This window comes from Prenolepis imparis, unplaced genomic scaffold, assembly GCF_030444845.1.
Source record: "Prenolepis imparis isolate NDT839.2.m4 unplaced genomic scaffold, iyPreImpa1.0 SCAF_11, whole genome shotgun sequence".
Taxonomy (NCBI): Eukaryota; Metazoa; Arthropoda; class Insecta; order Hymenoptera; family Formicidae; genus Prenolepis; species Prenolepis imparis.
In genome coordinates this window covers 11216348-11360526 of record NW_028141169.1, presented here as the reverse complement: position 1 = coordinate 11360526, position 144179 = coordinate 11216348, and the positions used below count along the sequence as shown (strand labels likewise).

The window sequence follows — 144179 nt, the reverse complement described above, 5'->3', positions numbered from 1 at the left end:
ATCTTGTAAATATTTAAACTCCACATTATATGCACATTATGATGGTACCATCAGCATACCAGCGTACAAACTTTTTGATCTAATATATGTAAAATGAATCCGCGCCGTATGGGATCCGCGGTTTAAAAATTTTAATTTTCAATTGTTTAAAACGAGCCAAAAATTAATCTTGTATATATTTCAACTCTACATTATATGCACATTATGGTGGTACCAACAGCATATCAGCGTACAAACTTTTTGATGTAATATACGTAAAATGAATCCGCGCCGTATGGGATCCGCGGTATAAAAATTTTAATTTTCAATTGTTTAAAGCGAGCCAAAAATTAATCTTGTATATATTTCAACTCTATATTATATGCACATTATGATGGTACCATCAGCATACCAGCGTACATACTTTTTGATTTAATATATGTAAAATGAATCCGCGCCGTATGGGATCCGCGGTTTAAAAATTTTAATTTTTAATTGTTCAAAGCGAGCCAAAAATTATTCTTGTATATATTTCAACTCTACATTATATGCACATTATGATGGTACCATCAGCATACCAGCGTACATACTTTTTGATCTAATATATGTAAAATGAATCCGCGCCGTATGGGATCCGCGGTTTAAAAATTTTAATTTTTAATTGTTTAAAGCGAGCCAAAAATTAATCTTGTAAATATTTCAACTCCACATTATATGCACATTATGATGGTACCATCAGCATACCAGCGTACATACTTTTTGATCTAATATACGTAAATTGAATCCGCGCCGTATGGGATCCGCGGTATAAAAATTTTAATTTTCAATTGTTTAAACCAAGCCAAAAATTAATCTTGTATATATTTCAACTATATATTATATGCACATTATGATGGTACCATCAGCATACCAGCGTACAAACTTTTCGATCTAACAAGCGCGCGCCATTTATTGATTTGATTGAAAAAGATTGATATCTATATATAACGTTTGTTTTAACTTTATTAATATTTTTTGACAGAAATCTGATTAAAGCGTTAATTTGCTAAATACATTTTAAAATGAAAATATGTTACAAAATAAAAATATAATAATATTTTACAGAAAGAATTTTCTGTTAGAATTTGATTTAAAATTTAAGACTTTGAAGAGACTTCTAAAACACGTGAAAATAAAATGTTTTACGACTTACACAGGCCTTAATTTTCGCAAAAACCGTTTAAACTTTGAATTCAAAAAGTAAGGTTTGTGTAAATCGTAGAACATTTTATGAGGACTCATTTTATTAGTTTTGAAGAAATCATTAAAAGATCGTTAAAAGTTCGTCTTGTAGAGATCTTTAAAAGAACGTTTAAACTTGAAAAGATTAAGGCCTCTATAAAGTCCAGAACATTTTCTGTCGGCTCATTTTGTAGTTCTTGAAGAAATCTTTTAAAGATCTCTTCTATAAAGCCTAGAACAAAAAATGTTCTATTAGGCTTTATAGAGGCCTTAATCTTTTCAAGTTTAAACGTTTATCGGGCAAATTCAGCAAACTATAAAATTAAAATAGCAATATGTTGTGAATAATATGTTGTAATACCTTATCCTCGATTAATATTTTTGTTACAGAAATCAGCTGATTAAAACGTTAATTTGCTAATTAATTTTTAAAATAAGAATATATGTTATAACATTTAAAATAATAATGTTTTAAATAATGTATATTATAATTCCTTAAACTCGATTAATATTTATGACAGCTATCAGCTGATTTCTGTCAAAAAATATTAATCGCAGATAAAGCATTATAATATATTATTTATAAAATTATTATTTTAATTTTTATAACATATTTTTATTTTAAAATTTAATTAGCAATGTAATCCTTTAATCATCTGATTTCTGCCAAAAAATATTAATCAAGTTTAAACAAACTTTATATAAAAACATCATTCTTTTTTATATAAAATCGATGAATGGCGTAGCGCGCGCTTGTTGTTTTAGTTCTTTTTTGAAAAAGACATATTAAGTCGTTTCTCGCAAGTATTGTTGCCTCTTTTCCGCGAAAATATTTATCAAGTTTAAAGTATTATAACATTTTATTTAATTTTATTTTGGACTAACTGTCAAACTGCTAGCTGCTAACCCTCGCGATGACAGCCTTTCGATGCTACGAATATAACACACAACGCAAATCGACAGAGAGCCAATCTGCATTGCGGAAAAGAGACAACAATACACTTCGAGACTTTCGAGATGACTTCGATACATTCGAGTGGACTGCGATACATTCGAGAATCGACTTAACATGCCTTTTTTAAAGAAAGGATATTTTTATTATAATTTTTTCATAACACTATATATCTTGTTTCCTAACGCGCACATTTATCAATCATATGTTATTGAGTATCAGTTTAACAATTAAGGACGATTAACACTTTCAAAATTTTTTCCTTCAATTCTCTAAATATGTGAGAAAACTGAAACTAGGTATATAAATACGCATAAAAAGAGATGCAACACGATTGTAAAATTACTGTTGCTGGGAAAATACACAACTTTATACGTCGTTAATTTTCGTCTCTTAAATAGTATTATTATATTATTTGTCGATACATAGAATTTTCTTTATGTACCATTAATTAACAATGTATTACACTTACTTCGTTCTTTGCTTTCAAAAATGTCTATCACACACTCTCTCTCTTTCTCTCTTGCTCACATTTATAAATTATTATACACGTCGAAGAGAATCCTTGAAATGTCTCTGCTGTTCATTTTGGTACTCACGTGTAATCATTAGTATATTAGGTTACACAATTAAAATAATAAGGTACACCTATAAAGTACATTAGGCACATTATTTTATACACACATACAAATACATATATTTATATGAGTTAATTAGAAGTCAGAGGTACTCCAGGCGTTCGGTGTTTCTTTATTTGTTCTTGCAGGGGGGAATTATTACTAATATCATATTATGTATTATTTCGATTATCAGGAAGGAGAATAACAGATTGAGAGAAATTGGAACGAAAAGTCTATGGTCTACACTCTCTACGTTATACAATTCACTTTGTCGTTAATTTACGTCAATTCGCGGACTCACGCGAACGGGAAACTTACATGATTTAAATATTATACGGACGCGTTACGAAACTAATCAACTTCTCGAACTCATCAAAAATTATAGCCGCTCGCTAATTCAAAACGCGAGATCTGTATGAATCATAATGATAGCTATAACAATTCTGTTATCCTATCGACGAAAGTTTTCCAGAAAAAAAGCATGTTTAATTTAAATTCCATTTTTTGTACATTTTCCAAATATCATATTAATAGAAGATCATCTTATAATACCAAAATTTTCGTTAATTCTTCGAAGTTTGTTGCTTTAACTTATTTTTTATCAGATCTTTGTCCAGATCTCTTTTCCGATAAAATGTATCGTATTTGTTTAAAAAGATAACTCTTATAATTTTGAAATTTCTATTCTAGAAAAATAGAGATCTGAATCATTTAAGTACTTAAAATATTCTCCTGAGTATTTGCGTGCCTTAAACATGAGGAATATATTTTACGTAATTTTTTTTCGATTCAATTAAAATTCTTGTAAAAAGATGCTACGGTGATAATAATGATTTGCATAACATTCTTATTTTTTTCTTACATCGTCGTTGTAACTGATTGCCGCAGAAAATCCATTTCCGAATTACAATTTTTTTGCGGAAGTATTGGAGAGAAGCTATTAGCGTTTTATATTACCAACACTAAATATATATCGCGCTTCTGACAATGTATTATTACGCCATAAATCTTACACAGGAAGAGAATTGTTAGCTCACCAATAGAATGCTGGTCAGATTCTAATATACATTATTATGTTGACATTTTCACGCTTCCGATAATTAACAGAAATTTGCAACAAATAAATGAATCGATGTGATTTCGCGTGACAATATATTATTCATTTTTTTATTATTATATTGCATTTGCAAAGTATATGTATATGTTTCCCAGGAAACACGATGCTTTATGCACTAAAAAGTACTAATGCTATTTTTTGAATTCTTTTTTTCAAAAAACCGTGACTTCTTAAATTATGTGCACGTTTTCTTGAACCGTTAATTTTACAATCGCATTGCTTATTATTCGTGTTATTTCTTTCCGCGATCTGTCTTTCTTTAATCTCATATAAAAGCGGAAAATGTGAGAAATTTTTTTTTATATAAATTTAATATAATTTTCGAACAAGTTCTGCGCTTAATTAAGAATTGGGGAAACACTCTGGTTAATGGTTAATACTTTCATATTGCATAATATATCTTGTAGTCGCGATATATGTTCTTTAATTGTTTGAGAGCACATTTGCGAAAGAAAGGGACACCTTTTTGCCACATTTACGCACAAATCTAAAAGTATATCATATTAGATTGGTCGAAAGTTTGCGTGGACCGATGAGTGCAGATCTTGCATATTTATTCGCGCAGCTTAGAAGGAAACGCGTGCTGTGTTCTATAAAAAGCTCTAGTTTACGATATGTAACGTAAGTTATTTATTCGATCATGTCTGTATACATTACTCACTTGCCACGATAGAACAAAGTGGTACACATACGTTTCTCGGTTTTTCGTTTGCGTTGATAGCGATATCGTTTAACCCTTAAATGTTATCATCCGCCGATTTTTAACGTGCATTAATATTCATAAGTAACTGCAACATTAATATTGAATTAATAACACGTGCATACATTATATACATTATATGTATATATTTTTTTTTATTTTTCGATCCTACTGTATCTCTTAATAATCTAAGAACCTATATCAGCTTTGAACACATTTCGAATTTTACATAGAATTCAACATCTTTGGCAAAATCTTGCGATCGAGAAAACAAATCTTTGAAAATAATTTGGGAAAACTCGACACTATCGATATATAATGGCGCTTAACATTTTAAATATATAGAAGAGAGAAGAATGTACATAAATCTTTTTTTAGCAACATTTCGTTCGCGTCGTGTTAAAAGAAAATTGCAATAAAGATTTCGATGATCTCATTTAAGGGCGATCGAGAAGAAGCACTGTTCTCGAAAGAAAACACATGTTACTCTCCTCAACTACGTAAACACACATCTGTCACCTGTCACGAGAAAGAAAAATTCCACCTTTCATATTTCCTACTCTTAAATCTTACATATCGTTCTCACAAAAAAGCGCGACTAAACTTTATCTTTACAGACTTTTTTCACCTGTACAGAACATTTTCTTTTTTTTCCAATACGATATAAGGACAACGGTTATATAATATATATTATATATATTCTACGGCTTGTTTCCTTTACAATATTTATTTCTTATGCCAAATATATCAGATCAACAGAGTTTAGATCTATTGTCCACTCTACTTGATTTCTACTTGATTTATTATACGGAGATAAATAATGCTTTTCCTCTCGAGATGTGATCGATCAACATTCGCACAAGACATATTTATATATTATTTATCGCAATGGGGGTTGTGTGAGTTTTGCTAAATTTGCGCGTCTACTTCCATTTTTATTCCACTGTATATACGCTAACACCAAAAAAAGCTTTGTATTTTTTACAGAAGTATAGAGAGTACCATCATACATATTTCGCGAAACTATAACTCTCGATTTATATGTCACATATACTGTTATACAATGAGCTCGCGTGATTGTATTAAAATACCATTATAAATGAAATCTCAACAGATTGCATTATAATAATGCGTCGTTTATAAAGTGTTTAATACTTTAGACAGACGATTCATATAACATTTTTTTTTCGTAACTTTATGCCGTTTCTGCCTTTCTTTCACGCGTTTTATCTTCTTTCTCTTTATAGAATAGAAAAACTATTAGAGAGGCAAAAACGTAGGCAGAATTATACAACAAACACGTGGCAAGTGTCAACCTGCCTTTCGTTAAATGTTTAAAATTCGATTCACATCACGCAATTTCCTCTCTCTCTCTCTCTATCTCTTTTTCTCTGCCAGTCATTCTTTTCCAGAATCATTGAAAACACATCGGAGCCGCACTTTTATTCGCTAACTCTACTCTTATCCTTTCCTAGAATCTATACATGCAATGTTTAACTGTATTTTATATGCTTTTTTTTTGCTTAGATACACGAACGCCGTTTCTAGATCGCACGACGGTACGATTACGCGTATTTTTTTTTCTTTGAGATCACGAGCTGGAAACGTTACGTCTTGGTGCAGGTCCCTGTGAAGGGGAAACCCGCCCAAAATCCGTTTAAGACACCAAACTCAAATAAACCTTGTACACTGTAGCTCTGAAAAGCTTTGCGCTGTTTCAAAGAGCAAAAAGATCATCAGTCGGATCCGAGACACAGATTTATTAGGTTTGTCGAATTTCTCGCGCGTACTCTCTCAAAACTTTCGGCACCCCGTGATAAATTATTACACGTAAACATTTCTATATTTTCATTTCATATATTACATTTTCTTATACTTCAACAAAGATAGCGAGAAGTCTTTGTATACGAAAAAGATGTCATTTTCGAAAATTTTGAAATTATACGATGTGTCCGAAAAATCGCCTAAAATACAATTAATGATATTTGATTGGATGAAAGTTGAATAAGATTTTGTAATATACCTCTTGTTGTTTTTAACGGATTTATGCATTTCTTTTGTTACGCAAAAGAAAATAATTTCTTTCATTTCTATTAAAAATGACGATTTTTTTTATTTACACGAAATAGTTCGCGATTTTGTGAACAAGTGTCCGAACTTTATATACGTCGTCGGGGATCAGAGTAGCAATCAACAACTAACAGACGCGTTAATTAATTTAATTACTACGACTTGCTTTGGCCGTCCATATACATTGGTACCACTCACCGCGGAAGTTACTCTTATAATCTAGAGCCTTAATCTAGTGCCTTATTAAACTAACGTACGATCGACGGTATTTTCCGTCCGTGTCGTACGATTCTCTTAATAGCTAGGGACTAGAATCAACTCTTCTGACCTTTCTTGCAGGTTGAGAAACGTGTCAACGAAAAATTCAAAACATAACTGAAACTTACGCCTCTAATTTGTTTCAATATATTAATATATATCTTAATGTCTACTAAACGCGCGACGAGAGTATATTTTACCTTACCAATAATTAACGGAGATCTCTCTCTTTCTATACACATATACACATGTACTCTCGCTTGAAATCTCGCGTATAATTATGCCACTGGTACAATAAACCTTAATCCTAATATTTGGTGATGCTGCTTTTCTGCCACAAGTCGGCACTTTTGCGTACCGACTGGAAAAAAGACGAAAGTAAAACGATAACGAAAACGGAAACTTACATCACTTCTAGAGATTGTACTTTATAACTAACACTACAAGCGCTTATTAGAGATTATTATTAACGCTTATCGCTTAAATAACGAATATCATTAAAGACTAAACATATTCTCGCAGTCTTACGAATTTATCGCATTCTCGTTGAGCTATTGTAGTATATTTTACGCACACACGATGGACATTCCAGCATTGTAAAACTGTCGATACACTTCATATTATTGTTGCCCGCACGCTCTATATATATGTATATTTATATATTACAGAATATCCTATATAACGCACACGAAATAAATTGATTTATCTACTTAATGCCTACTAGCGACTAGATAACGGTACGCGTAGATCCTCTATAAGCTCAAAAAACAATGGGATATGCTTGCGTCTATAAAACCATAACGGCATCTAACAGATTATTGCTCTCTGATCACGACAACGTAATTTAATAATGCAATGTATATATGTGTGTATGTGTGTCCATTTATCTTTCTCTTCATATAGCGGATAATATTTTCTTCGAGTAATTTATAGAGAAATTCGATAACGTTATCTTTCTTTAAATTTATTGACGTTGAAGTAATATTCATATTTTAAAATATATATAAGTAATATATATTTTAAATAATTATAATATATATATATATATATATAAAATTAAAATACATATTTTAAAATAAATATTGAAATCAATTTTGTTTTATCATCAATTTGTAATCTAATTTAATAATCTCGTGGAGATTTTCTTGTATAAAAGATGAAAAGATTTAAACGCCAGAGGTCGAAATAATTTTGATGCAAATTTTTGGACGGAAAATATAACACGTATTTATACGATCCGATCGTTTTGAAAAAAGTACGCGACTATTTTCATCGATAATAAATTTTCATAGCCACGATCGCGTCTTGCGAGAGTGTTGCTGAAACGTCATCATGAACGTATTTCATCATGAACACAAAGCTTTTCACCGCGAGTGTTGTACGACTTAATAAGCTACGACGGAACGAAAAAGCGGTATTGTCCTCTTCCATTTTTTTTCACAAATTATCTTCTCCTTTTACTTTATTCCTCATTATATAACCACTAATTTAATTATTCGCGCGCGAATACGGACGAAATGTATCGGGAATCGCCTTCGCTTGCGAGATTATTTTTCAACAAACGACGATTTGCAAATCGAATTGTGATGGAAGCATCCTGAGAAAATCAAATAAAGATTTTCCGAAAATGTCCGAAAATCGAGAATATTTCTTTTTGTTTTTTGGGGGGGAGAAAAATCTCGGACGATTTATTCTCATGATCTATTTTAATTGGTGCGTTTTTGCGCTCCACACTTTTACTTCCCGGTAAATCGACTATAATCTCAGGTCTCTGACCTGGTTTCATTTTATTCGCCCATAATGTTGAAGGTTAACTTAACAGAACGAGATTATCCGCAACTTGCCGGCGATTTACAAAACATCGCCGCGTTCGCACGCACATCCTCTCTCTGTATACAGATTAATACACGATACGGTATTTATATTCACGTCTTATAAACGACTACTAGACTCGGCCATGTGTGAGACTCTCTTCATCAATCTCGAGTTACGTAACGCTCTCTTTAGTTCTCCCTCTCCCTCTTTCTCTCTCGTCTCAGTATGTATTAATTATTACAACACGGACGTTCGATCTAGCGACCGAGAAGATTATCCGCGTTACTCATCCGAGGAGTCGGAATCGGAATCAGCTGCCGCGTTAGAAGCCACCTCGCTGGGAGCTTCCGGCGTGCTTTCCGGAATCGTCTTCTTCGCGATCGTCGCCGAAACGTACGCACTCGGCCCTTCGCCCTGCGTATGCTCGATCCCCACCCTAGGCAACGTTTGATGATGATAAAAATTCAGTTTAATCAACGGCATTATTCGGAAAGTTCTGAGATCAGCGGTAAAAGAAAGTTAAGAAACCCTGAAGAAATATATAGGCGTGGGCCTTATACAGATTCATTATATATTATATCTGGATATCTGGAATTGTATATTTTTGTTTCAATCACGAAATTATTATGCAACTCGATGCAAGGCTATGCCGAATAAAAACATATTTATCGTCCGTTCTGTTAAATCAATAATGAACGATTAGGATTTGAGCGACGCAGATTAATATCCGAGCGTTTCAACGTAATGATGAATATTTAGAAAATACTAGCTGCGATCTAGTTTTCAACGTTTCGAAATAAAATCTTTCTGGACCTTACCTGTACTCGTGACGCGACAAATTTCGGACATACTTCTCCGGAGGCGCGTCGCTGTCGCTGTTTTGGAGACTGACGCTTCTCGCGGTGGTATGAGAGACCTGGGTCGCCGGCATCGTGAACTCCACGTAACAGTACTCCGAGAGATTTTCGGGGATCTGATCGTAGGATGTGAGAGCCATACGGCAAACCAGCTGATGCGTCGTGTACGCGCCTGGAAATAAAACGAAATTGGAGGAGAGCCAACAAAACTGATTGCGTGATGCTCGAACAAGCGGTACATTCAAACTCTGCAGCTTTGTCTCATATTTTTGTTCGCGTCGCATTATTTTTTTTTTTTTTTTAATATTTTTTAAGTATATTTTTTATATTATATATTTTTTTTATATTTTATATTTTGATCAAATATATTATTGAGATGTATTATTTAGATTCCTATAAAAGAATTAAGTTTTATCCTTTTACGACATAGAAATTAGATACAAATAAAACGTGGAAACTTTTTACAAAGATTAATTAAAATAATTACAAAGATATGAGGATCGATAAAATTTAACATTTCTAAATAAAAAGAAAATGCAGGCAAGCAATACCTTGTCCCTCCTTAGGCAACCTAGGCATCCTCCATACGATAGCGCGATGCTGATGTTCGTATTTCGCCTGACCGGAAGTGACCTCCATCAATTGCGGTTCTAACGTATCGACGGCGCCCAAAAATCTCTCGATACCCTTGATCTTTCCGGTTCTCCTGTGCGCCGATTTCACCGAACCGTATCTGAAATGCTTCTCCACCCTGAAGAGATAAATCCAGCATTCGGGTATAGGGAAGCGAACCATCACATCTTCGCATGGTATCTGGCCCAGTTTCCTGGATGTGAAACCTGGCACGAGAATATCCGCCCTCAACTCCACCTAATAACACGTAGAAAGAGGTCAGACGTGTCTGCGCAAAAGTTGACCGCAGAAACTGGGGTTGAGGGTTGAGAAAGAAGAAACTTTGGCTAAAACTTTTATCAAACTTGTATCAATGATATATTTTTATAAGAAAATAAAAAGAAAATATATATCACAGCAAAATGATATAAGAGAGATACAAAGACGTATTTGCTGAAAGCAAAATAAGAACTACAAGTTTCTTTTAGTTTTCATTTATAAATAATAATAAATATCGAGAGAATGAAAAGGTTTGAAAAGTTTGTAGAAAAATTATTATGAGAAAAAAAGCTTACCTTGTTCCCAGTAACGCACATAACAGCTTTAAGCTGAAGTGGCAGCTCTCTGTTTTTAGGCGGTCTTACACGGAACCGCATCAATTCAATGTAACATGCATCAGGCGGCTTGAACCTTAGGACGTGTTAGTGCAAGTGTTTAATTATAAGTTGAATTTACGTATAACTTTGCATGCATGTTTTGCGGATTAGAAAGGCGAGAATAAAATCGTATTAATTTTTTAAAGCAAGGAATATAATCTCATCCACAGCACATCCAGATACGAAAATTGAATTCCATCACGATATCGATATATGCTTATCGCGTATGGATTAATTATCGCAATTTCAAGAGTAAAAGGAATGAAATTAAAATTATTAGCAAAGCCGCATTTATCTCTCGATTTTATCGTCATAAAAATTTGCGATACGTACTTGATTATCCGCGACTTTTCGTACTCGTCCTGCTGGACGCAGGAATGGAACTCGACGTTCTCCAGCCGAATCCATTCCTCCGTCACGACCGGAATAATGTCGTGTCTGCCGACGACTTCTTTACCCTGTCGCCACATATCATTTATTCCTAATTCTATGTCGGGCATACCTTGAAAAGGGATCGAACTTGTGTCAGATTATAGTTCCGACTGAGAAGAGAAATCGTTATAACGTAATTTGTGCGAGAAAAAAATATCGTCGTATATCTTCGTCTATTTCCTGAGGAAAACCTACCGGAGAGGAATCCCAGGAAGAAGAGACGAACGCGTGCGATCTGTTTGTCCACGTGACCCTCCGCACTCTGCTCGACGTACAGCTCGTCCACGACTGTTACCTGGACCTCCTCCATTTTGTAATTTAACGCACGGTCGCGATGCGCCGACAACCTGAAGAGAGCCTCATCGATGGCGCAGGAGAATTGTTTCATGTCCTCGTAACATTGGGAACCGAGTTTGAATAGCTGCGAGATCTGCGAAATTGAGGATGCTTTCGTGATTCTAATATCATTAAATTAATTTTACGACGGCATCATATATTTTCATATATCTTTATATTCAAAAATAAAATCATTCACCTGAGGTGCGTGTTCCACGGGAAGACCGAGCTTCTTCAGATCGCTGCCGAACTCTTTAACGCCTTGATAATCCCCCTGTATAGCGTATGCCGCGAACTGGCTGAGCTTGTTCGTGAGCCTTTCCGCTTTCGTCACCTGGCCGGGTCTCACGCCGGGTCTCTCCTTGTAGAAGATGTACTGCAGCTTCACCGTAAAGATCTTCCCGTAATGATCGAATTGCTGGGCGCCGATGTCCGAAACCGAATAACAGGCGAGCAGAGGTAATTCTTGAAACGGATCTTTGTCATCCTTGTTGTTGAACAGCTGGAGGATCGGGCTGTCGGCCTGATAGACGAGTTTCACGAAGATCTTCTTCCAGAATCGTTGCCCCGTGATTTTCTTCTTGTTCGGCTGTCGCAGCTGCATCTCCCAACCGTCGCCGGTGTAAGGTACCCTTGGGAAGTCCTCCAGAGGTTGGCTAACGTCCTCGTCGAATAGGGGAGTAGGTGGGGTTTCCTAAAAAAATTTCATTTAAATTTTAATTATAAAAGAAAATATATATTGTATATTAATATTAAATATATATAAATTTAAATATCTATATATATTTTTTATATGTGCAATATAATTTATAATTTATATATTAATAATATTTCTTTGCATTTTAAATTAATGTATAATTCTTCGATCTTTTTTATATATTTTTTTAAGTAATGTTTGTCTAAAAAAAAACAAGAGTATATTGTATAAAAATGTCATGATAGAGAGAATTAATTTGGAATGCGACGTGGTATTTGTGCGTGAATACCTGGGAATCTGTCCTGGCCATCTCGGCTGTCTGAGCGGTTTCGGATACCACGGCATCCTGCGCAATTCCGGATTTATCGAACGGATTGAAACGCGGCGAGGAATCCGCGTACGCGACCACCTGCGGACTCTTAGGCGGCGGTGCTAACGTAGGTACAGGTCCGCCTTCTGTCATTGTCAGCTGATCTCCCTCCTTCGGTCTTCGAATCGAATCAAGGATCGATGTTAGATATAATATATATTATATTAGAGAGAGAAATAGGAGCGTTATATATTTCATTATCTAATCTGTGCGATATATAATTCAGAGGAAATACTGTAAGAAAATTTTTTTAATTTTTCCGCAAGGTCGAACGTCATTGAACATCATTGAACGTCATTGAACGTCATTGAAGCTGTGATTATTATAGACTCGAAATCTTTTTATCTCCGATTTAACGAGTGAATAATTACGCTTTTTTTTCTTTCACTCACTTGATGAATACACTGAAGTCCGGTCCCTCGTCCGACTCCGCAGACTCGGATCTTTTCACTTTCGCGTCCGGTGGCGGAGCTGTCATGCTCAGGAAGGAATCGAAACCATCGGATTCGCCGAAACCGGTGACTGCCGTTTCCGAGCCAGTCACTGACGAGTCTCCCCAAACTGAGAAAAATAAAATCGCGATAAATAATTAGGTACAACTTATTCTATGTAATCTACCTACCATCGCTAGAGGTGTCCATGGCGGTCGGTCCACCGAAGGCGTCCAGGAAGGGATCTTTCTCGTTGGTTTCCGGTTCGGCGGCCTTATCAAACTTGGACGCAAAGGCGTCGAACGAATCGCCGGTCTCCTCGATCGCCTTAGTCGTAGCGGCGAAGTTGTCCAGCTGCTCTTCGGGCCGGTAAGCCTCGTTGCCGGGGAACTCCGTTCCGGGGATCGGACTCGTGGAGATCAAACCTCCGTCGACGATCTCCTTGGTCGGTTCACCGAAATCACCCAGCAGATCCGAGGCGAAGGCGTCTTGGGCAGGTGGCTGAGCGATCTCCGCCGTCGCGAATAAGGGTTGAGTGATCGCCGCGGTCGCGAAAGGTGTGGAAGTGACTTCCGGTACGCCGAACGGCATTGTTGTGATAGTGTCGGTCATGGAGAAGAAATTGACGTCAGCACTGACGAAAGCAGGCTCTCCCCCTTAAAAGAAAAGTACAAATAAGTTATAAATCAATTTATATATAGGTGGTCCCCCGGTTGCTGAGTCTTTTAAGGCACGATAATACTAATTGCTGTTTGATCAAATAATCAATATAATCAAAATAATTAAATGATCATTTGTATTATTTATATATAATTGTATTGATTTTAATCATTTTAATTTGTTTAATCATTTTGATCGTTTAGATCATTTTAATTATTTTGATAATTATAAAACAATCAAAGATCGAAGTAATACAATTTTTTAATTATTTTAATCATTTTAATCGTTTGTTAATTATTTTGTTCAATATAACAAAACGATAAAAATGTAAAAAACAAAACGTATTATAATAATTAAAATCAAATGATCAAAATAAGTAAAATGATCGAAACGAGAACCACTCTATATATAAAAATAACAGTGTAGAGATGATTCAATATTATATAATATTAGCTAATATTATATAAAATAACATATTAATTATTATTAAATTATTGTTAATTTTTATTATTTTATAATTATTATTTTCTTCTAACCAACCTTGGAAGAGCTCAGCAGCCGCTGCCGATACGGCGGGTTCCTCAAAGTCCAGAACAGTGGCGGAATTTTCCACTTCCGTTTCGATGTCCGCGAAAGGACTGGCGGTGGTTATCGAAGGTCGTTTCTCGTTACTGACGGTGTCCTCCGGATATTCCATTCCGAAGGCAGGCTGTGCTTGCGAGACCACCGGAGGCGCCGTCTCCTCGGTCATACTCGCGAAGGGATTGTCCTGTTTGGCGGGTATCCCGATGACGAGACTGGTGGTACCCGAGGTGGTCATGGAAGTGGAGAAGATGGTGGACGCGGTGACATCCGCGTTCGGCGCGTCGAAGAGGTCCATGATGTCGCGATTGGCCGGCGGCTCCACGATCTTGTTGTCGTCCGGAATGAGATCCGGCACGTTGCTATCGACGTCCAGGAGATCGGCGAAGCTGTGCTCCGGGGTAGGCGACGGGGAGTGCATCAGCGTCGGGCTGGGCGTTCTCGTCATCTGCAAGCGATCTAGAAGATGATTCGAGGTGGCGTCCATGGCACCCGTGACCGACAGGATCAGATCCTTCGTATTCTTGACAGGCGGTGGCGGCGGCTGCGGTCTGGGAGGCGGTGGTCTCGAAGGTGGCGGCTTCCCGTTCCTCGATGGAGGCGTCACCGCCGGTTGCTGAGGTGGACTCGCAATCGGGGTCGGTTGTTTCTCTTCTATCGTCGACGTCGTCGTCGTCGTCGGCGGCGTCGTCGTCGTTATCGTGTCGAATAGATCCACATCCGCGTTATCGGACGTGGCGAAGATGTTGGATGACTGGCTAGTGAAGATGTTGGTTGCTGGCGTATCGGTGATCGCCCCGAATCCGGCGTCCGGGACATTACTTTCGATGCCGAAGGAGGCGAAAGGATTAGTGGAGTCGATGGACACCGCCGGCGGCTCGTACGTCTGATCGCTGGCGAAATTCAGGAAAGGATTCTCGCCACCGCCGGAACTCGACGTGTCAGCGAAATCCTGAAGGAAGGGGTTGGAAGTCTGCGGAGGCAGACCGCTCGCCGGCTGGGCGGCGTAGTCGTCCATCAGGAATGGATTACCGCCCTTGGACTCCATGATGATCGAACTCGACGAGTCGGCTTAAGAAACTTCAATTGGAATTAACTATACGGTCGGAATTATACGTCTGTCAAAATATAGAATGGACCGGTTTTAAATCAGTCATTCGCGAGTGTTGCTCGGAAATCTTCGATTCGATTTTAATACACAGAGATTACTGGTGATTCATGCAACGAATAGAGTTTACAGATTTAATTAGTCCTTCTTGAAGCAAGAGAGATTCACAATGTGTACACTTATGTTGAACAATACGACAACCAGATCATTGAAAGATTCTTTTTAAAGGTACCGAATAAGCTGTATTACTTCATCAATTCTGACTCGAGCAGCTTCAATTCAGTTCGCCCAGGCTCGATGGTCGCGAAACTTGTATCGAAAGGATCCACGTCGTCGTCCAAACTGAAGTCCTTGTTCTGAAGCGGCGTCAACACTTTGTCGCCGGGATCCTGCCCGTCCGAGGACAAAAAGTCCTTGGACTCCTTTACCTCGTCCGCCCTTGGATCGAAGTCGTCAATTTCCGGAACTATCGATACCGGGATGGTTGGCACCACTGCAGGTAGTTGGATGGAACGCGGCGGTGGTTGCTGAGGAATCTGCTCTAACTCGCTCTCCAATATCTTGAGCTCTGCTTTACCAGGAAGGATATTAGTCGCGATGGAGGTGTCGAAAGGATCAGAATACAAGATCTCTTCTTCTTCGATAGGCTTGCTCTCGATCCTGGGCGTCAGAGATTTCGCATCGACCTCGACTTCAGCATCCAGCAAGCTCTCTTGTCTCTGTGGTTCCTGCTTCGCGATCACCTCCTCTTCGATCTTCTGTATCAGCGACGATTGCAGCTGCGCGAGTTTTAGACTGCTCGGAGCAACCGAAGTGGCGGTAAAATCACTCTGCCTCCTGATCGGTTCCGCGGCGGATCTCGGATCGAAATCGTGATCGCTCAAGCTGTGAGGCAATCTGGGTTCCTGCCTCAGCAGCTCCGATTCGATGAGCTTGAGTTCTGTCTTGCCTGGCGCGACACTGTTGACGAAACTGGTGTCGAACGGATCGACATCCACTTCCTCGTCCTCCAACGGCAACGATTTTTCTATGGACTTTTGCGAGTAGTATGGCGTCAACGGCTTGGAAGGTAGAGTCTTCTCCTCTTCGGTGGTCGCGAGAAGATCCGGTCTCTTCGACGGCGTTGGCAGCTCAAATGCGACGGCTTTGGTCGGAGCTAGCTCGAGAACCTCCGGTCGTGAAGTTTTCCTCCCGAGATTCGTCGGTGCCGCTTCGACCTTGGTATCCTCTTCGTCAAAGTTAACTTCAAACACGGGCTTAACCGGCGCAGGTGGTCTTACAGGTGATGGTTGTTTCACTGACGGTTGCTGCACCGGCGTCTCATCCTTCCTGGGATCGAAATCGTCGTCGTCGTTGTTATCGTTCTCGACGTAGCTGCCGGATTGTTCACCGAGCAATTCCTTCTCCAATACCTTGAGCTCTGTTTTGCCAGGTGGAAGCTCCTTTACTGCAGATGTATCGAACGGATCGACGTACGTGATCTCTTCGACTGGTGCGATCGGTTCATCCGCCAATTGGCTAAGATCGGTCGTCGAGCCGCCTAGCAGATCCTTTTTAACTGACTGTAGATTGTCATGATGAATGTCGTCGTCCTGCTCGTCGTTCAATTTCAGCAAGCCAGTTTCATAATCTCTATTGAAGCCAGCTGGATCAGTCAGAGATATGAATACTTCTGAGACGGGCAGTTCCTCGAGCTCTTTCTCGATAAACTTTAATTCGGTTTTACCCGGCAAAATATTATCCGCGAATGCGGTGTCGAACGGATCGGCCTCGTTGACGAAGGTGGCCGCTTCAAAGCTGGCCTCGATTATCTCTGTCTGAAAGTCGACAGTTTCAGGTTCCTTCTCGGCGAACGGATCTTCGGCCTCTTCAAGGTGAGCTGGTTCATCGGGCGCAGCGCTCAAATCGAATTCAGCGTCGTCCAAGTCAGGAATCTCCTCCAAGACAGTCTTCTCTTTCAATATCTCGAACTCGGAGATATCCAACGGACCGTTGAAAGTTTTCTCCGCAGCCGTCGATGTTGTATCTTCCTGAAGAGAAGTGACGGGGGTGACCGGTCTCGGTAATACAGGCGGTAACTTTGTCAAATCGACAGGAATGTCAGGAAAATCGCTATCGTCGTCCAGCAGAGACTTCTCTACCTCCACCGGCTCCGCTACGACAGCTTCCGGAGGCTGTTCCGCCTCTTCGAAATCGTCCAACAGTAGATCCTGCTGGAGTCTCGGTCGCCTTCCCTTGGTGAGTTTGCAGGTGCTCACGTGATCGATCCTTCCCGATAGTACCTCGACGGCATTGCCTAGGCTGACTAACTTATTGCCCTTCTTGTCGACTGTCTTGAGTACCTTGTCGGCGCTGGTGGTGTCGAACGGATCGTCGCCAGCCTCCTCCTCGGTCGGGCTATCCGGTATGTAAGCTAATTGAACATCGATATTCTGAAGAACGTCGACGTAAGTGGTGTCGAAGATGTCCTCGTCGGCGGAGTCCTCCTGCTCATCCTCGTCCTCCGGCACGTCGACAAAACCGTCCTCGTTGACCAGCGGCTTGTTTTCCTTCTTCTTGCCCTGACCGTCGATCTCCGGCGGCGCAGCTTCGATCGGGTTACCCTCCGCGTCGAAGCCCACCCACTTCTTGGACTTGTAGTTCTCGCCCTGGTTCGCCTCCTCCGGCGGCTTCTTCTCTTCCAACGGCGCCTTACGCTGGAAGAACGAGGTGGACTTTATCCGATCGAGGTCATCCTGGGTCTTTCGCAGAACCGAGTCGACGCCGGCAGTCAGAGCCTGAAACTTCTTCCACTCGTCGGACCCGGCGACGTTGCCGCCAGTCGACTCGCCGGTCTCCTCGGCTTTCTGTTGGGCCTCCGCCCGCTCGCGCCGATAACGCTCGAGCTCCTCCGGATCGAATTCCTCCTCCGCTCGCTTCTTGCCCTTCTTCGGCTTTTTCTTCTTCTTCAGGCCCTTGGCTAGCTTGTGCATTCTCTAAGACCTACCGTGGTGTGCGAGAGGCTCCTGCAAACAGAAACCTGGGTTATCTGAGCAAAATGTAGCGCAATCTATTTCTGTTCAAATAATATTTCCTATCACGATGATCGAAAAAACTATGATAGAATGAAGATAGAAAAATAATAAAAATCAGGTGACATTAGGTGCAACAAAATTATTTTTGAACTCTTCTATATTTTTAAAAAGATTTGTACTCCATTTCGTCTTTGCTCGTTGGAAGAAATTATCAGAGATGTAGGACGGAATTTATATACGGTTTTTTACTAATTAATATGCCAAAAATGGAAAGATTGAAATATTCAAAATAAGTATAAAGGAAATTAAAAAATGATTAGCCCTTTTTGTACCTGAATTTATAGAAAAAAATGTATGTATTAATGTACAAAGTATTTGATTTCTTGAAACTCAATATTAATTACCTGTGTAATCGTAGTTGCGAAATAAATATATGACGCAAGAATAAAAAATTTTAAATATCTGTATTTGGATGTGACAGATAATCAAGATCTTGCCTCGAGAGATGTCTTTGCACGTAATTTTTAGTCGCCTCAAAAACCGTGATGTCAAATCACCGAATCAATTTATCATCGGATAGAAATCTGTGTCCCGGAATAGCGACTATGTACTTATGTACATGTGTGTGTACGGGATTATTGCCAAAAGAGGCCGATCGATTGCAGTGCAGTAACCGAACGTGTTTTTCCTTCGTTCCTTAAGTTATTCGAGAGACGAGCGAAATAACTTTCAGAACGCATTTCTTAAAAATGCTCGATGGCTCGACGTCCAACTTCCTCGTAAACAACCTGTCAAACTCGAAATCGATTAAAGCTTTAAATAGAAAATCGAAAGATTAGTTACATTTTAACAGGAATTCCACCGAGATACTTCCGAGATACTTCATATTTTAGCGTTAGTTAAGTATACTTCCAATAGTATTAACAGTACGATGCATTTTTAAGGGAAGAAAGGAATTGTTTCAACTAATGCAAAAATGCGCGAAAGGAATTTCTTGTGTACGAATTATCGAATTAATAGTTTAGTAACTTTAATGAATATTTTCTCGAGAATTAATCACGAATAATTGGCAAACAATTCTATTTTGTCGAGCTAACAAGCGAAAGCTGTATAACAATTTACAGATGTTTTCCTGATCCTTTTGCGTCTCTCGTTATTATCCTATGCTAAGTCAAACATATCGAGGGTGTCGTGCGATGGATTGCAAAGAAACACAAGTTACGCACGCTAATACTAATAACAAGCTTATCGTACATGTGCGTATTTGCATTTTAATTCGACTCGCGCATCAAACTTTGTGTCGACAGAATTCAATTAATATATTGGCACGTGTGATATATACATATACAAGCGAAAATATTAGTCGTCATCAATAAAATAATATGTGTATGTGTGTATGAAAGTGATCAACATTCCTGCAACGAGCTTCTAAAGAAGCGAGAGTAAACTAAAGTGTTAGTCTCTTGATAAAAGGGAGATTCGCATTTATTAAAGAAGATGGAAGAGACGAGATAAAGAGGACCTGGATCATAAATTTTGAAATGTGACATTCTGTCTTTTGTACGGCGTTAATCCACGTGCTGTGCGTCATTCCGTGCAGTGGTAACGACACCCTTCTATATCACACCCTTGCCCTTTCCCTCCCTCCTGCATCCCTTATATTACCGTCACGGTTCGCCGAGCAACTGCTGCTACGAAGTAGCACTCTCCACTATTCCATTTGCGATACACACATGTATATGAGAATGAGCGTGTGTATGTGTCATGAAACTATAATCGATACGTGAAAGAAGAAGGAACGAGACAGCATTTTTGCGACCGAAAGAAATTACTTTCACACTGTTAACAAATATTCGATGCAGAAAATTATATAAATTACGTTGCTAATATCATCTCACTACACTACAGTTTGAGCTTTGAAGTAACATCAAAGCACAGTAAGAAATTAATATTAAAAAATTATATATTAAAATAATATATGAAAAATAATATATTTAAAAAAAATATATATATAATATTAAAATTGCAAATATAAAAGAAGATAAAAGAAAACGAAAAAAAATATTACAGAAAATTTTCAATCAAAGTTCTAATGTAAGTTCACAAGATGTACAATGTCATCGTATCAAGTACAGCTATTATAGCGGCAAATAATCTTAGAGGAAAAGTGAATACTTAGTAATGAGAAATCGTCGCGAAGAGTTTCTCTTCAAGTATTGTTCAAGCACCTTAGATCAAACTGATTCTGTACACGTTCTAGACCCGAACGATTAAGATCGACTGCGACTTGTATTAGCGCTCCATCGCTTTTCCCTTCGCAGTCTAACGGAAATAAATTATGCATCTCATAAATAATTGATATACTTAAACTCATCTCAGTTAATTAAAAATCCAAAGACAGTCTGCAGAATCTCTTATCTCTCGATAATATCTGATCGTTCCTGATACCGTTCCATGGATCGATACTATAGAGATGTTTCACGCAAAAGATATTTCGGAAAAATAGGAACAATATAATATCTTCGATAATGGAAGCTGCTCACTCAACTCGATCGGAATGCAATTAATGTAGCAATTATCATTCGCAGAAAGAAGCTTAAATTCGATTAACATTTCTAATTATCACATTTATCATCATATCAATTATTGTTATTATATTAATTTCACTACTCATTTATGTTGTATATCAAACAAACATATATATTGACATAAACATGTTTATCTGGTTAAAAACTTGCCTATATATATCTCTATAAAATATTTATAGAGATATAACGTGTCTGTAAAAAATTATTCCGACAAAGTTTAATGGAGGAGCAAATGGAAAAGTTAGTTTTATATTTAGAAAATTTTTATTTCACATGAAAGAATTAAAAAAATATATATAAAATTTGCTAGAAATGTAATCACGCCTCGATGTCGCTATAAAAATAATTTCTTTTTATTATTTATTTTTTCATTGAATTTTTATTTATTTATTTTTGTTTTATTTCATTGTGTCATCGTTATCAACTTTATTATATTTTCGATTGCGCGTCGAATAACGAAATAGTCAGTGGCTGACATACTTTAAAAATTATCAAGTAAAACATAAAACGTATATGTATATTTTTTTAAGAGAGAAAATTTTTTAATAAAAAAAGGTCTGATAGAGAGCAGCCTGATGCAAAAGTCTATCGAACGAAATTCGATAAAGAGCTGTCCGTCTTACCTATTATTTAATTAGGTCAAACGATAAGATCCACATTCAGTAATCAATTGCGTCTGTCATATATAACTGTTTCAACTAAAGGCTAGCCAGCTGAAACGTCAATCCTCGCGGATTTTCCCGGTAGTTCTATGCATTTACCTGTCACTTCCACATTCAACTGAAAATCTGTTTCGAAGTTCCTGTACAAGAGAGAAATTCAAGAGTGACTTATTATCCCGATTACATCTCGTCTCTCAATTGTAGACACAATTATTTCATATCGAGAAAAGAAGAAAAGAAGCAACGACTTGAATATGTTCGCTTTATGTGGTCGCAAAAATTCACTTCAGCACGTAAAACGATATTTACGATCCTACCGAGATATAAAACCGACGTATAGTAACATCCGCAGTCTCTCGTTTTTTTTTTCTTTTGGATAATTCAGGGTCGCTTGTTTCTTCTCGGTACAGGAATTTTTCAAGCGCAAAAATTCAACCTCTTCTCCGAGAAACAATTTCGTCCAGGAAGCGACAAACTTGAGAGAACGGATAAAATAATGCGCAACACACGCGGCAATAAAAATCAATACTTTATAAACGGCTGGTGTGTCAACTGCTACTAAAGGGCTACTAAAACGGAACGTTTCTCCCAATGCGATGCAACTGAATTACGAAGGGATAAGATAACGAGACGAAAACCATCATCGATAGATGACCTTTCCCTATAGCCGGGATCGATCAGGTATTGTCCGGCAAGTATTAGCGCATCCTATGTATGTATTCTGTCAGCAGTTGTCAGCTACACTCATCGAGGGACGGCGAACGAGCGCCTCGAACTGGAACACGAGACAGCGAGTGCTAATTTTATCTTTTACCAGAAAAAACGAAAGGTTCGAGCGAACCAACCGACATCAGAATTTTTCCCGAGAGAAAATCTGCGTCGCGAACGTTCGATCTTCTCCGCGCAAGACGGCAAATCTTTGACATTTCGCCTGAGAAGATAAATGTTTGAGGAAAGGCTGAGGGACTAAAAAAGAAGAGATCTATATGATATTCCGATCACAATCGTATATAACCGGTCGCGAGATAAAAATGTGCAATTTCGCGAGCTAATTAATAAGCTAATTGATATATAAGAGGGCGAAGCTAGCGCAGTCGACGATAAATTAATTGAAGCATCGCGATATAGCGATCAGGAATCAGGCGTAAGTGCGACTTACGATCGCTGATGATGCTTGTCCTGGCATGCGCGGAATATCAATTGGAAATATAACATTAAATCGTTTCTATATTTTCTACCAAGGACATCTATTACCTCGTAAGCTGCAGCACAATAGAGAAATGCGCGAACCATCGATTTTCAATGAAACTAATTAAACGTGCAACTAATACTATAATACACTACTAGAGACAGAGACGATCATAAGATTAGTGTTCCAGTTTTTTTCCTAAAATTTCCATTCTGGAACACAATCTAGTACAGCGAAATAATCCGGATGACGTATTACGTCAGATGTCAAACTGACGACAACTTGAAGAATCGAGCGGACACCTCTGTCTCGCCTGTTGCGGAGGAAAGAAAAAAAAATACCGAACAAAATCTCGACAAAGCGTTTCTCTTCAACTCCGCTCTCTTCGGGATTCCGGAGCGGCGGATCAATTCCCGGAGCGAGAGCGTCTCGGGGGTGGCACCCTCGTCCTAGGCGGTCGCCGAAGCACGGGGGTGCCCTTGGCGTGTACGTGTATGTATATGTATCGAGTGTATGACACGTAATAATGTACTCACGATTTCAGCCTCATCAGCCACGTTGGTAAGGCGCACATTTTTTACGCGTCATCCCGCTCGGCTTGGTCCCCGGCTCGTAACCGGCGTACTCGGTTCGAGAGAGAGAGAGAGAGAGAGAGAGAGGGTGAGAGAGGGTGAAAGAAAGAGATAGAAAGAGAGAAGAACGATGCCGAGGACGGCGAAAGCGAAACTCGAACTGTCAAAGTGCGAACTGTCAAAGTCTTCGGCGGCGGCGACACGAGGACACGCGTGCGGGAAGCTTATATGCCTTCTGGAAACGAGCGGCGAGCAACAACGGCGACGTCGGCGGGCATCCGAGAGAGGCCCTGCCGAAAGCGAAGGCGACTCACCTCGTACTCTCTCCTGCAGCCCGAGCTATTTCCAGCATCGATCCGTTTTCTCGTCGGAGAAGAAACATGCGCGGAGGCCGCATCACCACCACCACGTCCATCATCGCCACCCACCGCCCCCGGAGGCGACAGCAGCGACTCGAATCGTCGTCGTCGTCGTCGTCTCTCTGTGAGAAGAGAAGACAGACTTGCGGATGGGTTCCTGGACCGCTGGGTCTAGAGAGATTCGGGGCATTTTTTTCCCCCGGAAAGAGGATATTCGAGAAATATTTCTTATATGTATTAAATTGATTTTTCTCGAAAGGATTAATTAGATTATCCGGAAATAAAGTCTCGGTTTGACGAGAGTTTCGATATCGATTAGGATATAATTAGGCTCACGGTAATCCGGTTCTGTTCTAAAGCGTAGATTCCGAATCCGGGCAGGGCGGCCTAATAATAAATTGAGTAACGTTATATGGCTAGTTCTCTATTGTACCATCGCTATCTTGATGGACCAATGACGTTGCTACCAATATTATGTACTTAATACATATTATATATAATATATATATTAATATATATAATATATATAATATGATATATAATATGTACAATTATATTATATATATATATATTTTGCATAAAATTATAAGATGCATCTCTGCAAAACGCGATTCAAATGCTCGTTAAAACGTTGTGCGATAATTCTTTTTATCAAGTATGAAAGCACGAATAACACATCAACATATTATCCCCTTCTTGTGAAAAAATTAAGATAAACGCAAATTTTAAAGGAGAAGACGGGAATAAAGTCGGGTTCGGTGCGAGAGTATTACGAGAGAATCATTTCGTCATCGATGATCAAATATTTTCTTTCACGAACAAAAGAGATTATATAACATAGACAGATAATAAAATTTTTAACAATGAAAATAATATATATATATATATATATATTATTTTCTATAACCACAGGACTTTCTTAGGACAAATATATTCGAGATTTATGACTCTCGCAATACATGTGTGCGCGTATATGTATACAACGTAATTATATATATATACATTTGTATATATATTTCTTCATCATACATATATTTCTTCTCTCTTTGAAATTGTACGTTTATTTTACACATAAAATTAATATATAATTAATAATAATACGAATAATAATATAATAATAATAACAATAATTATACGAATAATAATGTACATACTTTCACCGTTGTTGTTGTTTTACATAATCATGACGGCAATCAGAATCAGATGTATAACAATATCACAATTGTGACATAATTATATTAGCTATCGTACAAGTTTGCTAAAACGAGAAACACTTGTCGTTAAAAATGATTTGATTCGCCGATTTGACATAAGATTCAAGACACATCCGCTGTTACGTAGAGGATCACTCGCGAGTTAGCAACTGAGTCCTATCATGATCACTCGACAAAAAGGAGCACGGAATAACGATGATACAATGATGACGATAATATTAATAATAATTCGAGTATAATGATAATTAAAAAAATAATAATATATTGATTTTCGCGAGAATAATTATATATCCTTCCTCTTGCCTCTCTCTCTCTTTCTCGTTCTCTCTTTTCTATACAAGTGCACAATTATTTACATAATCAATATAATGACAAATTCTAAGGTGCCTTTGAGCGCATTTTAAAACTTGGATTTTTTTCTGGAAATAATCCAGAATTTTTAATATATTTGGCACATCTCAGCTTTTTTTTTTCTTTTGCGTCCTCTCTCGCACGCGGGTCTGATACTTGGCACACGATATTTTGAATGACGGTCGCATGCATTGATCCGGCTCTTTCTCTTTCTCATTCTCTCTTGAAAATATTCGATTTTAAATATCTAAAAATGGAGATAATGAATGTTTTTTTTTTCCACCGAAAAACATCTTCTCTACATCTCGCGCGTCCGCAACTTACAACTGTTTCACATTGAATTTAGTGTATTCTCATCTATCGTTTCTTTTTTTTATTTGTCCCTGAATCGAGACTCTAACGTTGATCTAATCGCGATACAATAGCCCACCTGTTTTTGTCTCTAAACATGATCTGAACGACACGTCTTTTTTTCTCGCCGAGAGTTCACCGGTGTCGCAAAGTCATTGAAAAAACGGAGAAACGAGTTACTTTTATTTTTTTTTTTTTTTTATCCGATAATACACAATTATTGCTAACGCAAGGATACCTGCAAGATACACGTCGCGCACTTGCTACGATGCATTTTTTACCGCACATTTACCGTTTAATTTTCCGAAAACGAAACGCCACGATGGTTTCTCTTCTATTTATATATACTCTATACTCCTTTATTTATTTATTTTTTTTTTCTTTTTTATTTCGCGTCGATTCCTATTCAAGTAGCGATACAGTGACACAGATAAACACCTTTTTTTTTTATCCTATTCGATCGCGTCGCACAATAATCGCTCCCTGTAAAAAAACACTCAGGAGAAACAATCGTTTTTTTTTTATTATTATTATTTCTTTTATGCGCGAAATTTCCGAGAGCTCTTCCTTGCATTTTCGGATTCGAGAGCCTAAGTTCTATTTGCGTTTAACGAATCTACGGGTTAGAAACACACGAGTTTCTGCTCTCTAAACAAACACGGAATCGTCTAGGGCGAAAACGGTAAAACATGGTTAGCGAGTTTCGCAGTCTTCTTCGAGATCGCAGACGCGCGTTTTTCCTCTTGCGTTCGAAGAAATACAATTGTGTGTATATCGTTATGCTCGTGGAATCGTCGTTTCGTATATCTTCTTTCTTTTTTTTACTTTTTTCTTCCTCTCTTTTTTTTTCTCTCTTTACAACACAGCTTTCCTTTTTGCGGATATTAGAATATAGCAGGATTCGGCGGAAAATTTCTAATCAACAGTCACGTGAAAAAATATGCGACTCTCTATGATCGTTTTTCTTTTTTTATGGGAAGTTGAATGCATGATATATATCTCGTTCGCGAGAAACAACGCAAGAAAAATTAATCCTACGCGGGAATTTGCGTGATATATAACAATGTTATATAATATGTTAATGTCGTTTATATTATTAATACGCATTTTTTTTGCTACGCTGAATAGGGATTTCTTTGGAGAAGATCTGAGAAAGATCGAAGCTCGAGTTTTTTCTTTCACTTATCAAAATTTATCAAAACGTATACGTGCGTATATATATTATATATTATATGCGTGATCATAGAAAATTACACAGCGTTTTCACGAGCCCCCCGTTAGAAATTTTTCAACTTTTCAGGAGAGACATCAGGTCAGGTACACTTCCTCACGAAAGAACGAGTTAATATACGGTAGAAGGAGCGAGACGCTCGGCAGATGTGCTTTTGACGCACCGCGGGATGATACCTTTGTATACTCGCGTGTCTATAATAGTTACCGTTTTTTTTGTCAGTCTGAGAGAGAATATAACCCCGTAAATGTACACCTCGGAAACTCCGTACGGAACGTCCCTCGGCCTGGATCGACACCTCGAGACGTCAAGGTAGGTAGAGGAGATATAGGCCGAGCCGCGGCAACGAGAAGTTCGAAATTCAAGCGTAAACTTAAACTTAAAAGTTCATCGGCCGACGATCATCCGTGATTTGATTACACGATTACTCGAATTCGAAGCATCGTTGACGCGACCGAGCCTCGCGAACGTTCGATGAGATACATAAAAACACGATATATACTTTTTTTTTGCCCTTTATACCGAACGCAAAGTCTGAAGGAATAGTCTGCAAAAGAGAATTTCCTGCAGATTATATTCATTCTATTTTCCCCCTTTTTTTGCCTCTTCTTTTTTCTCCCATTTAAAGACTGCTTCCGATGATCCTTCATCTCATGGCACCAAAGTACGACAACACGCGGAAGACTCTGTCAGGCGGGTAATACTTGCAGTACAGTATAACCGGAGGGGGTGGGGGAAGATTTAAAAGATTCGTGTAAGAAACATAAAACTATGTAACAGGCACCTGTAGAAGAACCGGTCCACCGAAGCTTTCTAGCAGACTCGCTTGAAGTCTCGCTTGGAAGATTGCTTGAAAGCACTTGTCTTGCAAACGGATAATCGCAAATACTGGCCTCCGATCGCCGATCTCTTCCTGAGACGCGTTCTCAGAAATCCTCGTCTTAATAAAGCGTAAGTAACTTAACGTTACTGAAGGACCCAAGACGCGGGCACCCACTGAGGTTCCCTCTCGAGCGAGTTAATCTCCGTGAGCAATTGGTTATACGCCCGATCGGTATCATTATTCAGTATAAGCATGTCGAACAGGTGGCCATATTTGTCCTCCATCTCGCGCGCTTTCTCGATTATGTCCTTCAGCTCCTCTTCCTTGAAGCTTTCATTATTTTTAATCCTCTTCTGCCTCAGTTTCTCGAGACTCGGAGGCGCGATAAACACAACGTACGGCTTCAGATCCGAATTTCGCAGGATCTTGAGACTCTGGGGATGTAGATTTAAGACACAGATTTTCCCGGAATTAACCACTGTCCTGATGGCCTCCACGGACGTACCGTAATACGCTTTCTCGTACTCGCCGTGCTCGACAAACTTCCGACAAAGGATATCAGACTCGAATTGAGCACGTGAAATGAAGTGGTAGTCTTGGCCGTCGACCTCGGAATCCTTTTTCGGACGACTTGTGTCTGGAAATCGAAAAGCGGAATGCGTTCAGATAAATATAATTAGACGCGTTTGTCTAGAAAAAGAAATGTATAATCGTTAAATATAGTTTCGATCAGTAAAGTAGGATATAAATAAAACACTTACGAGGAATCGCTGCGGCAAAACGTTCGCTGTCTTGCATCAATCTCTGCCTGAGTTCGTGTCGTCCGATATTAGGAGGTCCGATGAGTACGATTGGCCTTTTGTGATTTGCACGAGGATAGTATAAGGCGACTTCTTCGTACGTCAACACCTCCTCGCTATCGTAATCTGCGAGAAAGAAGAAAGAAGTCGCGCGTTGAAGATAACGAGAACAATACGATTGATTATCGAGTCATCCGTTTAAGCTCTTTACCATCTATGGCAGTTGTCGCGTAAAGAGGATACCCGTCGTCATTGAAGTTTGAGCCGAATTTATTCCGTTTCTTCTTCTTTGGATTTTTTTTCGCGCACAATAGCGTGCTAGATTTCTTTGAGCCTCGGACCGTCGACTTGTCGCCGGCTATCGTCTGCTTCATGGATTCTCGTCTACGAAGGATGAAACGTACGTCAGGTTCAGGATGAAATTCAATCGAACATTAACAATTAGAAGTCGACTCACTGATGCTGGAACGCTCTGCTGGGTATCAAACCGGCCAAAGTCTGATCCTCTTCGCCCTCTCGATATGCTTGCCACCAGTTCGGATCCTCTTGGGAAATTACGTGAAGCACGTCGCCCTTTTGGAAGCTCACGCCCAATTCTCGACATGGTATATACGGATCTTCCTCTGGATCGTAATCGAAGTGCGCTCGTATGTGTATCTAGACGTGAAAGATAAAAGCTTTATGCGGTTATAAATGTTACGTTATGTCAGAGTGCAGTAAAACTGGAACAGCTGTTTCGTCGCTATTAGCATCGCGTATTTATAGATATTCCGCTTATACAAATGTCAATGTCGCATTGTTAAAGAACAAAAGTCATTTGTTTTTATATATCTATATGTGACATTTGCGCGCTCTTATATCTTTAATTGAATTTAAATGTTCTGAGCAAATTTTAAAAGATAAATGTAAATAATAGAGCACCTAAATGACATATCGAATAACCCGAATTGTGCATATGTTAAAATCGTAAAGAGATGATCGAAGGTAAAACGATCAACGTCACTTTTTTATCTTGTGAAGTTAAAGGACAAACGTTTTCTCCGATCTGACATTTGCTCTTTCGCTTTCCAACACAAATATCGGTTATTCCAGTTTCAACATCTACGTAGAGTCCGCGTTTCCAGTACGTGCGCTAAATATACCGGGAGAATCTGTAACCGTAACATCTTGTGTGCCGTACCTGTATCGTCTCTTCCCTCCTTAAATTATTTCTATGGCTCGTCGGTGCCGGAAGTACCAGGAACGTGAGACTACCCTGCATGCCGGCGAGGATATCGCAGACCTCGTTGACGGTCTTGCCGCGCATCTCCACGCCATTCACCTCGAGAACCTCGTCGCCCTCGTGCAGGAGTCCCGACTTGTCCGCCGCGCCACCGCGCACAACACGTCCTTGAAAAAAAGAAGACATTAGGCATCATTCAAGTATTATTATTCCTCTTAAAAAATAAAATCTAAAAGAGCAAACTCTCCGTCGAGAGTAGAGCTCTTGCGGGAGAATTAAACAATTATCGTGATTACCTATGATCACCGCGTCCCCCTCGTTTCTGACGGTAGCACCCAGCGGCTCGTTGGTCTTCTCGATTCGGATGATCTTGATGTTGTCAACCACCCGGGAGTCTTTCCAGCTGGACGTCGGGCTGGGCGGGCCGCTGGACGGCGAGGACGACGGGCTCCGTTTCCTTTGCAAGCCGTCCACGTACGAAACGACGGAGTCGTGCGCGAGAAGCAGAGCCTCCATGTCGTAACTCGTGAGAATGCTCATTAACTCTTCCACGGCGGCTATTGTTTCCGCGCCGCCGACACCTGTTGAGGTCGACGACGATTGCCATTTCTCCAAGATATCCACGCACTAGAACAAGCATGGAATAATTTAAATCGTATTATAAATTAAAGTAAATAAACGTGTTCTATATGATTATATATTATTGTCAAAATTATTTCTCTTTTATTCGAGATATTAAATAAACGATTAAAATTTATGAAGGTCAAAATCCCTTGTAATATAAAGTATATATTAACGTCTATAAATTTATATAATTAAAAATTGAAAATTAAAATTTGAAATTAAATTGTTAATTAAAAAATTGAACATTATATACATGTTATTATATAGTGTAGGTATTACATACATCTCGCGTCAAACTCGATGCGTCATCGGCATGATGTTTGAGAATCTTGCTCGCTCTCAGCCGATTCTTCAAGGCGTGACGCGTCGCTAGGGCGGACGCAAATTCATTTTGCACCAAAAGTGCGCGAACTGCCTTGAGTTCGGTATCGACACCTGGACCCGATATACCGAGAGCACCTGAAATATTTTGCAGCTGGAGCTGCAGCCTCTCGAGCGTAGCAACGACCTCGCCGTACGCTGAAATATGAAAAAGATACATTTGTTGGAGCTTTTCTCGCTCTTCGTGAAATTCGCTGTCTGTTCACTCGCAACACAATTTTTTTTTAATTATCATTAATAAGGTAGCGAAGATTTATTGAAATTCAACGTCGCGGAATCAAAGAAGATTAAATGTATTATTGAAATGAGAGATCGTGAGATGCTATTATTATTTTTTTTTTTTTTTCAATTTTTTGCAGAAATGTATCTCTTGGAGGAACAAATTGTTTGCTCTTACTGGGGGTTCTGGGAGGCTCCTTGACTTCTTGCACCGCGTTTGGTGTGACATGCGTGACCCGGGTGACGGTGGTCACCTCGTCCTGTGCGTAGGCAAGATTTTCCTGGCCAGCGAGACTCGTCGCGTGGCTCTCCAAGGCTTGGAGCTTTTTAGATCCACGGAGAGAATGGCTGAGTATCTCCTGCTGTTCCTCCACATCCTTCCGTTTCCGTAACTGTTCCTATGCAAGTGCGACATAAACGATCAATTTGCCTTACAAGAAATAAAAATATTTTCGCGAGGGAATTCAAACTTTATGGCAAAGGGATGTATATACGTAATTCCCCCCTTATATATCCTGGAAACCGTGTAAAATATCAAAATTCTATCCGACGATTATTGAATGCATATGGGAGACACGTGTGTCATCGTAAAATATTTTTCATATTTTTCAGAAAATTAAAAAAATATTATATTTTTATTGAAATTTTATTTGAAATTTTATTTTTCTTTTTTATTGAAATTTCTGGGAAAATTTTATTGAACTTGGCTCACGTTATACTTTTCCCGCATGCATATACCTGTAATGTATGCAACTTATTTATTCATTATAAATTGAATAATAGGAATATTTCAATACACACAGAAAAACTTGCTACATATTGTTAAAAATTCTTACCTTATTGCGAGGGTTATTACAAACTCTGACGATTATGCAAGAAGCTGCGAGATAATTGTCGCGTGCAACTGTGCGTAACGAATGTCGCAAATGTATACGTACATACAGTTCGTTGAGAAATTTATAGGCCACATTCTACGCGATTAGAAGCTTATGCGCGAAAATACGAAGTCCTTGAACGACATCAAACTAGATCGAATATGTAGGTGTCTGCTCGTCAATTATTCCGAAGTAGCTAGACATTCAGAGAAGTAGCACGCTTTTGGTTCCTAGTGTCAACTAAATCCGGCGACACATCAAACACATATACATATACCATACATTCCAGTATATATCTGTACGGATGACGTTTCTACATACAAGTGTTTTCAATCTACAAAGGTATTTTCAGCAAAATCTATTTTAGTATGAAGATCTCTCTATTCGACTCCACTGTTAAATTTTTCTTGCGGTAATTTTATTTAACTCGATTATTGCAACGTGTATTTTTTGCTGAAAAATTATTAAATAAATCAAATAAACGAAATCTCTCTCTCTCTCACTTTTATATGTTTTAATTAATTTTACGTAATTGTTATTGTAATAGAATCTGATATTTATTCAACAGAGAGGTAATTATTTCTTGAAAATTATATACGAATCATTAAAAAAATTTATTTTGATGTTTTTTTTTATTTGAGAAGAATATAATAAAATCGATCCAATAGCACATTAATCTCGCTTTTTTAAGTGATAATAATTTAACTTTTTTATGCGTTTTTAAAATAACGATAATTCGAAACTTTCTGCAACAATTATCTTTTCACAATTCTATGAGGCGATACAATCAGATGTTTATATGTTGCTTCATTTATTTCGTATAATATCGCGTTAATTGCAAAAGAGAAATATATATAGAAATCATTTAGAACTAAAATTAAATTATCCATAAATAAATTCCATGTAATATTATTGCTAAAAATCACATTACTGAATTATTTACTTTATGACACGAGCGACATGTGTAATTGATATTTAACGAAAGGTCTGATTCGTGATGATATATTTTTATCTCTTTAGCGAACAGTCGACAGTTTCCACTTCAAGTCGCGCCAATTAGTCATGATATCGTGTTATTTCGCGATTCGGGAAATCTACGCCCCTCGCGGTGTCAGCTGATAAAACCGGACGTTAGTCACCCGTCCACCGTTCTCCGCTGACGTGAAATCGCGATGCGTCTGGCAAACATATACACGCGTGGCCACGCGACGATAAAAAACGTCGACGACCCCAGGGAAAAGATGAGACTCGTAATTTTCATTTATATATATGATATAACGAGCCCCGCGTTTGCTGTGCGTGACCCCACACGCGTACGTATACGTAAGGGGTGGAGATATCTCAACGAAGCCCTGTTTATACCGCGACGTAAGGTTTCCCATGGAACCTGAAGCTCGTTCTTTCTCTTTCGCGATTAGAATTATTATTGACGGTCAACGTAAAGCGCCTTAAAAATGTTACGTATATGTCGCAGAACGCGATTGTGAAAATAAAAATAATTTCAGGAAAAACAGTAATCTTCTTTATATAATAAGCTCTTTCACAATCTCTGCATTCTTGCCCCGTGATTTCACGTTGATAAGAATTAATTTACGAGAACTTTGTAGATTAAATTATATGTATGAAACTTTGTAGATTAAATTACATGTATAAAACTTCAAAGATCGGAATGTAAATATTAAAGAAAATATGTACAAGATGTTTATCGAAGGAAGACGCTCGGCTACTAATTGCAACTTTGACAGAAACAGGAAAACAAAGAGGAAGAACGCGTGTTTAATTCGGGACACCTGCTGCGGCATATTTCGAGATATTAGAGCAGAGCGAGTCAAATCGAAGGTCTGGAAAGGGTATCCCCGCTCGCTTGAGGCAGATCAAGAAAGTGAGGTCAGGGAAGTGTGTCGAACAAAAAAAGGAACCGAACGGAGCTGAATGCAGCAGCGGCAACAGCAGCAGCGGCAACAGAGAGCCAGGTCTGCGAGTCACCCTACGTCTACAACCTATCGAAACTTGGTAACGTTACACTTCAGGCATGTAATCTTAGACTATTGTGGGGGTTCTTTACATTCCAGACCCGCGCTCTTGACTTAAGGCAGGTAAGAGAGTGAGAGCGTGGCGATGGTGGTGTGAGGATTCCATAAGATAAACATACTCACGCGGCTCCGACGACGCCGGCAGTCACGTATAAAAGGGTTCTGGCATCTCTCACACTTACACATATCTCGAGATTGTATGAATTTCAAGTGCGCGGCACTTAGAGCATCTCCTGGGCTTATCCGCCATTTTTCATCCACTGGATGGATCCCTTTTTCTCGATTATTTTTTTACAATTTGAAGAAAAAAGGGAAAAATTACTTAAACGATAGATAAGTGACTACAAGAGCTCTCCTTGTTCTTTTACATCGAGAAACCGAATGTCCCCGCTTCTATCTTCTACTTAAGAACACGTTGCAGATAGGTGTTTCAGTGCCACAAATTTTTTTCCCCTTATCGATATTTTCATTCGACAAATGCGCTCTCGCGTTATTCACGCGAAAATCTCTCGACGAGCCTAATCGATTTCCACTCGTGCAAGATCGCAACTCGTTCATCAATCAAACTTTGCCGAGACAGGAGTCCCTGCTGCAGGAAATTCGAAAATTGCGACGCGGCTATTCGTCTAGTGGTGCTCCGATAATAACTATTGTCAACTCGGCTCGCAATTTCCCGCGCGAAGTGTTCACACGTGCGGTGAGAGAGAGAGTTGTACGTCCTCTTAAATAACGATCTGTCATTTATCGCATCGTTACGCAATGCCGAATGTCGTTCGCGAAATAGCGGCAAGTGTCGGCTGCGGGTTTCCATAGAGACAGAGAAAGAGAGAGAGAGAGAGATCTCGTCCTATTTTTTCCCGTCAAAATTGCCTATTTAATCCGATTGCAAGGGCAAAAATCGTAAAAATTCCACGCAGCGTGTTATCACCGTCATAACGAAATTTTACGAGTTAGGCGATGTTACATCAACCCTTCCTCATTCAGATCCTACATGTGTAGCGTAGATTTTTTTTTAAATTTTTTTTTTACGAGACTTTATTACGTTCAGTGGAAATAACAATTATTAATAATTCAAAATAATTCATATAGCGAATATTTTTCTCTCTTTCTCTTGGTTATCAGATTTATTTCTCTAACAGGTATATGTCTCCAATTCCAATAATAAAATAATTCGAATAATATGGGAGAAAGCTTTTGTATAATTGTTTCCATCATTTTCCTGTTTCCTCTCACACAATATTTACTTACGTCTCTCTTTTTCACCCAAATTTGAGGTAGAGTTTGCGATGCAGCGATTTTCGAATCGTCTTAACGTGTGCGTGACTCAACATAAACGTGATAATCCCTCAGGTCTCTTACCTGAAATTTCTTGATAGAGTAAAGCTGCTGCTGCGTCGGAGGGGGTGCATTGGCGTTATCGCTCGTTTCGACATTATTGTTCTGCGTAGAGAGACGTAGATTATCCTTGGGCGGTCTGGCAGGTGCCCTCTTCTGATCGCGAGGCGGGATGGCAGGCTTGACCCCGTTGAGACCGGCCTAAAAATCCATTCCAAAACACAACTCGTATTAATAGTCCCACGTGCCTGACGTCGTACACAATTTTTACTTCGCCAATTTCATCGGCTCTCCTACAACACGTGCGTGTATGTGTGTTTCATTCTCTTTTGTACTCCAAACACACACAGACTGTTCGAATGGTCGATCTATGCATATGCGAGAGGAAAGAAGAGAGATAAAGAAGCAAAAGCGAGAGAAAAAGATGCATGCACTTGCAGGTCGAAAGCAAAAATATCAAACGGAAGTAAAATGCCGACTCTTTCAAGAGATGATTTATTTTTAGTACGTAATGCCGAATTTTTATATAATTAAATTATATATATTTAATATATTTAATTATACATTTATTAATTATTATATGAAATATATTATTAATTATATTATAATATTAATATTAAATATAGTATCAATATTAATATATTTACTATTAATATAATATAATATTAATATATTATAATTATAATTATATTAATTGTAAGTAATAATATAATATCAATATAATATTATATTTTATATATTTTTTATATAACATTAATTATATTTTTATAATTAAAAATAAACTTGTATTACATTGAAGATGGCAAGAAGTCTGACAATGAGTCATTTAGAAATCCTGACTCATTCCTTCGCTCGTTACTTTGAATCACATTAAGTATCGAGTATAATAAAATTTAAAGTATTCTTATTACATCGTTGAAAATCGATAGGCATTTTATTCCATCAAATTTTTTCCTTGCGCAATTTGTGACTCTACTACTTTACCATGCCGTCGATGACCTCACCTTAGAGATGTCCCATATTCCTCTACGCATGCTCTTCGTTTTCAGCATCTCTACTAATCGAACAGTCGTCTTTGTACTTTTTTCTACTTGTGCAATATCAATGCAAATTGGACGCTTCTAGAGAACGATTCGATATTTAAGATATATTTCGAGAAGAGGCGAAAAAGATCTGCGATAATCTATGCAAGGTGGTTCTCCGCGGAAGACGCAAAGTTTGATTGAAATTTCCAAAGTGCAAGGACGCCGTTCGAAAACTATTCGACAGACGAGAGTTGTCGAAATCGAGTCGCAAAGTCCCACTTGCGGTTTACCTGTTCGACGTGCGTCGATTCGCGCGTACGACTCTTCAAAGTGGACTCGTTCGACGGTCTCCGCATCGTACATCCCTCGACAGAATCGTGCAAAGTCGTCATTGTCATCGGTTGGTCCCCTCTGTCCCGTCCTACGTCCGTAGTGCGTCGCGTGATTTTCGGTTTCGGGACAGATTCGCGGAGGGAGAGCAAGAAGCGAATCCGAGTGGTCCTCAGATTGGAAATGTCCGACATGCTTCTCCGACGAACGCGAGATTTCGCGTCGCCGTCGTCATCCGCTGTCATCAACTTGGAAACACACTTGTACTCGACGACGCTCGACGGGCATTTCGAATTTTTCTGATTCTGCGTGTTCGGCGAATCGCAGCGATCGTTATCGGAGACGTCATCGCCGAATGAACGACGCGTCGCGGAGGACGATGACAGCTCGTGCAAGGAATTCCGAGATTTTTCATTCGTCTCTTGGACAAAGGACGGCCGAGTCGGGGGGTCAGCGACTCTGAGAAACGAGTCCTCTCTGCGGATTTCACGTTGAAAATCCGCCAGAAGACATTCCGACGAATTCGCGATCTGGTCCTCGGAAAAAGATAGATTAGATCGCATAGAATCGCGGATCGTTATCGAAGAGGAAGAAAAGATCGTCTCACCGTCTTCGTCGTCTCCAAAAGACAACGAGGAGAACATCTTCCGTCGCGAGAAGCTATCCATAGCGTCCAAGGAGGGATTTTCAAGGAGGGAAAGTTCCTTGGAGATGAGGAAACCGGGCGAAGGGACCGGGAACTCTCCCGTGTTCATGTTGTACGACTGCAGGACAGGATCGTCAGAGCGAGTCAGTGCGTTAAGGCGATGCGTGCGAGGATAAGCGTAGCGAAGCGATCGGCGATTGTGCTCGTTTTGCATGATAGAGTGCAGCAAGCCGTCGACTACCAAGCTCTTGACTCTGGACCTTACCTTTCTGGCGTTGTGCTTACGGTCTACGGTCGCGACTACGGCTATCTCCCTAGCGCTACCATCGTCGCCGCTAGACAGCGTCGTGTAACGGCTAGCAGTGTCATTCGGGGGTAGGCGGGAGGAGGCTAAGAGCGCGGTCGTCGTGGTCGTTGACGTCATCGTCGTGGTCGCGGGGATGCGCGCGCCCGCCTCGCGATCGCGTTTCGGCTCGAGGGTGTTGTGCTTGCTGTTGCCGGATGTGGTGGTCTTATTCGGCGGCGGATATACCGGGTGGCACTTGGTGACCGGTACGAAATCCGGCGGACAGTCGACGGCTACCTCGCGGTAGGACCTGCTGTCCGAGACCACGAGGAAGCTACGATCGACGCTGTTACCGCGCTCGAGATCGCCTGACGCTTCGCTTCTCAACGTGGAGTAGCCGCTGGAGATCTGCTGATGCCTGTGCTTCTTCTTGGGCCGAGTCGTCGAGGGGGACGAGGAGGAGAAGTGGCTCAGCTCGATGCCGAGGAGATCGTCGGTCGAGCCCGTACGGATCAGTTCCTCGATATCGAGGCTACGCAAAAGACGACGATTTGTCTTCAGTTTGGCCCGCTCGTCGACGTTTGTGCTACGTTTTGTATTCTTTGTACCGGACTTGTTTGCCGAGGTATTTTCCGTCGTGGTTCGGGAGGATTCTGACTGATGATCCTCAGCGTGGACAGATAACGCCTTGTCCTGATCCTTCGGGATCCTCGGGACGGACGAACATTGATCGTCTATCAGTCTGGTCATATCGGAGATCTCGTCGGTTCGCAGGAGACCCTGAAGATCCTGCAGATCCGTCAGCCCGTAAGCCGGATTGTCGAAGGACGTCGAATCTCGAGCGCGACCGAAGAGAGGGGCTATCTTGATGTCGGGCATCACCGATCTGCACGGGGAGCCGAGATCTATCCTTCGTACGTCGTACGACGTGTGTCGTACGTCCTTGGGTTTATCCTTATTCTTATTAGGCTCGACCTCGCACCTCAAGCTGGTGTCCAGAGGCGCAGTGCTGTCGGATCTACCCGACGAGCTTCTGGGGCTCGCAGAATCGTCGCTGCAAGTCTTCAGCATGGTTGGATAATCCTCCTTAGCAAACGGATAGTCGTCCTCGACGTCGACGCCGGACTCTTTCTGTTCGCCTACGTCCTCGTCGACGTTCTCGTACTCGCCGAGAGCTTTCAAGGCGCTCTTCAAGTCCGGCGAATCGCTCGCGATCGGACTGTCGCGATACTCGCCGATACTCGGCGATATTTCCTTCCTGGGGACTTTTATTGTCTTCTTCTCCTCCTCGTCTTCGATCTTTAGCTCGATCTTCAGCATAGGCGTAGACCGAAGACCGTTGATCGACCGTGAGGCGGCGTCAACGTCGTCGTTCGATAGTTCGAGTCTAGAGTGTCCGTCCGCGGGTGTGGTGCGCGTCTTAAGGGTCTCGTTTTTAAGGTTTAGGGATAGGTCGAGGTCGCTAGCGCTACGGGGACGATGCTGTAGCCCGTTCCTATAATCGGAAGAGCGATTCTTTACCTTGTTGGGATAGGCCTTCTGTAAGAGGGTGTCGGGCACATCAACAGGTAGCTCCCGATGATGTCCCAGGGCGCCAGGGGCCCACATCTCATCGGGCCCCAGTCCCTCCTGCGGCTTCTTCGCGTCGCGCGAGCTGCTGTTGTTGTTCTCTTGCAGCTGTTGCTGTTGCTGAGAGTGTATGTCCGTCACGCCACTACCGCTACGCCTTCGGGACCTGAAATAAAGGAAGGGATCCTTCAGTAATAATTAAATTATTAATTAATAATTTTTAGTAATTAAATTATTAACACTATTAACAATTAATTAATTATTGATTAATTAATAATCATTAATTAGTCAATCATGAATTAATTAATAATTAAGAATATTGTTATCAAATTTAAAACATTTCTGAATATATATTATCGAGAATAAAATTCAAATCTGTACAACTAAATAATTATATTATACAAACAAAATGTAGATTATTATGTGTGCCTATTACAATAAATAATATTAAACTAAATGCTTGGAAAAATTGATATAAAAATAATTTTCTTAATTATCACGAATAATTAATTGAAATAATGCAACATCTTCTCCTCTCACAGAGAAACCTGATTTTTTATATTTTCGCGAGATAAATAATGTTGACAGAAGTATTCAATAGAGAACGATAAATGAACGAGTAAGTGTATTATCGAAAGAGGAAGAAATTAAACGAAAGATAACTAACAGCTATTGGCACATATTTTTTACACGCAACTTAAGTGAGATAAATGGCCAGCTGTTGCAAACACGAAATAGTAGAACTTGCATTTGTGGATAATTAGACAGCTTTGAGATATAAACTGACTCGATATTGATTGTACAGTACCTACACGATAATGTATCATTAATAAAGGTCATGTTCGCACCATAGAGAAAGCAAATTATTATACAACGAATGATAAAATAACTCGACTTGAATAAATGCTCAATTGTTTTTGTTTCCTTTTTTTGTCAGAAATAATATGAGAATAATGAGACGCCTAATTCTAGTATATAATTCTCTCCTTTTCCAAGCACCAGATTAAGAAATAAATGAATAATACAATCGCGTGATTAATTTCAACAAAAGTCAACGAGCCAAAAATTTGCAAACCTAGGTAAACAAAAAATATATATATATTTTTTTTTGTTTACCTTACTTTGCAAATTTATATTTTTGTTATATATATTTTTTTCGTTTATTTTGCTTTACAAATTTTTATATATATGTATATATATATATATATATATATATATATATAATTATATATATGTATATGCGATAAATATTTGTCATCTATCTCGCGGCAATACCTGAAATATTCCCACCTTTCGTATTTTTAGATTTCATAGAATGTGAACGTCGCTCACGTGGAAATAAATTCAGCCGCTCTATATATCACATGACTCTCGATAGTGCATGTTATATGATGTTTCAAACGAATCTCCACCCGGTCGTACTTCGATCGTACGCGAAAAGTCGCCGGGATATGCGGACCGGAAAGAAACTTTCGATACGATAAACCTAAAATATATGTATTACCTGCTGTCAGTCGTCGTTTTATCATATCCGAAGAAGGCTCGCGACGTTTCTTTTCCGTTATAAAGTTACCCCTGACACGCAAAAATAGCTTCTACAAATCTCGCGATCTCGTAGTGAATATCGTAATTTTTCCCCTCGATGGCCGAAATAGATGTATTTTTATTATAATTGGCAAATCGAATAGAAAAATCTATCGCGACATAAAAGTATAAAATATGCGCTTTAGATATGTAGACCGTTCGCTAAATCACATCTGAATGCAAATGTCAATCAACAGTGCAAAATACCCTCGTACGACAGCAATATTATTAACGTGCTACATACTGGTTCATGAAAATTCATCATACACGAGCTTGAATGGTATAATAAAGCATATTTGAATTTTGCCAAAACTGTTTGCATTGTATTATATCAGTTGATCGAGGGGATGACAAAATGGCTAAACTTGCAACTATTAACTGTCGAAATGCAATCTGTGTCAAAATTCGACATTTAGATTACTCTAAATAAAAATATATGTTAACCGATTAAGAACGTATTTATTTTAAATTGTTCATAATCGTAAAAATCGAGAATTTAATAGCCTTTCTCATTTATCGACTCGAAATTTTCGTTGACGTAAACCGAACGAAATGTCAGTGCACATGTTTTTGAATCAAATAGCGAAAAGCGCACATGTATGAAAAATATACATATGAGATAAAAATATATATCTATATATGGCATGTTCTGTTATTTTAAATAAATGTCTATGCGTCCAATATTCCGCACTGCTTCACAATGCATTTGAACATTAAAGTGTCGTAAAAAGACATAATGGTTCATCAAAAATTCGAATTAAAAATTAATATTTTTCCAATTTTTCATAATATATTACAAAGTGCGGAGGATAAATTAAATTTACGTTACAAAGACCATTCACATACATATATATCTATATATATATATATATACATACATTCGTATAGGAGACCAATAGACCTTTTCGCAGATCTGGTTACACCGGGCCTCTAGAGCATTCAACACAGGAACGCTATTACACTCGTTGGCCCATACGCAAATACGCGTGCAAGGTATTCATGGGACGATAAAGAAGGAGACAATGGAGATCGCGAACAAAGGCGATAGGAAATACGAGGGTACACTGCGCTTCAATATATTCGTGTATATAACATTTGGGCGTAAGTGACGCCACGGCGCTTTCTTTCGGTCGCATTCCTTCAAAACACGTTTAACGAGAAATTCTTGTGCGACCATTTAAATAAGAAATGAGCCCCACTTTTCTCCATTTAACGAATCAACCCCCTATCTATCTCGTTATTTATTGTTTTGTCAGCACAGCGTTTAAATAAATTGAAAAAACATTACACCGAATGGCGATTGATCTGGAATATTTTTATTAGATTTTAGAATGTTTTTTTCTGTATAAAACTTGCATTTCAATCGCATCCCTCTCGTATTTCTTAAGCACAATTATTTAAGCTTCAAAGTCCACAGGAGGGAAAAAAATTCAATCTCGATGGCTGAATTAAGGAAGCGATCTCGCTTTTTTTTTTGTACCTTCCGCCTGTCACGTTTCTTAACGTATTTACAGCGGGAATTAAATATCCCAATGAAAAGGCAGAGAAGAGAGACCTAATTTCTGCGATGTCCGGCCGGATTTCGCCGGGAAAAAAGGTCGCATTTTTTTCTCTTCCTCTCTCCGCGGATTGTATTATATATATTATATTTTTCAGAGTGGTAAATCGATCGTCAACGTCGGCCGCGTGCATTCGTTCCACGCGGAGGCCGTAAAACGGAAAACGTGAGCAGGTCAGCCGGTCTAAACCGCACTTATTGTAGACCTGTCGAGGGGAAAGGCCTTTGCAAGGAGATGTTTTTAAAGGGAAGATTCTGTCGAAGTGAGGATGCATTTTCAAGAAAGCAGCTGGCGAGGTCTCGAACTAAGGCTTTTCTTAGTTGGGGAAGAAAAACTTTCCAAAACTCGAGAATTCTTTTAATTCAGATTGAGTGCATTCTTGTCCTCTCTTTCTCCCTCCGGTCGATCCGAGGGACCCCGATAATCCTCTCGTCGACAACAAAAAGTTCTACCTGGTTCTACCATTTGCGAGAATGACAATAATGCGAACTGCCGCTAGTTTCGTGCGAAATATTCTGGCGAAATACATATATCGATCGATCGGAGGGGATCAAAGGGATGGAAATATTACAGTATTTATGGTGATGATGATCGGCTATATAAAGTAAATTGATGATAACGATAATTATCTGACGTGTTCGGGCTTTTATCCGCGTGAGTTAACTGAAAGCTAAATTAAGTCACAAAAGCCATCGCATCAGCATCATATTCGTGATATGACCTATGAGAGAGATGCCTCGCGTCGAAAATAATAATATATAATAATTTTAAAAAATTGTAAAATGCGATGCATACTTTCACCATCGATTCAAACTTTTATTAAAAAAGAGAGAGAGAGAGAGAGAGAGAGAGAGAGAGAGAGAGAGAGAATTCTTTCGAGAGAAAAAGATTTGATTAAAAAGTTTTCTCGAATTTTTCAAGTTTGGCAAACTAAAAATTTGAGAGATCCGCCTTATGTCTCTTTCTCAATACTTTGGAAGAAAGATGTTTTTTTTTCTGAAATATGCGTGCGCAGCAGTTCTTTAACGCTTAAAAGCCTTCGTTCTCTCTTTCTGTTTTCTTTTTATATTTCATATAAAATAATGTGCGGGAATTTTAAATCATGTCACGCTTTTCACGACAACGCTACCAATTTACGATAATTGCGCCGAAAAATTCGCAGAGCCGCTAGATATACATATATGTATATACGAGTGAAAGTATCCTGACGAAATGCAGAAGGAATGCGAGCCGTCTAATAATGAACGTATCAGCGCCGCATATCTTCTTATATTATACAAAATCGTGACGCCTGCGAAAGGTCACTCTTGCTTTCTCAATTAATTTCTCCATTCATGTCTACCATTTTATCGTATCATCGTTTTCTCACCGATTCGATTCTTATTCAGCAGAAACTGCCGTTCACTCGCGTTTATTTTTTTTTAATAATGCACCGCGCAACGTTATTATTATTATTGCGTTTGCGCGAGATGATTCAAATTCGATTAAAATGATCGTCACGCGAATCGCGCGATGATAGATCGAAGAGACAAAGTCGCGTGGATTATCACGTTGCAACGATATATCGGAATTCGAGCTCGCGCGACAATAAAGTAACAAACGGCAACGGAATATCGGGAATGTTCGTCGTTCTTTTATTCTTTCGAGTCGACGCCGATAAAAGTCGATAATTAAACGTCGCGAGTCTTAAGGTCGCGCGTTGCGAAGGGGACAAAAATATATCGGATCGCTCTTTCTTGTCAGATAGAAGCGCAATTTATTTTTATAGCGATAATTACGACCGCGAGATGCGGAAATCAAGTTTCGTTAAATTAACGGGCGCGCATAAACACCTGTATTTAATGAAAAATAGAGGGAAGCTCAAGGTTCGAACAATTATTCGCGTAATCGCGTGCGAAATGCGCGAATTGAGATTATGTAACTCCGAGTTACACAATCGAAGGATATAGATACAGATACCGTGCATATTTCGCGCGCGACTTAAATTCCGACGAAATTTTTGACATTTCGCGCAAAATCTCGGCCCGCGAGATACGTCGACAGAATTTTTTTTTTAACACAAACATTACGTTTCTTGTTGAGGGGATCTTATCGATATTCTAATATGTTTTATAACGCGAAAGAATGGGAAACAATTTGTTAGAATAAAGCGCGTATTTGCGCGACGGGAATAATATAAATCTTGTTATGTAAACTTTTATAAAAATGCGTAAAGCTTGTTATGTAAACTTGTCACGGATGTGCTATTCAATTACAGCTCGCAACTACAGCCTAGATTAAAGCCAGTAGAGCTTTAAGCTGCTGTATAGGCGAAGATTAAATTAAAGTGGATTCATCCGACATACATATATTGTAAAATTCACTTATGTATATACTTTTATTAGAATTATTGTACCGATAGAAAAAACAAACATTCAATATTTTGCGCGCTGCGCAAATATTGAAAAAACAATCCATTTCTGTGTATCATCGAATTGTTTAGTCGAAAAGATTTGTCTTTTATTTTATACGAAATTGCACTAATTGAATAAACCTATTCGTTATATATAAAATAAAAAAATAAAAAAATAAAAAAGAGGCTACTCTCTGTACAAAGAGTCAGTGAAGAAGCATATCGTGGTGTTTCGGACTATGTCCATAATACTGTGTGCAACTCGACATATCCGTCCCTGGCTTAACGATACTTTGTGGAGGCGGGCAGGCAGGTGAGCAGGGCTGCAGTCAGGAACGGAAACACGTGATCTCCCCTTGTTTCAAGCTTCATGTGAGAATTCACGTTTGATGTTCCCAGAGTTGAGAGAGCACAGAGATATTCCCCAGCGTGATTTTATACAACTTTAACCATACGACTATAACATTCCGCTTTACATGGGTTTATAAATACATACGCGGTCATGTATTTACATGCTTGTTCCGAATTTCATCAAAAAAATAACTCGCATGGAGAATTACAATTTAAAGCAAAAAAAGATATGACACTTTTTTTTCTTTAAAAATTCAGACAGTAAATAAGTCATTTTCAATCGCGCCGACTATATTGCCATTAAAAACGCGCGAATACCTGTCGTATAAACAATTTAATATATGTAACGAGGATAATTCGAAAATTTTATTAAAGAAATAACATTCATGAGGAGTTACAATTCGGAGCAAAAATAAATATAAGGCACACTTTTTTCTTTAAAAATTCGGATAGTAATAATAATTAATTTTCAATCGCGCGGTCTATATTAAAAATATGCGAATATCATAAAAAATACAATCTAATAATTTGAAAATTATATTTTCAGATTTTAAGCAAGGCGAAAAATAAAATTACTAGTTCCCCTTGTAAAGCGTGAATTGTCGCTAATTATTACGCCGGTATTTATGTCCTTGGACTATGGTAATAACGCACAGTTATTACTGAGATCTCTTCCGAATGTACTCTCTGAGCGGTAAGTGGCGCTTGATAACAAGCGGGCTGCTATTAAATTATCGAGTAGCTATATATCTCACGAGAGAGAGAGAAAGAGAGAGAGAGAGAGACCTTTAATACATAATATCTACATCGCGTTAGATATTAACTCTCTCTCCCTACGGAATACCCTTGCACGAATATACCCTCTTTACCCAATCCCTGGCCCTTCAACAAGTATCTCTAATTAAGAGCGCTAAAAATACAAGGTTTTCATACACTTCTATTGGAGAAGAAAAAAATTGTTTTGTTTAACTTGGAAATTGAAAGTGCATGCAAAGTTGGGCGAGAACAACTACACGTATATTTTTCTTCGCAAGTAATGATAAATTCAAATTTTCCAGCAGTAAATGTTACAAGTTCAGGTATGAAAAGAGCTGGTAAGAGTCAGGCACAGAGATATATTAGGTGCAATAAAATTATTTTCAAATTCCTCCATTTTTATTTTGCATCCTATATCTGTAACTGACTCTTATTAGCCCCTTTATCATACTTGAATTTGTATCCAGACATATGTATATACTGCAAATATAATAAATTCAGGTATGAAAAGAGCCAGGTACAGATATTAGCTGCAAAATAAGAAAGAAGGAATTTAAGAAAAATAATTTTATTGCATAAGACACAGATATTATGTGCCTTTTCGATTTATTATTTAAATTTTAAATGTTATAATTGCAGGTACGAAACGCGTGCAGGAATAGATCGCGGTTTTCCCAAAATTGCGATACGATATCGGGAAATGTGCCTCGTGTTTCAAACATACCCGCGATTGTCGCTGATAAGCGACCGCGAACAATACAATCTGTCGTTGCGCGCTAATAACGCCGTAATATCAATATTTAGAATTACGACATTCCGAACGTGCGCGCTCAGTTTATGCGCTAAGCTAAACTCGGAATAATAATAATGGAACGGCGGGAGAGAGGAAATTCACGATTAAGCCCAACCTGTGTATCGATAGGTACAGTTTGGTATCCCCAGAGCGCATCGAGGCCGGAAAGTACTCTGTGTGTGACGAGATTTTTTTTTTTTTTTTCGTCGAAATTTATCACCTGTCGTTATTTCACGCGCGATGCATCCGGATGTGCACGAGCGTATCGAAATCGTGTCGTCAGTCGTGTATCACGTACTCTCATGGAATGCGCGAGCGGTTAGCAAGAAGGTTTACGGTCGCAAGGTGCTTTAGAAAAGACGAAGGCCGTAAAACTTTAGCCTACACGTTTCGTGAAATTGAAAGGACGGATTTTCCCTCGTCGAGATTATACATTATTTTTTTCAACTGGCATTTTTTCAGGTGCCTCTCACTTAAATGCAAAGAATAAGCGTAATGATTAAGCAAAGTGATGATGAAACGATATAGATAATAATATAAAAATCGTAATCTCCTTCGTGTGAATCGAAAATGATTTGTAATTCCTGAAAATCGATATCTATGCAATTTCGAAATACATATTTCTCTAGATTTTTCAAATTTTTTCAAATCTTCATTGATATATCTATGTCAGACGCATGCATCAGTCATAAAAAAAAAAATAATCTTCCGTGACAGGTTGAAACCATCTATTTTCAGCCTCGTATCAGAAAATATGTGAAAGTTGAAAAATATTTTTCGTGATTTTAAAAAAATTCAATGCTGGTAGTCACATTTTTGGGATGAAAGGCCCCCCAGGTGGTAAAAATCTTTCATTTCATTGTTTCACCGTTGCAAGACGTGACTTCGAATATTTCAACTCATAGTAGAATTAAAAAAAAAGAACAATACTTCCATCATTTTCAAAAAATAATTAATTTTAGCGAGTTGGAAAATTCCCTAATGGAAAGTCTGGGATATGCAAGGTGTTCGTATTCCTAACGTTAAGCCAGTGCATTCTTTGTCTTTGCACATTCATTTCTACATCGCAAATGAACCATCAGCGATTGCCTTCGCCTCTCGCGATCGCGCGCGGAATACGCGAATTATTTATGACCCTCCTTAATCGAGACGCGCATCTTGTCGCTGGAAAAACCTACCAGTGTAGCGTTTTGAGGATTCTCATGGCGTGGCTCTCTCTCAACGACTCGTCCTTCGCTCAAACCTCATGGACGATGCTCGCGCGACGAAGCTCACGATCTCATACGGCCGAGGAATCTCAATGCGAGACCAATCTTCCGTTTTTTCTCTCTCTCTTCGACCTCGGTGCCGATCCTTCCTTACGATCCGTCGTAACTTAAGCACTCTTCATTATCTCCCAACCTGTCGTCTTCCTGCTTACGTTCCAGAGACCTTCCAATCTCCTCTTCCTTCTTCCCGATACTTAATATCTTCACCGAAACTCTCCTATCCTTCCACACAAGTGACTCCTCTTGCTTTCAGTATCTTCCTCAGGGTTTCTACGCCCTCGTTCATTTAACTTCGATCCGCGTATTCCGTACTTTTGCTCTTGATTCGACCTTCGCGAGACTCTTCTACATTCCGCACACGATCCTCCGCTTCCTCTCACCACACCCCGTCGCCTCATACCGCGGCGTCATTAAATTTACGCCTCTTCTCTCCTCGCGGACAGAGAGAGAGAGAGAGAGAGAGAGAGAGAGAGACGAATTCTTTAGCCGCAAATTCTTCTCGGATTTTTTTTCACCGACTCTCTTCCATCTCCCTCCGATGCTCTCGAGATTCAAACATCCCGACAATGGAAGTTGGACGATGTTTGTTCCCTCTACGCCCACGCGCGTCTGCGAATCCAGCCGACTCTTCGTCCTCTGCGCCTCTGACCTTTTCCTCGACCCTACGTTGAAGATTTCCCTCGATCGGTTCTTCAGCTTTCGACGTTGTTCACCACGTATCGACCACAATTATTTACGACTCGCGTGACAGTTCCTTGTTCTCCTTTTCCCGGAATTATCTTCCTTCTCCCTCTTTCTCTGGTTTCTAATTTTATCCCTTCCTCCGAGAATCTTCTTGGTGAATCACTTTACCTGCACCTCGACCTTATCTCGCTCCTCCTCGCTGGCTCCACGCGTCAGCGTATTATCCGGTGGCACATTCCACCTGTACACCAAAGGGGGCACACAGGTATATACATATACGCACACGCGCACACACGTACACCGACGCACAGGTATGAAGAGGTACGAGCGGTCGGTCACGCGACGAACGGACGACGACGCCGCAACGACGACCGGCGACTCAACGGAGGAGGTGTATGCACCTTCCGAAGGCTGTATGCGACGAAGGAGGAGTCGGCGGCGGCGACGGCGCACTATATCGCGCTGGAGAACGCTCGTACCGGTTTTGGTAACCCTGTCGCGCCGGCGGTCAGATATTCCCGACTCTCCGTTAACCGCCTTGATTCGCGCTCCACTTCAACCCCGATGATGACGAGCGCGACTCGATAATGAACAGTCGATTAATGATAATAGCCGATTGAACGATCCTCACTTAAGCTCGTATATTGGGCGTTGGTATTACGTTAATTCGGGAATGTTTGCGCCTCTCTGTGTGAATATTAAGCCACGCACTGTTGGAAAAAAAAATACCGATGAGAGTACTTTGTGAGTTTTTTTTTTTTTTAATTGCGATGAACCTTTCACACTTGGCTTTTTTTTCGTGAGACGGAGCGAGACCGAGAAACGCACACGAGGAAGGCAGGCGTCCCTCCGGCTTCGAACTGACGTGGGTTTGTTGGCTTCGCTTTACCCCCGGAGAGTCGGTGCCCCCTTCTCGTTATGCTTCTCTTTCTCTCTCTTCTACCTGTTCGGGGCTTTACATCCCCTTCTATCTCTTCATCTTTTCTCTTTGTCCCTCTTGCTTTTTCTCTCTTCCTCATACATGGATGTATTTTATCGTGCTGTCCCTCTCCTTCTCAAACCTGTACTCCCCCTTTCTTCTCTTCTCCACCTCCCTCTTCGACGCTTTACCTTCCAGCTGCGCGTTCCTGCCTTACCTCGCTCTCCCTCTACTCGCCTTTCTTCCCCTCCACAACTGTGTTCACCAGTTCAACCACGAGTATCTCCTTCCATCTCGTGGCATTCGAATCGTCCGTTTCACTTCGTTCGATCAGGAGGGATGATTTTCCATCTTCTTTCTTCTGCCACCCCCTCCCTCCTTCGGCTTGCTCCGTTTCTTTCCCATTTTCGGCTCCCATCGTCTCCTTCTTGCTCCATTCTTCGTCATAGCTCTGGTCTCTCCTTCTCCGACCTTCTATCCGACTCCGGTCTGCATTCCTGTTTCTCTGGCTTCTCTGTTTATCTCGATGAAGCATGGTATCCTCGGTCGAGTGTCTGTCTTCGTCCAGACACAAATTTGGACCTTTTTTTCTCTGCCTCTCTTTCTTTTTATCCTTCTCTTTGTCCACCGACTCTCGAAGGTGGTTCTGATTTCTTTCTCTCTTCACTTCACTGTTGTATCCGTTCGCTCAAATCTGAGACTCCTCTCTTCGCTGCGACGACGATCACGTGGTTCCAGCATTGAAGTCTCTCGCGCTCTCCCCCTCCCCCCCCCTCACCCCCCGTCCCAACCTCGCGCGAGTTCAACACGCGCGAGCAAAAGTGTTCGTGACACGCACAATAACACAGACAGACACATACACACATACATACATGCACGCACTTATATTCTCACGCATACATTAGCGTTCACACCGCGATATCTCGTTCGCGTATAGTATTTCGACTCTCAGCTGATCCGACGACGATCGTTTTCGTCTTTCTCACGATTATCAATCCGACCTTGCTTCCTGAATGTTCCAGACGCTCGGAGACGTTTCTTTCTCCTCATTCGAGAAAAAGACCGCGACGAAGTCGAGGCCTGAATAATGATTCCCAGCAATTTATCGATCTCTGTATAAGATGCAATGTATGCATGCGCGCTTTCAAGTTGTTATTTGATTAAAAATCGATCCTACATTATCTGTAGTAGTCGCATTACTCGTCTGAAATTTCATACATCTCTCAAGTGTCACTGATACTTGTCAAAGTCATTGCTATTGTAAGTGTAACAGAGTTGTTTAAATATTCTCGTCTGAACGAAATGTCAAATTCTCTCATTTTAAAGATACCAAACAAATACAGACTGTTTCATTCAAAATAAAGCATTGCTATTTTTCACAAACTAAGAAAAATCTATCGAGAAATGTTTTATACAAAAATTGTAAGATTTCGAGGAAGAGACGTCTTATCGTAAGCATAATCTTATTCTAGGTGGAGACATTTTTGAGATTGCAAAGTCATCATTGCTAAAAAAATTATTTTTAAAAAAAGTTACATATTACAGATTGCAAATTTTTTTTAATTACAAGAGTATGTTTTTTAGACCAATTGATTTATCTCATTATGTTCTATGCAGAAAATTATTAAGGTAATATTATCGAAAAAAAATATACTACGAGATACTTCATATTTTTTATCAAAATGTGTTTTGTCAAAATATTTTTTGTCTGAAATGATCATAAAATATCTTGTAACCCATTCATTTTTCAACTATTCTCTTACAATTTTGTATGTCAAATATTACGAGGACTCGATTTATGTAAGAAAATTATAGTGAGATTTCTTCGAAATCTCTCAAAAATGCCTCCACCTAAAATGAGACTATCCTTACGATAAGACTTCCCCCTCGAAATCCTACAACTTTTGAAATATTTTTTGATGTGGAAGAGTCTTGATATTCGAAAAATAGTAATGCTAGTTATTTAAAATATACGATATTAAATGTAACATTTCAATGGAGAATCGTATATATGCACGCTTTAAGTGCGTCGCATTTGTGTTGATCGGAGCCGCGAATGGGAGATGGGGGTCACTCGACAACCATCGAGAATGCAGGATGCTGAGCGGATGGTACATCGCGCGAGATACCTTGATATTGTGTGCAGATTTTGCATCTGCAATTTTATTGTTCCCCGACGACGAGAGAGAGAGGACTGCCTTTGTCCGATTGTAGAGATGTGTGCGCCGCGTCAAATGAGACAGAATGCGAGTATCCGCCCTCGATCATTGCGCAACTCTCTCATTATTCGCGGATTAACTATCCATCGCGCGGAAATATTTATCGATTGTGTTAAAGTCGCCCATTGAATCTCTCTGTGCGCGCTTGCTGATTCGAGAGTCGCGTCCTCGAATAGTAATTTGCGTGGAATAAAAAGCGCGCGAAGGCGTTTGATTAAATTCATGCCACGTTAAATTGAATTATGTAATTCTTTGACTAGAGTAATTCGATAATAAATGAAATTGAGACGACGAGAGAGGGAGAGAGAGAGAGAGAGAGAGAGAGAGAAGACAGATTACTGCGTACATAAACAGCATATAATCATCGTCCAATAATATCCGATCCTGACTCTGAGGGGTCGCTGTTTCGGAAATCATTTAACTGATTAATCGTTAATGTATTGATAAACAGTGGAGTTTACGTATATCAACGATTTGAAATAGAGTTTTATTTAGCGAAAATATCGCGAAATCTCACTTGTTGCGCAAATTAATTCATAACTTTTAATGTTAAATATTATTTCATGCGATGTTCAAATTATAAATTTATTAAAATAAAAGTTATTGGAAATTCGATAAAAAATAATGTTTATTATCTGCGTTTCTGTTTTTTGAAGATTTATTTCTTGTCCCTTATAATGAAAAAAAATAGATTCTTCTACATTTTTATTAAGATCGATTGCAATTTAATTAAAGCATCCGTGAATTCAAATCATAGTGGAAATTCGGTGAAAAATAATGTTTATTATCTGTTTTTCGAGTTTTTTTTTTGCAAATTCACGGTCGATTGCTTTAATCGCTTATATAACGAAAAAAAACTACCGCTTCTTACATTTTTATTAAGATAGATTGCAATTTAGTTAAAGCATCCGTGAACGAGAGGAGCGAATTCTAAGATGTATCCCGGAATACGTGGAAATGGCAAAGTTCTTGCCAGCTCATTTTCTTAAAAAAGATATGTATATATCTTAATTTGTACAAATTCGCGCATACGGAAAGATTGGAAGAATAGCTGGTAATATTTCAGCCCCCGAAAGAAGGAAACAAGAAGAAAATAACGAAGACCGAACGATGCGAATGTGTTTTCCCTCATCATTCTAACATTGACGTTTATTAAACGAGCGGCCGAGCAGGTCGTACCATTATCTTCTTTCGTTCGGGTTATTTTATCACTATGTCAAAGATAGAGAGAAGCTCTGTTCTTTCTCGCTTCGGTCACATTATCATGCTCATTTTCCCTCTCTTTGAACCTTCTCTTTTGGCCCTTCTCCAATCTCTACGAAAGCCATACGTTTGCATGTCGGCGCAATGTGGTTTGCATAAAACTGAAAACTATAGCCCGCAGATGATGAAATTCGTCCCAGACGTCCTCTATTATTCTCTCGGACCATTCTGGTTAGCCACATCGCATCGTTTTTTTCAGAAGAAAAATTACACGGAGGAATCTCCTCAGCTATTCAATCGATTCTTGATAATAAACATCCGTGCAAAAAAATATGCAAATAAAAATATGCTTTGTGTAACAGGCTCTAAGTTTTGTATTATTGCAGAATTTAAAATAATTAATAATTCTTACCGCATCAGAGCGTAAAAAAAATATTCAACAATGTTATCGCTAAAGTATGTAAATTTGCGTGTAAACAGTAAAATTGTACTCTCTTGTCCCCGGAAAATAACATCCGACTCTTCGACCTAAATTCAATTCGTTTTCGATAAACGTTATCGTATATGTTAGTCTTAGATTATTTCTTTTCTGGTGAACGCGTGAAACAACATATATTACAATTTACATTACGATTACGACAGACCTTCCGAGCGAGAAGTAAGGGCCATAAATAGAATCTCTTAAGCCGAATATTGGATCGAAATCAGAATGACGACTCGGTCAATACGTGACTCAATCGTATCGATCGATTCTATAGACATTGTCAAATTGTCTGTTGACCGTCGGGTAGCATATTCATCATACGTCCGCCAAGAAGATTAACTGGCCTCTCTATCTATATCCCCGATACTGTGTTTACCCACCTGATCTTCGCGGTTCGGTCATCGAACCCATGAAAATGCAGCGCGATAAAACGAATCGACTTTTCTAACTTTTGAGACGTGAGGATTTTTTCGTGACGTCACTTTCTTACGAACCGCGAAGATCGGCCTTTCCACGGAGCATCGATTCTCGGGAGAAACCGCTTTGTTGACGCCGCCGAGAGAGACGAAAACTTTAAGTCAGAGGTTCCCCATTCCCCACCCCCTTTCTCTAGAAATTTCAGACACACCCCGAGACTCGAGTTACGAGATCCGACCGGGTACTTTATGGGCGAACCAGGACAATGGCGGGCTTCTCGAGTGAAACCAGATTCGCGTTCAGGCAGGAATCGTTGCCCCAGAAGTTACGGAATCTTTGAGTCTTAACGTGCGACGTATATCTCTTCCCGTTTCGAGTGGCTCCGCCGCCAGGGTGACGGACTCCCGCCAGGCCCCGTCTCAAATTTATATACCGTATACACTGATAGGCGTAGCGGCGCCGAGTGGCTCTCGATCGTTAGGTGGTCTTAGGCGCCGAAAGTTTCGATATACAATATACAGTCGTGTACCTGACTTTTGCGAACTGCAGAGACTATTCACGCCTAGGACTTAAGTGACAAATTCGCCTATTTATCTCCTGCAGTCAACACGAGTCACAATTAGGAGTTTCAGGTGTCCTCTCGCCACATGTCTGTATTAACCTTGCTGTACGTAAATTGGAAAATAGACTGGGATATAATTGTGACGTGTACTATTTGTAGCGCTCCGATATTTTAACGATTTTCGATATGAACTTTAATTCAGTATCGGAGTATCCTTTGATCGTTTTATGGTTGGCTGATTCAAGGAACCGGCGGATCGATCCAGGGTGGTACGCGAGAGATTGACTTCCTGCAATTTTCTAATGTATACAAATAGAAGACGCAAGATTTTCATCTGCTCCTTCAGCGATAGAAAAAGAGACTTCTCTTTCGACTTATTGCAAGTTTCATTTTTGTGTTATTAAACATTCCCTCGTGTTTACTCGTGTAGCGCACAAGTAAACTGGAACACGTAAAGTAACTCGAGACCGCTTTGTAGGAAGTGTTTCGCGTTTCCTCGCGTAAACAGTTCCGTTTAATATCAGACCTTCCTAGCCGTCCCGAGGCTAGTAGATCCGCTAGTCGAAAGGCACGGAGTTTAGAAACGGAATTTCGAATGTACGAGACCATCCGAGACCATCTCTTCAGCAATCCGGCCGCTGAGCAAAGGACCGAGGCTCTTCCGGTCGCCGCCATCTGTTTGGGATGAGAATAAAAAGAGGCGGATACAAAATCGGGGAAACAATTCGCCTTTTCTCTCGTGGCCGATTTGCGGCAAGATTATTAATATCCTCATGGAAAGGGACGGAAGTGGAATGAAAAAGCAGAGCTCATAGTGTGTGTATATGTGTGCGTCCTTTTAAATAATCTCGCTTAATCTGCGAGGAGATATTAGCGGATCAAGGGATATTATGGCAACGCCACGAAACTGTGTCCTGGTCGCGCACTCGCGCGGACACTTTAATTAAAGCCACTAATGCGAGAAAATTTATTACGAACCGCAAACATCGCGGATCTATCAAGGTACCGTGGCAGCTTTAAACGTGTGCGAGATATTCATATCTAATTCGGACATCATCAAAAACACTTGGGAACAAATATATGACTTTTCTTCGTCATGTCACTAATTAATAATTTAATGACACGTATTTGGTGATATATCTACGTCACTTTTTGTGAAATTATACAGCGAGCAAATATTAAAACAGTTAAATCGCTTGCCAAGCGCTTCTGCAATCAAAGGGCTAATTTTTTTTTAATAAAGTTTCAATCAATATTAAATTTAATCCTTCCATAATTTCTTTAATTAATATATGAGCGAAGGTAAAACACGAGGTATTTGCGTTTCTCCAGAAAATTACTCGTCGATTCGCGATATTACGCTTAATTCACAATGTATCACACAGATTGACGAGGAAAAAGGGGCGTGTCCGGCAATAGATAATTTTTTTTTCGTTATCTCATTAGACGACATGGTCAATTATCTACTATCTCTCTCTCTCTCTCTCTCTCTTCGTCGCGGAACCACGTGAAGGTTTACCTGCAAAGAATGGAAACTCCGAGCCGCCGAGCCAGACATACCCAGCATGCCTTGCACGGGTCACACGCCCGGTTCAGGTCGATCCACATCGCCATGGCACCGCGGTAAGGTGAAGGAACGTACGTACGAAGGAAGGGACGAAACCTCTCTGTCGAAAATAATCGCGATAGCGCGCACCGGGTGAACGTACCATAAGTGGGAAAGGGAAGAACGACCGCTGCGTTATCGCGATATTTTTTTTTTTTTTTTTTTACGCGCAAGTACGATATTTATATCCGGAACGGACGGAACGCGAAAATGTTGACACGACGATCGGGCGCCGTGTATGAGAACTGATGCCTGGAATGCGGTCTCTTATCGTTGTCGACGAATGATACCGAAAGCTTATCTCGGTCACCTCACGTCGTACGTACATATTATACGTGTCGCGCGAGCCAGATATGATTCGCGCGTTAACGAGCGCGTAATAATTAATCGCGATGGGCGCGAGAGATGAATTTCCAAGCGGCACTTTGCCCGATTGTTCCATGCATAAATGCGCGACGCATCCGGGATGCATGAATTCGCTAGCTCATTCGGAGAGAGGGATCGTTTAAATTGCGGTTTCCGTTCCAGAACGTAAAAAAAATCATATCTTTCTTTAATAAAATTCCGGTTCTCCTCTCTTTCATGTGTTAAGGTTTAATCGTATTAACCAAAAATGCTTCCTCTAATATTTTGATGGTTTTAAGATGCTCATTTAATTCTAAAATATGAAAATTCCTTGAATTTAATACTAGATTATTAATTTAATCGCAAAGAAAAGAGTCGTATATTTTTTTCTACAAAAAATTAATATATCAAACATTTTCTCGCTATTGATCGATTCGCCGAATTCAATCTAGTAACATCATTTTCTTGTACATCATACAATAGCATGATCTCAAATATATCAATGTATTATATAAATCATTTCTTTCTTCAATTGAAAATTTAGTCTTTCCTCTCTCCCTTAGATTAATATTTAATAAAAAATTAAATTAAATTTCAATTAATTTGTAGAAACCAGCTTCCTCTAATATTTTAATATTGTTTTAAGATTGCTCAATATAATTCTAAAATATAAAATTTTCTTAAATTTGATTATTAATTTACCGAGGGAAAGAATTATATATTTTTTTTCTACGAAAAATTGATATATTTTACCGCTATTGATCGACTCGCCGAATTCAACCTAGTGGCATCTTTTCCTCGCGCACCTTAGAACCCTATCATACCCTACTCGCAATAGCACGATCTCAGATATATCGACGTATTATCTATTTATATCAAATATTGACCCTATGTGCAACACAGACACGTATACGCTCGCACCTGAAACTTCGAACTGTGAATATAAACGTGCATCGAAGGGGGCCGACATGTGCTCAATTATATATACACACGCGATATAGACAACCCCTTCGATGAGTCATTTGCACCAAATAAGAGAGAGACAGTGTTTTCGATGCGTTTTTATTTTTTGCATATCAATTTTTGTCCGTCGTGACGTATCCGCGAATAGACGTCACATCGCGCGACGCGACGTCAGATCTTCCGCAGCACGGAAATTGAATCCGTGACGCACGAGATGTTGATATAGACGCCTTGGATTACTCACGCACTTATACTATCGTGCGTGACGTTCTCAAGTCGGATGACTAATATAATCAAGAAGCTATGTAAATTTTTAATTCGGGCGCGACACGTTGCCGAAAATACGGAATGCATATGCAAATCGGTCGGAGAACCGCTAGTGAGAAATGCCGCGGTTTCGCGCACGAAATCTCGCCGCTCTCGTAATAGAATCAACTAACTATATCCAATCCTTGACCTAAAAACTCATTGATCTACTAGCGAATTCCTCCAGCTGAGTTTTCCTCGTGTGTGCCCTACAAAGCGCGATTACGCTCGTAAAAGTGACGAAGCGACGCGCAATTATATTTCCGGTGTCCGCGCGGAGAAACGGCGGTGTAATTCAAAATTAAGAGTATCTCCCTCCCCAGGGGATGATAATCGAGTGAGGTCTCTTCAAAAGAATAAATTGCCGTCGCGCTCTTCCCTCGGATGAGCGAGAGAAATCCTTTTTTATTCGTTTCCGCCGTTCGTCGTATATTTACTCTTCTCTCAGATACTGTGAGTGAGAGTCTAATGAGAGCAAACTCGCGCGTCCATGAAGGTACTTTTTACATCACTCATCTCTTGTTCCTAGCACTCTCAAGAGACTCTTTTTTTAACAGATTTATTACACGTGTAATTGTATAAAATATTTATTCTCGAAAATTACGATGATGAAGAATTTTCGTACAAATTTTGTATCGATACTCTTTTCGAGCACCTGGGCAGCATTCTTCGGATATAAGCGCTTTACGAGTCTTCCGGTGCGTCAGGTGCTCGTCCCTGAGTCGCGGTGAAACGACAGGAAACACAGGTGTGCGCTCGGTGGACCCACCCTATCTACGGTCGGGGCCCAAACCTATCTACGGTCGTGTTGCACCGACGATTACTGCTGCGTACGATGCGTATCGGGCCGCGTGCAGCACGGAATTCTTGAGAAAGTTTTAGACGAGAAGGGGACGAGACGTGCATCTCGCACAGGTATACACGAATAAAATAGTCGGCAGGTAATCCCGCAAAGCCCCTCCGGGGCTTTTCCTCCGACGCTCGCGATTGTGAAGGTCGCACGAGAAAAACGCAGACCGTCAGCATCTAAATTCCACGAGCGAGCCACAAGCCGGCCTTCGCGAGGCGAGAAGAAAGATTATTGTTAGTCAGACTCGAATAAATAAATATTATTCTTCCCGTAAAATGCTCGTTATATAGGGTGATCCTCGTCGCCACGATTTTTAAGGTATTTAGGATAATCTGACAAAAAAGTCATAAATAGAAATTTATTATTTCAAGTGTATTAATCAATTTGATCGCTTTAATTATTTTGATTATTTTAATTTTGATTGTTTAATTATTTTGATCATTTTAATTATCTTGATCGTCTCAATCATTATTATATTTAATTAATTATATTTAATTAATATAATTTTTTTTTTTTTTTTCGAAACATTTTGGTCATTTTATTATATTGAACAAAATGATCAAAATAGATCAAAAGGCACAAAATGATCAAAATAATTAAACAATCAAAATAATTTTCTAAAATTTGATTGTTTTGTAATTATCAAAATAATTAAAACGATCCAAATGATCAAAATAATCAAAATGATCGAAACAATCAAATTGATCAAAATAATCAAAACAATTAAAGCAATCAAAATGATCAAAGTGAACAAAATAATAAATATGTGATAAAAATAGCGATCATTACGAGAACCACTTTGTATATATCTGTGTTTTTAATCGAACAGTTTCTCATCGGCAAAAAAGACTGTCCCGATTTGAAAGAACGAGGATTAAGTTAAATTTAATTTTAGTTCTTGCGAACAAGAAGAAACATTACGACTGTTACAATGTTGATTACACAATCGACATTTTATATTTTAATGCCGCGTATTCACTTTATTTACTGTAAACAGAACAGCTAGAAAGTCTCTAATCAAACTGTGTCGCAAAAACGGAGGAAAATATGACTAAACTCGCATTACAATAAACTTCTCGAGGTCTGCGGAGTTGTATTATATTCAAAGTTCGTTGTATTGAATGAGCGCGTAAAATTTTCATCACAATAGACACCACAAACCTTATTATGATAATACCATTGCGTCCCTACTCATTAACTTCATTATTATAATTTGATACTCGTTATTTATAATACTGCCGTTTGTGGAAAGCGCATTAATCATCTCTCGAATTATCATATTTGTTGTAAATTATAATTACTTTTGTGCGCGAAATGTCTAATAAAACCTTTTTATGCCGAATAAATCTTTACAAAGTGCCGAAGGGAGAGACAGAAATCTGATTAATGCTCGGAAAAGTTATTATATGGAAATGTTATTATATCACGCACAAAAAAAGAGAGAGAAAAATCGTACTAGTCGCCAGATGTTCTTAGCCGCGATTTTCCGCGAATAAAGATTGTACGTATACGCTCTTTTATTACTTAATTGAGAAGCGTATTGCGCTTCGAGTTTTTAGTTCCATTAACTCCATTAAGTCTGAAAGCACGACGTGAAGAGGAACGCGAAATACGAAAGTGCGAATTATCCGGATTTATTCGCGCGCGGTCGCGAAATCAGCTGATTTCCGGATATAATAAATGTATATATATATGTACGGAACAAGTTTAACTTTCCGCTATACTTTCCGCGGACAGCGCGGACGACGCGGCAAATTAATGAAATAGCGGAAGCAATAGCCGGAACTAAGTGGAACACGGAATTCATTACGGGAATGCGTTTGAGCAATTACACATCGATGTACCGTACGCGAGTTGTTGATTGGATTTGAGTTTATGCCAAGGAACGCGGCATAGACGTTGTAATGAACTTTCAATTAAGTGCCGTAGTCCCAACAGTGAGATTAGTGGCTCTTCGCAAACGTGAATGGACTATAATAAAAGGCAAAAATGCTCCGCGTGTATATCTATATGAAAGAGGATGATTAAATGTCGCTATACAAATGAAACCGAGACCGAATCAACAGCTGATTCCACGATATATTTATCTTTTACGCGCACAAATCTTTCTGTCGTCAAACGATATTTAATAAAACCTTTAGTTAGATTTATCTTTTACGCATACAAGTATCTTCCTGTCATTTATAAAATCATTTTTTTTAATTGTTAAATTTTTTTATAAATTTTGAAATTCTATCCATGAATATTATGCAAGTATATCTAATTGCAGATAAATTTATAAAACTGTGTTCAAGCTTTGTTCCTTTCTCTTTCCTTCGATTAAATGTAGAATCATTTTTTTGCTTTTTTATATAAATTTCAATTGAGATAAAAAACCCGAAGCATTTTGTCTTTCATTGTTCAATTAACAAATTAATTAATTTAAAGACTGGATACGAATTTTATACGTCACCGCATAACAGATGTGATCTTGAGCGGAAAATCAATTACAATAGATTTATCTTTTACGCGCACAAATCTTTCTGTCGTCGAACGATGTCTAATAAAATTTTTAGTTATAAAATCAATTTTTTTTTCTTTAATCGTATAAATTTTATCGATATTTATCCATGATTATTTTTGCAAGGATAAATAAATTTAGATTTTAAGATAGATTTATCTTTTACGCATACAAGTATCTTCCTGTCATTTATAAAATCATTTTTGTTTTAATTTTTTTATAATTTTCGAAAATTTATCCATGAATATTGCAAGTATATCTAATTACAGATAAATTTATAAAACTGTATTCAAGCTTTGTTCCTTTCTCTTTCCTTCGATTAAATGTAGAATCATTTTTTTTTTTTGCTTTTTTATATTTAGATATAAATTTCAACCGAGATAAAAAACCCGAAGCATTTTGTCTTTCATTGTTCAATTAACAAATTAATTAATTTAAAAGACTAGATACGAATTTTATAATACGTCACCGCATAACAGATGTGATTTTGAGCGGAAAATCAATTACGATCCAGCGGAGCGAGGAATGAAAAAGCCGACGACGGGTCATCGTTCGGTTTGACATCGCATCATGACACGTTTATTACTGCAATCGTATACACGCGATGACTGTGCATACACAGTCGGCGCCGCCGATCATCATCGAGGATCACAGAGAGGAAACGGTGGAGAACGGAGCGTCGAAGCGAAATGCTCCATTTCCCAGATACCTCGTTGTTATACGCGAGGAAGAAGGGATGGAGGAGAGACTCGGTACATATAAGCTACGCGGTATTTAAGTACCGTTTTCCGCGGTGCGGTATCCGCTCAATTAATCGGCTTGATTAACGACCTGTACCTGTCAACGGTCACAGGCCATTATTCGCGACTCGCGTGGCTTTTTCTTTTTCTTTCTTTTTTTTTTTTTCGATTTCCGCGAAATCCCCGGAAGAGAACTTTGGACCGGACGTATTTCAGCGCGGAACGTATATTTCAGAAATTGTCGCGCAAGCGATTTTACGCGTCGCGCAAAGGGCAAAGAGCGAAAAATTGGACTCGCGAAAGACGATATCTCTAATATCGACGTCAGGAATATATATGTTGAAATTGCGAAACACAGATGTGCCCCCGGCAAACGTTGTTGTACACTTCGTTATGTTAATTTCATACGCAATTGCGTTATTACATCGACGTGAAGAGAGAGATATACATATTCTCTTTCGTTCGGAGGAGAAGAAGAGGAGGAGAATTCAATTCAATTTTCTTCAAAACAATTCCATTCCCCGAGTCCAAGTTCGCCCGCGTTTAAAGTTCCACGGTTCGTATTTTCGATTTATCCGATAAACATCAGCTTTCGCATTACCCTCTCTCCCTCTCGGAGAAGTAAAACTACTTCGTCCGTTACATCGCGGTACACACAATCGGATACAATGTAGATGAAAGCCCCGTATTTGCTATGGATTCCGCGCTCTTCGCCATCCGGAATTCCAAAGTTCCTTCGATCGCCGATCGAGAAAATATGATATCGATCCGCGAGCAAAACGCGCAACCCATAGTTGGGTCTCGCAGTCATTGTCCGACTGCTATTCTCGCATCTCGGAATCATCGTTGTCGCCTTCCTGCTCCGGAGTATCCCGACCGAGGGCGATAAAACGTAAATAGGTCGCGATAAAGTTATACGAATATGATTCGTATCCGATGCGATCTCCTTTTGCGCGACGGATGTAGGTCGTCACGTTCCTTTTCGCGGTTTATATCCTATAACCGAGGAGATCTTTCGGCGACGCGATCGCCCGAAGCAAGATTAAAAAAGCACTTGACCCTTCTGTCAATGAACCGGGTACCAGAAGCAAACTTTTGACATTTTTAACATTTAAAGAATTTAAATTTTTGCATTTAAATCTTTGACATTTTTAACATTGACAATTTTTAATGTTTAAAGATGCGATTCATCCAAAGCAAGATAACGATTAAAGAACCACTTGACCCTTCTGTCAATGAACCGGATATCCGAGTATCCGAAGCAAACTTTTGACATTTTTAGTATTTAAAGAATTTAAATTTAATTTAATTTAATTTAATTTAAAAAATTTTAATTTAATTTAATTCAAAGAATCTAAATATTAAAAATGTGTCGGATTCTTTCCTGCTCGAAATACAAAGGACCTTTATGCTCGTAAAATATAAGGGAAAAAAGACCGTTCGATGTCCAGCATGTCTGTAAAAAAATTGTTACAGTGCATGTCAAAACGAACGCAATTGGTACCCAGGTACTCATTGATGAAAAAGTGAAAAATTATTGACAGAAGGATGTAATCAGTGATGTTCCAAGTGAGATTAATTTTTCTGGGGTAAGTATATAATGTGCAAAACGCGAATATCTTTTCGTATGCAATTTTTCGCGAAGCGAAACTCGCAACTTTTCTTCCCGCTCTCTTTCCACGACGTAGCTTCGGCGTTTACTTCCCGACAGAGGAAAACTAAAAAGCGTATAACACTATTTTTATCCGGGCGTAACGCTTTTATTAGGTTCCGCGAAGTACATCGGAGTACAGAGCCGGGCGCGGATAATCTTCCTCCCGACTTTAATTCCGAGCCGGAGCGGGACGTAAAATCAGTTCGACTCGGGAATGTAAAATCACCGTGTACATGTATAAAACAGTAAAGTGATAGAGTGAATGTTTACGACGGCGATGACGACGTTTACACTCAGGATGTGGGTGGCGTTGCAACAGGCGTTGCAACTCTTTACAGACTTGTTTACAACTGTTTGGCGCGAAAAAGGGTGCGCATAATTTAGATAAAACCGTACCGAATCGAAAAACTCAAATCTGTGTATCATGTGTTGTAAAAAATATCAAGAAAATCAGACTTTTTTTAATAAATAATATTAAAATGTGTGTGTCAATAATTTTGTTAAATAATGTTTTAATGCGAATAAAATTGCGATTCGTGACTCTTTCATTTATAATGTCGGTAAATGCACCACGTGTTAATTTTGCGTCAAATTTAAATTGCAAATAATCAAGAACAAGAGAGATATTTTTTTTAAATGTGTTTTTTTTCGTACGAGAGAATAAATGCATTTACTTAGATTTTTATTTAATCTTACAGAATACTCGAAGACAACCGCATGATGAGAGATTAATAATTTTTTTTACAAGATAAGGGTGCGCGTTTCTTTTCAAAAAACAACGTCTCTATTCACGCTCTCTTTTTCCATCCAGTCATTTCCTCGGACACGCCTCATTCCACATTCCTTCGCCTTCGTATTAATTGCATAATCGCGATGCAATCGTTTTTGCGCGTCGCACGGATAACGTAATATGACGTAAGAAAAATACGAGCGATGTAACGCGATAGCGTCTCTCTCTTATTTTATCTGTGGGTTTTTATTCCGACGAAGCCAACGCGAGTGAACGTCCCCGTAGCATCTCGGATGCTGCGAGAGTTGAATGAGTGTTCGCCGAATGCGCTCTGTATTTAGAAAAATGTGTGTGTATATATATATAAACTATATTCTGTGTATAATATAAATAAATGTGTATATATATAAACACTCGGCTCTTTTGCTTCCACACTTTCCATCAGCGGGCAATTAGATCCCACGCACCTTTATGCAGCGATCCTGGGGAATGAAGGAGGGACACAATTTCCGTGCGACAATATTATTCGATCGTTGACGCGTGATGTTCTTACGAATTAACGAGACGAGACCGCATCGATGATCTCCGCGAAAATTGAGCGAGAGCTATCAAGAGCGGAGTCTCGTGTATGTATACATCTGTTACGTTCTCGCGTTTTTTTTTCCGAATAATGAAAAATAAAGATGACGAAAAAGAGAAGAAAGAGAATAATAGAAGAAACTTGTGCTTTTATATCTTTTTTCTTCGCTAGCAATTTAAGCATTCAATCTAACTTAATTTTAAAATAATAAATCGGAAAGACTGTGATATATATAAGTATAAATTTAAGTATAAATAAAATTAAGTATGATGTAAAAGTATATACAGATATGAAAAGAGCTAATAAGAGCCAGAGACAGATATTAAGTGGAAGAAAATTATTTTTAATTATCTCTACGCTTATTTTGACTTGACAAAAGATTAATAAATTATTGTTAATAATTAAATTATATTAAATTATATAATTAAATTATTTAAATAATTAATATGGCTCTTATTAATCCTTTTACCTGAATTTGTAATTTAATTTGGTACAAATATAGCTCGTTAACTATACAAATGCGTTAAAATCACTATCAGATTTTTCCGTATTAAATAATATTTGCAAAAATTGTTTTAAAAAATTCATTAATCTTTTATACCTGTCACATTTATAAAGCACGTTACAGAGGCGTTATTTAAATTGTCGATCGCTTCTGTGTAAATATGAAATAACAGTGTATTATTTCTCATGTCATTGCCTGTTTCAATAGTAAGTCAGGGAGAGAGGAGCAAGAACATTATCATCGCGACACATTTGTAATTGAAGAAAGATTATAGATTGCGAAAAGAGTGTCACACCTTACAACAACACTACTTTATTACTCTCTCGCAGCTCTCCTTTAACTTGGCGATATTTAAAGAAACGCATGCCTCTCCAAGTTATCCGTATAACGTAATCGACCTAAATCACCATAAATTGCACGACCGATCTCTCTTCCAGAAGAGCACGGTGGAAAAACTTCCGCGCGGAGTTATTGCGCCTTCGCGGAAACGCAAAAAATTGGAGCATAGAGATGCACAAAAATGAATGTGTGTATATGTGTAAATGTGTGCGCCTGAAACTACGTATAAGTACGTCGCGATGTGCAAAAGACCGTGAATGATGCACGCAATTAGCGTTTTTCATATCGAGAAAATTCTTCCTCTCGAAAATAATTCTCGAAAAAAAGTGAGATAAACCTTTTCTCGCGAAAATAATACATCTCGTACAAACACGAGTTAATATGTATAATTTCTCGAGAGATTTTTTAATCCCGAAATATAAATTACGAACTCTTGTTTTTTTTTCCACCGTGTAAATTTTACTCCATTTTAAGCATTTTAATTAACGCGAATGTCGCGACTATATTCGATGTAATTAAATACAAAAGTCGATTATGAAGTCGACAATTAAATTCAAATCGAATGTAAAAGATAATAATATCCCACGAGTCGCAATTTTTCGTCTTTGAGAAATTCGATTCGCGAAAAGTTCGCTTGAAAAGCTCGATACGTCATATCGCTAAAAGATGAAATGTTAAAGGGAAGAGACAGAATTCAATTCTCCCACAATATTGTATACAACTTCCGTATAGGTATAATGAAGCGCACATCTTGTATACAGAGAGAGTCGAGAGAAATCAGTCCTCCAAAGTCACATATATATATATATATCCCTCGCGTAGAATCCGTTTAAGAGAGAACTCCGAGATTAGTCCTCGAGAATGAACTTGGCGAGGAGCTTGTGGCGTAAAAGGCCACGAATGATACGCATAATGTGTTAGACGTGAACAATGGGCAGCGGGCGTGTCGTCTCTCGGTACATATGTACATACATATATGTATGTATACAACATCACCGATCCTCGTCATCCCCCATCGCCAGCTATATATCTATCCTCTCCCTGTCTCGCTCTGTTCCACCTTTCCGCGCCTGTCATCTCATTCCCGTCTGTTCATCCACGCATCGCTCTCCTCTTTCTGCTTCTGCGCGTGTGTTTTCGTTTCTTTTTTTTTTTTTTTTCACTTTGAAAGCGGAATGTATACTACTGCGTGGTCGCGGAACAGGAAACGCCATGGGAGAGTGAGCAATCGGTATTCCGCGACTGTGTGTCGCACACGAACGAGTCACAGAGAGAAAGAGAGGGAGAGAGAAAACACTGTGCATGTATAACGAGTAACGACGGACCGCAGGAACGGCTTCAATCACCGGGAATGCACTTGAAATGCATTCGCCTCTATCCCCTATGTCGTTGCGCGAATCTCTCGCACGTACGCGCACAAATTGTCATCCGCCTTTTTTCGCGATCCGGAAAAACGTTTCGCAAACGCGCCGTTTACACGCCGGATCCTCCGTGCGAATTCTCGATTAAATTATCGGACTTGCTACTTTTCAGCTAAACATTTTTCTTTCCTTTTTTTTATTAAATTCGCGAAAAAAGTAGATGAAGACTGGCGATTATTCTGCGTGAATTTATTGTCGAAAATATGGCGAATTAATTCGAGAAACTATATTTACAAGAAAGCAGGGTAGAGAATTTGTCAAAAAATATAATCACTCATTTTCCCAAAATTCGAGAGATATAAATAAATATAATAAAAGAAACAAATAAATGTAAAAATTCATATTTGCCTGCTGTAATGAATAATTCGATGTACGATGCGATGGGTAGCACATTGAAAGATGACCTTATAGGAGATCGCGATACACTCGTTCTTTTAAGGCGATCCTTGGTCGAGCTGTCCGATGCAAATGCCGACGTGAAGAAATGTCACCGTTCCGAAGCGTAAACGCAGTTGCATTGCGGGTATCGGACGGTATCGATTACGAGGGAGAGAGCGAGGAATCGATATCGCTGACGAACGGATAACGAACGTGAGGTTTACGAAATTAAACGGTGCGGTCTCTACAAACATCGCATTGAAAAGTTACCTCGTTAGTTGCTCGATAAATTTCACGCATCTTTCAAAGGCCAATCCCTCTAAAGTCAAAAGTGACAGATTTGACAATTTAAAATCAGCTGATCTCCTTTAACAAGATTTAATTGAATGTTCTCTCTTTTTTACGCGCCCTCCTCCATTTCGTCTCTTTTTTTAAATTCTTCTTATCAAACGTTAATAGCGCAGTAAAATTTGCTTAATGATTAAACACGAGCGATAAGAAGATCTCGTCTCTCTGCGTTTTGAAGACGAACATCGCGGCAGTCGTAAAGGAGATTTCGGTCGAAAAAAAATTAGGATGTAATAATGCTAACGCAAAAACCGGCTTGTGCGCAAATGGAATTCTGCGGTACCAAAAAAAAAAAAGAGAAAAAAATGCGTTAGTTGCAATAATCACACGGGGCTTTTAGGACACGTCGCGCATGAGATGCCTCTCGCTTTGAAGCGTGAAAACTGGGACAGTTTCCGGGCTCCGATCGAGATTACTAGAGTAGATTTAAAGAAACGAATGGTACCGCGATATTCTCTTTCTCTCTCTCTCTCTCTCTCTCTCTCAAAAAAAGGAAGAGAAAGAGCCTGTTTCGCATTAATTTTTGGTCACCGCTGCATTCATTTTCGGAGCATTCATTCTGCGGTCTCCCTCGTCAAAAAAAGGTGTCAATAGAGCGCATTCATTCGCATCTGAGCGACCTGCTCCGCGAACTCATGAATAAGTTACCTATGATCTGTTCTCGGGCTCGGCCCGGAGACGCGTCTAGTTATGACACTATTAAACTTTCCATCGCACCGTTAATAATTTGCGCGTTAATTATTGTCCGCCTCTCGTCGTCGCGCATCGTTTGACGCCAAAGTTTTAAACGAGTCCTCCGAGGAGACGAGCGGCGATTCCTGTTTGTCAAGTTGGAGAATTAAAGGGCGACGAACAACGAGAAGCTTCTGCGAGGAGGATTTCGCAGAGTGTATCTAGAGAAAAGCGAAGAGAAAGAAGAAGAGGAGAAGAGCAGACGAGCGTCTCTTATCGTTATAAAACGATGTTCCCCGGAAACGTCGGGCTTTCTAATAGTAAATAGTACATTCTTCGCATATCAGAAGAATCGCGTTAATTGCGAGACTATAACGCGAAAAATCGCGCGGAAACTTGGAGAATCTTATATACGGGTATATGAGTACCACACAAGAGGTGCCCAGGTCCGCACTCGTGCCGAGTCGACGCACTTCAAGTCCTCCTCTCTCTTTCCTTCGCACACGAGTCCTTATATATGCCATGCATCCCTCTCGTGTCATGTTAGAACCGCGCGAAGGAGGAGAGACAGCGAGAGGCTGCGCGGCAAGAAAAGAGGGATTAAGGAGGGAGAAGGCAAAATTCAGCGAAAGAAGAAAAGAGGGAGAGAGAGAAAGAGGAAAAAAAAAAGGAGAGAGAGATCAGGCCTCTGTCGAGGCGCTGCATACCGAGGACTGGAAAACGCATTGTTTAGGCTGCACTCACACCGGCTCAGGATGGGTGTGTCGCGAGCGTGAAATACCGGCGAAGTGACTTGACTCTCTGGAGGGAAAAAGTCGAGTGGAGCCTTCGACCTGGTGCTCGACTCCCATCCCGAATGGATCGTCCACCGTATTTGATCGGCTGACGATTATTCGAAGATGCACTCTTCGCGAATCGAATTTCGCTCCAAAATTGCGGACTCTCGCGGTGCATTTCAGATTCGTTGCAAGGACTCAAGAAGCCGAGAACCCCGTATAATCGCGTCGAATTAAATCGCACTCGTGTGATTTTTTTTTTAGAATTCAACCTTATCGAATAATAATTTAATCAAATAATTTTTCCTTTTCTTTTGCAAAAATCTTTTTTTATAAATAAAATTTTAGAATCCATTATTAAAATTAAAGTCGGGGGCTTTGAAAAATCTTCGCAAACTATAATGGAGTTATCTTTTTCAAAAAGCTCATTAGTGAAAAAATCCGATGCATATCATTAAAGCTAACAGATAATAAATTTTATAAAGAAAATTTCACATAATGACTTTTTAATCATAAAAGTATCGTGTCGACTGGCAAGAAAAGAATATATTATAAATGATGAGCGCAGTTGTCAGGATATATTATTATATCGTAAAATAAAAATATATATATGTGTTTTCATATCTGCTTGCAGAAGAATCTCTTCGGCTCTCTCTTCGGCTTTTATAAAAGATCACGACTAAGTAAGTATGTTCATGGCGACATCCAGCGAGTATCAGCTGAATTTATACTTTTCTATCTAGGTAAAGCAGAACGCGCGGATTTATAGATTTTAAAGTGATTTAAAATAATTGTCTCATTAGGCACTTGTCGCACAAATGTGCGCTCTTGTAGGACAGATAAAAATATATATTATAATCGCGAAAACTCGCGATTAAAATTCAAATATTCAAACTAGCTGTTGAAAAATGCTAATCAAATTTCACAGGGCAGAGTCTCTTGCCAGACTTGTTTAATCACCCTGTTACAAGTTCTCAGAACAGAATCAGCCCTTAATTAGTAGCGACTGAATAAGCGATAAACTATAATAATTAATGAGCGAAAGAAAGAGAGAACCAAGGCGATAAAAAAAATTTGTATATCAAGTTTCAAAGATAAACCGGTGAAAAAAAATGTTCACCGCGTTTTTTAGTAGATATATAAACGCCTGGTAGAAATAGTTATATTCGCACGGAAACGGAGAGAACTCGGATTCCGACTTACTTAATGTAAGAAGGACGGCGCCTACAATAGGGCGAAAAGCGCCATCGATCGAGGAACGATTTGAAGAGGAGGCGTAAGAGCTTCCCGGCTCTCTTAAAACGCTCTCGCGCATTTACAGTCTAACGTGCTCCTTACCTGCAAATTGGTTCGTCTCGCTCGTCCGGTGGATTCAGGAAATTGCCGTCGTTCACCGCCGAAGACGTCGATCCCCGCGGCGACCTCGGGCCGCCCTCCGGTTCGCCAATCAGCACTTCTGTCCGACCATTTTGGAAGGGGCTGCTCGAGCGACGTTCGCCGATCCTTCCGCCCTGCACCGGTTGCTGCAAACAATTTTACATTCTTTTTTCAAGTGACATCCAAGATGAATCAGAACTTATTATCGCGCCTTATCGTCCTTTCGAGTCAGCGATTTGAAATTTTTCGAGCACAGATTCCTCCTTAACGACGTTATTTAGATTAGATGTCTTATTTATGTGTGTGTCAAATATTTTTGTTAATTATTTTTAGATATTTTTTAATGACAAAGAGTAGTAAACTCGACACTGATTATCGATGTATCAATATATACACAGAATTGCTTAATTACGAGCTGGGACCTAATTTAATTCAAAGGAAATAGTTGTAGCCCAACCCGTTAATTCAAAGAAACATTCTGTGAAACGTAAATAACAGTAGTCTTCTGCGAGTCAAGGCTCACATTAACGTGCTTAACGTTGACAATTAAGCACGATAAATTACCGATGGCGATTTACTATTCCAGGAAACTGTTTAATAATTACTTAAGAAATCTACAACGGATGTTACTTATGTAAGCAATGCGCGATCGGTGCCAGTGGAATGTAGCGTTGAAAAAAAATGTGTCTGTGAAAGCTACTACAATTATAGTAGCTTAGTATTGCACAATGTAAGAAATCTACAATCCACTTATGTACATATAAGAAACCTAATATGCCTCTGAATATTTATATTTTTATTAGGAAATTTAATATATAAAAGAATATAATAAAATATTCTATATAAATCTAGTAAAATATTCTATATATATAAATCTAGTAAAATAATTAATAACTTGATATTATAAGAGAACAAAAAATGTGGAGAATATCATTCCGAAGATAAATTTTTCCGAATATAATTTCGTTCGTATTTGCGAACTTGAAGACGAATTGCATAAGAGAGAGCATGTACTAACCAAGAGATTCGCCTCTTCGTAGCTATGTTGCTTTTCCAAAGCGTCCTTCCGCTCCTGCGAAACGTGTTCCACTCGAATGTCAGCCTCTCTCGCTAATCCCTTGGGAATCGTACCGTTGCTAAGTTTCGTGGAGAAAGCATTCGTGCCCAATTCCCTGAAAAACAATTAAGACACGATCGAATTAATTCATAAGCCCTCTAATAAGAAATGCAAAATATGGCTGTGTAAAATGCGAAACCATCTTCCGCCTTTCCCTCGTTTGTATACAAAATAAAAACAGGGCGACATTGTAAAGGGATATCAATCGCGACAATCGCGCAATTTGTCACATCCGGCCTGCGACATATATCGTGTCTTCTATAGGTATCGCTTGTGCATATTTTCCCTGCTTTTACAACAGCCATTGGCGATTTATTATGCTTCGACAGGAATCTCAGGGGATATTAAGCTTTCAGAAATTAATTACAAATATCTCTACAAAGCAAGACACTATACTATGTTCAATACGAATTATTTTTCAAATTAACTGCGGCATTTCTGAACTCCTTTGTTTTTGAACCCCAGGTTCAAGAATAAAAATTTTCATAAAAAATCGTACCAAAGTTTATCCCTCTTCGGCACAATGAATATTATTAAAGATAAAACTAATGAAATAATAATATAATTATTATGAAAATAATAAAATATTATTTCTAAAAAAAATTGAATGGTATAAGAATAATATAAATAGAACAATATAATAGAGAGAGAGAGAGAGAGAAAGAGAGAATAAAATATAAAAAAATGGATAAAACTTACTTGTCTGCCAAAGTAACCGTAATTTGGCCATTCGACACGTCTTTCGCAGCGGAATCCTCGCTCGTGGACGCTACCGCGTCATTTATCTGAAACATTCGCACAAACATACAAATTAGCTGGATTTTATTCTGAAAGAATCAACTCTTTGATCGATTGCCAACATCATAGATTTGTTCCGATAATATTAGATCCGCTGTATATCATGTGTGTCTCGTGCGAAATTTTCCGCGAAAAAGTTACATCAGCGACGAATAATAAATCCCATCTCGTGATTGCGTTTTGTATTTAGCCGCACGATGATTAAAAATTTAATCGAATGTATAGTTATATGTATGTCGCGATCACGTGACATACGGCGTATAGCATTCAATTTAGCTTTATGAAAAAAAAAAACAGCAAAAGCCGGATAGCACTCGGTTTCGTTTTCGTGTCGCTTCCGTATTTCTAGGAAAAAAACACAATCTCCGCATTTATTTCCACCTTCGACGCGTAACTATCTATTTAATTCGCGACACGTCGAGCGCGCGCGCGCTTTATATCAAGTGGGGAATCAATACTAATTTTAATAAAAAATTAGTATTCGTCATAAACGCAATCGTAAAGAAAAGAAACAAACGTGAACGTGTTGCATAAAACTCAGAAAACCGGTCAGCAATCTTTTAGCGCGATAAACGAACGGCAAACGTGCAAATACTGGGCCAATGTCACGATGATATCGTCACGAAAAAGGAATTCTAACACTTCTCTTTTCTCGTAACATTTTTTCCTCACAACATCTATATGCATATAGATACATATATAATTGTTTTTATTTTTAGAAACATTTTTTTTTAATTTAAACATTTTTTATATGTATTTTATATGTATTTTATATGTATTTTATATGTATTTATATGTATATATATATATATATATATATATATATATATATACACCTACTCTTTTTTCATATTATATATATAAATATATATATCAATGTAAAAAATGTTTTTAAAAATAAAATAATTTAAAATATGTGAGAGAGGAAGAAATAAAATAAATAATTTCCCTCTTCTTGCCATTTTTTCCTCTCTCAGTTGAATAATAAATATTGTTATTGATCGCATCTTATATTATTATTGTACCACTGAAATTTTTCATCCGTTTTTTATTTTGTACATCGTCGAAAGTATTTGACAGTACGACTGTAATTCTGAAACCCCATACGAATAGTTTAAAGAGACAGATTCACGCGTAAAAATGTCTGATTAAAACTCGTTTACTATTAAAAACTCATCAGCATCTGAATGTCTTAAGCGTCTCTTTCGCCACATCCTAATACCATCGTCGGGAAAAGAAAAAAAAATTGACGAGGTAGAATGGTCGGACAATTTCCCGAATAATATCATCGTCGCACGACGAATTAAACCGGAGTCCCGTTATCTCTCGCGCCTTTCATTTAACTGAATTATCGCGCTAATATGAAAAAAGGAGCATATTAATACCGTCGGTGCTGTTGATACAGCAATAAGCGCTGCAAACGATACGAATCAAGAAAACTCGTTAACCGCCCGTCATCGTGTATGCATGTGCTTACGACATCCTTCGTGCGGTTTCTTCGATGTATTTCGCGCGAAAACTCGCGTCGTGCGTGCCTGCTATATTATAGATTTTAAGCCCGCATGCCGTATCGCAATCACGCGCGAAACAATCCCGCATACTACCCTAAAATATCGCGATCGGAACGCAGTTAATAAAGAACAATGCGCGGAATTTTTCTCAGGTCTCTTTTGTACGGTAACAATATCTCCTTCCCCTCTTCCTCATCAAAAATAGAAAAGCGTCAATTATATATTATTATAATTATATATTATATAAATTATTTATTTATTATAAAATATAATATTTATATTATTATATAAATATTATAAATTAGATTTGTATTTATATTAATATTAAATTATATTTATAATATTATAATATTTGTAGATATGACATCTTATATCCATTTACAAAAATATCCGAATATATTGAGGAGGAATTCTTTTCCATATTTATAAAGCGCGCGTAAGAATTTTAAAGAATTTTGCGCGGTCATAGCGTATCGGAAACGCGAGTTCATAAATAATATCGACTTCCGTTCCCGCTGAAAATTCCGAGATACCATCGAATAAAGCGTGACAGCGATATTTCGCCGTTTGATTGCCAATTCGTTGATCGATACATCGGGTATCGATATATCGAGAAAGAGATGTCGACAAGGAATATACGCGTGCGTGCATTATTTTTTGCCTTTTTTTTTTTCTTTACGGAATACGCGTCATCGGCGACCTCATAAAATTCATAATTGCGTAATCGTAAAATCCGGGGAATTCGGACGCGCGAGCGATGCAACCGAGAAACGAGCACAGGCGTACATACATTACGTATAAGCTCCGGCACTCTCTGGCGTAAACAAGGCCGCGCATAATCGCGCCGTGTTCCCGCTCACTCTCCGCCACTCATTTACTTTGCATTCCGCATTTCATAAGCAGCCTCCGCGCGTATAGAGTAACGATTTCGCTCGCGGCCCGATCGATTCATTTGCACGCAGCCGCGACGGGATTCGCGCTTTTAGCATGTCGGATTGGATCTAGCCGCGGCGGCGCGCGAGCGGAATAAGAATCGGGGCCCCGGATGACGGAAGCGCCGAGAGAATGCTACGTCCGTCTGTCGCTTTTAACGCGCGCTTCTATTCGCAGATTGCATTAGGTATATCGGTATTTCCCAGTCGACGAATCGCCTCGCAATTGATTATGTCTATATACGGAGAAAAATATTATCATTGTTAAATTTTAGGCATTCCTATTTATTACAGCGCCGTTTTAAGAAAAATGTGATAAATTTTTGATTTTTTTTTTAGGAAGGTTGTCTCTTTATCTCGATATTTCGATTATTAAAGTTTTAAAACGTTTAAAAGAATGAGTAAGATGGTTTCTCGTAGTTTTCGTTACATCTTTAAAGTTTCCTCTTTAATCTTTTACTTTTAACAATCTTGTTAAAAATAATGACATTTAGGATACGCTTTTTTCAAAATTTCTTGCATTTAAAATATTTAGCAAACACGGAAAAAAATTTTAGCTGCCGTAGCTAAATTTTAGGTATCTCTATATTACATCCCTGCATTACCTCTGAAATTTAATTACTATGCTAAAATTTAATTATGGTAACTAATATTCTAAGCTATATATTCGGGACTTTCCCCATTAAATTATATAGTTATTTATTAAATGTAATATATAATAGAGATACCTAAAATTACATTAATATTCGCTTTGCTAAGTATTTCAAAATCAAGAAATTTTGAAAAAAAAAAGCGTATCTTAAATGTAATTATTTTTAACGAGATTGTTAAAAGTAGTAAGATTAAAAAAGAGAGAATTTAAAGCGCCAGATGTTACGGAAACCACTGGAAACTATCTCACTCCATTCTTTTAAACGTTTTAAAACTTTAATAATCGAGATATCGCAAAAAGACGATGACCTGCGTGTAAAAATCGATCGCGAAAAATCACGTTTGCTTAAAAACGACGATGAATCTAAAGCCGATCCCTCTGGCATAAAAAGTGACTTTCCTTCACCTTCTTGGGTGCGGTGAGAAAATGAGAGAGGAAAAAAAAAAGAGAGAGGAAAACGAAGAGAAAGAGAGAGGCGTACAAGATCGTATCTCGTCTCGTGGAGCCATCGAATCGCTCGAACACGATATTAACAGGCGATTCAACTAATTACGTGTCTAACGCTCTCACGTACCTGCTGATGTAAAATGGCCTGGATATCGCGAGGCTGGATCTTCTTCAGCGCCGTCAGTTTCTGCAGCCTCTCCCGCGCGCTCCTGCAAACAGAGGAAACGTACGTTTGTTAAAGCCGTGTCGCTTCGCTGTTTATCCTTGCGCGAAGGCGAACGAGATACTAGAATGGAGGAGAGTGAGTCACGAAGAGACAGAGACAATTCTTATCGGTGTGTTTTTTTCTATTTCCACGCGCTTCTTTTTCACCTTCCTTCTCTTTCTCGCTCAAAAACGCATGCGAATGCAACTGCGTTTGCAAATTGCGACTGAGAACACTGTTGTTGAAATCTAATTTGCAACAGCGAAAAGACAGGTCGAGAGGAAAGAGAGAAAGAGCGAGAGAAATAGATAGATTATTCGTTTCTATACTAAAAAGATTCTTTCTCGGAAAACAATGGTCCAAGTAATCAGGGGCAATTTAATGGACGCGATTTTTTTCCTAAATAAAATACACGTACATATATATAATGGAAACTTTCCGTGGATGAGATAAATCATATCTTTGAACGATTAAATTTCGTATCCGAGGAAAAAAAAGTGGTATCGAGATAAGTAAGAGCGCAAAATTGATTCTGTCGTATTATTGGCATTAACATCGAGGTACCATTAATGTCAGTAATGAAGCATCTGGGTATAAAAGAGAGAACGCCGACTAGTAGATCGATATATTCCGAATAGCGAGGAAATATTAAAAAGAAGAAAGAGGGAGAGAGGAGAGAAAAAGAGAGAAAAGAAAGAGAGAGATGTCTGAAAATACGGAACTCTTTTCCCGAGATTTCGCGATATCTCATCACGGACTGTCATTATCGGATTCGATTGAAACGCATGCTTCCGCGGGATTCTCGTGACATTTAGATGACGCATTCTCGCGTTCGATCAAAAACACATATTCGCCCGCCGCCGGACATAACCGCCTTTTATATGACGTTTAATCGATACACGCGATTCCGCGCCCCGAGAGGAATGCATTTACGCTATATAGAAACGGGGCACAATTATTAGAGATTTCCCGCCTCGCGCGCGCGTGTGCTTATATCTAAACTAAATAAGATGCGTATACAGACTTAATATCGTTCACGCATTCGCAAGATGACAATCTTTACTATTGTACCCGAGGGGTGTCTCACTCATTAAACATTTGTACATGTATTGCGAATATTACCGAAAATTCTAAGTAATTCCATGTAATGCGCCGTATAATTCTAAGTAATGCGACGAAATGCGTGTAATTATGTTAATTATTTTTTTTTTAATTAAATAAATACAATATTTAAATATTAGTACTGTTTAATTTAGTAAGAAAAATGTAATTAGAATGATTATAAAAAGAAATGTTAAGAAAAATAAAGTTATGATTATGCAAAATATATTAAATTAATATTTTTTTAAAATTAATATTGCAAATATTTAATTGAAACACTTAAAATATTATATTAGAATTAAGATATAACAAAAAGTTACGCGCATTCCCAATTATAAACTTAAAAAAATGTCTTATTTTAAACTTCTTGATTAAAAAATTCAGAATGTTTTAAAAATCAATTTAAAAAACATTTTTAATAAAAATTTCTTTTATATAAACTTAAACACAAAATACAAATAAAATTAGATCAGATCTGAACAAATTAAATATCAAATATTAATGATATTTCACATAAATTATAATATTTAATAAAATATATATTTAAAAAACGTCATAACATTATTTTTATTTTTTAAGACGTTTTAATCTTGTCTGGGTTATTATTGTTTTATGCTTGTAAATCAATGCGAAGTAATGCAAAGTAATGCGCGTAATTCCAAAAAAATGTATTGCAACAGTGAGACACCCCTCGATTGTACCATTACAGGGTGTCTACTCAAATCTTGTAAAAAAAAAATTCCCTGAGAATTCTCTGATCCTCCAGGGATTTTTGTGTAAAATTTCAGATAAAATAAGAAAATTTGTAAATGTAGCTTTCTAAAATAAAAATTTCTTTATGCGCTTTCTAATGTTTTCTATTCATACGATTGCAAAGAATATATATTTTCTAAAATTTAACACTAATTTATTAATCGTAAAATTAATTGGAACAATATATAACAAAATACAATATATCGCTATATCTAAACGTTATAAAGATATATACAAAAATAAAAATATAAAACAAAAAATAATTTATTATAAATGTCTTTCAAGAAGTACTAAATCATTTAAATATGATTAAAAAATTGAATAATTTTCTATGAAACTTGGATAAGATACTAATTTTGATACTAAAAAAAGATACTCAATAATATTACATGAGATTTTAATAAAAACTTAAAAATATATTAAACATATGTTTCTTAAGTGCAAAGTAAGAATAAAATTTTTAAAAAAATTTTCGAGTCTCAATGAAATTCGCGAATTTTTCAAGATAAAAAAAATATCCAACAATCCCTGGTTTTCGCGGTTCTTCCAGGGAGTAGACACCCTGCATTATTATTGCAATCACTCATTATCTCACCTTTCGACGGCGATAACCCAGGCGTCTCGTATCCGCCCAGCGTTTGGCCCGTCCAGCTCTTCTGTCGGAAATTCACGAAGGATTAATTAGGCAAATTTATCGCGTATTTAACACGTCTGTCAAAAAAGAGAACCCATTACTCGGAGCCGCGGTTAAACAACGGCGGCCGTGTAACGGGGAAGAATATGGCAGAGATAAGTGAAGCGTACATATCTCGCGAGCCTGGAGAAGATTCCCTTCGTTTCTCATTTATATCGCGCGCGAGAGAAAGCCACCCGCCGTGATTTCATTATTAATTTAATTTCTCCCTCCGTTCCCGCAAGGATTCCTTTTTCTCTTTCCTTGCGGATATATATTTTTTCTTTTTTTTTTTTATTTCCGTCGTCAGTCGTAATTCGACCGTGTCGTATCCCTCTCGAAATATCGGTGAAAAACATTTCTACGAGAGATTTTTTTAACCTTCCCGTGACGGGGGCTAAATTCGTTGCGTCGCGAAAACCTTATTACGCTCGCGCGCGTGTCCTCGTAATTTTTTGCCCATCGGTTATTTATACATCCTCCCTCGGCGGGGAATAACTACACGGACCTACACACCGCGTGTATCAACCCACTTTTCTATATAAAAAAAGAATAATCTGATCGATCGGTCGGCTACTACCGTTCTTAGTGCATGGCGCTAAGTCTTGGTCGGCTTCCTCGTCGTCGTCGTCGATGAATTTTATACCGGACAGATCAAAATGCTTCGCCAGGTCCTCGTCGGGTTCCGTCTTGCGATTCGGCAACTTCGGAGGATCGTCGTCGACGATCGACTCGTCTTCGACGACGATCGAACGGCTATCGAGACCCGAACGCGTCGAGCAACCGCAGAAGATTAATTTGCGAAAATATTTCGACATAATAATTCGCGTGAACAGACAATTTTTACCGCGAGCACAAAAAAACTTTTACTTAATAATTTTCGCTTTCGAAGCTGGACAAATTCCTTTCGCAGTAGCTACGCTTATTTTTTTTCATCGGCATTGAGCCGCATTGATTTAAATTTATTTTTAATTATATTCTATTTATAAAGACATCTAGTTTGACCATAAATACACACGTCCTACGAAAGGACGGAATAAGATGGAAATAAAGCAGCTCGAAAGTGCTAATTATGCTTATTATACTCGCCACATTGCGCCCAATTTTTTTATAGACACCCAATTTCCAAATTTTTCCCCCTTATTTTAATTTCCATAACACGAGTGACAGATAAATGTCATGCTACTGTTCACTTTCCTCTCCGACGCGGCGGCATTTCAAGTGTCATAATTAGCAATCTGGTCAATTCATTCGGTTACACTGGCTGCAATCGATTCGGCCGACTTGCTAACGATATTCGGAAACTGATAGCAACACAGTTAGGGAACGCCGTGAATGAAAGAGACTCCGGCTCTTCGAGAGAAGCTCCTCCGAGAGAGAGCTTTTCTGAAAAGAGGGAACGCGGGTGTATTCGCGCGTGCACGTGTGTCACGAAACTAGAAAATAAACTCTCCGCCGCAGTCGGCGACTGAGAATGGATAGCACCAGACGCATTCACGAAGGAGAGTTTATATTTGGAACTACACGCTGGCGTGCGGACGATAAAAATTGACAGAGAGCGCCAGGTTCAACGCACCTCGCGACACAAGTTCGGATATATAATATAAAAACGGAGAAGTATAATATAAATGGAGAAGAATTGGCAAGGAAAATATTGGACACATTTTCACAAAGATCGACGAGAGAGAGAAGAGATCGATAGCTCGATGCTGGAGATGCTAGAGATCTTAAATTTCTAAAATACGTGTAGACCATCATCCCACGTCTCATTCTTTTTTTTTTTTTTTTTTTTTTTCCTTTTGCTATCAGTTGATGTGATCCCCGACCTGGTTTCCTCAGCAATCCGCTTTGGCGCGAACGGAGAAGCTGATTAAATGTTCGCTCGGCGGTTTTTTCTCCGTTCTAGAGAGATCGCGAGAAACATTTTTATTCTCGACTATTAGAGGAAAAGTCGCGGATGAAAAATCAAATTCTATCTTTCGCGAGAATGAAAATTGTTGCGCGAAACAAAAATAAAAAAAAACAGATAAACCGAGGGGATATATATTTTTTTTAATTGAGCCAATTGATGACTTTGCGTAACATTTATTCGACTATACAGGGTGTATCTAAATAAGTGCGAAAAATTTTAGGAGATGATTCTTTGTCGAAAATTAAGGGGTTTTTTTATATAAATATATACTCTTATATCCCTCCCTGAGGAGTTAAAAATTAAATAGGGGTTGTTAGTTTCATCCCCTTATAACGATACAGGAAGATAAAAAAAATATTAATAAATATCCTTTTTAGTGGAAAATATCCACCAAGTTCCATTCATTTAATTTGTCGGAAATTTGAGAAAAAAAATAGAAACTTAATTTTCACCTCCCTCTTTAGAAAAGTGTAACTCCTCAAGGAGTTCGACAAAGAATCATCTCCTAAAATTTTTCGCGCTTATATATATTTAGATACACCCTGTATAAACCGTTTATTTCCTCCAATCGCCTGCAGTTCGATAGTTATCCGTTTTACACGCACTGTGTATGAATACACGCGTTCGACGCGATATCTATCTCATATATGCACATGCACTCTTCGTTCATTGTCTCGTATACATACGTGTATGTATGTATTATGTATGTGTGCGAGTTGCAATTGCATAGCACTTGAAACGCCCTAGGCCAAGTAAGTCTCCGTGAAGCTTTCCGTGTCACTACCTGCATACATTCATTGCCTTAGAAGGCTTTTGTGCTTTCCGTCGAACGGGAGATGCGCGTTGGCGAAGAAAATTCGCAACAGAGTCTCCCGGATTCTCCTTTTCAAAATGTTCTGGCGTATCTCCAAAATGTATTCCGGATATGGCACGGTAATTCGGAGAAAGCGCGCGTTTTCTCATCCGAAAGCACACACCTCGTTCTTCTATTCCGCTTTTCATTGTAAAACGCTTCTGACAGCGGCGAGCTATAAGCGATATAAGCGCGTGTGCAACGGCCCAGGTTTCTTTCTTTGTTCAATTTCTTTTTCGAAAGAGAGATAAACTGCTACAGGATATTTTCACGCAAATATTGACAGCAGTCGACGGCTATTATTTGAACGATTGTTGCTTAAATGGGAGATATTATTTAATTATTTGGATATTGTTCGCGACTAATATTCCAGTCGATAATTTACTCATTAAAACCTGCTTTAGACGAGTCGTAATTCGAGATAAAATTCAAGACAGGAATCTTTTGATATAAATATTAACAACAGTCAACGGTTGTTATTTAAATAATTCATCATAATAAATCGTTTATAGAGGGTGTTATAAAAGTGGCGGATACGCTGTATAGGGGTGAATTCCTGAGGTTATTTGGAGACGATTTTTCCTCAGTGAAAATGTCGAGGCACCAATAGTTTTCGAGTTATAAGTAATTGAAAATAAAGGGCTTTTCGTAAACTAAGTATTGTGGAATTAAAATATTAACAAAACTACATTCTTCAATTAATTTCAAGTCGACTTTAATTTAATAGAATTTTAATTTAAGGCTTAGTTACCAAGATATATGATGGCAAAAATTGGGAGCTTGCAAAAAATGATGACTTCTCTCGACATTTCCGTTGAGGAAAAATCGTCTCCAAATAACATCAGGAATTCACCCCTATACAGCGTATCCGCCACTTTTTTAACACCCGATATATATAAAGTAGTAGTTAGTCTTAAAATTATATTAAATAAATCGATAGAAATAGAAAAACACTTGAAACAATCTGTGTAAATGTATATACAGGATATAAATCATATATATATATATATATATATATATATATATATATGTATATATTGATTCTAATTTCGATGATATTGCAATTAATATTCCAGTCAATAATTTACTCATTAAAGTCCGCTTTAGACGAGTCATAATTCGCTATAAAATTCAAGACAGAAATCTTTCGGTGTAAATATTTTAGCAACAATTAACGGTTACTATTTGAATAATTAATAATGACAGAATGATATTTATGTAAAATGATACTTAATGTGCTAAAATTATATTAATCTACTCAATAGAAATTTAAAAAAATGCTTAAAACAGTCTGCGTGCGAAAATATAAGATGTAAATCATATATATTGATTATAATTTCGATGATATCGCGACTAATAATCCAGTCAATAATTTACTCATTAAAGCTCACTTTAGACGATTCATAATTCGCTATAAAATTTAAGACAGAAATCTTTCGGTGTAAATATATTAGCAACAATTAATGGCTATTATTTGAATAATTAATAATAAGTGAATGATATTTATATAAAGTAGTGCTTAAAGTCTCAAAATTATATTAAACTACTTGATAAAAACTAAAAAAACACACTTGAAATAGTCTGTGCAAAAATATATAGGATATAAATCGTCATAAAATTATCACGAATAATATTTTCCATAATTATCGTACATTTTATGGTAATAACTATATTACTGTCAATTTATCACACAAATTAATGACGTGCGGAATTTTTTTAACGCGCAAAGTTATTCGTCGCTGACGATAATTCTCCGTTTAACGCGAATACAGTCATCCCATTCGCGTCCCGTGTTTACAATGAATAAGGCATTCGTATGAATAACGGCAAACAGAATTTAGAACCAAATTGCATTTAGCATCGTAAATGCGGCGTACAGAGACGCGAATATGGGAGATAGAGTGAAGAGAGAGAGAGAGAGAGAGAGATGGGAGAATAGGTGCCTATTATACACGTTCGCAAATTCGGCGACGCGGTAAATTCGGGTCAAGCAACCAACGCGTTGCCGCGATATCAACGTTGTCCGGGTTGGTCTCTCGTCAAACGGTCCGGAGGAATCTACTTCGTTGGAACGGTAACTGGATGCCCGCACATATGTCGTATACATATACATATGTATGCATATATGTATGCATATATGTATACACGTGTACATATATACAGAGCACACGGCGCCGATCAACCATGCTACGTTAAGTAGGCTTTACCCGGAGCCAACCAGAGCCAAACCGCTTTCCGAAAGATACCGCGAGTTCAATAGTCGAAAATAGCGGTGTTACTAAACTCGCAAATAATTACCAGTCGCACATCTGGATCTTGACGTTCAAAAAAAAGCAATGCTCGAAACCACAATCCGTATTTTCTATCTTGTCGAGCAATTGAGGAAAAAAATAGCACATTTCTTCTTAAGATATGTGTATATAATATAAGCGGAAATTTTCTCTATCTCTCTCTTTATTGCAATTTCATATCTTGACATTAGCAAGATAAATAGAAAAATAGATAATGCCTAAATGCCTGTAATCTGATTAGAAATACAAGTTTAGAAATTGTGCTTTATACTTGATACTGATACGAATATAGAATTGCTTTTAAAATATGTCAAAAAATGACTCTCGCGTTATCTTTATAAATTATAAAATGGTATTTAAGATATCAGAATGATATCTATTTCTCTATACGTATCTCATATAGATACAATGTACAGTTTAAAGATATACAAGAGGAGAAACAACTGTACAAATGCACAGGATGGTCTCGATCATACGATTTGACGCGAGAGGAAACTAGTTTTCTAACTGTATAAGCTTTAACACAATAGATAATGTATAAACACATACATACACAATATAGCACAGTCTGAGGAAGACAGTTACACTTTTTTTTGACTCTGTATCATTTTTTAATATTATATATATCTAACTCTTTCCAAATTTCTGACAATTAAAAATATTTCTAAGAAAAGGTTCAATTATAATTCATAATGCAAATTAAGCAAATTAAGTATTATTTCTTTTTAAATCTTGCAAAATTTTCGTAACATTTTAATTGTCTTTTCTTGCAAATATATAGCACAATATAATCGAAAAAAATTATTGTAATTTGAATGTAATTCGAAATTTTTAATCCTGTTAGATATTTAATTAAAAATCTAATAGAGTATTATAAATAAAGAACTTATGTTTGTACGATTAACATGAAAAATTGACAAATGTCTCCAGTTTCTTTTAACAAATAGTTGAAAAAAAAACAACAAACTTATATATGCAGTAAGCATTTACTGATGTTATTAGTCACTTCTAAAAAAAATGTATGCAAATTTTACATACAAGGAAGAATTAGTCATCGCATTTCCTCATCGCTTTTTCGATAATCAATCTTCGACATCGTCACGTTTCGAATAATTTCATCGTTTTAATGTTTACAATTTTTGTGCAGAAATATGCAATAAAATTATACCTAAGTAGAAGATGATTAAATAAAATTGCATTTGCTTAGTTATAGTCTTCCCGTGTGAATTATGCGAAACGAACTGGCAAATTGTTGGAACGAAAGGTGTCTATCAAGATTATATTAAAGGTAATAGAGAGAACACAGAGAGAATATCGCTAACGGTTCGCTGATTTTTACGAGCGCGATAACTGTTTTCCGGGATGTAACTATCTCGATCGAATCGATCGAGATTGGGATCTCAATCGCGTGCGACTGTCAGCCGAATTTCTCATTAAACTATGCGCGCTTACTATTGGCGTCGCGTGCGCAATATCGTACATCAATATGTCAAGTATGCAATTGCATCGACACCTGCAATCTAATGCGTTTAAATATCTATTAAATTCGGGTCGATAACAATTGCGATCGACACTAAGCAAATGGATTGCTTCTCCATCTCTCTCTCTCTCTCTCTCTCTCTCGCTCTCGAAAAAAATAGATATATTTCTTAAACGTGTATATATTTACAAAGTATTAGGAGTTTGCAAAAATTCGTAAGGTTACAAATAAATGGCGCGTTAGATTAGATTGCAGTCACTTAATAATTATTTTCTTTTAAGTTGCTTTCTTGTTTTTAAATGTTGACTATATTTAATCAGAATTGATGGCTGATAAATCATAATTCCGAATATAACTTCATATTTAACGCGATTGAAAATGGAATCATCCTACTTCATGATAAAACCAGACCGCATGTTGCTGTTGCAACTAAAGAGACGTTGTTCGAATTGGATTGGAAAGTTCTACCAGCGTACTCTCCAGACATCGCCCCAACTAATTTTTATCTATTTAAATCGATGCAACACGGTCTACTATCCAATACACGATTTCAAAATGGATCGAGCAATGGATTGCTTCAAAAGATGAGTCATTTTATCGACGTGGAATTAAATTATTGCGCGAAAAGTGACAAAAAGTTGTCAATAGAAACGACCAATGTTTTGATTAAAATATTATATGTTATTTTATTTGTTATTAATAAATAAAAATTGTCAAATCATACGAACTTTTGCAAACACCTAATAATATGTCTTCTTTCGAAAACAGCCATTATTATTAATTATTATTAATCCAATTAATTTTTGCACAATTAGATAATTGGGTTATATATGATGGAAAGCAAATATGAGATGCAATGTCTATTAGCGATTACATGATACTTATTTAACGCATTGCGTCACTACGCGATATGGGCTATGCGTGGAATGTCTGCGTTGAAACCCGTTTAAGAAGTTACCGCAATGACGGAAATGGCAAAAGACACTGTGCACAGTCAGCCTTTCCTAAGTCAGACTTTCTTTTATCGCGTATATCGTAATAATATTCACTTAGTTCGAGAATCAAATAAGGTGTCATTTGATTGCACAACTTTTCCTTTTTTCTCATAATTTCCCGAGAACTTTCGACTAATAGAATAAAAACCTATGAATTCATATGTGTAATAAAAAAGAGTGGCGTAAACACACATTCGTCGGAAAAAATCTGTTAAAAAGCGTTCATGCTCTACTTCGCGAGATATTTCAGAAAGATCCTGGGATACAGATCCGCGTCGATCGTCGATTCTTCAGTCTCGCACTCTGTAGTACAAAAAAAAAGTTTTGCGGTTCCCGCTTTTCTCCTACACCTACAACGTTGCCCGATCAACGGAATTCAACAGGTTGGGACGAAACAATTTAGCGCGCATCACGGGAGAAAGTGCGCGCGAGGAGACGATTTAAGTGATCGCGCCTAATTTATAGAACCTACTCTCCTGCCTGGATCGCTCGTTCTCGATTTCGCGAGCTCATCGACACATATACACGCAGGACGAAAAGTGGAAAAGGACAACGGTATCACGTATGTCAAATTCGGAGTCGAAATTAATTAAAAGAAAATTAAGAGAAAATTTTTTGCCAGATCGTCATTCATTGCCGATATTAAATATCTCAAATTAAAAATCTCCGAGATAAAATCTGTCAAAGATTTTATAACAATATATTATCTAATAATAATAATAATAAGTATTAAAGATTATATAATAATAAATTGAAAAGGCTCCAATATATAAATACTTAAATTTTGTTAAAATAATTACAGAGGAATTTAAAAACAATTTTATCACGCCTATAATGACTCTTATTAATCCTTTTCATATTTAAAAAATTATTGTTTATTCAAGTCTAATACGTCAAAGATTTTTTTTTTTATTTTGAGCAAGTCCTAGATTTTCGCGAAAATCGTCGCCAAATATATCGAAAAAGACATGATATGGTCGTTTTTCTACACCGTTTCACCGAACACATAGTATATATTTTCGCTCTCCGGTGTCTGCTGCATTTGCTCGACCTATCCTCTCCGTGTTTCGCGCTCGTAAAACCCCGTGTGCCTCCTGTCTTATGTACCGGTATCAGCGCCGACTTTACGCATCTCTCGTTTCCTACTCTCCTTCGTCCACACATATTCGAGAGCGCAGTGTAGCGCGCAGCGCTTCCTCGTTTCCTGACATGCACATCGGTGTATCATCCCATCAGAGAGATGGGTAAAATATAAAAAGTGTTTTAAATAGAAGAAAAATATTTACAGAAACTATTTCACCTAGCAGATTATATAAATAATTGATATAAAATAATAATCTCGCATTTATTAAATCATGTTAGCTATTTCTTATTTTTAAATTGTCATTATATAAATAACGCGTATTATTGAAACAAACGCATATTTGCTTTGTCATTTCTTCAAAAGTTATATTTGAAATAATACACGCCCAAGAAATAATGATCGGATTTGCAATATTAGTATCACACACACAATATAAAAGATATATTAATATAAATTCAAATATAGTATATAAAGAGAAAGAGAGAGATTTCTTTCAAAATTATTGTTATTTAATAATCTCAATTGTCACGTTTGAAATAAATATTTCCCTCTGCATTTGTTACCTATCATTTTTCTCACGGAGAATACGATTCTTTAATTTTTTTCACGGAGAATACAGCTAACATTCGATTCGAATGAAACTATTTAAATAATTATTTTCGATACTCTGGCATTCGAGAGAGATCCGCCCGTCACCGATGTATACACGCATCATCCGGGGAGCGCGCGTGAATACGCCCACCGCACGACAATACCGCGTTTGACACGCACCGTGCGCAGCGCGATTGTTATTCCGCATCGAAGGGGGAGGGCAGGGGGGGAAAAAAAGCATTCCGCATTATTCGCGGTACGCACGTACGCACAAGTGCGGAAGGCGGATGTGCGGCCGCGCGGATGTTGCCCGACGTCAAAATCGTCCGCGCGGGTCCGTTCACATTTCACGGAGATACTACTCTTTATTTTTCTCTTGTTCCCTTTTTTTTTTAACCTTCCCAGAGATCTCTCTGCTCGCGAACTCGCGGATGTTTTGCAAATTATTATGCGCATAGACTGAGTTTTTTTTCGAATTTCGAATTTCGAGAAATTTTTGATGGATCAGTTTTGCGAGTTCGCGCGTGTTTTATATAAGTAAAAAAGACACGTTCATAGAGTGCAATGGAGAGTCTGGAAAGGATGAAAAACATTCAGGAGCGATGTGACGTTGACCGATGATGCAAGAACGTGACGCCGCACCGTCTTCGCGCGCCACTAATAATGAATTATTGCAGATATTCGTCAGTCGTTCCTGAATTTGTTTTCCAAGAGAATCAAATTTAATACAATATTAAAAGAACTGTCGTATATTTTATCTCTCTACGCGCAGCGATAAATGCGAGCCAAATAAGTCTATAAAATTGATATTAAATGGATGGACTGAATTTTTCCTCGAGAAATGTTTTCCGTTAATGAATCAAATTTAACAAAAAATTGTGTAACTTTGCGAAATATATAGTTAACATAAGTTGATACACATTTTTATTTATTACTCTGCTCAGAATTAATTTGCGAGCAAAAGTTTTATTCACTTAAAATATCTTATATATATTCTCCTGTGAATATATTTTCATTTAAAAATTTACTGTAATTATGCGAGGAATGATAAGTTACTACTGCAATGAATTCTTTTCTAAAAACATGATAATAATTTCACAAGACTTTTCATCCTCTCTTCATACAAAGAATCTAAAACGAAGCTCAATATTCATATTTTAATGCAAGGAATGCAATTCAATCGAGAACGTAATATAAAAAAACGCATAAAATGAAATATGCTATATTATCTCAGAAAACATTACCTATTATTCTCGTATCCTAACATTTTCTAAACATTTTCTTTCATTAGACAACGTCTACTTTAGTTACTTAGAAACAATACGACTACAGAGACGAGTAGAAATAGAAACGTAAGAGAAGATATTAATAGACTGTCTGGACTTTATGTGCAAATTTATACAGGATTTAAAAAAAAGAAAAAACATGTATTAATACGGACTTTTTAATTATCAGTGAAAAGAGAGAGACGTGAGGAGAGTTACATAATTACTACGAGATATGACAAAACCTCCCATGAGCAAAATAATGATGTTTTGGATCGAGAAAGAGATTGAATGGCTGAGCAAATAAATGGATAAAATATACGTGTATCTACATAAATCAAGCGAGATTGTAATAAAGTAACCTGGCAATATTACAGCACGATAGAACGCAAGATATAATAATACGCACGCGCATATAAATCGGCGATTCGAAAGATCGAGCGAGTAATTAAATACAAATATTCGCTGAAACGTTCGCGATAAATTATCGATGACAATCATCGCGCGACAAAATGCGACAAGGGGCATAATATAATATTTAAAAAATCGAAAAACTACGAACCACAATATACGAACCAGGACATAAACAGTGCAGACGCGAGCTGAAAACCGCGAAACGACGAGGTATGTATCGAAAATAAGTGGCGCGCGTGGTATTGCGAAGTCGACATGTCACAAGAGACGTATGGAAGAGAGACGGGCAAAGAGGAAGGGGAGAGAGGAAGAAAAAGACGGCACGTTCTGGTACCGACGAGAGAGTATAGACCAGAAAGCGCGCGTGCTGTCCTGAAATTGTCGATCGCAAAGAGGTACCGCAAGAGACGGGTCTGATCAAAACCGAGAAAGGAGCGAAAAGAGCGCGCAACGCAAAGAGAAGAGAAGTAGTTACCTTTAACACAGATCGGCAAGTCGTCGAGATGATGACGAAAGTAGAGAGAGAGAGAGAAAAAGAGATAGACAGAGAGAGAGAAAACAGAGATGAATCTCTCTCTTTCTCTCTCTCTCCTCTGGTTGGCCTCTGGTGTTGACGTCCCTCGTCGGACAACACAATATAACAAACGTACCACCAGAAACACCAATTTTTCACGAATTTACACCCCGCACGAGACACCCGCGCGAGAGATTCGCGATCGCGAGCGTTCACCTTCGACCCGACGCCGCGATATCTCGCGGATCCGTCATTCGCGCGCGACTCCTCTCTCGGCTCCAGCGGCCGGTTGGTGAACGGCTGGGCTGCGTTCACCACCTGGTGACCAGCACGACGGATATATTTATTTCGCGAATTTATTTATTCGCGAGAGACGCGGAGAGAGAGCGAGAGAGAGACTCGGATAATCGACGACGACGACGACGGGAAACCCACGACGACGATGTGGCGTGCGGAACCGCTTGGCGAACGGCTCCTCCGTTACTGCCGAGCGGCGAGCGTGACAGCGGATACCATCCGAAGGTTACACCTCGCCTGGTCCGCCATGTGCAACCGTGCCAACCTGCCTCCATACCTGCCTATCTCCGCTCCTGCCTCTTGCTCCTCTACCCCCAATCGTGATACCGTACGGCCACCTGAAGCGTTTTACCTGGCGAACGCCCGAACCCGCGCGAGAACTCCCGGAATCGGCCGAGAGAGATCTCCGTTCGAATTTTACCGCGCCGACGAGCTACTCGGGATATGAGAGAGAAGACGCTGTTTACTTTTACCTATTCAAACACGTTAATATTGTCTCGTCCAACAATAATCTAACGAGAATCTTAAGATTAGTGGCTTGATCGAACCGCAATCTGTGAATAATGAATAATTATTGTATGTGTATACTTAGCGCGAATGTTTAATTTATATTTAGAAGAATTTGTTTTTAAATATCCCACTTCTGGATTTTTATGGATATACATGTAAACACATTTTTCTCATTCGCTAATATGTATGCTTTATCCATTATAATTCTAAAATAGTTTTTCGTTTAAAGTATTCCTTTCTAAAAAAAAGGCATGTTATAGATATTGTCGCTTTTCCGCAGATTGACTGCCTCGATTCGCGTTGTGTATTATATTCAAAGCATCGAGCAGCTATCATCACGAGGGTTAGCAGTTTGATAGTTTGTCCAAAATAAAATAAAATAAAATAATATTATGTTTTAAATAACATGTTATAATACTTTAAACTCGATTAATATTTTTGACAGTTATCAGCTGATTTCTGTCAAAAAATATTAATTGTGGATAAAGTATTATAACACATTATATTACTTACAAAATATTATTATTTTAATTATAATAATATATTGTAAATAATATAATATGTTATGATATATACTTATAATATATACTTATTTGTCCGCGATTAATATTTTTTGACAGAAATCAGCTGATAACTGTCAAAAATATTAATCCACTTTAAAGTATTAAAACATATTATTTAAAACGTATTATTTAAAACGTATTATTATTTTATTTTATTTTATCTTGGACAAACTGTTAAACTTGCTGAACCTCGCGATGACAGCCTCTCGACGCTATGAATATAACACACAAAGCAAATTGAGGCAGCTAATCGCGTAAAAGAAACAACAATATTTGCGAAAATCGACTTAACAGGCTTTTTAGAAAGAGACTAGAACAACACAAGCGCGCGCTATTCCTCGATTTTATGTTAAATAGAATGATACAGAAATCAGCTGATAACTGTCAAAAAATATTAATCGAGTTTTATTTGATTTAAAACATATTATTTTAATTTTTATAACATAATATTATTTTAAAATTTAATTAGCACACAAATTAACGCTTTAATCAGCTGATATATGTTAAAAAATATTAATAAAGCGTTAATTTGCTAATTAAATTTTAAAATAATAATATGTTAAAAATATTAAAATAGTATCTAATATGTTGTAAATAATTTGTTATAATGCCTTATCTGCGATTAATATTTTTTGACAGAAATCAGCTAATAACTGTCAAAAATATTAATCGAGTTTAAGGAATTATAACATATTATTTAAAATATATTATATTATTTTAATTTTTATAACATATTTTTATTTTAAAATTTAAATAACAAATTACCATCTTATTAATATTTTTTTAGATAAATCAACTGATTAAAGAGTTAATTTGTTAATTAAATTTTAAAATAATAATATGTAATAAAAATTATAAAATAATAATATGTTTTAAATAAAATGTTATAGTACTTTAAACTCGATTAATATTTTTTGACAGTTATCAGCTGATTTCTGTCAAAAGATATTATTTGAGTTTAAAGTATTATAACATATTATTTTAACTTTTATAACATATTTTTATTTTAAAATTTAATTACCAAATTAACTCTTTAATCTGCTGATTTCTGTCAAAAAATATTAATCAAGTTTAAACAAACTTTTATAAAAATATCATTCTTTTTTATATATAAAATCGAGGAATGGCGCGCGCTTGTGTTGTTCTAGTAAAATAAAATAAAGATGTTAAAATATTAAAAAGATGTAAAAAAAAGTGTGATTTTGCAAATATATTTAATAATGTTTAAAATTAGATAGAATTTCCAGTTTACTCGATTTTTTGAACTTTTTTTAAAAATGTTTTTAAAAAATTTTCTTCAAATATTTCAACGCAACTTTATTTTATTTTATATTTTAAATAAGGAATTGTTTTGGTAGTATAATGTGCACTGAAATATATATATATATATATATATATATATATATGTATATAAAGAAAAGATGAGATCTCCTAAAAATAATATAAATGGAACAGTTTAAGAGAGATAATTTAAATGGCAAAAGTCATATAAATCGCTGTAACGTGTTATAAAGCATGTCAAAATCATTTTGCTCGCGACAGATAAATAAATTCAGAAATCCCGAAAAAAAAGTGGAGAAAATAAAACAATTTATATTCCATGAAATATACGAGCAATATTTGAAATTTAAAAAAAATAGTTAAATCATTTTAAAAATCAAGATAAAATGTGTCCCTAGATATTACAGTCTCCTCTATCAAATCATATTTTTTTTATATCTATTTCATCACACAGAAAACGTCAAATGTGCGTGCTTATATATGTCTAATTGTTTACAAAAAATGCACTAAAATTTCTATCTAGCAATTAAATTGTGTGAAAATTAACATAATCTGAGAATGAAATAATAGCCACTCGAATATCACATTACACGCTACATTACATATTTAAGCGAATGTGAAATTAGGATTCAATAAATTATATAATTATTTAAGCGAATGCGAAATTAGGATTCAATAAATATCGGCAAATATATTACAACACAGATATGATTCGAACGGGGTAAACTAATTAAGGAGAGTCTGATAACTCGCTGCATTCGTGTTCACTTTACGAACGGAAACGATTGCAATAAGGCTGTTATCAGGCAGGCGCAATATAGCTGGCGCCATTCATACGAACGAATCACTATATTATCGTCTCTGTGCCGACTTTGTTTTATTTTCTACGCTATATATCAGAGCCGTACATATATACAGAATATATGACGATAAAATATAAATATAATCCTTTTATAAAACACACATTAACGCGCGTGTGTGTATATATATGTACATCTGTAACTATAAATCTCCGCGATGTAAAACTTTCTTGACACGGGAATCCCCCTTTGCTTTCGACGAAGACAAGTGGCTTTTGCACACAAATGATAGAATTTTTTTTTAATGCTCCCCCGAACTTATGAAAAAAAATTGTCGATATATCGATCGCGATTTTTGACACTTCCGCTTATATCCACGACCGAATTCCTATTCCTTCGATCTCTCCTTCCTCTTATATCGCAGATCTGTCATCGCACGCGTGTTTCACGGTGTTTAAATGCCACGCGATTGCTTGACGAACAACAACATCGTACGTGACAACGCGAAATCGAGCGTGTATTCAAATTCGTTTGCACGTTTGCTCAAGAACGAGGGTTACGATAAAGCAACAATACCATCTGCACTTGGCGCGGACGGAATGTCTCATTTGCTTTAAAAACACCTGTTCAAAGAAAAACACGCTGCCAGCGTTTGAAATAACGACAACGAGTAGACAAAAAGCGGCTATATATGCACGTGAAAAATAGTCGCTTCCGCTTAACTCTGTAGAACTTTCTTATGCTTCCTCTTTACCCCCTCCCCTTCTGTCTTTCTAAACTTTTATTTTTATTGTATACTCGTGTTATTTATTTATAAAGATCTAAAGATCTCCGCGATAAGCAATGTCGTTAAAATTCATCGGTATTTTCCCGACGCTTCACTTATTTCTGTTCTTCAGACTTTCATTTGGAGTCAAATAACGCTACTGATTTTTTAATTGAAAATATAAATATTAAAGAATCGACTCACCCATTTTGTTGCCGCTTCTTCTCCGGACACGCAGACATATCGTTCGAGACTTGATGCACTTAAATCACAAAAAAATACAATTATATAAATTATGCACAATTGAGAGAGTACAAAAATTAGATATGTATTATAGAGTATTTTTTGAAATAATATTACATTAGTTATATTATCAATTTTAAATAATTTTAATTTATTAATTATTATATCATTTATTTCTTCAAAGATAATAAAATTTATTAAACAAATATATGATAAATTATTGAATAATGACTTCAAACATACGAATAATGTGATTTGAAATATGCCAAGTGTATGTATAAGATGTAATTACCTGATGTATATATTGGATAACTTCATTATGAGTTGCATTTTCTAAGGTGCGACCGTTCACTTCCAAAATTTCATCGCCCACTTCTAGAGTATCCGCACTGTCCGCCGGCGATCCTGCACAAATAAAAATATCATTAATGTAATTTGAAATTATTAATTATCGAAAAAAAAAAAATTTAACGCCGAATAGAAGAAAGATATTGTATGAATAATTCTGAATAATGCGAATTGAATGACGCGAACTGAAAATTCCGTATGAATATTCCAATTCGCATTTCCAAACACGATATCGCATTCAATAATCCGTACAAAACGAGACATTTAAGCTTGCTACAAAAATCGCTGTTTAAGCATCCGTGAATATAACATATAATCTGCTTCGTAAACGAGAACGTATTTGCTAATGAACGCGAACATTTAGAGGACATTGCGCTTCGTAAATAAACTGTGAAAGCAATCGACTGGTATATGCATTCTTTTCTGAAATCATTCTCATAGAAAGGTCGCTTTCTTTCGACAAAATTAAAAATAAAAACACACAACACTGGCATGCAAATGCCTTCATACATAATTCTCGATATCCGACGAATTAATATAGTTAAGAAATAATCGTAGTTAACATATATTCACAAAATGTGCAAAAAATAGATATTCCGTTTACGCAAATTGTGTGTATAAATATATCTCCCCGATATCGCTCTCGTACGTTTCTTCCTACAAATATTATCATTATTTTTTTTTCAAAGAGAGATCGAAATCGAAATATCTCCCAAGAAAAATATCCGACGGAGGAGTTAAAACGTGAAATAAGCAAGTCCTTCGTCGGGGCGATAAAGCGCACGTTACGATAAACATAAAGGTCAGCCTATAAATAACAACGTCGCGAAACGTCCTCTCTATGTAAATCGTCGCGCATTACCGTAACGCGTCGCGTAAATCGGAAATCCGTCCGTCGCACATTTCCTGTTTCCGAAAGCGTGCACGACGTGCGGGCGACGTGTATAAGCTACTACACGTACGATTATCTGACTGACAGGGAAAGTTTTCGCACTCTCTTCTCGCATTTCTCCGTTCCGTCTCCTCTGTATACTTGACGCATTCTCGCGTACAAGTACAAGTCGGAAGAGAGACGAGAGGAGAGGCGATCGCCCGAGGATAATCGAATCTATCTGAAAATGCGATTCCAAAAACGACACAAGTTTAATTGACAAATATTCGACAAATGCCGTATCATTGGGATGACAGAAAACATATAAATCTTCCTCTTCAAGATCATTAAAATATCTTAACATAGAGATTATGTCATTCGAGAATATGCCATTTAAAAAATATATATATGTATATATATAAAATATATAAGTATAAAATAAAAAATATATATGTATAAAACATATATATAATATTAATTTAAAAATTATATATATAAAAATATTAAAATTGATTTAATTAAATAAAATAAATAATTTAAAATAATTTTAAAAAATTAATTTATAATATATATATATTAATTTTATATTATATATATAAATGTGTATAAAATATACATATATAAAATGTATATAAAATTCTCTCGAAGATTTAATCGCGTAAGAAAGCTCGTAATAAAATAAATAATTAAAAATAATTTTAAAAAATTAATTTATCATATATATATATTAATTTTATATTATATATATAAATGTGTATAAAATATACATATATAAAATGTATATAAAATTCTCTCGCAGATTTAATCGCGTGAGAAAGCTCGTAATAAAATAAATAATTAAAAATAATTTAAAAAAATTAATTTATCATATACATATATATTAATTTTATATATTATATATATAAATGTGTGTATAAAATATACATATGTATATAAAATGTGTATAAAATTTTCTCGAAGATTTAATTTCGCGAGAAAGCTCGAGAGGAGACTCTAGACAGGATTTTCTATTATATTTTATTTGACGTTTCATATCGCGGGCGAGGAAGAGACATGTGTTTTATCGTCACGAAGGATTCAGGTTCGTCGAATATCCGGCAAGACTTTGCGAGAGAACTCTGTGCACTTGTTAATCGCACACTTAAAAATACATACCGTACAGCTTGATCTTGCCGTCGTCGTTGGTCAATATAATAATGTATCCCCCTAGATCGACCATTTTCGCGTAGTAATTATCCTCCGTGCAGTGCAGTGGTGTAGGGGATGTGGGGGCAGGGTAAGTCCGCTATTAGATTACCTCTCTCGCGCGCGCCGACACTCCACGCGAGATGACGTACGCTCGCACGCGCGCGCGCGCGCGCGCCCGCGCGTCGTGCAACGGCGTGCACGACGGGGTACAAATCACTAATTATACTTCGCGCGCACACACACACACTCTCTTTCTTTCTATCTATCTATCTACGCCAGTTCGGGTCCGCCCCGAAAAATCAGCCCGCCGTTATTAACGTCGTTAGCACATGCCATTTTCCCGTGTTTCCTCTTCGCATCCTCACTTCATTTTGGTATCGACCTCGTGACCTACTTCTGTCTTTCTCTCTCTCTCTCTCTCTATCTTGGCCGGCTCTTCTAACAACGATTATATTTTTCGCGACACGGCACTTATAGCTCTTTTCCGATTTTTCTTTTCCTCTTACGTAGATTGGTGGTTCCTCGATTTTCGTCCTTATTATATTTATATCGTAAGAGAGTAAGTCTTCGCGCCTTCGATAAGTGCTTGGAAGTAACCGCACTTACGATCGTATCGCGAGATCGTCGATCGGAAAAACCTCGAGACTCTAAACGGACACTAAGGCATCTATGCTTTCACACGCACGAGGGTGGTATATAAGAAAAAATCTCTACTACGACGACGAGAAAACTATAACGATGCACGCTCGATATAAACGAGGTGCCACCTAAGAGAGAGAGAGATGGACTAAGGAACACATAATTAATTTTGTTTTCTTTTTTTACGTTCACGAGACACTTTACCCCCGAGTCGCGATTTCCTTTTATTATTATTATTTCGTATTACTATCGTCTTGTGTCTCTCTCTTAATTATTTTCTTCTTCGAAATTTCGCGCACTCGCCCTCAGATCGTTGTCCTCGCGAAAGGGTCCATCGTCGTCGCGAGGGAGAAGCGAGGGGAAACGACGATGCGGCGGCTCCGCGGGGCCCCGATAGCGCGGGCCCCCTCCCCTACATCCTTCCGGAGACGTGTCGCGCGAGCCACGATTGTCAAGTGTCAGCGATCGCCGGTTCACAATCTCGCGGCGAGCCGGAGCGTCTTATTATTGATCACCGCTTCGACTGGCTTCGCTTCTCTCGTCCACGCATCACCACCGGCCATCGTCCCGTCGTCCTCGTCGTCGTCGTCGTTATTGTTGTTGTTGTTGTTGTTATTCTTGTTATTCTTGTCGCTGCCGCCGTCGTTGTTCCGCATCCACCGCATCGGCTCCGCGATGCCGGAAGCGCGTCGACTAGCTCCGACCAGCTGCTGCTGCTGCTGCTGCTGCTCTTGCTACTGCTGCTGCTGCCGCCGTCACTCCTCCTTGAATCTTGTTAGGTGCGTTAGCGCTACCACCCTTGACGCGACCGCACGTCGGCGACGATCGTTATTACGGGACATTGGGCCTCTACGAGAGCGAGAATCGCGGACGACGTCTCCAACTTGCCGCGAGATTCCTCGGCCACGACGGAGATCATTTTACGCAATTCGCGGCCGCTCTCTTTCTCTCCGTCTTTTTCTCCCGCCCACGACACGTCGATGTTTACGCGCCTTCTATGCGGTGTGCGCGTTCGCTCGAGCGGATCAACCCACGACACTAATCGCGGAATAAATGACGACGGTGATTCCTAAGAGCGATCTTCCTCGAGTCGATCGGTCCGATATCTCCGGATCGCTCGTGTATGATCCCTTTAACGCGAGGCTCGCGCTCGCGGAAGTGACAGCTGCACGTCCCTCGTGTCTCTCTTTCTCTCTCCACGCGACGAGGATCGACCTGATGCACCGAGGAGCCGCCGCGAGGATCCCGCCTCGACATCACCGCGACATGTTCCCCTCCTGACGCTTCTCGCTTCCTCGGAGAGTTTCGCGACAAAATTCTTCCCCGCACGTTGTCCTACGCGTCGTGTTCCTTTCCGCCGGGGAAAAAAGTCTCGAAATCCTGTTCGGAGACTTGACAATCCACCTCGTGCTTCCACGAACGTTGATAGAACGACCACCGATGGCGACTCTCCCCCGGACTCCGAAGCTGTCACTTTCGCTGCCGCTGCTGATGCTGTTCGACCGTCCCGTTCTTCGATCACTTCGCTTTTGGGGTCTTTGGGTTAGGTAGGATATATATACGGCGTATCGTGCGTGCGTGCGTGTGCGTGTGTTCCACTTCTCACCCTCCGCCTTCTCTTCTCGCGACAACGGCGCGCAACCACCACCCTTAATCGGGCCGCGACACGATGCACCTCGGGGAGCGGCGCAATCCCCGGCCGAATCGCGCGAGTCGACTAACTGAGAGTGCAGGGGCCAAGGGGGAGGAGGGTGGCGATGGTGGTGGTGACGACGGCGACGGCGGCGGCGGCGGCAGAGGAGTCCCGAGACTCGCGCGCGTTTTCCTCGCGACGCGGGGTTGGACGCGACGTCGCTTCGTAGCCGAGGCCGTGACTCTCCGGGGAAACGCGGAAAAGCTACCCCTCGTGAGACAGCGGCCGACTTGGGTGTGAACTACCCCTGTGCAGTGTGTGCGTGCGGCAGCCCTGCTGACACACACACCGCTCGCTTGCCACCGTTGGCAGAGCGCCGCCTCCGACCCTCGCCACTGAGCGGCGTCAGCGGCGTCGGCGACGTCGCGCCGGCGTCAACCCCCCCGATGGGAAGCAACCCCCGATGACGGTGACCCCCGATTGGCGGTAACCTATGATACGCTCCGAGTGCCGCGAATCTTCGCGCCACTGTCGATTCGCGATGTCTTTTCATGTTTCTTTTTTCGAAATGTTGGGAGATAAATGTCGGCGGATGATCGAATTAGCTTTCGCGATTATCGCTCTCGTGATTTAATTGTGGAAAAGATACTCTTACTCACTCAATCGCAAGGAATTTGCTCCGGTTTTCCGCTCAGATCCACACGCAGGGAAGGACACTCTTGGAAAGGAGAAATGGCGCGCTTTCAGCTGTGACGTCGAGACGCGTCGCGCGCCAAAGTCGCCGCTGGCGACATCTACTGGAACGTGAAATAAATTGTTAGCGCCAAATTTATCGACTGGTCGATAAAAATGTATTTTTTGATGTGATTTTTAGAAAAAAAACTTACTAATAAAAATTATTTCTTTTTTAAATTTAATTATTATACTATTATTTTATAATACTAATAAATATTATATATATTATTATTTTATAATACTAATAGAAATTATAATTTTTTTATATTTATATTATTATTTTTTTATATTTAATTATAACAAAAAATCTACACATAATTTCTTTTTGTTTTATGATTCCTTAGTTTTATCGACATCATATATAAGATATTTTTAAACTGACAATGTTAACTCGTTATGTTATTTTTTCAATTGTTTATCAACTAAAGTAGACGAAGCAACAAAAGACACAAAAAAAATGATCAGAAAAACTGTTACTACGAAAATTATAATCACTAGTTACAATAAATCAAGAAATATTATATATTATAAATATATATATTGAAATATATTATATTTTAATATATTATAATATATATATATTAAAATTTTAAATATATATATATACATATATATATTAAATATATATATTAACAAATATTAAAAAGTATTAAACAAGTATTAAAAAACTCCGATTTATGTATATAATATACTTCATTCTTATATTTAATAAAATCATATTCTCGACATATATTTCTCAATATTTTTTATTGCAAAACAATGTTATTCTTTTATCTATTATGCCAGTTCAAACTATTCAATATAATGCTTTGATAAACATAAATTTTATTGCGAAACAATAATCGTATTCCTGTCTTATCTATTATATGCATATGAATTAGCATAAGAATAGGATTGTTTGGCAATAAAAAATATTGGGAATATATATCGAGGATTTTATTAAATATATAAGAATACACAATTATTATTAATGCAAACTATATACGACATTGCTTACGGTAGTGCTTAGTCTTTGCATGTTGTATAAGTTTTTAAAATTCGATTTAAATTCCGACATTATTCCTCCATTTCTTTCCTCAAAAATGTGTACAAATAATGTAATCTTTTTGTTTAATGCAGTAAGCAAATCAATATGAGATCAAATATTTTAAGTTTTTATTACGAGATATGTGCGTATATACATATCTAGAATTTGAAATATTCTATATTAAATTTGCGAATATCAGATCATCTTCTCTCTCCGAACAATATTGGATCTCTGAGAATATTTACACAAGTGGGTTCTCTATGCTCAGAGGACCGTCTCACGCGCCACGTTGAAAGTAGAATAGAAAACTTATATTACTTTTGCTTCCCCTAACACTCTCGACGTATATGAAGTAAGGAAATTCACAAGACAATGTATATTCTTGAAAAACTTTCTTTCGAAAAGACATCATAAATTCATTGATATTAAATATAAATTGGGAAAGTCTTCAAAAAAATACGGATGTTTATCCTTAATAATCTATATGAAATATATATATTTTTAAATTTTATTTGATCTCTAAAATATAAATTTAAGACTTATTAAAAAATTCGTCACAGATAATTGTCAGATATATTACGGACACCTTTCTCAATCTATATCAATATCCAAGTAGCAAAAAAAACATATAAGAATGTTTAAAACTCATTTTCAGAGATATTTTAAAAATGTTAAAATAATTGGTTAAGTCCTTTTATTCATTTAAAAAAACCTTTATTTTCACGTTAATGTAATATAAATATTAATTTAACGTTTATTAAATATTTAATATATTTCATTAATAAAATATTTAATATTTAATATATATATATATATATATATATATATATATATAAACGTTAAATAAATATTTATATTATATTAACGTTAAACTAAACGGTTTTTTAATGATTAAAAAAGGACTTAATCAATTATTTTAACATTTTTTAAATATCTTTAAAAATAAATTTTAAACATTTTTTATACATTTTTTTTGCTACTTGGGAATGTTTGCAGAGTTGGAAAGAATAATTTATATAATGCATATTGATATTTCTAAATAATATGAATAATAATCCAGATATATGTACATACGCACATATTAAATATTATAAACTGTTCTAATGCAATAAAAAATGAAGATGCATATTTTCAAACGGCAAAGACTCGCATAAATTTTCAATTTTTACGCACTATACCTTATAATGAATGGTTACCTTATAATGAAGAATGAATCCTCAGAGTCTCGTATTTAAAATGTGTAGCCCAAACTTTAATAATTCATCAAGTACTTCGTCGGCTGCAATCATTGCAATTCTCTTTTGCGGACTCGAATTGTCTATATAAAAACAAATTTAAATGTTTCAGGAATTGTTTTCTATATATAGATGTAAACACATACATGCGCAATTCGTAAAGAATTTCACGAGGACTTTTGGCAAGAGGACTATTTTGATATGCTTTTATTACATTAAATTATATGTACCTGCATGTATACATCCTCGGGGATCCGTGAGATTCTTTGACGTTCTTGCAGCTGCACGTATACGGGAAACACGTGCAAACTGAAGGCGAGACAAAGAGAAGAGCAAGACCGTAAGATCAATATAGGGGATGTTAGTTCGGTAACTGCTTTCCTGACTTCTCTCTCCATCTCTCTCTCCCTCTCTCGATCCTTCTCTCTGCGACACCACAGAGAATTTCTCCAGCCTCCGTCTTCCGTAATTACATTATCGTGGTATCGGCGCAGGGAATCAACGTTGTCCTATTGTCGCTGCAAGTGACAGTAAGGTTTAACTTCGAGTGCGGATTAATAGTAACCCGCAGGCTATCTTATACGACTTCGAAGACTGAATTCACAGTCTCGTATCCCGAGAATTACTCCGAAATTGAATTAATCTCTCTCTCTCTCTCTCTCTCTCTCTCTCTCTCTCTCTCTCTCTCTCTCTCTCTCTCTCTCTCTCTCTCTCTCTCTCTCTCTCTCTCTCTCTCTCTCTCTCTCTCTTGCTCTCTCTCCACAGTTCTAATTTAATTTCTACAAGTAAACAAAATACATATTTCTTCAGGTAAATAATTACAAATTTATGACGACATTCAAATTCTGCAACTCGCTTCGTGACAAAGAGAGAGAGAGAGAGAGATAAAGAGTTTTTTTTACACAAGGCGGTGCACTTTTTTTACACAATTTATGATAAGCATGCATATATTAGCTTTATACTAAAAAATTCCAATCCCGGCATGCGCGAATTGAATGATCTTTCGACTATTATAACACGTTAGATGAAAATTTCATTACCTGCGGATGTGTATACTTGAAAATTAATTAATTTTTACATTCAGAATTACATTCTAGCTCTGTCGTTACCGTTATTTCAAGAGGTACTGAGTGCCGAGTGCCGATGCAGACTATCGATATCTTACTATTTCGAGATCGATTGCGATTTTCGAGAGGTCGCTAAAGATAACCATGAAGTTATAAGAAATGCAATAATGATAATATAAAATATAAAATTGTAAATATAAATACAATTATTCTACATATAGATATAACTCGATAATAACAAAGTTTTCCTATTTTCTCAACCCTATATATAATACATAATATTTAAGATGAAAGTAAAATGATATGTAGTCTGAAAAAATTCTTCGAATGAAGAAATATTTACATTTACAATCATATAATTACACACGAGAGAAATATAAAACAATATCAAAGTCTTAAATATAAATATAAGTCTTCGCAAACGCATTATGCAAAAAAGAGAGAATTTGTATTAATATATATAATTATAGATATATAATATATATAATTAGATTATTATATAACCTCTAATATATACATACATACGATTTGTGTATTCGGGAGGCGGATGTAGATATATGCGAAAGCCGCGAAATACAAAGAGTTTCACCAAAAATCGATTAACTTCAACCTCCTCAATCAATTAAACTTCTTTGTCTCTTTTTAAGAACGTATTGAAGGAGACAAAGATATAGTTTAATCAGCCTGATTAAGTTAATCGGAGAAACTGGCCCAAAATAAGGATAGCAAGCTATAATCGATTAATCGCACGCGCTCGATTGGTCGATCGTCGATCGTGACGTTTAACAGCTGACACCAGCTGACACGGAAGTAAACAAAGTGGGAGTCGTATTGTGTTGAACGTAATCGAAACAATATGTCGTATTTGCGATGACGATGTACTTTCTAGATAAAGCTTTAATTACGCATCGTTTTTGATACGAGGAATCTGTCACTTCCTCGTGTCGTTTAGATAAAAATACGTATTTATATGATTTAATCAACAGGTACAGTACCCTTGATGATAACATTATAGTTGTATTTATATTTAAACGGTTGATTTTTAATTCGCTTGTGCAATCTCTTTGTTCTAATTAATTCCTCAATATATTCCTCTATAATCATGATGGTTACCTGACATCAGTACGCATGTTATTTTTTCTTAGGTCTGCGTATATAGACGAGATGCTTTATCTATACATCACGTTTGTGATCCTATCGTTTATCTCCACTGCGTTCTGTGGTGTGATACATTATCAGCCGGAAGCTGTTCATCTTTCTTATGGTGGTAAGTTTTATTTTAAGCCGATACTTATATGTAAAATTATTCAGTTGTCTCTTTACAATGAGAAGAAATTGTAATCTGAAACAAATTTTATTATTAGTTCTTCAAATATTAGTAAGATAGTTCTTTATCTATGCAAGTGTATTTTATATATAATTTTCAGATAACATTCACGATATCGTTGTTACCTGGAGCACAAGGAACGATACGGAAGAGTCGATAGTAGAATATGGCATAGGTGGATTTATTTTGCGAGCTGAAGGAAATTCTACTCTCTTCATCGATGGTGGTGCGAAAAAACGGAAACAGTATATCCACAAAGTGTTGCTAAAAAATTTAACACCCAACAGCAAATATAGTAAGCTAAACATTGTGTATTTTACTATTGATTATTAATTAAAGTTATGTTATGATGCTAATAATAAATTTTTACCATTCGCCATCAGTATATCACTGCGGTAGTCGCTATGGATGGTCAAATGTATTTTATATGAGAACTACGCCTGAGGACTCCACAGATTGGTCACCGCAAATAGTTATCTTTGGCGATATGGGTAATGAGAATGCGCAGAGTTTATCACGCCTTCAGGAAGAGACGGAACGTGGTTTATATGATGCTGCTATTCATGTTGGCGATTTTGCTTATGACATGCATAGTGACGATGCACGCGTAGGTGACGAATTTATGCGGCAAATTGAATCTGTGGCTGCTTATATACCATACATGACTGTACCTGGAAATCACGAAGAGAAATATAATTTTAGTAATTATAGGTATATATATGCTTGAATGATTTTTTGCCGATATTTTATTGAATACTTGCAAAAAATTTAATTCTATTTTAATTATATCTTTTCTAGAGCCCGATTCGCTATGCCAGGTGATTCGGAAGGCTTGTGGTATAGCTTTGATATAGGTCCTGTACATTTCGTAGCTATAGAAACTGAAGCTTATTATTTCATGAATTATGGTATAAAGCAAATGATTAAACAATACGAATGGTTGGATAAGGATCTGCGAGAAGCAAATAAACCTGAGGCAAGGTATGCGATCAATTAAAAGACTATTAAAATTAGACTATTAAAATGATAAGGATTGACAAAAAAAATTGCGATTACAGGGCTAAACGACCATGGATAGTAACATTCGGACATAGACCAATGTATTGCAGCAATGCTAATGCGGATGATTGCACCAATCATCAAAGTCTGATTAGAGTCGGATTGCCATTTTTAAATTGGTTCGGACTGGAGGATCTATTCTTCAAATATAAAGTGGATTTAGAAATCTGGGCACACGAACACAGTTACGAAAGATTGTGGCCCATGTACAACTTTCAAGTAATTGTCCAACCAATCGTATTATTTATATATTTTATGGAAAAAAACTCAGTATTAATGAAAATTATAATCATATAGGTGTATAATGGTAGTTATGAAGAACCGTATAAAAATTACAAAGCACCTGTGCATATAATTACTGGGTCAGCTGGTTGCAAAGAGGGTCGAGAGAAATTTGTTCCCAATCGACCGGCGTGGTCCGCATATCGCAGCTCGGATTATGGATACACAAGAATGAAGGCGTTCAATAAGACTCACGTGTATCTAGAACAGGTATTTCAAGAATAAATTTCGAAAATTAACGCTTTTTTTGTAACAAAATTATAAAACTTCTCTTGTTTCTGTGTTGCAAATAATAGGTATCCGATGATAAAGAAGGTGCTGTTCTAGATAGAGTTTGGCTCGTGAAAGAGAATACTTTACCACAGTACGTAGAAGTTTTTCCTTCAAAATAAAATATAAATGTCATTTTAATTAGCGCCATGTGATAAGTAGAAAACACAGACAAGAACATGTTAAAAAAGTTTTTCAAGCAATATTAGTTAGTAAGATTTTTCCTTCACTTTGACTGTATGTATAATTTTATACAATTATAATTCAAAGTTAATACATATTTTACGTAGGCTGGATAATACGATGGTCGAAATGTATACATGAACGAATATTAGCGTGATTTGCATATGAACAAGTAAAAAATTAGCAAATGCAAAAAACGTACAATATAATCCTTTAATTGTTAAAATATAAATATATATATATATGTATATATATAATTATTATATAGTATATAATATAGTATTAATAATGTATAGTATTAGTATAAGATTTCATATCCATCTAGCTCTCATAATTAATTAATATTCAATGATACGTAAAGGTATATAACAAATAGCCTTGACTGTTCATCGGGAAATCTTTTCGATTTTTAAAATTCGTTATAATTAGACATGTGTGAGTTTCTCGAAGTTTTACATATCACATATTTTGCAACTTTATTTCGGATAGAACTCATTCGAGCTATTATGTTCGGACTGCTTTTATAATTGTGTGATAAACATATTTTCAATCTAAATAAATTTTTTAACCTGTAGCTTTTGTGTATTCTGTATAATCACGAATTTTCGAAAAAACACCAATAATAGTTTATCTATTAAGATTAAATGATTAAGTCCCGATAGGTAATAATAGATAATAGGATAATCGTACACATAGTTACGTGGTTATTCTATATTTTCATATTTGCATTCGAATGTAATACATTATTTGCACTAGAGAATAATCGTTCACTAGGCACTTTGATCACAATTAAGCACAATTTATTTTGTGCCAATACCGTTAAGTCTAGCAACGATTTCAATTTTGATGACATGAGTAATGAAGAGTAAAATTTACATATTTCGTCACCCTCCATTAAAGAATTATTTTTACATAACAATTATATCTGAAACCGATCTTTTGAGATTACAAAAAAAGCGCGATTTTGTTTTTAACAAGGATAGAAACGTATATTTATATATAATGCAATTTATATATAAAACATTACTTTTTGTTATATGCGATCTAGAATGTTAATGTCTACATTTTGTGATTTAAAAACATCTTACTCAATGAAGATAGACAAACTGTAATATGTATTGAGAAGCATTATTTCAGAGCTCCCATTTTTTCAAATTCTAAGCTATATTGGACAACTATGGAATTGAATGTCTATTATGCTTAAGCTTTAAGCTCATAATATAAGCTCATGATCCAATAATTAGAATATCCAATTGCGGCAATGTAATAGAGAATTTAAACATATTTTCTATTTACACACAGCACATGTATCTATTCCAATAAGTTAATATATTTTATTATCTCGGAAATTTTATCTCACATATAGAGAATAGAAAATAGAAAAGCTGAAAATACTTAAGCTACAAGTTTCTTTTGAACAATCCTCCTATTGTTCCGAGCAATATTCCAAAAATAGTCGAACATTTGTTTCAAATAAGTGCTCCGAACTCTATACAATTCATAACTTTCGAATACTCGCACATCTCCAATTATTACCAGTCATAATAATGACGACTCTTATAAGGCTAAAAAAAGTGACCTCAAATTTATACAATAATTCAATTAAAGCTGATATTTTTTTTACTACAATTCTACTTTCGCAATGGACAAACCATTTTTTTTTTGCGTTTGGCTTTTTGCCAGCTGTAATTTTTTTACTTTGGCATCTGCCGTAACAGTCATCTACTGAATTAAAAAAAAAATATCAGGAACTGTCCTTCCATAAATAAGATAATAAACTTGGAAAGTGTCAAGTGTAGCTTTTGTTAAACAAAGATTTTTATACTTACGATTATCGCACATTCCTTGACGACAAGAAAATTATTCAATATTCACAATATATGTCTCTCAAGGAGTTTTAATTAACTCGATTCAATTAAGAACGTAATTTATAATCCCTGTCATATTCCTTTATACGCAGCAAATATTAATCTTACTATATCTCGACCTAATCTTATAGTATACATTTTGCCATATACAATTTTAGTGATTAATAATTATGTGTATAGGTGTTATATGCGAGCGCACACTTATACGCATAAATCTAATTTGCCATTGGAGATATGTAACAATCTCTTAAGATGCGTAAAAAAAGCATCATAAAGAAAGATAATTTTATTGATTTGCCTATCATCGGGAAAGTTTTAAGCTTTGCAGACAATTGTCAAGATACATATTGTAATTGAATGTTTTTGCTCGAGGTTTTTCATGCATTAATAAACCACACATCTCGTTATATTAATTAAGCAAGACACTTGACACTGTCAGTGATTAATAGAGACAATGGAAGAAGTTGCTGCAGAATGACTTTCTTGGTACGAAAATTGCGGAAAATGTTCTTGTTCTTCTGCTATAGAATTTAAACCTCCTCCACTACCTAAACAGCCCTGATCCGGGGGCGTAAGTTCAACACTTTCGCCGGTAAATTCACTATCAAAATATCGAGTGTCAATATCTGAAGTCACTTGCGGCTTAAAAGGTGGAGGAATCTTCTTCTGGACAAGATCCGTCCAATTGATACACGAGAAAAATGCGTGATTCATGATGTCTTTCGCATCATTGGGTCCGCCACCTAATCTTCTACTTGGATCCTTTATTAACAAACCTATAAAAATAATTGAAAAATGAATTCTCTCGTATAGAAACACTGTTATTATGATCATTAAAGTGACACTCACCACCAAGCATATCTCTTGCTTCATTACTAATCGTCCTAGGAAACCTTACTTCTTCCAATAAAATAAGCGTAAATAGCTTTTCATGATCTTTGTTATAAAAAGGTAATCGACCACACATCATTTCATACATGACTACACCTACACCCCACCAATCCACGGCTCGTCCATAATCATTATCTTCGAGCACTTCTGGTGCCAAATATTCTGGTGTTCCGCAAAATGTCTTTGTTGTCCTTCCTATAAATACATATCACAATTATATATATTAAAATTTACACACACGCATGCATACATGATTTATACATATATACACTTATACATATGCATATATATATATATATACGTTTGATTTTACTCTAGCTTTTAAAAATATAATACAAACCATATGTAATGTCTTCTTTACACAAACCAAAATCAGCAATTTTTATATGCCCGTCTTTGTCCAAGAGAAGATTTTCCAATTTGAGATCACGGTATATGATACCTTGCGAGTGTAAATAACCCAGAGCCGATATAATTTCTGCGCCGTAAAATCGAGTACGATCTTCACCAAATACTCGTGATCGACTCAAATGAAAAAATAATTCACCGCCATTTACATACTCCATAACAAAACACAATCTATCTGCCGTTTGAAAACTATATTTTAAAGACTAAAAATTAAAAAAACATATGTTAATTATATTACAAATACATATGTTAATTATATTACAAATACAGATAAATCTTAAATTATGAAACTGTAAAGATATAATAGTCAATAATGATATCTATATGTAAATAGATTATTAATAATAATGTATTAATAATAATAAAGAATATCTAGTAATAACGTATGTAAATAATGTAAATACATATGTGTTAAGTGATGTCTTATATACAATCAACGTACAATTAAAAAGGGATGATTAGTAGTGCGTAATACTCGGTTTTCGGTAAGTGTGTGCGCCACTTCATCTTTACGAATAATAACTTCCTTTCTTAAAATTTTGATAGCATATAAATGTCCTGTCGCTTTCTCTCTACAGAGAATTACCTTTCCAAAGGTCCCTTTTCCCAAAACTTTTAAAAATTCAAAATTCTCAAGTGTCTGGAACAAGTAAAAGAAAAATTTATAAATCAGAATTATTTGCAAATTTCTGTATACCCACAAATAGACATACACATATATACAGAAATGTGTGTTTTCTAAAACTGATAAGATAATTTATATCAATAAACAAGATTCCACAACTTACTACTTTCTTTTTGCCAGTGCTTTTACTACTTGAAGTTCCTTGGACGCTGAATTTTGCTGATAATTCATCAATACTACCACCGTCTATATCTGTAGATACAACACCTAAAGAACTACAAGAATCAGACCTAGCACCCACTGACGATTCCATATCAACATCTTCCGAAGAGGAAGATTGTTGCATTTGGGATTGTTCATGCTGCTGATTTTCTTCATTTGCTAACCTATCTGCTACATATCTGCAAAAAAGATGCAAGGAAAGAATTTGTATGAATATTACATACACTATATTTTAAAGCTTAACAGATTATTGTTCAATAAAATCATACCTGATTGCTGCTACCCAGTCTTCCCTTTCTTGTTCTGATTCTACATGAAATGTCCTTTCGATTACAGTTGTCCATTGCAGGCCTCTAATAACAAATGTATATGGTTTAGGTCTATCCACTGACATTATTTGGCATCCACGTACTGTAAAATTATTTAATGGCTGTGTCGATGTTTGCGCAGCCATTTGCGGATCAGGCTTTGCCTTGAATCCGACCAATGTACCATCGTCTCTCAAGACAAAATATCTTGATCTCCAATTTTTAATGTGTTCGCCTACAAAAAAATTATTTCATATTATATTTTCTGCATGAATTCAGCAAGATTGCGAAGAAAATAGTTTCTAATCAAATATTTAACAAGTTCTTAAATCTCTGGACTTTTTTAACATTCTATACTTCCACTCAAAACTATCATTCATAAATTTCATCTTTACTGTTATAGTAGTAATTAATATAAAATTGTATAAAAAATATGTAGTTAATATAAAATTTCATTAATATATCCAATATATACAAGATAAAAGAGAGATTATTATTGCCCAAGAATTTATAGTGCAAAATAATGAATAGAATTAAATACTATTTTCTAGAAAAGGCAACAAACACCATACAATAGACATGAAAAAAAACGCATGGTAACAAATATCTTCAACTTCAATAAAAACATCACGAGGACCAAACGTGAGACTCGACGTCTCCGTAGACGAGATTTTCGTCCACGTCTCTCATCATCCTCCTCACTTTATAGATGGGTCTTAAATAATACGAGGCACCACGTGTTCGTGACACATACGTGGGGAGAGAAAAATACAACAATCACGAGACGCGCGTCCCCCGAGTAAGTAAACATTGCGCAAGACGTAAATATTATGATCCCGTTACGGGGGGTCTCGGCGTAGTTAGGTACCGCGTTTTTGGAGCCAGCCCTCCTTGACGATGCGCTGACCGCCGGCGCTGCCGCCCCCGGTGCCGCCTCCGCTGACGCTTCCGCTTCCACTGCCATTATTACCGCTGACGCCGACGACACCGACATTGACACCGACACCGCCGCCGCCGCCGCTTCCGCCACTTCCGCCACTAACACCGCCGCCGCCGCCGCCACCGGACGCTGCGACGTTCATCGCCGCGTCCCCCATCACTCTTTCGTCTTGGCGCACTTGTCGATATTCCGCGGATGCCCCAGGTTCCGTGTCGCGCCTGGAGCCTCACGAGAATAATCGCGGATAACACGCAGTAGCGGGAGTGGTGCGCGTATACAAACTTGAGTAATCATAGATACGCGTGTGGCAGGTAATGCATATGTACACACACAAGTGATCGCCGACGTGATCACGCCGAACCCGACGAGGGAGACGTCAGAGAGCGGCGGCGCGACGGTCGCCCTCGGCTCCTTTCGTGCGCCGCGTTTTCAATCTCGCGATTGGAGCCCCGTTTACAAATTTACGGCGCGTCCCTAGACCAGTGTTGCCAATTTCAGGGCGAGAGAGAGCCGGAGAGAGCGCGTGTCGATGTGCGCGGGTGCGCGGCGCGTTCGACTGTGAATCGACTTTGACCTTCGGCGCTACGTCACACGTCACACGTCACACATCGGAATTCGGTCGCGGAGTGGGGGGGTGGGGGGTGCTCACGTGCGCGGCGCCGCGGCGCGCGCACCCCCCCACTCACCTAGCCCCCCCACTCACCTAGCCCCCCACCACGCCTCCCCCGCGCGCTTGACGCTTGACATTCCTCGTTCGGTCATCGGAGTCATCGGACGCGTCGTATCTATATATTTTGTAACTTCATGACGCGTTCGATTCAATATTTCCCTCCTTATTTGATTAATTATATTTCATGATTATTGAAATATTGTAGATGAATTAATATATTAAAATATGAAAATGTTATTTTATATTAATCCTAATGTGTGTTTAATCTTGTTTGTCAGACACTTGGATTTACGTGTGGGAATTAAATATATAAATGGACTCTCCTTCTCTCTTTCTCTCTGTTTACTGTAGATGTAGATATGAATGGGAAAAAAAGAAAGAAATACAACGTGCGCAAAAGACATCAAATTCAAATTGAGGTTAAACACATGTAGAAAAAGAGAAGGCGGAGTGTCTGTATCTTTGTCTCTTGAGCGAAAAGAAAAGTGTTTAAAATTATTCAATCTGCGATATTTATATCAAATTATATATATTTCGTTTATCAGAGCGTATTTATTCTGTAAATTTAGAGAAAAATGGTTACGTCGTGTTGTTTATGCGCAGTAGAATGCGTTCCCTTTAATCCACAACGATCATTTCACAGGTTATAAATGTGAACATATATATATATATAATCAGAGAAATAATATAATAAAAATGTAATATTGATAATTGTGGAAGAATATTATTTATATCCTAATATCTACAGTTATAATGAGAAATGTTAATCAAAGATTTGATCAATTATAAATGTGATAAAAATCGTTGATAGTCTATAAGATTTAATTAAATTTACTTTCTTAATCTTTATCAAGTATTTTTTAATAATAGGATTGAGATAATTAATCGAATTTTTTGCATATCAAAGTAGTGAAAAAATGTGTTAATAATTTAGTATTGTAAAATTGTTCTAAATTACTTTATCACGTTTACTTCAAATATTTTTGTTACTTATATTCTATATATATATAAGATCAGAAACTGTTATAAAATTTGTACAATGTTTATAGGATACCAATAGATGAACATATGAGGAAAATATGGTTTAATATAATTGGCCGTATTGTGTCTTACAAAGGGGCCAGAGTTTGCAGTGACCATTTCACGGAGCATGATTTTCATGAAATGAGCGTCTACTCAAAAATCAGAAGATTAAGGAATACTGCAATTCCTACTCTTCGGCTCAAGCGAAACAGGTAGAGAGAAGAATTTTACATTAAAAATAATAAGTAAGATTATAATTACATAATATTTAAAACATTTGCTTTTAGAAAAGATGAAACGAGCGAATCATCCTTATTTCAAGAAACTAATACTAATGTTTCGGAAATTGAATCTCAAAATGATTCCGAAATTGAATCTCAAAATGAAAAGAATGTAATTTATTGTAATCGAATTGCGTGGAATTGCAATACAGAAAATTGTGAAGATAATACAAGCAGTAATGTTGAAAATAAAGAAAGGTGAGCAAATACAAGTAATATTTTCTAATGTTATGATAATTTTTACTTATAAATAATATTTCTTTTTCTGTAGCAAATATGTGGAACAATCATCGCCCATTTTAAATGTAACTGAAAATTTAGTCAATGTGCCTCTAGATTCAGAAAGAAAAATAAATACTATATTTATTAATGATCAGAAAGACGTTGATGATAATTTTGTGAACAAAAATGATATAAATGGAAAAAGGTAAGAAAAGTTTTTTATTTTACAAATATGTAAATTTATCTTACAAATATAAATATTATAAACTCTTTTATTTTTTTTCTAGGAAATTGCCATCGTCTAATTTAGAAAATTCTAAACATAAGATTTTTGTACATATGTCCAGATATAATAGAGAATTCTTTAGAAAAATAGATTTTTCTTCAGATAAAAAGTGGTTAGCGTTTAAGAGATATGTTGCCTATAATAGGCATCAAAATAAAGTTTTGACACAACGAAATAGACGTTTGCATAATAAAATAGACGCACTTCAGAGTATGTTGAAGGATTTAATGTAACCTTAGATAAAACCTAGGAAAATAATTATATATATTAGGATAGTTGCTAATTGTACATATGATTTGATGACTGAATACTAAAATTGATTTACAATTATAATACTTTTAATTATTTTAATTATATTTAATATTTTATTATTTTAATAATTATAAATTATATTATGTATAATATTTGTATGTATACATTTACATATATATCATATATATATATATATATATATATATATATTATATTATACAATATATTATATATACAATTATATATATTAATTATATATACAATTATACATATATTACATTATATATGTATAATTATATTATACATTATGAGAAAGTAAATATAAAAATCAAACTTGACATGTATGTACATTGCGAAAGCGAGAAACTCGCGCATGCGTAACAGCGCAGGTGCAGCTGTCAGCTGTTTGACTCTCATTCGCGTATATATTTAAATGCAACATAGGGTATCATTAGACCCCTCGTAAAAAAATATAATAGGAAAAAGTAATAACATTACAAAATGAATAATATAATAATTCCTATCGATCAAATAAGAAATTATAGTTATCAAGATCATTGATAGTTCTTGGTCTATTCTCAATTTATTACGCGAATATTTTTGTGCAAAATTTTTGTCCAATCTACAGATTTGACAAACTATATATAATATAGCATTTACTTTATACATTATTAATGTAAGAGATAACAAAAAATTGAATAATTTATGCAAATTAAAAGACGAGTAGCATCTGACAAATACAGATCTGTCAAGGTCGGTGACCTTTGCACCGTCAATGACGTATTTATACATGCACGTGAATAATTTGTCTGGTGTATGATATATTTACTGTGATATTTACTGTCCACTTTACTTGTATTCGTTATGCATTGTATATATATGTATATCAATGTATGTGTGTGTGTGTAGTAATGAGACTTGACATGTTTATACAGTGCTTATAATACTAGTGCTTTGTCACATTGTTATCCTGCCACTCTCTCATAAATTTGATACATTTTATATTTGCCTGCCTTCGAAATTAATTCGCATATTGGATCACAAAATGTTTGTCTTAACTCGAAACAAGTTCCAAAAAACTATGGTAAATCTCTTATTTAACATATGGTGTGTGTTGTATAACATATATATTTTTGATATTTAATTTTTATAAGATTTGACGCACTTTTATATTTGTTTTTATTTCCTCTTTCTCTGTTATATATATTACAGATAAGCCGTGGAGGAGTCGTGCTAACACAACAATTAGCTAGGTATTAAATGTTTTGTTTTTATATTTCTAGCAATAGAGGAAGCGTTTTTCATATGTTACATTTATAAAACTTATTTTGAAAACTTACATTAATTAATCATAACTATATGAAATTAGTTATTATACAACTAGTGTCACATATAAATTAAATGACTATAACTTAAGGATTCTGTAAAATATCAAATTTTATAAATATAACAATTTATTTTACATAAGTATACAAATATTAATGTATTCGCGTTTATTTCAGGAGTACTGTGCCGTTATATGATACTTCTGAGTATCAATATCTGCAAATTAGTAAAGTTCCAACATTACATTTTCAAGCTTCCTTACCACGATTACCAGTACCAAAGCTCGAAGATACATGTAGGAGATATTTGAATGCACAGAAACCTGTATTGAACGACAAGGAATTGCAAAACACATCATCCTGCGTCTCGAAATTTCTTGCCAGTGAGGGACAAAGTTTGCAAAAACAGCTGATCCATAATAATAATGAAAACCCACGTACTAGTTACATTAGTGAACCGTGGTTCGATATGTATTTACGAGATCGCAAGCCTTTACCAATCAATTACAATCCTTTCTTAATTTACACACCAGAATCCGATCCGAAATATAATACACAATTGGTAAAGGCGACAAATCTCGTTGTGTCATCATTGAGATTCTTGAAGTCTCTCAAAAATAATATTTTAGAACCAGAAGTATTTCATATGAAGCCTGAAAAATCGGATACTGAACTGTTTCGCAATGTCACAAGACTGATTCCACCTCGCTTTAGCTGGTATGGTGCTTACTTGTTTAAGGTAATAAAAAATTTTATTTGTGAAATATTGAAATATTGAAAAAGAAATATGTAGAATATGTAGAATATGTAGAGCATGTTTAATAAGAAAATTTTTTGTTATAGGCTTTTCCATTGGATATGTCGCAATATAAAAATCTATTTAATACAACTAGAATACCAGAATTGGAGAAGGATGTAATCTTCCATGATTCTTCAGCAAAGCACTTGGTTGTACTAAGGAGAGGTCATTTTTACGCGTTTGATGTTTTAGATTCAAACGATTTTATTTGTAGTCCTAGAGAGATAGCTGCATGCTTAAAGGCGATTCTGGAAGATGATAGGCCACCAAATAAACATCCTGTAGGAGTTCTTACGACATCAGAAAGGGATCAATGGGCACAAGCACGTTCGCATTTAGTTGAAACAGGGAATCGAGAAATTCTGAAGAAAATTGATTCAGCTGTATTTGTAATGATCTTGGATGACGAAGTTATTGGTACTGATCATAACAAGCTACTTAGAACATATTTACATGCGGATGGTACCAATCGATGGTTCGACAAGTCGTTTTCTCTCATTGTTTCTAAGGACGGTTACAGTGGAATCAATTTTGAACATTCATGGGGTGATGGTGTTGCAGCACTCAGATATTTCCAGGTGAGTACATTATTCTATAGTTTTAGACATATTAATTACAAAAGTAATAATTACAAAAAGAACTTCTAAAGATTTCAAGATATAAAAATCTTATTCTTCAGGATGTGAAAGCTGATATATCTAAAAAACCTAGATTCCATCCTGATGAAGTAAATGAACTTGCGCAAGAAAGTGTAAACATTGAGAGACTACAATTTTCTATAGATGCAAAGAGCGAAGATATTATTAATCAACAAAAAGCGAAATATCAAGATTGGATCAATCGACTCCGCATTGGTTATACAATATATGAGGAGTTTGGTAAAAATCAGTGTAAGAAGTTCGGAGTAAGTCCAGATGCCGTGATGCAGCTGGCATTCCAGTTAGCATTGTACATTCTAGAAGACAAAGTGGTACCCACTTATGAATCTTGCAGCACAGCTGCATATAAACATGGCAGAACAGAAACTATCAGACCTTGTACATTAGAGACTAAAAAAATCTGCATTGCTATGGCTCGAAAGCAAACTGAGCTTTCTAAATCAGATTTAAAAAGAATGATACTCGATTGTAGTAAAGCTCACAATGTACTTACAAAAGAGGCAGTAATGGGTAATTAATTTCATTAAACAAGTTTCGAATAAATAAATTTAAAAAATAAAGAAAATGTCGATTTATAATAATATTTCTTATTTTACAGGCCAAGGATTTGATAGACATCTGTTTGCCTTGAAAAATATTGCAGAAAAATCGGATTCCATTAAGCCAGTCATTTTTCAAGATCCAGCTTACAACGCTTTAAATTACAATATATTGTCTACATCCACTTTATCAAGTCCGGTTGTAATAGCTGGTGGATTTGGACCAGTAGTATCCGATGGTTATGGAATAGGGTAAGCTATTCATATTGCATTGAAAATATGTCAACTGTTTATATTCTATTCTTTTTGGAATATATTGTGGTTTAAATACAGAGAATTAATGTATATTTTTTAGATATATGATTCAAGATGAACGATTGGGTACTGTTGTCACAAGTTATGAAGGCAGTCGTAATGCCACCAATTATGTACAAACATTGGAACATGCATTCAAGAGCATCCATGATGTACTATGCACATAAGATATCGCTGTATATTATATAGCCAGATACATTTTATATTTTTTCCGAAATCATTGACACAATATATATTACGATATACATTATACAGATATATTATACATTTACACAAGAAAATGTTTACAATGTTATCTATATCAGGAGTATCACATTTCTCCATTTTTGAAATTTTAAACAAAAATGACAATGAGTTACTTTTGAGAAATATAATAAGAGAATATAGAATAGAATAAGAAACTTTTATATACAATTGTTGAGAATAAATATTTTTAATATTATTTATACATAATTGATAATTTGATACTAATTTTTATAATCAACCAACAATTTTGCTAATAATTAATTAGCGATTAGATATATGATTATATATATGTATATATATGAAGGGTAAATTATTACAGATATTATTTTACATTACTCTATTACTCATGTGAACAAGAAAATATGTACATTGACTTATGTAAAAGTGAGTGTTATAACATATTCAAAATGTGAAACAAAAAAATTATTTTGTTTTCTAATATTGATAAAAATTCATGTTTATAATTTCTACTTAATCTTATTGTTAGTCATTTTTCTGTTTCAAAAGAAATGGAAATGTGTCTAAAACAATATAGACAATAAAGCACAACATTCATAGTTATAGATATTAGGATGAATGTTAAATTAGAGCTTCATGAAAATTGCACGAGTGGAATTATATAGATACGCAGTAATTCATATATTGGTATCTAGAAATTTCTTATTATTTCATATAACGATTTCATAGATGCACAATCATTCCTTTATAATCTTTCACTGATGACTAAGTATGGAATGGAACATTATGATCTCTTATAATTTATACCTTGTCACCCATTTTCACTTTGGAAGTCTGAAAAAAAAATTATTTAATGAATAACTTGTATAAAGAAAATATAAAAACATTATAATACACAATTTTAAATATTTGTTACATTCAAATTGACATATTTATGTATTAACTTACCATATAAATACCGACAATTAAGCCGAAAAGTCCTATAGCAGAACCAAAAATCTCAACTATAAGAATCTTCACGAAAAGAGCGGAGTTTGCCGCATCGGCGAGAGCTGCTCCGGAACCTACGATGCCGACTGCTATGCCGCAGAAAAGATTGACCATGCCAACGGAGAGACCAGCACCAAACATTAAGTATCCAGCCAACCAGTTCTGATTCTTAAGCTCCTCGTTCAACATAGCCTCGGTATAAGTGAATTTTTCGAGCATTCCAGACAAAACAATAGCGGTAATCAGGCCATAGATAGCTACAGCCTCGCAAAATATCACGGAAATCAAATTCTTTGTCTTGATCCTAGGCGCTTTTACACCTCCGCCGACAATAGATACTCCTGTCGTATGGATACCTCTGAAAAGATGAATATCATGATAAATAACTTGATGCTATTCTAAGTCTTAGTGGACTACAAATACATTTATTATCAAACTTACAATGCTGCTCCTACTACAGATAAAGCTACTGACAAGCCTATGCCCAATGTAGACCACATGTATGGAGAAGTATTCGTTAAGAACCTAGACAGAAAAATAAATATTATATTTAATATCTCATTGTGCCAAGAATTCAATAATATAAGAAATAACTATATGAGATATATAAATGTATGATTATACATACCATGCAATGCTAATTTGCTCTCCCTTGCCAGTAAATACATAATACAAAACTGTAACATAAAATATATATAATACAGTATTAATTCAATAAAATAAATAATGTTTGATATAAAACAACTTGTGACAGCAGACATATATATAATTCAGCAAAATGTTGACTTTTGATTCGACATTTTTTTACGAGCTTATTGCATATGTCTATTTTTTAATATAATATTAATAATATTAATATAATAACTTATTTTTTAATATAAATAAAGCATATAATAAAGCCATACCTAAAATAAGAATCGTGATCGAGGAGGTGGCTGCAAATGTGCTACCTAAAATGTACCTCATTGACGCCATTGTAAATTATTTTATCCAATACAAATTATATTTAAAGTCCTGTCAATTTACGGTCGACACTCCGGAGAAGCTAAACGGCCGGGCGCGACAATTTTCTCCGACAAATTTTTTAATCTCTGCATCCGAAACACCGATAGAAAATCTCGCCTGTCGCTATCATGTGACGACTGTTGGCGATCAGTTGTGTTCGAAGAGGTTACTCGTCGGGTGAAGTAGCGTCCAATTGACCAATAGAAACGAGGAAATCTTTTTACTCTGATTGGTCGATCAAACGTCACTCTATCTGACGAGCAAGATTTTCGAACGCACTTAGCGCTTTAAAAGTGCGCGAAATTTTAGATACTATAAATTATAAATTAATTATATTATAATAATATTAGTAATATTAATAAATAATTAATAATATATATAATTTATATATATATATAAGTAATATTAATAATATTAATTATAATATTATTATATAATTTATTAATTATAAACTATAAATTATAAATTTAAGATATCATGTAAGACTGTGGATATTACTGCGAATACTCGAGAATCCTTTTGACGTTTCAATCAATGAGATATTGATCGATATTATGAGAAATATTCGATGACACAAAATTGATTTATAATAAATTTATCACACTAATACTTAGGCTCCTTTTAGCTTTGCAAAAAATGTACATAGAAGTCTCGTACGTAATTATATTGTGTGTCTTCATCAAAGACCGCAATTATTCTTTTTTATTATTATGATAGATATTAGCAACGAATTTTATAACAGGTTCTTTTATTAAGTATCAAGCGTATTTGTACATTATTCTAATCGGTGCGCGTAAAGAAAAAAAAAATGGAACAAACTAGGAGACGTCGTCGTTTGATCTTTTCTAAGCTAAATTGTTGCACATCTCAAAAGAGGGGACAAATGCACAAGCTGGACCGTCAGCCTAATTTTAGATTCCGTCACATTCGTCTCTCCGTTCCGCGCAGACACACAAGCAGCTCCCGTAAATGTTACATTAAAACAATATTTGTCCCGATAACAATTACAAAATGTCTCTGACGAAGAAGGGGTAAGCCAGCTATTTCCGGAAGAGAGAAGCTAATAATCGCTTCAATTGAAATTTATAAATTCGGCGCGAGATTATTTTTCCTGTAACAATGATAAATTTCTGTTCACTCGCTATAATATATATTTGCCTATATAATGAATCTTCTGTACTGTGTATGACCGACTCGTGCTCTATTTCGGTTTCTGCGATTAAATTTACAGCGATAAATTTAGAGCAATAGGGAAGTACTCGGCAGATTCGTCTGGGAAAAATTAGGGTCACGCGTTCCAAATGTGCGCATTTAGAATCGAGATTTCGAATCGACTCGATCTGCACGCATCCTGTATATTATTTTAAGACAATGTTATAAGTACTAACATACGATATCAGATGCATTCCTAGAGCAAATAAAAATTTTAAAAAATATAATGGATAAGTACATTTTTTTTCTCAGAGCTTATGTAAAGCTTTCTCGAGTATTATGTAAAATACTTGCCGAACGATAACAGAATCTCGTTTACATTTTCGAAGACATTCTTACGCAAAATAATCGCAACATGATTTGTTCAAAGAATTTCCTGGATATCGCTCCATTCAATTTCTTCTGCATGTAATTTCTTACTTCTGTAAACCGATCATTTCTTCAGGTTGATTATAAAAATGAATGGCGCTATCTTTCTCAGTATACGTTATACCTTGCTCCTGATGCCTTAACAATTTCCTAACAAAAAATTTCCATTTACACATTTATTTATTAAATTACAAAAACATCTCGCTTCGGTAAACCTCGTTTTGTTCGTCGACTCGAATCACAAACTCATTTCATGTCTCATACATCGCTCTTTCTGTTACAGAACCGTCTCGCTTGACGAATTTCGTCGTAGCGTGCACGACGAAATTGCGTCGCGAGAGCCGTTAGCGACTCGATTCGCGAAATTGTCCACGTCGGGCGACAGGCGGGGAATGATCGAGATGCTTGTAGAAATGCCCCAAGTGGCGGGCCTAAAACCGGGCGACTCGTATCAGGGTAAGGACGACACGCAGGCAGCGCGGTTGTACGGGAGATCGCTTAACGCAGCGGCGGCGACGACGACGGAGCCTAGGGATGAGCACGCTGAGGAGATTAGAACGTGTAACATTCTCACGAAAGCACTGTTTGCGGCCGATGCGAGTGGTAGAGTGTTCCTGGATGCGCTCTGCGAGCGCGCCAGACGTTCCTACCGTCTGCGCGCGTACGCGAAATGTCTTCGGGACTGCGAGTGCATGCTGGCGCTTCCCGGGAGTTTCTATGACGATTCCGAGGAGAACGTCAGGTACTTCGTGCAGCGTAGAAAGGAGTGCCTGCAGCTAGAACGGGAGTGCTCCCGGAAATTGGAGGGTAACAGGTCCTCCAGGAAACGTGGCGGAAGGACGTCCTCTTCCCTCTCCTCTTCTTCTTCCTCTCCGTCGCTTGGGAAGATGCCCGTCGTCGACGGCAAGCCGCACGACCGTCTCGCGAGCTGTCCGGACAGCGTCGAGCTGCGTTTCGACGAGACCAGGGGCCGGCATCTCGTAGCTACAAGAGACATCAGACCGGGGGCTGTACTCATTGTCGACCGGCCGTTTTCCTTTAGTACGGACGCACCGGCCCTCGGCAGGAATTGCTTGCATTGCCATGCCACACTTAAGTTAGAAGACAGCGTTAAAATCCCGTGCCGTAATTGCCAAACAGTTAGTAGAGTGCATGCACGTGCCATATATATCATATGTATCATCAGCATCATCCCTGCAAGTTTTTTTTTTGTTTAGTTTTTCTTTTCACATGTGTATACCTGCGCAAATCCGAATTTACACGCTACAGATGTACATTCCTACTAATATAAATTTTGTTCCCCAGGTGTCTTTCTGCACGGAAACGTGTCGCGAAAAAGCATGGGAGGCGTATCATCAGTACGAGTGCACGATATTTGATCATTTTTTCAAGAATGTTTCGAACGACAGACACCAGGAAACGTCTCATCTCTTGCTAGCTTATCGCACGACGGTCGTACAAGTGTTATCGTCACGAAACAGCGCTGAAACAGCAAAACACGTTTTGCATCTCAATCTCTTCCGATATCATGATCAAAGAAGTATCGACGAGGACGTCGAATACGCGAAATCAGGCTCGAGACAGACGTGCGATCCTCTCGATTATCGAACGGTATTCCAGCTGGAGACTCACTCCGCCGATGTGGAACCTAACGCGAATCTCATTCGCACGATTCAGGCGATCTTCCTCGCGAAATGCCTCATCTCCGTTCTGAGCAAACTGGACGTTGTCTGTACGAAGGAAACGTTCGTTTCACTGGCCGTGGCTATGTTGCACCATTTGCAGGCGATTAATTGCAACGCGTACGAGATCGTCGAGAATGTTCACCAGGAAACGACGCGCGTCTGGGAACCCAGGAATATCGGCGGCGCGATTTACACCACAGTCAGTCTCGTCAATCACAGCTGTTATCCCAATGTGGTTCGTCACTCTTATCCCAATGGTAAGCGGTCTGAAAAAAATGACGAGAGGAGTGATGTCTTAAATTGTTCTTGAAATAAATTGGCTCTTTTACCCACAGGAATAGTCGTGGTCAGAGCGCTGCGCTTCATCGGCGAGGGATGCGAGATACTCGATTGCTACGGGCCTCAGTTCCTCAGCGAGAGCAGATTGACGAGACGCGAACTCTTGTGGAAGAAGTATCGATTCCTGTGCGGATGCGACGCCTGCACGCGAGACTGGAAATTCCCGCTGCCCGAGGCGATGTATCACAAGTGTACGGCGTGTTCCGGACCGACGGGTGTCCTGGTGATGAGCGCAAACGTTTCGCAGAATGTGCCAAATCGACAGTGTGCCAGATGCAAAAGAACGATCGACGTGAAAAGACTCGAGAAGCAGCTTCGTAAATCAATCCAAAAGAGATTGAGCGCTGTCGCTAAAATGTATCAGGGAAATTACAGGGACGCGATCCCTCTGCTACTTGAGCACGCGCACTTTGTCGAGAAACATTTGGTTGAACCTAATATCGAAAGTATTAAAACGGAACAATGTATCGTCCAATGTTACAATTCTTTAGGCTTGATCTCTGTATAATAATGTCAGAGTCTGCTGATAACAATCATTTATACTAGTTATTTAAAGTTTTTTAAATAAACTATTATAAATAATATATAACTAAATTATTATTAATAAGTTTATTTAAATCAACTAGTTAAATAACTACTATAAATGAGACTTTAATTATTTAAAATTGTAGTGAAATAGTTACTAATTTTTTTTTGTCAGTTTCCTGTTTTTTACACAGCTTTGTAAAAAGTAGCAATGTATATAATCCACATAAGAGTATACTTTCAGCTCTATTTTAGAAAAGCTTTATAAACATAGAAAAACAGGAAATGTTTACGGCACAATGTTCTTCACTCTTAAGTGCATTATCATTAACAACGCAAGGCAATGCAAGATTAGAGTGATGAAGAAGCATATAATTTCCGTGTAATAAAACATAAAAAAAAAAAAGGAAAAAAAATTATTACAAAATTATTTCACACAAGTCAGAGTGTATATATTAACGATTAGTAGATAATTAGAAAATTGAGCTTAAACTATAAATCTTGCAAATTAAACAATAATTCGATGCTGCACAAATGCGCATTTTATGTTTGATATTATGTGCTTCCTTCATGCTCGTACATTAAAATTAGATAATGAAATATATCAGGACCATTGCTTCAATTGCGATACATATATACCTTACTTGCATGAGAAAAATAAGAATTATGTACATACAGCGGTCCATCATATACACTGATTAAAGTACATCCTTTAACTTAGTTCATTAAAACACAGATGTAATACCTAAATTCAACTAGAATCCTGTGGTTTAGGCATTTGATTACCACATATGTGTCTCCCTAATTTCGCTAATGATGTGATTAGCTAGAGTTAATGCCTGCAGAATAAGAGCAACCGTTAAAGATCAAAATTCAAAATAAAAAAATTATGTATGTAATGTTTTATAATACCTTAAGCATGTATGCTGTTTCTTTGCGTCTGACAGCAATGTGCTCGCTCTCAACTAACAGAGCCTCAACCTGATCCGATTTATACAAATGCGTAACAAGTTCACTTTGTAAATTATCTTTCACATAGTTGACTAGAAAATGCATAACAGCCTTTGGTACACTATCTTGAATGGACTTTCGCACAATATAAAAGTATGATCTTATGAGCCTTTCTGTAAACATAATCAATAAAGATAATTAAATGATTAAAATTAAAATTTTAATATATATTATAATATAATTATAATATTATAATATATATTAATAATAATTATATATATATATATTTATATATTAATAATTATATATATATATTTATATTAATAATAATTATACATATATATATATTTATATATATTATAAAATATAATATATATAATATATATTATAATATATATTAAATATATATTATAATATATTTTATAATATACATTTAATATAATATATATTACGTTTTGCAATATCTTTTTTCTTACCAATAATATCACAGTCCCGTTGTTCGCGCTCGCTCAGCTTTCGGGATGTCTGTATTGGCACTGCAGGGAGTAGATTTACTGGTTTTTGTTGCGGGGATGCTTTCTGCAGTTCAATTACTGGATGCGGGGAATTACTACTTTCGCGCATTCTGACCGGAGAACCGTCCATCGAACTAGTCGACTCTGTTCTTCCTTGGAGTAGTAAGTTATTTAGCAGCCAGTGATTTTGCTGTCCTTGCTGTTCCTTAGTCTGATCAGAAACAGAGTTTTCATCTTGATTATTGACTGACTTTTTTACATTCTGTTACAAATATATTTTACTAGTAATTATACAAACACACCATAAAAATTAAAAATGATGTGAAATAATAAATAACTTGCAAAACATACGCGAATATTGTCATCTGCATTTAAAAAAATTGTTACTTCCAAATAGAGTAATGTTAGATTAGGTATTAATCATACCCATAGAAAGAATAAAATTTAAAAACAAAATTAAATAAAAATTTATTACTTACTGTGTCATTGGTGATTATGGTACTGGATGCTGAAGCTGATCGTTTGTTGTGCTTCAGGTGATCTACATCAGCATCCTTCAGTAAAGACGATACAAACGCTGCATCTTTATGAAAATCGGGGTGCTTAGTGTTAATGTACGCCAATTCTATCGCCACCAAGTTCTCTACCTTTTTTTCAAGAAATCAAATCATTAAATTAGTATTAAAAGAACACATTATGGATATACAATGAATATGTATAATAATTATTTTGCTTTACCATTGCATTGGTATGTGGGAGCCGCCTACGTAGTAATGTTGTAACAACATCGACAATACGTTCGTGCAGTTTGGGGAAACGCAGCATCTCCTGCTGCACTTCAGTGCCACAATGCTGTATTATACTTTGCATTTCTTCGTGCGCAAGCTCCACGCACCGTAACGAGGGGTCCTCCAATTTTCGTATTTGACGTTTGACTAACAACTCGAAGGAAACTTCTGGCACAAAAAGAGCCGGCCTCGGACCAGTTGCATTGCGAATAGCGGTCAGTATGTCCACTTTACTGAGATCCGCCAATGGATTAATCGAATCGAGTGTTTTGCCAAACGTTTCGTGAAATATATAGCAGATACGAGCGCCGCCACACAGCTCTGTGGTTTCTATGTTTCTAGCGGTACCTTCTATCGTAGCACAGTAACTGTTTGCAAATTTCGTGATTATTTGCAGCAAGGTTTGGCTCTTGTCCTCGACGTCCCCGCCATAGGAATTGAGTAAGGTTTGATATTGCGCGATCATCGTATTCACTCTGTTCTGTTTTCAAAAAACACAAGTTCTACCAAATTATGTTCATTTTAGTAGGTTCTAACTATACTAGCTGTAATACAACCACTTAACATTATTACCTTCAATTCGGGTAAACAATCCCTAATATGTTGCATAAGTAGACGATTGAGAGTCTTCGCCAAATAAGCAGTCCCGTTTCTGTTTGCCAATGTTGGATATTTCCGTTGCAAGAATGTAGACTCATCTTTCAAGGCTTCCTGAATACTCTTGTTATTCATTATATCTTGCTGAGAACGATTAACGACGCCTATAATACCCAGTTTAACTGGGATAATTCTACCACATAGAATATCTATGGCATCGGTTCCTAAAAGAGAAAGAAAAGACAATGTAATTAATGGCGTTATATAATTAATATTATGCTCGTGACAAATTTAAAAAAATTAAATTTACCAGCATCCATGAGATCTAATTTTGTAACAACAGCCAGTGTTCGTCTACCATCTGGATCAACATCTTTACTTAACTTCAAACTTTCACTTGTAGCCATATCGGTATTGGCAGTGACCACTGCTAAGATTATAGAGTTAGGACTACATATGTATTTTAATACAAGTTCACGAATCTGACTCTCAATGTCTTCCGGTTGGTCACCCACTGGTACTTTTGTAATACCAGGTAGATCTATGAGTGTCAGATTAACAACTGACGTCGAGTATATCTTAAGATTAATCGGTTCTGGACAGATGCCTTTGTTTGCACCAGCCATTCTGTCAGTTTCGGCTTCAATCTCTGTACGAATCTCGTCAAAGTTTTTGTAGATTTTGTTCTTTGTATGTAGAAACATTCCCCATTCCTCCAAGTCCAAAGTACCGTTCTCTGCGCTTCTATGTTCTCGATCATCCTTTGGTGTATATACAAGTTGTAATATTAACGGACGTCGTGTGACAATACCAGTTCCTCGAGGTAGAAAGGAGCGTCCCACTAAACTCTCTATTACAGATGACTTTCCAGAGCTCTGAAAAACATGATATCTGTTATTACATCATCATTAAAGAATATCTATAGATTATTTAATTTTGATCCCTTTGCAAACTCAAACTTTTTATTTAAAAATAAAGATACTGAAATAAAGATAATGTCTTTCTCAACTATGATATAAAGACTGAGTAATTTTACAATGTTACAGATCGCCATTATATTTCCTTTGTGACAGAAAAAAAACTTTAAATCGTTCCATCAAATGATGAATGATATACTCTGCAAACTTTCTTGCAATTTTTTCTTCTTACTCAAACTCTCGAGTACATATTTATTTCATTTTGACATCAACAGAGGGTATCCGAATGAAAGGAACAGACCTGTGTTATTAAATATCAAGACATAAAGAGAGAAATAGATAGAGAGAGACTCAACTAACCTGCGTGCCCAGGACGACGATTTGCGGCAACTGTAACACAGTAGCACCCACGGTATTAAACACATCCTGCAGCTTGTTTATGACAGGAATCAGAGCCTCCATGCTGGTAGAACAGGTAGACGATGAGCGTCCAGGAGAAGACGAATCGATCGGTTGGTCAATCGGTTAGGACAGAGCCGGGTCCAACAACTCGCTCCTCTCCGCGTTTCGGTTTGGCGCGGATTCTCTTCCACGACGTTCACGGATACTTTCTCTGACAGCTCAACAGCTGATTGACGGCGCAAGACGCGGCGACGAAGGAAGATAAAACCTCTCGCGATTCTTCGCTCAGAATCACCACCGGAATAACGTACACTCGATTCCTCACCCTTGCTCACCCTCCATTATTTTCACACACGCGTGCGCGCTTGTATACGTATACACGCGATACGCATGCGTGTGAGTACGTGTGTGCGCGCTGCAGGTGTGAGTAATCGCGCGTACGAGGGACACGTAGGTAAATCGTTCATTGTTTTCATTCTCGCTTTGCGTGATAATTCGAGCCTTTCGGTTAAAAAAATATGTATTTCTCTTCGACTTTAACCTTTTCCTCTTTATTTTTCGAATCTGTCGACAGATAAACGTGTGAAGTTGTATATATTTGTTGGCGCGCGTTTCCTGCCATTTGGCGCCTTTTTCACCGCTAAAATCGACGGTTTCCTTCCGAATCTCACTTCATTATCTCTCGCGCAGGGAAGCAGGAAGGCGACGACGGTGTGGAATGGACGTGGAATTTGCATTTATTTAAATCATCTTTAAACATGTCCCGCACACGCACGAGGTATGTCTGTATATTGATTGAAATGTAACCTACGTCGTTTGCGAAACGAGCGAATCGTTTGATTTCGACAGTTTTATCGTGAATCATAACCATCATGACTCTGGTTTTTTTGCTTGCAAATCGCACACGACTCGTTACTCCTCGTTTTGATCGTTATATAATTGAAATTCCTACGCAGGTATATATAGTCGTTAATTCGCTTTATACGTGCGATGTATATATTAATAAATAATTATCATATTCGATTTACGTAATCGTAGGATCGAATTATCTTTGGAATCGTCTTTGTGATTCAAGAGATTATTATTATTGCGCGATTATACACGATGATTTCTTATTCAAATATATGTCGATCCCGTAACATAAAGAAAAACTCGCCGAGAAACAAAAGTTTTTGTACGAAAATGACCTAAAATCGCGATCATGAAACTATTTTTTCACATGAAAATTTATTTGTATGAATTTTGCATGAAATATTTTCCAAAATAAAAATATGCAAAAAAATTAATATATATCATAATAATAAATGCGATAGATGTATATATCAATTGATATAATGTTTCTATGAAAATGTATGATTTTCTAAAAAAAATGAAATCTATGATTTTATTGATGTATTTATATAATTTCTTAAAATTTATTATTTTTATATCTCGGCGATGATTTAAATCTCGCGGGTTATGACGCCATATGTTTCGGTTCCGGATATAAAATATTCCGGATATAGATGGCGCTGACATTTCTATCACTGCCGTGTGAAAGAAACGGTTCGGTTCAAAATTCCGGTTCAAGTTTATAAGGTTATAGTACACTCTAAAAAGAAAATAGAAGAATAGTATTGTGTTCCTAAAGAAATAAGTATCCAAAAGAGCAGGCAGGGAGTTAATTGGACACGTAATCATACACAAAGAAAGAAATTCCAAGCAGGTATTTCGATCAATTATGCTCTACGAAACCGAATTGAATTTATGAATAAGGACCAATTTTCCGAACTATTAATTCATGTATATAAACTCCCTGTAAATATGTAAGTAAATATAAAAACTATACGATAATACATAAGTGTTATGAAGAAAAAGCAGAATTAATTCTCATTAGATAAGTTTGATTTTCAATTTGCATAATCCACAGCTACGATATAATTTTTATCATAATTATTATGTCTAGCCTCGACATACTCTTTGGCAAAGGTTTGCAACACGATGAATTTACCACGAGTATACTTTGACATATCCGCAGATGATAAGCCATTGGGACAAATTGTAATACAATTACGTCCTGACATTGTGCCAAAGACAGCGGAAAATTTTCGTGCACTTTGCACAGGAGAGAAAGGCTACAATTATAAAGGAAGTTATTTTCATCGTGTTATTCCCAATTTTATGTGTCAGGGTGGTGATTTTACACATCACAATGGCACAGGTGGGAAATCGATTTACGGTGAAAAATTTGAAGATGAGAATTTTGAACTCAAGCACATTGGGGGTGGTATATTATCGATGGCAAACTCTGGTCCAAATACAAATGGCTCACAATTTTTTATCACCACTATAAAAACACCTTGGCTGGACAATAAACACGTTGTATTTGGCAGTGTTGTTGAAGGAATGGACGTTGTAAAAAAGATTGAAAGTTATGGTTCTTCGACTGGTAAAACATATCAGAAAATCATGATAGTAGATTGTGGTCAATTATTTTGAATACTATAAGTTAAAAAAGTTTGCAAATTATAAAGTAAATTTATAAAACAAATTTTAAAATTATAGTTTTGACATTTATACATTTATTACTGTATTAACGCAATTTGTAAGTGTACATTTTTAAAAAAGCAAGTAATTTAAGTCTTTATTTGTTAATAAAACTGTAAGATTACATATTATAATTATGTGTATGCATATACGTTGTATATACGTGCACAATAATTACATTTATAATGACCAAGTCTATTTTAGTAACAAAATTATTTTACATCTTCGTTATTCCATTTGTATAATATCTGAGAATTATAGTATACTATATACTTATATATTGCAATCTATATTTAAAAAATATTCTTCCACTAAAGCTGATAAACATATCTCTATTTTGTTAATGTATAATTAGACATAAAAACCAGACTTATATAGAGAGAATGCTATTAATGATTTAATATGTAGAACATAAACATAAATATTAAAAGATTATAATATGATTTTCATGAATAACTATATGAAAAATAGATAAATTTATCATAGTTTTTTTTATTTTGATATATTTTGATAATTAAAACAAATAATTTAGATGTCTTTTCGATTGTCTCTTCGATCCTGTACAGAAACTGCACAAACGTTTTAAGTAGAAACTTTTTTGCTCATTGCAATATACAGATATCACATAAATCAACAAAAAATATAAATATCATTCTAAATCGGAACGAAATTGATATTTTTCCTAATCGACACATATCGGTAAATTGACGACAAAGAATGTATTGAGTTCTACAACGGACGCGAATATCAAAAATACGACGTACATCACGAGACAGATAATCCCGACCGTTCGATTTAATTTGAATTTGTTAATAAATAAAGCTCCATATAAGATGATTAACGTAGAAAAGAGAGATGCCGAACTGTATACTAGTCCTTGAGAATTGATCTGAACGTAATATTGTCCAGGTATTTTCGGTAATAGCGCAGCTTTTATAAACCATGGAAGTCCGAGACACAATAATACATCGAATACATTTGATCCGATCGAATTACTTATTCCCATACCTCCCAGACCTAGAAAAGATTTTTAATGTCTAAATAAGTATAAAATAAAATGTAAAATATTCTTATATAAAATATAGAACAAAAATTTTCGTACATCTTATTTCTAATGTTATGATCAACTAATAGGGCAACAAATAAATTAGATGTTTATCATACCTTGATTTGTGACGATAACACTTGAAACTGCTTCAGGTACGCTCATTCCCGCCGCGAGAAACGTTAAACCCATAATAGAATCAGGAATTCTAAAAGTATTGCCTGAAAAACACATAAATATAATGAGAATATGAATCGTATATAATGTGATCGATCATTTCAAGTGATACGAAAAGCGTTTGAAAGATGTTTAAAAAATGTAAAATGTCTTTAAAACATTTCCACAATGTTCTTCTGATTTAATATAATAATTATGATAAAAATTATATCGTAGCTGTGGATTATGCGAAAATCAAACTTATCTATTATAATAAGAATTAATTCTGCTACTTTTTTCTTTATAACACTTATGTATTATCGTATACTTTTCATGTACTTACATCTTTTTTTACAGTAACGTTACATGAAGCATTTTATGGTTCAGAATTTAAGTTTGTTTCGCAAAGTTTTTGTCATGGTAGCGATTTAAATAAATGTTAAATATATACATTTATATATTCAATAATATATTCAATTAAAATGATACATACCGATAATAGTGATGACCCATCCAATAATATAAGATGTAGTCGCGATCCATATTATACACATGAAAAACGTAATGGGATAGCAAGACCGTAGTTTGCTTCTTCTACAGTCGGGAATAGTAATGAGTAATATTAGATTAATGGGCCAAGTGATTATCCACCATATTTTTTCGCACGTCGAATTCGGCCAAGACGTCAGGTTTACTATATCGACTAAAAAAAAAAATAATAAAATATGTAATACATTTTACGTTCTCCATGTAATACATTTTACGTTCTCCATGCCATAAGTATATAGGAACTATTGTATTATTAACGTGAATATATATATGTCGCAACGCGAGATTACATAAAGATGTTGAGAACGAAATGATATTATAGCCTTATATACAATTATTATACATTGTCGCACGTGCGTCATCTATTTTGTGATACATACGTGATTCGTCCGTCTCACTTGAACTTGAAAATCCACATATTTCCGTTTCTTTGATCAAGTCTGTCAGATTTCAGAGAATGAAAGATAGCCAAGCATGAGATTACATTTCTTACGAGTAGTTACCGTATGCAATCCCTGCAAAAAGATATGTGGATTAAAATGAATTGACAGGAATTTATTCTGTGAGATTAAATCTTCCTAATCCGACGAAGTCAGACTTAGACTTTAAGGATTTTTTTTGTTTAATTATTTCTTATTTCTTTATACGTCAAGCATCATTTTGTGCTCGCAAACTTGTTAATTTTTATTTTTTAATGATCTGTAGGATAAATTGCACAACAATGCGAAACTAAATATTACTGAAAATAAAAGAAAACAAATTTGCCAATTTGATGGAGAAACGAAAATTGAAGAACGTCAAAAGCAATCCCTGACTTCTGAAGATTAAAAATTCGTAACATCACAGAATGAAATTGTATCAATTTCTTTTAATTCACTTATTTTTGCAGAGACGATAGCAATAGATTATATTATAGATTCTTACTATTCGATAGAAGCAGGGGGCTCTCTTCGCAGATATTTCTATATCTGTTCTTCTTTCTAGACGTTACTCGATTTATGAAATTGCTGATACGACGATTGAAACACATTGCTGAAAAAGATAAGAGCGATTATTTTGATTGCTAAAATATTCTAACATATTATAATATCACAGGGCAAATAGCTTGATTAATTACTTGTTATTAAACTCTCTCATTTTAAACGAGTCATTTATAAAATTAAAATATTCCTATGAAATTACTATATACTTTTAAAGGGGCAAGATTGAAATTCGTATTTTTTCAAACTTTTGCGTAAAAAAAAAAAAAATAATTTACGTTCTCTTTCAGAAACGAATTCATTCACTCTTTATTATTAAAATATTCCTGTGATTATTATATATATAATTAAAATGTTCTTGTGAGATTACTATATACTTTTAAATTTGGGGCAAGATTAAAGTTCGTAATTTTTTAGACTTGTGCTTAAAAAAAAAAAATTTGCGTCTTTTCTGAAACGAATTTATTCGCTCTTTATTATTATATATTATTAAAATATTCTTGTGATTACTATATATATAATTAAAATATTCTTGTGAGATTACTACACAGAGAGAATTTTCTCTTAGAATTTATGCTGAAAATCATGATAATCGTGGGACATTGGACAATATGGTATAGAAAGAATTTTATGAGAATTTCTCTGATTAATATTTATCACAATAAAAAATAATAATATCTATCACAATAAAATTTAAAGCATGTTTGAATAATTTTACTATACTTTTAGTAAATTTTACACTATACTTTTAGTAAAATTAATCAAACATATTTTATATTTTATTGTGATAGATATTATTATTTTTTATTGTGATAAATATTAATCAGAGAAATTCTCATAAAATTCTTTCCATAACATATTGTCCCAGGAAAATTCTCTCTGTGTATATACTTTCAAATTTGGGGCAAGATTAAAATTCGTAATTTTTCAGACTTGTGTCTAAAAAAAAAAATAATAATTTGCGAAATGACGAATTCATTCACCCTTTGCACATATTACCTGTTATATACAAAATGTAACAGCTGACGAGGACGAGCGCCTCGTACCATTCGATACGTCCGTCCTGCAGAGTCAATATCAAGAGAAGAACCGTGAAGGCGTATGCCAATGCATCGCGCGACACGGGCCACCATTCTAAATGTAACACCTGTAATAAGGATTAAATTGATACGATAAATTGCTAGAAAATTTGTTTATCGCGCATATAGATAGATACCTCGTTCGCAAACAGCGCGCAACACGCGGGCACCGCCAATATGTTGAACACCGCGGAACCGACGATGGTGCCGACTCCCAAATCACCTTCTGTCACGAAGGTGCCGATGACATTGATAAATAATTCCGGACTCGAACTCGCAGCCGCCATCACGGTCGCGCCGGCCACATCCTCGGTGACATTGAGTTCTGCAGAGAGATTTCGTTCTTTTTATTTTTATGAACGACTATTTTCTCGCTATTTTCTCGCGCGAGAAATAGAAAGAAAGAGAGAGGGAGCAAAAAACCGAATAAAAAATATACATATTATATGTACGTAAAAATATGTTTTGAAGTCTGAACAGTAGTCCTTCAGTTATATACTCACTCTCGCAAATTTTCTTAATAGAGGGAACGAAAAAATCGTCGCAGACAATGGCAAGTAATAAAAACAGATAGATAGCGATGACGAAGTGGATTATTATAAATCCTGCCTGTCTTTGCTGCCGTGTAAATCCGTCAGATGGGAATTCTTTGATCGCCGGCGGCGTGCAGTTGTAACTATCGTTCCCCTGTTGTTGTTCCAACTCGCTCGCCTGTAGCAATTTACGTCCTCCTAAAAAAAATCAACATCGCAGCCATGAGCGAAAATTTTAAAAAAATTAGATCCCTAGAAAACATCTTGCTCCGACAATTTCTCAAAATTAATATATAATTCACCCGTTCACTTCGTTCTAAGACGCGTAAGAAAGGGGGATGTGAGTGGAGAAGAAAATCCATATTATATCCATATACTCACGCCAGTCTGTTTCGTAGCCGATACTCGAACTGTCAGAGAACAGTCCCACCATACTGGCGCAAAAAAAATACGTAGCTGGTATAGTAATAACGAGAAATATCCGGTATCCGACCGTATGTCTGCGCCGCCATACCATCCTTCGTTATGTAAGAACAATGCAGCCGATGAGGGTGACTTTCGGATTATTACAATACGCGAAATAACGCGAACGAGTGTGCGCGATCCACTTTCTCCCTCTCGATAGATATACGATTTTCGCGACGCGACACGCAGCGATTACCTGCCGTTTATCCGACACTCAGAGTTCGACTACACGTTTATATTTTTCATCGGTGAGCGATTTTATCGCGGCTCTCTTACCGATAAGATATACTACTGCGCAAAGCAATCGTCTGTCCCTTCGATTAAAACGCCCGTAGGAAAATTTCCGCACGCGAGTGCGTTTCTGTCCCTCGAGAGAATCTGCGATTTCTCTCCGGTCGATTTAGTTTTATACACGACGATTTATACTCTTAGCCCCGACTAAGTTTACATTTGTCAGTCCTCGAGTTTGTCACGTGGTCAACATCGTTATCGTAGGAAAGCTACCATGACTCGCGTACGTGTATATATACTCATTAACACTCACATATTTCAATTAAAATTTACTTATTTCAAGTATATTGTACAATGTATGATATCGCGTATTATTTGTAAACGATATCTTCGATATCTTTGAGATCGGGACGAATAGGCGCGAGAGTTCTTGACTTGTGCTTTTTCTCCTTCTTTCGCAAACGAAGGTAAAATACCACGATTAGAGAAATCTCTCATGTCTCTAAACTTTTTCACGTATCTTTTTCATGTATCTTTTTCATATATCTGTTTGGAGAAACATCTTTTATCGCGACAAAGTATTGACAGATATTGAGCTACTTTGTCATCGAATCGAACAATTAGAAAACATGTTTTCACGTTTGTAGATTTTTTTATAATAAAAATGGTAGCATATGCATATGTCTGCATGCCATTTTTTTTAAATATTAAAGATAATATTATTTGCCAATTATTTTGTGCAAACTTTGTTCGTGATAATTTTAGAATAAATTTTCGAATGGCCCATGATGCAAAGTTTATTAATAAAATTAAATCTGGTAATTTGTATTAAACCTGAAAATTTCTATTAGATTGTAACACTCAAGTCGTTTAATAGTGTGCTAATTATAGAAAAAATATGCAATTTGATACATGTCGCATACGTTAATTGCGTGTAATTAATTCCGATGCAAGATGCATTGATGTAAATATATGTTATCAACGTAGACAGCAGAGCGATTCCGGTGCTTCTGTACCAGGCGAATTGATGCATGTTTGTGCGTATGAGTGTAACACGGTATAAATCTAACAGAAGACTCTAGTCTAGTTCGTTTCAAGCCGTACTTAGCTTAGGGAAGACCACTTTGTATTGCATATTTTATTAATTAAAAAAATAAACATTTATTACGATAATGATAGAAATAATATAATCACTTGATAAGTGGTCTCTATTGTGATAACAATTTCTTTCATAAGCTTTTTACAAAATTTTTATAAATTAAAAAGAAATTAATATCAAGAAATCTTGTTTTAATTAAAGGATATTCATAGATCATGTGACAGTATTCAATTATTCTAACATTACATATTCATATTAATGTTTATAATCGCGTAAAAAAAATATGACTAGAGATGCTGAAAATGAAAAATCTACCTATATTAATCACTAACATTGTACCTTAAATTTTTTTCCTTCTGGCATATTTGTTGTTTATAAATGTCTATCTGGCAAATTTGCAAAAAATTAACGCGATCTAATTGTAAAATTTCATTAAAACGTGCGTCTACCTAAAAATACCCTATCTTTTTTTTTTTTCGCCGCTGATCGAATATTCACAGATAACGTGTAATGCATGTTATTTTTTCCTGTTGTAAATTTCGGAACAGTCAGTCGGTTTGAAGCTACATGCGATTCAGCAACAGGCGCTACGTGCGAGAGAAGAGTTAGAGGGAGGGGGGATTCCAACAAACGATGTCGGACTTCGGAGTAGATGTTAATGTAGTATGTGTGTGACAACGGGATTGACAACATGGATACGACTGACCTAGGAGGAGGTGTGTTCGAATCTTATTTTCAATAATATCACCGGGACTGCGACCGTGTCGAAACAGTTTCGGACGAAGCGAGGATGGTGTGAACCGTGCACGGGTCGAATATGTCGATTGGGAGAAACGGAAAGCGGCAGCGAGATGAGCGGAAAAAAAATTGGAGAGCCGGAGAAAAGGGTCGGAAAAAAGAAATATACATTTATATATATATATATATATATATATATGTATATAAGGTGCTTTCGATCGGTCCCTTTTCTCGGCACTTTGCGTTTCTCCGCGAACGCGAGAGTTACCTTGTGAAGACCGGGAAATGTGCGAATACGGTAGGATGTTTCGTTGTACGCGTTGACTTGGTGTCAATTTTTCTTCTCGCGATGAACAGCGACCGATGGTGAAGAAAGTGTTCCTAAGAAATTATGCCAATCTTTTTTTTTTCATATATCTCTTCCTGCCGAAATTATTTATTTGCTTTGTGACTTTGCTCTCTTTCGTCGCGCTTTAACAATCGTGATGCTTGGATATTCTTTATGTAAGGTTGAACATTTTTTTTACTTTATTTAATTTTATTAATTTGAGAATAATTATCGCCCCCTCCCCCAAAGATATTTCTTTCTTGCTTTCTCCCTCTTTCTTCTTTCTTACAAAATTTTAATATTTTGTACAAATAACAAATTTCTATATCTTTTCGAATAATGTACATTATACATATTACTTGTCTGCAAGCAAAAATTATTTCGTGCACATCAATCTTGTGAATTTGCGAAAAAAAACCCTGCATAATTCAGTTTAAATATGTTTATACATATATAGTGAATTGTGTTTTTTTTTATAGATTACAGACTATGAAATTAATGATCCAAGTTTTTCATGTGAAAAAAATTTAAATGACATCTAGATACACATACATACATTTTAAAATACAAATATATTTTTAATAGACGAAATTTATATTTTTTTCACATGTCTATATTGTTTCTCTTCAATTATTAGTCAATATTCTTGTAACGTTTATTCATTCACTAAATCACGAACAATTTATTATTCAATTTAAAACTTACGAATAATGCCGGATGATTTAAGTCAGGATTCTCAAAATTTGTGTCTTCGTATTAAAAATAAGTAAAGTACTATACCGAATATACCGAGTGTAATCAGGAATAATTAGCTTGTAATCAGCTTTGAGCTCTTTTATAACATCCTTAAAAAGCAACGCGAGATTAGGAAGGTAAACAATTTTCTGCGCGCGTAAACTATGACAATGCATTTTGCTTGTATTAAAATACCATGTCACTTGTAATATAGCTCGACAAAATTTTAATATTATCAACAAAACTTACATTTCAAATCCAATTTGCCAGTACACTGAACACTAATGCAATCAGACTATCCTTGTCGTTAACAAGATAATCATATCCTGGCTAAGGTGCAAAGATGAGCTCTTGCCATGTTAATCCGGACATATGAAATGCTATCAACGCGATCAAATGTACGAAAATGTCATCGTTTTGTTGAAGACATACATCAAATCATTTGCACGATTGAGAAAAAATCGATGATAAAATTGATTATTTTATTAAAATGTCTAAAAGAGCCCGTCAAATTCTCTCCAAACGTTCTCTGTAGACATATTTTAAGCTAACTTCTCGCCAAAAGATTTTTATCAATGGCATATTAACACAGCCACACGCGTTAGCGATGTAGACGTACAAGTTTACCTCCACACTGTACTCGCGTTAGACGAAGCATCCGCTTTCGTTGCAGGCAGTTACGTTGACCTTTAATAAGAACAACGTAGGGGATGGTGAAGCATTAATTAATGCTAAACGCGATGAGAGTCTTGGGATTTAAGAGAACATAGATGACTTAAAGCGGTCTAAAACTGATTAAGCATCGCCAATTACGAGATAAGATTAATGAAAATTAATGAAAATGACGCTCGTTCGTCGTTTATTATCCTAACGCACCCGTTCTTTGTCACTCACTTGACTAGCATGATCATTATCAATCACGTGTCCAGACTCAGAGATTTACATATAAACTAAATAAACCATTTAGAGAGGGAATCATACGTTATGAGCAGCTTCGCGTTTCGTGTCAAAAAAAGAAACGATACCTTTTAAAAATTTTTTTATTTCGTGGAAGAGAAAAACTTTTTTTTTTTTTTCGTTTACATTACACAATCTTATTTAAATTCTGGCTGTTTGCAACTGATTATAGAAAAGATCTATTAATTTTAATCGAATGTCAAAACATTTCTTTTCTCTCTCTCTCTCTTTCTCTCCCTCTTTCAAATAATAAATTGATCTTTAATTTTTTTCGAGATTATTATTGCAATAATTAACGCTAACATTGCTTAATTGTACTGATAATTAACACTTATTAATATTCAATAAAAATTTAATTCAATATTCTTCGATTGTGTACAAACAAAACAAAATATAAAAGAATATTGATTTAACAGACTTTAAGCATATCTAGTAAAAAGCAGACAATCAAAGATATCAAAATTCGGCAATGATTTAAATTTGAAAAACTATAATTTTGAAAAAAGGAGGCCTCGAATCTTTTCGCGTCACCTGTCTCTGTTATTTATCATTACAATTGACATTGTATTACATGGCTTTGTTATGATATTGAGCTAAAATTATTCTTTTATCTCGTGTATTACAAAATGTATAACGAAATCATTTCTTTATGTCTTTTCTACTATGATGTTATATTAAAAATTTGCAGAGTCATTGCGAGTTTTTTCTCTCTTTCTCTCTCTCAGATAAAGATAAAAAGTTCATGTAAAATACGTAATTGCAGTTTTTATGTAAGTTTATGCATATCATTAAAAAATCAAATAATAAGTTTATGATAAGGTAATTAAGAAAATAATCGCGGACGCGTCGTATTAGTTATTAGACGATTAATCGATTAACACAATTTCACAAAAAGTAATATTTTTTTAAACCCAAGGAAAAGACAACAATAATTCTCTAAATATTTTTGATACTGTATCAAATATTAGCCTCCAAAATATTCTATTCACAATTTTGAAAAATTTCAGATTAAAATCGTAAAAAGGCTGTTTTAAAGATGCTTTATCATATTGTAACTATGACATTTGTATGAGACGTGAAAAGAATTTTATTCTTTATTAAACAAAATTAAATATACTGTTAGAAAAGTTTCAGTTCTCAAGAAAACTTCAACCGAATATCTTTCCATCGTTTATTCAAAGTTTTCACTTTAAAGATCGTCGAATGCAAATCTGAAGTTAAAACAAATTTGAAACGACAAAAATTAAAAATAAAAAAAATTGAACCTTTGTAAAAAATTCATGTATAGAGAAGGTTTTCGTTGTTTATACGAATCCATCGAGTTTTAGGCGATTATCGTACGGCGCGAATCCAATATGTATACGGCGGTCGCCGCGGAGTAAATAAATGATCGAGAGACTCCTATACGAGGAATAATTATTCCTTGTCTTTTCCTTTATATATTTATTATTGATATTTTTTGTTGAACTGTGTTATTTATCGACTACCGTCTGCCGGCAACCGGCGACGCCTCGCCCTTCCGACCGAACGAATCGCCGGAGAGCCCGAGTCGTTGAGTCGTCCGTGATATATCTACGTTTATACGACGTACATTAGACATGAATGGCATCTCTTCTGCCAAGTTGAATGAGAGCAATTTAACTTCTTTAGGTTGCTTAATCGGTAGGAAGTCACATCCAGTCACATAGCGGTATGAAACCTGTAAGAGGCACCAATACGCGCGCGCACGTTCGCATGCTCGTGTGTCTTCTCTCCCCTCACGGGGTAAAAAATGCGGAAAGAGAGAGAAATTATATAAAATTATTGAAGAATACGCGAGAGAGAGAGGGGCAGAGAAATATCGTTAATTAACTTCATCGCGATGTCGTTTTAAATGACGACGGCGCAATTATAGTTAATCCAGTACTTGGGAACTTACGATTATTTTATATGTGTCTCACTGATAATTTAATCCTTCAAAAGAGGATAATTTAAATCGAACATTATATAGTAGTGATCAGATAGATGAGCAATGTTCATTATTCAAAGAATGTGAATATCAGTCCATTAAATATTTCCGAGTAAAAGAAAATTGGATAAGTTTCATGTTTCTTCTTACTGTAAAGAATTTTTACAACGTGTCTTAGACATTTCTACATTTATGATTATCATTTGGTAGCGTGATTTTTTAATTCACCGTTGGTTTATTGGACAATTGTTGAATAATAGATTTTAATTCGCAATTTTAATTGAATAATAGATTCTAATAAATAATTTATCATTATAACAAAACACACAAGGATAAGGAAGCTGTGTCACAGTCATACCAGTAAAATAAATCAATAAGACGATAGAGTCTGTGCCAAAAAAGTTTAAATGCTCACAAATATACATAAAAGATCTGAATTGAAGGGAACGTGTTATTAGAATTAAATTGAAGCTAAAATTAAATGTCAATACACACGCACACACGCAATGCATGTAATACATTTTTAATAACCTTTAAACGCTAATTGTACGCAAGGAAAAATTCATTTTAACGTAGCTTTAATATTATAAAATCTAAAAAAATTTTTAATAAAATTCCAAAAGAATATTTGGCAATTTCACAGCAGACTCGAGCGCTGCAAAATAAAATTACGTGTCTTCGACGTTTCGTGCAAGGAAAATTCGTCTCCTAAAATTGACGATGCTGCTCGATGCCAATATGCGCGTATCAATCGCACGTATATATACATACATACATCGCTATCACGGATCACCTTTATATCACCCTCTCCCCTTTCCTCTCCCGCGGCTCCTGCTTGTTTGCCAAAGAATTCGGCACGACACGACGGTTCCATAAAATTGAACTAATGACGAACGGTAACGAGACGTTTCCTACTTGTGGCGTATCGTTATCTTACCACCACACGATCCGATTTGGACACAGCGTCGTAACCGGCCGACGTCCGTGCATGCGTGACATTCCGTCGTGTCGTTTCTAGCGGGAATTCTTCCTCTATTCGGCGAGTCAACGTACGTGGTGTATCGCGTATATACCGTTTTCGCAATCGTCGATCTACCTCCTCGTCACCGTCATCGTCGTCGTCGCGATCCTCCCTTCTAGCGCCGGAATCAGCTGTCCCCCCCCCCCTGACTTTAAAAAGATAATGGTTAACTTTAAGCTCTTATCGTATTAAAGCCACGAGCTTCCTATTTCGAGGAAGCTTCCAGAAAAAGCTTCTGCTTTACATTAAAGTGGCAAGCACGATAATTGACGTAATAATATCGCGAATATGGAGCGCGCGATCGCGAAATGTCAAAAACATATGTTCGCAGTAATGCAAAATGTTTTTCGTCCGACAGTTCTCTATACTCTCTGTAAATGGGAACCAAGGTATTCTCCGCGAGTTTAATTAACGCGCACTATATACAGTTTTGTATGTGTACGTGTTTTGCGCGTTACGCAACGTTAAAAGATATCTACGCATTTCGCCGGACACGAGTGTGTCCTGGGTGCGGTAGATACATCCGGAATCGGTATTATGCGATCGCGCAGGGTGCGGCGAAAATCGTAGAGCGGGACGGAATTCCTTCGCGATAAAAGTAAATGAAGATTGCATAAAATTTCTTCGATTTTTATACTCGCCAAAGTTTTATTCTCGAGCGAGTTGACTTCGAAGAGAAAAAAAATGAGGGGGATAGTGAGAGAGACTTAAAAATTGAATCTCTTGAAATCTTATCCGTCCATTCGACGAAGGAAAAAACCGGGTAAAGGACGGAAAATTTGTTTCTACTATCTCTATATCGATTATGTAAGATTACTGTATTTATTACGCTTGCGATATCGATGAAGTAAATTAAGGCACGTCCGTCGTAAGAGTCAATGCCCCCTGTAGAACGCGACGCATTCGGATGTACGTATAAAATTTCTCTCTGATAGAAAGAGAGGTAGAGAGAAACAGGGGATGTCTCATATACAGAGAGAATTTTCTCTTAGAATTTACCTTGAAAATCATGGTAATCGTGGGACAATATGGAAAGAATTTTATGAGAATTTCTCTGATTAATATTTATCACAATAAAAATAATAATATCTATTACAATAAAATATAAAACATTCATTAATTTTACTATGCAGTTTAGTAAAATTAATCAAACATATTTTATATTTTATTGTGATAAATATTAATCAGAGAAATTCTCATAAAATTCTTTCCATACCATATTGTCCCACGATTATGAAGATTTTCAGGGTAAATTCTAAGAGAAAATTCTCTTCGTGTACAAAACTATTTTG

General features: G+C 36.8%; 12 protein-coding genes across 26 annotated transcripts in view; 6 read left to right on the top strand and 6 right to left on the bottom strand.

Moving 5' to 3' along the window:
• Positions 1 to 2882: 2882 nt before the first annotated feature.
• On the bottom strand, positions 2883 to 23804 carry LOC145942908 (uncharacterized). The gene is made up of 14 exons (XM_083050076.1): positions 23463 to 23804; positions 15723 to 18478; positions 15566 to 15573; positions 14324 to 15436; positions 13315 to 13779; positions 13085 to 13253; positions 12612 to 12810; positions 11825 to 12319; positions 11485 to 11719; positions 11191 to 11359; positions 10777 to 10891; positions 10141 to 10459; positions 9551 to 9761; positions 2883 to 9168 (listed from the first exon to the last, which is right to left on the bottom strand). Exons 2-14 carry the CDS (start codon positions 18443 to 18445, stop codon positions 9015 to 9017), a joined length of 6375 nt encoding a protein of 2124 aa, XP_082906202.1. The 5' UTR covers positions 18446 to 18478; positions 23463 to 23804; the 3' UTR covers positions 2883 to 9014.
• Positions 23805 to 25901: 2097 nt separating this feature from the next.
• Positions 25902 to 97015, bottom strand: LOC145942419 (uncharacterized). Of its 7 annotated transcripts, none has more exons than XM_083049113.1 (18): positions 96876 to 97015; positions 94794 to 94906; positions 94463 to 94520; positions 78565 to 78625; positions 76038 to 76119; positions 72270 to 72355; positions 71472 to 71625; positions 70415 to 70599; positions 37583 to 39338; positions 35341 to 35517; positions 31252 to 31471; positions 30757 to 30992; positions 30146 to 30476; positions 29808 to 30016; positions 29085 to 29284; positions 28839 to 29011; positions 28589 to 28753; positions 25902 to 28464 (listed from the first exon to the last, which is right to left on the bottom strand). In XM_083049113.1, exons 1-18 carry the CDS (start codon positions 96937 to 96939, stop codon positions 27971 to 27973), a joined length of 4764 nt encoding a protein of 1587 aa, XP_082905239.1. In that variant the 5' UTR covers positions 96940 to 97015; the 3' UTR covers positions 25902 to 27970. The 7 variants fall into 7 exon arrangements, with proteins under 7 accessions (XP_082905239.1, XP_082905241.1, XP_082905242.1 ...); XM_083049115.1 differs by having other exon boundaries at positions 78565 to 78622; XM_083049116.1 differs by lacking the exons at positions 94463 to 94520; positions 94794 to 94906; positions 96876 to 97015 and adding an exon at positions 79223 to 79502 and having other exon boundaries at positions 31252 to 31465.
• Positions 97016 to 104053: 7038 nt separating this feature from the next.
• LOC145942421 (acid phosphatase type 7) lies at positions 104054 to 106609 on the top strand. Its single transcript, XM_083049122.1, has 8 exons — positions 104054 to 104230; positions 104390 to 104511; positions 104672 to 104866; positions 104955 to 105282; positions 105370 to 105552; positions 105630 to 105849; positions 105928 to 106122; positions 106209 to 106609. Exons 2-8 carry the CDS (start codon positions 104409 to 104411, stop codon positions 106302 to 106304), a joined length of 1320 nt encoding a protein of 439 aa, XP_082905248.1. The 5' UTR covers positions 104054 to 104230; positions 104390 to 104408; the 3' UTR covers positions 106305 to 106609.
• A 29-nt stretch (positions 106610 to 106638) lies between these two features.
• Akt (AKT serine/threonine protein kinase) lies at positions 106639 to 111978 on the bottom strand. Of its 2 annotated transcripts, none has more exons than XM_083049120.1 (7): positions 111556 to 111978; positions 110649 to 110922; positions 110321 to 110558; positions 109975 to 110172; positions 109465 to 109735; positions 109083 to 109319; positions 106639 to 109009 (listed from the first exon to the last, which is right to left on the bottom strand). In XM_083049120.1, the coding sequence occupies exons 1-7, from the start codon at positions 111782 to 111784 to the stop codon at positions 108669 to 108671; spliced, it is 1788 nt and encodes a 595-aa protein (XP_082905246.1). In that variant the 5' UTR covers positions 111785 to 111978; the 3' UTR covers positions 106639 to 108668. The 2 variants fall into 2 exon arrangements, with proteins under 2 accessions (XP_082905246.1, XP_082905247.1); XM_083049121.1 differs by lacking the exon at positions 111556 to 111978 and adding an exon at positions 111260 to 111419 and having other exon boundaries at positions 106649 to 109009.
• Positions 111979 to 112261: 283 nt separating this feature from the next.
• LOC145942422 (uncharacterized) lies at positions 112262 to 114442 on the top strand. The gene is made up of 6 exons (XM_083049123.1): positions 112262 to 112423; positions 112867 to 112940; positions 113347 to 113532; positions 113608 to 113799; positions 113873 to 114028; positions 114111 to 114442. The coding sequence occupies exons 2-6, from the start codon at positions 112873 to 112875 to the stop codon at positions 114340 to 114342; spliced, it is 834 nt and encodes a 277-aa protein (XP_082905249.1). The 5' UTR covers positions 112262 to 112423; positions 112867 to 112872; the 3' UTR covers positions 114343 to 114442.
• Positions 114443 to 115075: 633 nt separating this feature from the next.
• Positions 115076 to 118179, top strand: Cpt2 (Carnitine palmitoyltransferase 2). 2 transcript variants are annotated; one of them, XM_083049580.1, is made up of 7 exons: positions 115076 to 115468; positions 115574 to 115614; positions 115864 to 116425; positions 116530 to 117063; positions 117165 to 117654; positions 117743 to 117935; positions 118039 to 118179. In XM_083049580.1, the coding sequence occupies exons 1-7, from the start codon at positions 115466 to 115468 to the stop codon at positions 118163 to 118165; spliced, it is 1950 nt and encodes a 649-aa protein (XP_082905706.1). In that variant the 5' UTR covers positions 115076 to 115465; the 3' UTR covers positions 118166 to 118179. The 2 variants fall into 2 exon arrangements, with proteins under 2 accessions (XP_082905706.1, XP_082905705.1); XM_083049579.1 differs by having other exon boundaries at positions 115078 to 115445.
• LOC145942652 (V-type proton ATPase 21 kDa proteolipid subunit c'') lies at positions 117960 to 120363 on the bottom strand. Its single transcript, XM_083049581.1, has 5 exons — positions 120098 to 120363; positions 119821 to 119869; positions 119634 to 119717; positions 119151 to 119550; positions 117960 to 119036 (listed from the first exon to the last, which is right to left on the bottom strand). The coding sequence occupies exons 1-5, from the start codon at positions 120165 to 120167 to the stop codon at positions 119004 to 119006; spliced, it is 636 nt and encodes a 211-aa protein (XP_082905707.1). The 5' UTR covers positions 120168 to 120363; the 3' UTR covers positions 117960 to 119003.
• A 565-nt stretch (positions 120364 to 120928) lies between these two features.
• Positions 120929 to 128865, bottom strand: Drp1 (dynamin related protein 1). 3 transcript variants are annotated; one of them, XR_014426417.1, is made up of 9 exons: positions 128456 to 128865; positions 127489 to 128053; positions 127155 to 127402; positions 126532 to 127062; positions 126273 to 126440; positions 125755 to 126004; positions 125240 to 125451; positions 123797 to 125166; positions 120929 to 123729 (listed from the first exon to the last, which is right to left on the bottom strand). XR_014426417.1 is itself a non-coding variant. In XM_083049734.1 (9 exons), exons 1-8 carry the CDS (start codon positions 128555 to 128557, stop codon positions 125110 to 125112), a joined length of 2133 nt encoding a protein of 710 aa, XP_082905860.1. In that variant the 5' UTR covers positions 128558 to 128865; the 3' UTR covers positions 120929 to 122972; positions 125073 to 125109. The 3 variants fall into 3 exon arrangements, 2 of the variants coding, with proteins under 2 accessions (XP_082905860.1, XP_082905859.1); XM_083049734.1 differs by having other exon boundaries at positions 120929 to 122972; positions 125073 to 125166; XM_083049733.1 differs by having other exon boundaries at positions 120929 to 125166.
• Positions 121131 to 124320, top strand: LOC145942744 (protein-lysine N-methyltransferase SMYD4). The gene is made up of 4 exons (XM_083049735.1): positions 121131 to 121228; positions 122062 to 122917; positions 123084 to 123720; positions 123799 to 124320. The coding sequence occupies exons 1-4, from the start codon at positions 121209 to 121211 to the stop codon at positions 124308 to 124310; spliced, it is 2025 nt and encodes a 674-aa protein (XP_082905861.1). The 5' UTR covers positions 121131 to 121208; the 3' UTR covers positions 124311 to 124320.
• A 70-nt stretch (positions 128866 to 128935) lies between the features above and the next one.
• Positions 128936 to 144179, top strand: part of LOC145942746 (voltage-gated potassium channel subunit beta-2-like) — a 43563-nt gene continuing 28319 nt past the window's right edge. Inside the window, exons 1-2 of one of the 4 annotated variants that reach the window (XM_083049744.1) lie at positions 128936 to 128951; positions 129188 to 129275. Coding sequence is in view for 1 of the 4 variants with exons in the window: in XM_083049740.1 (XP_082905866.1) it covers positions 137852 to 137876 (25 nt within the window). In the remaining 3 variants the exon portion in view is untranslated. Of the gene's footprint in view, positions 128952 to 129043; positions 129276 to 130066; positions 130203 to 137710; positions 137877 to 144179 lie in introns of those variants that run through there. The other 3 variants (XM_083049743.1, XM_083049742.1, XM_083049740.1) reach the window with 3 other exon arrangements.
• On the top strand, positions 130066 to 131253 carry LOC145942749 (peptidyl-prolyl cis-trans isomerase). Of its 2 annotated transcripts, none has more exons than XM_083049752.1 (2): positions 130066 to 130202; positions 130443 to 131253. In XM_083049752.1, exon 2 carries the CDS (start codon positions 130478 to 130480, stop codon positions 130973 to 130975), a length of 498 nt encoding a protein of 165 aa, XP_082905878.1. In that variant the 5' UTR covers positions 130066 to 130202; positions 130443 to 130477; the 3' UTR covers positions 130976 to 131253. The 2 variants fall into 2 exon arrangements, with proteins under 2 accessions (XP_082905878.1, XP_082905877.1); XM_083049751.1 differs by having other exon boundaries at positions 130161 to 130302.
• On the bottom strand, positions 131531 to 136219 carry LOC145942747 (sodium/potassium/calcium exchanger 4). The gene is made up of 9 exons (XM_083049749.1): positions 135747 to 136219; positions 135336 to 135563; positions 134970 to 135157; positions 134753 to 134900; positions 133698 to 133805; positions 133154 to 133213; positions 132718 to 132927; positions 132188 to 132289; positions 131531 to 132040 (listed from the first exon to the last, which is right to left on the bottom strand). The coding sequence occupies exons 1-9, from the start codon at positions 135880 to 135882 to the stop codon at positions 131706 to 131708; spliced, it is 1515 nt and encodes a 504-aa protein (XP_082905875.1). The 5' UTR covers positions 135883 to 136219; the 3' UTR covers positions 131531 to 131705.

Bases quoted from the DNA above. Each gene is read 5' to 3' on its own strand.
- Cpt2 (XM_083049579.1), top strand. From the start codon at position 115,407: ATGTTTGTCTTAACTCGAAACAAGTTCCAAAAAACTATG. The intron at 115,615-115,863 runs GTATTAAATGTT...CGTTTATTTCAG, and splicing joins CTAACACAACAATTAGCTAG to GAGTACTGTGCCGTTATATG. The intron at 117,936-118,038 runs GTAAGCTATTCA...TATATTTTTTAG, and splicing joins TCCGATGGTTATGGAATAGG to ATATATGATTCAAGATGAAC.
- LOC145942421 (XM_083049122.1), top strand. From the start codon at position 104,409: ATGCTTTATCTATACATCACGTTTGTGATCCTATCGTTTATCTCCACT. The intron at 104,867-104,954 runs GTAAGCTAAACA...ATTCGCCATCAG, and splicing joins AACACCCAACAGCAAATATA to TATATCACTGCGGTAGTCGC. The intron at 105,553-105,629 runs GTATGCGATCAA...TTGCGATTACAG, and splicing joins GCAAATAAACCTGAGGCAAG to GGCTAAACGACCATGGATAG.
- LOC145942422 (XM_083049123.1), top strand. From the start codon at position 112,873: ATGGTTACGTCGTGTTGTTTATGCGCAGTAGAATGCGTTCCCTTTAAT. The intron at 112,941-113,346 runs GTTATAAATGTG...CAATGTTTATAG, and splicing joins CCACAACGATCATTTCACAG to GATACCAATAGATGAACATA. The intron at 114,029-114,110 runs GTAAGAAAAGTT...TTTTTTTTCTAG, and splicing joins AATGATATAAATGGAAAAAG to GAAATTGCCATCGTCTAATT.
- LOC145942652 (XM_083049581.1), bottom strand. From the start codon at position 120,167: ATGGCGTCAATGAGGTACATTTTAGGTAGCACATTTGCAGCCACCTCC. The intron at 119,870-120,097 runs GTATGGCTTTAT...TTTATGTTACAG, and splicing joins GATCACGATTCTTATTTTAG to TTTTGTATTATGTATTTACT. The intron at 119,551-119,633 runs GTAAGTTTGATA...TCATCTTTTCAG, and splicing joins TCTGTAGTAGGAGCAGCATT to AGGTATCCATACGACAGGAG.
- Drp1 (XM_083049733.1), bottom strand. From the start codon at position 128,557: ATGGAGGCTCTGATTCCTGTCATAAACAAGCTGCAGGATGTGTTTAAT. The intron at 128,054-128,455 runs GTTAGTTGAGTC...CATGTTTTTCAG, and splicing joins TCGTCGTCCTGGGCACGCAG to AGCTCTGGAAAGTCATCTGT. The intron at 125,452-125,754 runs GTAAGAAAAAAG...TTATGTTTACAG, and splicing joins ACGGGACTGTGATATTATTG to AAAGGCTCATAAGATCATAC.
- LOC145942908 (XM_083050076.1), bottom strand. From the start codon at position 18,445: ATGCACAAGCTAGCCAAGGGCCTGAAGAAGAAGAAAAAGCCGAAGAAG. The intron at 10,892-11,190 runs GTACGTATCGCA...ACACGTCCTAAG, and splicing joins GAAAAGTCGCGGATAATCAA to GTTCAAGCCGCCTGATGCAT. The intron at 10,460-10,776 runs GTAAGCTTTTTT...ACGTGTTATTAG, and splicing joins TGTGCGTTACTGGGAACAAG to GTGGAGTTGAGGGCGGATAT.
- LOC145942749 (XM_083049752.1), top strand. From the start codon at position 130,478: ATGAATTTACCACGAGTATACTTTGACATATCCGCAGATGATAAGCCA.
- LOC145942747 (XM_083049749.1), bottom strand. From the start codon at position 135,882: ATGGTATGGCGGCGCAGACATACGGTCGGATACCGGATATTTCTCGTT. The intron at 135,158-135,335 runs GTGAGTATATAA...ATCTCTCTGCAG, and splicing joins TATTAAGAAAATTTGCGAGA to AACTCAATGTCACCGAGGAT. The intron at 133,806-134,752 runs GTAATATGTGCA...TATCTTTTTCAG, and splicing joins TTACATTTTGTATATAACAG to CAATGTGTTTCAATCGTCGT.
- LOC145942744 (XM_083049735.1), top strand. From the start codon at position 121,209: ATGTCTCTGACGAAGAAGGG. The intron at 121,229-122,061 runs GTAAGCCAGCTA...TTTCTGTTACAG, and splicing joins ATGTCTCTGACGAAGAAGGG to AACCGTCTCGCTTGACGAAT. The intron at 122,918-123,083 runs GTTAGTAGAGTG...TTTGTTCCCCAG, and splicing joins CGTGCCGTAATTGCCAAACA to GTGTCTTTCTGCACGGAAAC.
- LOC145942419 (XM_083049112.1), bottom strand. From the start codon at position 79,460: ATGTCGAAATATTTTCGCAAATTAATCTTCTGCGGTTGCTCGACGCGT. The intron at 31,472-35,340 runs GTAAGAGACCTG...GCACTTGCATAG, and splicing joins ACTCTATCAAGAAATTTCAG to GAACAGTTACGGAAACGGAA. The intron at 30,017-30,145 runs GTAATCACGATA...CTTTTTTTCAAG, and splicing joins GGGGGACGCGGTGATCATAG to GACGTGTTGTGCGCGGTGGC.
- Akt (XM_083049120.1), bottom strand. From the start codon at position 111,784: ATGGGGGACGCGGCGATGAACGTCGCAGCGTCCGGTGGCGGCGGCGGC. The intron at 110,173-110,320 runs GTAAGTTGTGGA...TACTTGTTCCAG, and splicing joins GCACTGGCAAAAAGAAAGTA to ACACTTGAGAATTTTGAATT. The intron at 109,736-109,974 runs GTACGTTGATTG...TTTAATTTTTAG, and splicing joins CTAATCATCCCTTTTTAATT to TCTTTAAAATATAGTTTTCA.